Source organism: Sciurus vulgaris (assembly GCF_902686455.1).
Source record: "Sciurus vulgaris genome assembly, chromosome: 1".
Lineage (NCBI taxonomy): Eukaryota > Metazoa > Chordata > Mammalia > Rodentia > Sciuridae > Sciurus > Sciurus vulgaris.
This window is the reverse complement of record NC_136461.1, coordinates 207,119,168-207,263,346: the sequence shown is the minus strand read 5'-3', so window position 1 is coordinate 207,263,346 and position 144,179 is coordinate 207,119,168.

Genomic DNA, 144,179 nt, shown 5'->3' with positions numbered 1-144,179 from the left:
GGAGACGGTAAGAGCCACACTTGTAGGTGCCCACAGACAAGAAGTTCACATGCATAACAGATTTTCCTCTTGTGATTTTTGTCATTCAGGTTTTGCACTGCAGGACTGAGATGTTTATTTATCTAAATGTCTCTCGCCTTATTTGGAAATTAACTGAGTCAAAAAAAAAAAAAAAAAAAAAAAAAACAATAACCACGAAACAGAAACAAACAAAACTACCAATTTTTAGGTCTTCTGCAAGGTTCATCTCCTGTGAGCCCGGGGACACTCGCAGTGGCATTTCTCTCTTGAGAATGTTCCTTCTTATTCTTTGGATAAACATTTCTTCCTCCACATTGTCATGCACTGGCATTTTCTGTGTTTGCCGTTGCTTAGTACTCAATTTACTATGCAGTGCTCTACCATCCCGAAATCCTCTATCCCTGTCCCTCAACCCCCAAACACACGTCAATTCAACTTCAGGAAATCACATTTAGAAAAAATAGAAATAAGTACTTCCTCTTATTTCTCATAAAAAAATAAGTGAATAATAGATTCCTTAAGGAGGAGGATGAGAATCATTTGCAAGACATCTACATTCATTTTTCTATCTATCTATCTTCCCTTTGAGAAGAAAAAGTTAGATGCAGCCCTACTTACTGGATGGAAACCCAGGGCACAGAGATGTGAAGACGTCTGTCATCACGTACTCCTCGGAGGCAGAGCCAGGTTGGAACAGGGTGTTCTCAGCCCTTTCCAGGGTTCTTCATTCTTGGGGGAGTAAGGTCTGCTTAGATGACTGGTTTGGAGATGCAGCATCTCTCAGGCCACTTGGGTATTCTGGGTGGGAACCTGGTCAGCCATCTGCCTTGGAATATTCAGAGACATTCTGAGCTATTTCGAGAGGTCAAAACTGGGTTGAGTTCTAAGCCTGAGGAGCATGTCCTCAAGGATCCAGGGCCAGGACATGCTGAGCCATCCCATACACAGCCAGATCCCCGGTACCCTCAGCTCTGTTTGTCCATGAAAACGGGGACCACACCTGGGTCTCCAAAGGTCAGCAGTGAGAATTGCATCTGGAGTGTGTGCTGACGAGAAAAGGGTTTCCCTATGGTGGAAGAGAAGAGCACCGAGGGCCCTTGGTTTGGGGTTCATGGCATATTGGAGAAGTGCAGGAGGGCAGTGGTCCAGAGGACCCCAAGGAGAACGTCAGTTCTGACAGCGTCCTGCAGGTGGCACTGTGACAGAGCTCGAGGTTCCTTTGTTAAGGTGGATAACCACTCCTTGGGCGGCTCAGACAGCCGCATTCCAGTGGGAGAAACATTCCCCCTGAGTTCATCTCCCAGCCCTCTGCAAGACATGTGATCTAAGTAAAGGGGAAAAGATCCAAGTCCTGCTATCCACGTGAACACTGAGGGAGGCGAGATGGGCGATGGCTTTCTGAAACCTAGACACCATTCGAGTCGGAATGATCTGTGTTGATATTCTCTTCCATGGCAGTAGGCTGTTTGAGTGTAGCATCCCCCCTGAAATATCATCAGCAAACTTGTAGATAGGAAAAGCCTTCCATTTTGCAGTGTCTGTTGGAGATTTGAGGAGGGCTGGAGGAAAGGACAGAAAGAAAATAAGCCAATATGAGGAGGACAGAAAATGAGCAGAATAGTGTGGCGGAGTCAGCAAGGAGCAAGCACCGATGTTTGTGGGCTTTGTCCCACTTCTGACTCTGAGTAATGGACATCTTTGGGCAAGTCCTGTCGTGACTCTTAGCATAGGAAAATCTTCTCCAAAAAAGGAGGACATTGACTCAAATCCACTCTTTCAGATTCTTCACTGTGTATCTCAGAAGGATAACAAGGTATTCAGCAGTGCTAGGTGTTTCAGGTAGATCTTCATTGCTACAGTGTTTGCTGAAGAAAATAAAGACTTAAGCATGTGTCTGTGTATGTGTGCGTGTGTGTGTATGTGTGTGTGTGTGTGTGTGTGAGTGATCCTTCAGTTTCTCCCTCCTAGCTTTGTGTCCAGCGCAGAGGATGCTTCTGATGATCTACATGTTTTCATGTTACTGAGATTTATCACCTGGCTATTAGACACATAATCTCTTCTCCTCTTCCTTGTTTCTATACACTCCCTAGCCAAAAGTCAAGCCCCATTCCAAGTCCTTTCCAAAATTTCCGTTGCATGTGTGAGGGATCACAAAGGGTTAGCGTTCATGTTCCAATCTCCACATTCCCGAAGGAACTCACTTCAGTGATTTACAAAGCTGTTACCCCAGAGCCATGTTTGCAGCAATAAAGCATTGTCTCCTAGGCGTGTTCATTCTTTGCAGATTATTTACTGCTTCCCAGGGCAGCGTTTCTACCACAATCTCCACACTAAATCAGGCCCCAGGGCCTGTTGATTCTCCCTCCCAAGCATCTCTCATAACTGTCTCCCCAGCTGCCCCCAGTCTCCCAATGGCAAGGTGTTGCTCCAGCCTTCCTTCTTCCTGTCCTGGACTACTGCTGACGACCCCAAATCCATCTCCGTGGTGCCCCTTACTACTCCCCACACTGCTTCTGGAGTGATCCTGTGTGTTGCTAAAATGAAAGGACCCTTCTGCATGACCTCTTTCTTTAAAATACCTCACTGGCTCCCAGTTGCCTTTTGGCAGTTAGGTGTGCTGCCTGCCAACAAACTTAAATTCAAGACCAGTGATGCTCTTAATAGCAGCACAGGTAGTAACAGGTAATTATGTCCAATGTTTTCAGAGACCCACATGCATTACCTTTCATCAGAAGACCGAAGATTGACCCAGTCCCCTGATGAGAAATTCCAGGTACAGAAACTTCAAATAATTTCCTGTGGCCACACAGCCAGCAAGGGGGAGCCAAGCTTCAACCCATGCCATGTGAATCCAGCCTGTGCTGGAAATTCCTTCCCCTCCCTGCCTGCATGAGCAGAGTTCTGTCTCTTTCTGCATGAGCAGGGTTCCGCCTCCTTCTCCAGCACAGTGGTCCTAAACTGCAGCCACAGAGCCCAGCCATGCTTATATTATGTCTCTGTGTGTGTGAGACACAGCATATACCCACCTTGTTCTCTTACTGATTTTTCATATCTTTCCATTTCTAAAATGTGAACCTGATTTGCTGAATTATCTTGTAAATGCTCCTAGCTTATGAACTTTTAGAATTCTAAAAATCATGATTTCCTTGCGATGTCTGGAAACACACTGGGCATGTAACAGACAACCAGGAAGTTCCAAGGACTATCCATTATGTTACTGAAAATAATGTGACATTCACCTGGATGATTATTTACAAAGTCTAATGAGAAAAGTCAAATTCTCTCTCAGGTTTAACAAAAATCTATCATTTTGAACGATATTGAGTGATTTTAATAGGAATATGCCAAATAAGTCATTTTATATTTTCACTTTAATTTTTCTAGGTTGACAAACTATTTGAGATATGGTCTCAATATTTAACTAGTTTTTAATTTTGCCTTATAAGTTAGCATATAATTATTAATAAAGGAATGAAAAAAACATGTAAGATGAATAAATTTGAAGCCATCAGGGATACTTTAGGAATTTCTGAAAGCTGAATGTAGCCCCAACCTAGCAATTTACTCTAATGACAGGTATGGAATAGCACCCATAAACCTAAATAGTAGAAAATCTCAAAATTGATGTATTTAATTTTCTAAAATACAAATATGCATTCATCCAACTTCGGCAGATTTTTACTTTATTTTTTAGTGTTTCACTCGATGACTACAAGCTCAAATGTCCCTGGGATAAGAAAAGTCACAAAAAATTAGTGAGTTGGGCCTGGGGCAGGTAAATCCATGAGAACAGCCAACTCCTAACCCAGGATCGGCCAGTGTCGTAGGGAAAAGAGGGCTGAAAAACAGAAAGCACGCAGTTCTCCATGGGTAATGCTGCTGGGTTTAAAATGCAGACTTTGAGCTGAGATGGTAGAGCGTCCGCGGGACCCAGGCCTCCTGGCACCACAGTAGTTTATTATTGTTCAGGTACCTTTAGGCCAAGAGATCAGAAGATAATTGTCACTGAAAACTAAGTTTTACTCAGAGCTCTCAAAAGGATGGGGCCCACCTCGTCATATGGGTACAGGTGCCAAAGCATTAGTATCAGGAAAGAGGAGGAGGAGCAAGACTTTATTGCAGATGAAGCCGTTATTGTGGTTTCTGTGGGGAAGGTGGGCAAGGCAGGGCAAACCAGCACAGGACAACCTGGTTTGCATAAACTCAGCGGACTCTGGGGCCCACGGGATGTCTCCATCGCCTGATACCTTGGCCCTGGGACAATTGGGACAGATGGATGCTGGCTTCCACAGTGTCGGAGAAGTGCCGGAAGAGGCTCTAGGTTGGATCACACATGGAAGTTACGCTGCCAGGCAAGCTGATTCTAAGAACCGCTTCTCCGAGCTTCGGCCACTCCTGGGAAGGACGCTTTCTCACCAGCGAGACCGTGTGGCAAGAGCAACTAAACACAGACGACGGGAATGCACAGCCAACACCCTTCTGCTTCTCTCCAATGCGTGCTCCCTTGGGAAGCAGGTCCAGTATTGACAGGACCTCTGTTGTTTCAAGGAAAGAGGAAATGCATCTGTTATGCAGAAAACCCATGCTGGCAATTAATGAATTAAACACTGGACACGCTGATCAAAAATATTGATGCGCACTGATGTGACATTGCCTCCAGCTGGAGCCGTCCACTGTGTAGAAGTGCTCTAAGACACACAGTGTCCAGACACGGCTCAAGGACCTATCAGGACATTATCAATCAGTAAGCTTTCATTTCTATTTAGCAGAGGTTCTGCAACGATTGAAATACACTGTGTCATGGCAACTAATATGCAGTTTGTACTAAAATACCAAACACATTAGACCATTTACCTTGTCCCAGGACAGCAGAGGATAATAATTTAATACAAGTATATATCTATATCTATATCTATATCTATACCTATCTATCTATCTATCTATCTATCTATCTATCTATCTATCTATCTATCTATATAGTGTGTGTGTGTGCGTGTGTGTGTGCGCGTGCGTACACACATATGATTGGGGATCAAACTACAGGGTAGAGAGTTTGAATGACATTAATGCAGCATCACAGAACCAGGACGTGGCAGAGCTGGACAAAACACCAACCTGGTCCAAATCCAGTTCAATGTCTACTTTACCATTTTTCACAGTGATGTGGAAATGAAGACTATCGTGTTGCTAGCCATGTGGAAACACGACATGGGTGGGTTTACTTAAGGTTATTGATGGTGGGCAGTTCAGAACCTATGAAATCTCTTAAGACACTGGTGTTACCTAAAAAGGTCTGCCTAGATTTAACGTGGAATACAACTCTGCACTTTAATGCAATATCCACCATTCCCCAGCTACTGGTTAGTCAGTATTATTCTCTATCAAACATACAATGACTGAGTTCCATTTTATGTAGTGTCCTGTCTACTTTCCTTATTCCGACAAAGCTAAAGACAAGTGCAACTAGACGATTTTCTCAGGACTCCTTAGCCCATCAGTGACAAATGCAGCAATAAGTATAAATTGGTTGAATTATTACCACTGTTCTTTCCAATATATTAGAACTCTATTTCATTTTATTCTACTTTGCATTTTAACATTTTCAAACATTGTTTATTTTCTTCTCTTTAAAATAACTCTTGAGGCTAAAGCTCATGATTTACAGATGCCTCCTGATGGAGTTGGGCCTTTATAGATTCAGAAAAATATGAATGTCTTGGGCTAGAGATTTACCCGTATCAGCATTTACCTGTGTCTTAGCCTGGTTAAGTGGCGAGATAAGCTGTTGTGTCACTTCTTCACTTGCGTGCACATCTGTTTTTGGAAAGTCCAGTGGCTCTCACCTTCCTATTCTTGACAATGCCTATGTCCTCCTAGGTACACAAACAGTACTATGTCCCTGTTCACCTACTGCCCATAGGCAGTGGGAAGTTGAACCAAACCTACTCATTAGGATTCCTTTCCTCTCATTGCATGCACTGAGAGCCAACAGCAAAAACCACCTTCAGTCCTGGGCAGGATAGTGCGAATGGGCCTCCTGCTCAGGGCCACTCCCTTTAGCAACACATGCCATGATCGTCACATTTGAAGCCCTTCTGAGCTGTAAGAAAGCAAGGATACATTCTCAATCTTCTCTTTTACCATAAAACAGCAGAGAAACCAACAAACAGAAGATAATAAATGGAAACAGGAGCTTTGAGAAATGTTCAAGCACATAGGCAGCAACTCCTCAGAGCAGATCTCTACTCCAGCACAGGAGCCAAGCACAAAAGCTGACATCTGCTGCTGGCTTGGGAGTTGCTGTCAAGACCATGCTCTGGTCTTGGAAGAGGTAAATGTGTGCCCAAGATGATGCCCTCTCCTGTCTCCAAAGAAGCAGGTGTAGACCTCTCCAGAACACACAACACCAATCCTGGTCCTTGGAATTTAGGAAGGTTACATGCAATAACATGTTAGTGCACAATGCATATATATTTTTATATTTGCCTATATGTGTGTGTATGCATGTGTATGTGTGGATGTGTATCCAAGAGAAAAGACAGAAATGAACCTCAATAAATTAATTACACTGTCAAAAGCAGAATATACAATCACTGGGGAGTTCTGCTTCAGAACCTCCACCAGCTGCCTAGTGGAGGAGAGTAGGAAACGGAACTGTACAGAAAGTGTGCAGGTGGAAGAGGATGAGGGGCTCAGCACACTTACCTTTTCCTTAAATTTCTCCCAGAAAATATGACCAAGGAGATTTGGAGGAGGGTGCAGGCCCAGTTCCAGTGTCTTGTTCTTCACTGGCTACAAGCTGCGACCTTCTTAGGGGAAAGAGTTGTATACCAGAGCCACCCGCAAGCATGGAGAGCTGGAGGGTGGTAAGTTTGCACTTGACTGGGGCTGTGGACAGCCTAGGGTGCTCTAAGCAGAAGCATCCTGCTGGCCTCAGTAACCTTCCTGCGTTGAGCAGTCGCCATGTGCTCAGCAGTCCCTCTTCACAGAATGTTCCTGATAAGCTGCTTGGACAGAGAGCTTTGATGTAGGGCCCACTTCCAGAAGAGCCGGATCTAAGAGAAAATGCACAAATTTTCCCAAGAATTAAAAAGGTCAAAAATTCCACACCAAACCTGAGGAAGATTTTGTGAGAGGAAAATGGCAGGCTACTCTCACCCGTGATCACCAATGCAACTACTCTAAAGAAATATCAGTATATCAAATCCAAAAACATGAAAAGTGGTATTTTTTTAAGAAAATGCAGAATTAGAGGGAATATTAAAAATAAATGATACATTTCATATAAGAAAAAGGCATAAAATGTTTCAGCATATAAAAAGTTGAAGGCCATGTAATATAGCACACATTTATGATAAAAAAATGTATTAACCTCCAAACAGAAACTGACACCCACTAAAATGCTACAGCTAACATCATTCTGACTGGAAAAATATGGAAAGCCCTGAAGCTGAAGCAGGACTAAGATGCCCACGGTCATCACTTTAATGACAATTGTAATATAGCCCCAGCTAGCACGATGAAGCAATCAAGAAGGAAGCACATGCTATGTCCAGGAAGGAAGAAACAAATCTGTGACTTTTTGCAGAGATCACCATTGCTATAAGTGGAGAAAGTTGCATATGCAGAAGGTTAACAAACAACTAATAAAATGCAAGTATACAAAATCAGGTGCATTTTTAATCTGCCACCAAGAAAAACAAAATAAATCTTCAAGAGTAAATATTTACAATCTCATCCAAACTCCAAAAATACATAGAAATATATTTACCATACTTTGTGCAAGAACTCTATGGGAAAGTTATAGTTTATTATTAATAGAAACCACAGGCAACATAGACTAGCAGAGTCAATAATGTAAAAATATCAATTTTCTGCATAATTATCTGTAAGCCAAATTAATTTTAACCCAAATTATTTTAAAACTAATTGCCTATAGTGTATGTGTACAATGTGACTGAAAGATTATTTTGAAATTTAGATGTAATTTTAAAGACCCAATAATATCAAAACAATCTTGAGGAAGAACAAGGTGGTGAAAATTTTTGAACAAAATATCAAAACTAACTATTGGGCAATTAACTTTATGATTTGGGAGATAAAATTGATAAATAAATCAATGTTCTAGAAACACCACCACACACAGACCATTAACTTATAACAAAATTGTTAGCACCAATAAGTGGGTAAAACAGAAACCTTTTAGTTATTGAGGATGAGATACGTGAATATCCCTCATTAAAAATATTATACTATGAAGATCCAGAACAGCTTAAGCAATTCTAAGCCAAAAAAAGCAAAACTGGTCACAAAACCTGACCTCAAATTATAGTAGAGTTATTGTAACAAAAACTGTGTACTACTGATAAAAAACAAAACAAAACCTAGACACATAGACCAATGATACAGAATAGAAGACACAGAGACAAAAAGCCACACAGATATAGTCATCTCATCCTTGACAAAGGTGCCAAAAATATACATTGGAGCCAAGACAGTCTTTGAAAAAAATGGTGCTGGGAAAATTATTTATCCTCATGTAGAAGGATGAAACTAGACCCCTTTTTTTCTCATGCAGCACAAAAATCAACTCCAAATGGATCAAAGACCTAGATATTAGACTAGAAACTATGCAATTCCTAGAAGAAAATGAAGGTATATAGATACAGACAATGACTTTCTCAATAGGACCCCTAAAGCTCAGGAAATAATGCCAAGAGTTAATAAAGGGGATGGTATCAAATTAGAAGACAGATTCAGATAATGAAGACAAAATATATAATCTAGAAAATAAAGTTGACCATGGAGAAAAGGTGTTAGGAGACCATGAACAAAACTTCAGGAAATATGGGATAACAAGAAAAGAACAATGGTAAGATTTATTGGGATAAGAGAAGGCTTAGAGATACAAATCAAAGGAATACACAATCTTCAATGAAATAAGATTGGAATATTTCCCAAACCTTAAGTATTGAATGGAAAATCAAATATAGGATACTTACAGGACCCCAAAAGTACAAATTTACAACAGACCAATGTCAAAGCACATTGTTATGAAAAATCACAACATACAGAATGACAGAATTTTAAAGGCAACCAGAGATAAAGTATAGGTTACATTGAGAGGGAGACCAATCCAGAGCTCAGCTGATTTCTCAACCCAGATCCTTAAAGCTAGGAGGTCTTGGAATAATATATAGGATGTTCTGAAAGAAAATGGATGCCAAGTAAGAATACTATACCCTGAAAAATTAAGCTTCAAATTTGAAGATGAAATAAAAACCTTCCATGATAAATGAAAATTAAAAGAATTCACAACTAGAAAGCCTGTACTTGAAAACATTCTTAACAAAATATTTTATAAAGAAGAAATAAAAAATAAAACTGAAAACCAGCAAAGGGAGGAACTATGCTAGAAGAATAGTCATACAAAGGAGAAATTAACTCGAATTAAAAACAAGAAGTAATTCAAAATGACAGGGATTAAGTATCATTTCTTAATAATAGCATTGAATGTAAATGGTTTAAACTTATCAATCAAAAGACATAGACTAGCAGATTGCATTTAAAAACAAGACACAACAATATGCTGTATCCAAGAGACTCATGAAATAGGCAAAGACATCCACAGACTGAAAGTAAAAGGATGGGAAAAATCTTATCATTCACATGGATCTCGTAAACAAGCAGGAGCTTCTATACGCATATCAGATAAAGTTGACTTCAAGTCAAAATTAATTAGAAGGGACAAAGAAGGCCATTTCATACAGTTTAAGGGAACTATACATCAATGAGACATAACAATCTTAAATACGTATGCCATAAACAGCAGCAACATCAAACAAACCTTTAACGATTTCAATAGATCACAACACAATAATACTGGGTGACTTGAACTGGCATCTCTCACCACTCAATAGATATTTTTTTGAAAAACTTAAGAAGCTATAGAACTAAAAATCTCAGTTAATAATTAGAACTTAAAAAACCTATATGTAATCAACAATCAATGACTGAATATACTTTATTCTCAGCAGCACACAGATCTTTCTCTAAAATAGACCATATCTTAGGTCACAAAACAACTCTTAGTAAATACAAAAAATAGAGAAAATACTTTCCATTTTGTCAGATCGCAATGGAATGAAATTAGAAATCAAAGATAAAATTAAAAATAGAAGCTTCTGTAGTACCTGGAGATAATAATATGTTATTGAATGACCAATGGAAAGCTGAGAAATCAGGGATTTGTGAAAGGAAATCTTGGTCTTGGCCAACAAAAAATAATGTAAAAATACTTAGAGGTAAATGAGAATAGTGACACAATTCAAAATCTCTGGGACACTATGAAGGTAGTACTATGAATAAGTTCATTGCATTGAGCTCATTCATTAAAAGAAAAGAAAGTCATCAAATAAATAATATGACTTTACATTTCAAAGTCCGAGGATAAGAAAAACAAAGGAACACCACAAGAAGTAGAAGACAGGAAACAATTAAAATCAGATTTGAAATTAATGAAATTCAAACAAAAAAGTCAAAGATTGATGAAACAAAAAGGTGGTTTTTTTCAAAAAAAAAAAATAAGTAAAATTGAAAACTTTTACCCAAGCTGACAAAGAGAGGAAGAGAGAAATCTTGACTTATTAAAATCTGTGATGAAAAAAGAAATAACACAGACACCCTTGAAATACAGATAATAATCAGAAAATATTTTGAAAATCTGTACTCCAATAAAACAGAAAATCATGAAGACATCAACAAATTTCTAGAGACATACAACCTAGCCAAATTGAATCAGGACATAGAAAATTTAAACAAATCAACTTGAAGCAATGAAATTGAAGACACCATCAAAAGCCTACCAAAAAAGAAAAGCCCAAGACCAGATGGCTTTTCAGCTGAATTCTCCCAGATCTTCAAAGAAGAAATAACACCAATCCTGCTCAAATTATTCCATGAAATAGAAAAGGAGGGAACCATTCCAAACTCATTCTATGAGCTTAATTTCATCCTGATACCAAAACCAGACAAAGACACATCAAGGAAAAAATTTCAGACCAATATTCTGATGAATATAGATGCAACAATTCTTAATAAAACACTGGCAAGTTGCATACAAAAACATATTAAAAAGATAGTGCACCGTGATTCCAGGTGTGCATGGCTGGTTCAAAATATGGAAATCAATAAAGGTAGGTCTACATTTAACATAAGAAATCATCACCTTGATTTATAAATTGTCATCATTTCACATCCACACCAGTACTTCCTGGAGATTCCATTCTTTTTTCTTTTGCCCGTTCCAGTTGTTCTGAAGAGGCATCATATTATCAAACTAATTGGTATTTCCTTATGCTACTCTGCTGCAATGTTTTCAGTGGGTGAAGTGTCTGTTCAAATCTTCGCCTTCCTCACTTGTTAATAATAGCATCGAGATCTGACTTACATGACATAAAATTCACCATGTAAAAGATAACTATTTGTTTTATTTTTATTGAGCATGAGAATTCTTTATATATTTTCAATACAAGTTATTTCTCAGATGTGTGTTTGCAGATTCTTTCAGTCTATAGCTTATTTTTTAATATGATTTTCTTAACAATACTTTTAACAGAATAGAACCTTTCAGTTTTGTGGAAATTCAGTTCCATTATCATTAATTTATGGATTGTGCTTTTATGTATCTAAGAAATCTTTGCCTCAGGTGACATCACACATACAATATCCTATCCTGTGTTTATTCAAGTTTTATAGTTTTCATAGTTGCATTTAGAAATGTGATCCATTTTGATTTATTTTTTATAGATTTATGGGTCAATGATCATTTCTATTTTTACATGTGGATGATCAATTGCTATAGCCATGCTTTTTGGAAGTCCTCCCCTTCTTCCACCTGGATTGCCGATGATCTTCTCGGGAACTCAGCTGACCTTCTCAGCAAGGGTCTGGACAGTCCACCCTGTTCCAGTGATATATGTGTGTATGTTTTTGTCATCATGAGACTTTCTCCATGACATAGCTGTAAATGGCATCTTGGAAGGAGTTCCCCGACTTTTTTATTCTTTCTAAATTCCTTTATTTTTCTTATTGCCTTTATTTTTATTTTGGTTTTCAAACTAAATATAGAATTTGCTGTTGTTGATTTTCAAAAGTTCTGTTGGTACTTTGAGTTGGCATATATTTAATTTATAAACAGTTTTCTTAAGAAATAAAATCTTTATCAAATTTTCTAACCCACAATTGTGCCATTTATTTCTCCTCATTTGATTTTCTTTGAAAAAAAAATATATATATACACACAAACACATATACATACATACAAACAAGGCTATAAGGTTTTCATAGATATCCTATTTATTTTAAGAGTTTTATAGTATTTTAGTGGTTTTACCGATTTATCAATTTTCAATTGTATAGGTAAAAACAATTTGTTGCTATATATTTTACTTTCAATTGCATAATCTTATTAAACCATTTATTCATTCTCATCATTGTATACCCCACCAAATTATAACAGGATATGAAATATCTTTTTTATTTGTTATCTCCTTCTATTCTTTTTCCTAATGCCTTGCATGCATTTTCTTTTGGTTGTCAATCATATTAAGGAGGCATCTTTCTGTAAGTTTCCATTTCCTTGTAAGATCTTTGGCTATTATGGGCAATACCATGATAATGGTGGGCTCAGTTAATGAATTTAGAATCATTTCTTTCTGTTATTTTTCTGAAAGAGTTTGCACAAATTGATATTTTTTTTTCTCCTGGAGCATTTAATATTATTTTTGTCAAGTGAAGAATTTTTAGTCCAAGAGTTTTTTTTAAAAGGCATTTTATTTCTTCAATTTTGTAGGAATATGCAGGTTATTTATTATACTTTATGGAGCCTTGTTAATTTGTGTTATTAAGTGAGTGGTCCACTTAACCAACATGTTGGATTTTCTCACATAAAATTGTTTGAAGAGTTTCATGTTTTCTGTTTAATGTATTTATAGACTTGGTGTTAACTGTCCTGCAATATTGGAATTGGTGATGCAGTATTACTTTAATTTCTTGGGTCAACCTGATTAGATATTTATCAATTTTAATGATTGTTTTAAACAAAATAGCTTTTTTTCCCATTGATTCCTTCTTTTTTTCTGTTTTCAATATAATTACTATTTGCTTTAATCCTTATTATTCCTTGCTTCTCCTGTTTTGTGTTTAATTCGCTCTTCTTCATTCTAGTTTTTTGAAGTAGAAATTGTATCACTTTGTGAGCTTTAATTTTCTAATATAAACATCTAATGCTATTAATTTTCACCCAGATATTATTTCAGTTTCTTTCAACCCATTTTGCTTTCTTATACTTTTATTTTCAGTTAAAATATTTTCTAATTCCCCATGTGACTTCCTCTTTCACAATGTTTAACTCCCAAGTACTTAGATTTTTTTTCAGATCTCTTCATGCTGTTGATTTCTACTTTAGTTCCATGTGGGTCAGAAAAGGGATATTACATGATTTAACATATTGTGAATTTCTGTATGTCTGTTTCCTAGTTTTCAATGAGGTCTTTCTTGATGCATGCTGCATGTGCTCTTGAAAGAATACATATTGTGCTCATGTTGTCTGCCAATGCCCATCAGGTCAGTTTAGTTGATCCTATTTTTTCAGTTTTTCCTCTGCTGATTTCTAGAAGTCTGTGCTCCATCATGGCAGGCTGTGCTCAAAGTGACCCCCTGTGATTGCATCTGCCTACGTACTGCCTCCACCTCAGTTCTGAGAGCTTTGTACATTGTGCTTAAGGATTCTAAGTGTTTGGGTTTATTTTCACTTGTTGCTTGCCTACCCAATCCTGCAATCATTATCTTATGATCATGCATGTCCTCTTACTCCCATACAGATGATGTTTCAGAAGGCCTTCTCTGATTCTAATTTATCTATTCCAACATGATTTCAATTAATGATGCAAGTTATATTTTTTTCCTAATTTTCTACTATTAAACCTATATCAATTTAAACAATAAAAATAAAGGTCTTCTGTTCTTTAAAAAACTAATCATAAAAGAGTAAAAAGATAGGGGCTGGGGTTGGCTCAGTGGCAGAGCACTTGCCTAGCACTTGTGAGGCACTGGGTGCAATCGTCAGCACCACATGTAAATAAATGAAATAAAGGTATCGTGTCCATCTATGACTAAAATATATTTAAAAATAGAAGTGTAAAAAGAGAAACCACATTAGAGAAAAAAGATATGAAAAAGATATAGAAATCAAGTATGCAAAATAAAGTTTTATATAAATAATTTTTAAAACATAAAAACAAGCCAAAAATGGGCAAATTTCACAAATCAGCATTTTGTAGAAGAGAAATCTTGTTTTTGTGGTACTCACTGAGGACTCTGGGAGCTGTATTCCTGCTCATCTCTGGTTTCCTAAGGTGAAGAGAGGATTCAGAGGGAATGAGGAGCTGGAGGAGGAAGAAAGGCCAGGTTTCTTCCTGGGGCCTTCTGTTCCTCCAGCTCCTCCTCCTGTGGGTCAACTCACCCTTGTCCCTTCGCTCCCAACACTCGTATTTCTTTGCTGTGTCAAAGCTTAAAACTACTCTGAAGTCATTTCAGTATTTAAGTAACCATTTTATTGTGCTCACTCCCAGGCTGCACCTGCTCCAGGGCCCCTTCTACATACTCAGGGATGCCTCCTCCCCCATGCTTGGATATAACCTCCCTAGGATTCTGGATCTTCACATGAGGTCAGAGTCCTGCATTGGCCATAACCCCATTTATTGGTCTGGGTCCCAACCAAGGAGTCCCCTCCTCTGAGCTCAGAAAATCACATTAGTAAATAACAGTTTATTCTCCTCCTCGGCCCCAGACGGCTGTACAGCTGTGAGTTGCAACTCGGCAGAACTTCCAAGCTTCATTAATTCCAAACTCTTAACCATGTTTTCCAGATGAAGGGATGGCGTAAACCTCAGTGGTTTCTTTTCTGCTTATTCAGTTATCTAATTAATACTCTTCAGCCTAGTTTGTAGTCATCTTTATTAAATTGTCTTTGTTAAAATAACCACTTATTTTTTGCCTTTTGACTAATAAATTAATTACTAAGGCTATATTTTTTTAATAAGGAGAAAACACGTACAAATTCTATGATTCTATTTTACTTTGTGTGGGAAACAAATGGTCAAGAAGGGGAGAAAAAATATTGTGAAGGATATTGATAACTGTTTAGTTCTTAACTAGAGTAGGGTGTTCTTGGGTATCTTAATGTGTTTTGCAATGCTGTAACAAAATATTGGAAACTTGGAACATTACAAGAAAAAGAGGTTTGCTTATCTTACAGTTCTGGAAGTCCAAGGGCATTGTACCAGCTTCTCTTCAGCTTTGGCAAGGCTCATGGCAGATGGCATCTCATGGCCATGAGGTCGTGGTGAGAGGCCTCATGGTGAGAGCGGGGGCAAGTCAGAGTAGGAAAGGTCCAGGCTCCCTCCTTACAACAGTTCACTCCTGCAGGAACTGACCGGCCCTTGAGGACCACTCGACTCTTCTGCGGAGGGTGGTGCCCCAGGACCCAACTGCCTTCCCCTGGGCCTCGTCTTTCAGGATCCACCACTTCTCCACATTCCTGTAACTGGGAACGGAGCTCCCAACATGTGAACAATTAAAGGATAAACCATGGAAATGTGAGTTCACTTTAATATTATATTTGGTCTCTGTGCATTGTTTTTTATTTTAAAGAATCAGCCAAATATAAGAATGTTCAAAAACTAAAATAAAACAAGCCGTGGGGCCTTTGAGAAGAAGCCAGTATGAGAAAATGGAGCTGAAGTGCGAATGAGAGAAAGTGCATTTCTGAGGATGGAGGCCATCCTGGTTCACGCCTCCAGGCAGGCTCCAGTTTTCTCCCCTGTAAGGTAGTAATGTGCTATTTTGAGCTTAAGATAATGTTGGTTAGTATTCTGCTATTTGCAAACAAGAATCTTGACTTCAGTACTCTTCCACCTATAGAATAACATAGTTCTGATCCTATCCTGGATGCCCCTTCCAGACTGAAGCAGACCCTGGCATAAAATGGCGATGCATTTTGGAAGTCTATGATTTCTCCAATCTTTCAAATTTGAATCTGATAATAAGGGTACTGATAACAATAGAAATACTGCTAATAACTGCTAAATTTTGTTATCTTTACTAGGGGCTAGCAGTAGTTTCTTTGTCTACATGAGTCCATGTTATCATCATAAGAATCATCTGTGTTATATATTTCTATTAATCTTATTTTACAGCTTCTGTAAGCAAAAATTTGAAGAGCATCTCCTGGCCATCAAGATTCCATTTTTCTAGTTCTACAATGTAAGCTAGCAAAGGTTCTTCTGGTACCTGGAATGCAGGTATAATAAATATTGATCTTTAGTCGATAGTAAGACACAGAGATATGCAGATGGGCCTAATCCAATCACACGAACCTCTGAACATGAAAATTTCCCTGAATGTAGTAGAAGAGGAAATGTAAAGATGATGTCTGGAGCACAAGGAGGCCTGGGTGTCATTGCTGGTTTTATGCCACACAGAGCCACCTGAGGAGAAATGGAATTGTCTTCAGAAGAATTGGCAGGAGGGGAGTGTCACCTCAGTGCTCAATTCCCCACAAACTCAGTTGGCGCACCCCCTGAATGGCATGGAAGAGAGTGCTTAACTAAATACTCCAGACAAGAGCATGGCCAACCAAAGCCTTACTTTCAGCATAGGAAGAATCTAAGCTGAACCCACACCAACTCTGGACCTGCGGGACTAAGATTTAAAAAGTGGATGTGGCATGAAGGTACTATATCTGAATATAAAACAGTGGAAAGAAAACTCTAATGCACAGTTCAGGTAAATGAAACCCAAATAGACTATATGAATGAAACTACAAATAGGTACACACACACACACACACACACACACACACACACACACATACATAGATGTATGTATAGAAGTATGTGTATGTAGTTTTTGCTATGCATTTTAACTTCTTTCTCTTATCAAAAAACCGAGTTTCCTTTTTGCCATCATTACCAACCTTTTATGCTCTTTTATATTCTCTGAAGTATCTAGCACCATCTAAGCACATGGTTGGAGTTTGAGAAAGAAAAAGTCTCATTAAACTGATTTGAATACTCAAATCTGATGCATTTCATATCCCCCTCAGATCTCAGCTAAAAAAGATTTTAATGAAGCTTGCATAAATCAGAGTGGCATTACATGGTCTAATAGTTAACTAATCCTTAATTGTGCAGTACTTTGAAATTTAATGACCATTATAGAGAATTCCATCAGGATTAAAATGAGCCATGGAGAATCATGCTAGAAGAATGAATTATAAAAATGCACATTACTGATGCCGAAAGTGGCATTTTTGTTGCTACCTTCCTTTGGGAGTCTATTGTTCAATTGCTTTTGATATTTTCTTTTCCTATTGTTTGCTGACTTGAACCGTCATTTGTTGATAAATGGGACAATAGGTATAAATCAATCAAGATTTTTCTATATACAGACACAATGAAGCTTGAAGACAAAGGTCTAGGGAAGAGAATCTAGGGGCGTTGGTTTCCTGACAGAGAGGCCTTCCACACATCAAAGAAGGAAAGAACAGGAATATATAAAATAGGAATCAATGCAGAATTGGCTTAATAATTTTTTTTTTCATAGTGTGTGTTGCTTTAAAGTTCATGCAAACATTTAGAAATCCTAACCACATTCATCAATCACCTATGGGGACCCTCCTGCACGCCAAGTAATGGTGTTTCATGTTATCTGATTTCCTTTTCAATATTTTCATAGAACAAGAAGAACATGTACTTTTTCTTTGCAATTTACAGATGAAAAACAGTCACTCAATATGCTCAACTTTTTCAAATGTCAACAACTTATTTTAACATGCTAGGGATCAGTAGAATTACACCAGCTGTCTAATATTTCAATGGCTACTTTATTATATCCATGAAAATATTACAAAAGCACTAGAATTGAAAGAAAATAATCTGCCCAAGAGAAGTAACCTTTACATGTTGAATAACTATATCATGCCCAAACTAAAAATACATGACAGAACAATGAGACAGAATGAAATGAATTCTCGATGAACCATAACATTCCAAGTACCTAGTTCATAATACACACATGCATAGCTATGATATGTGATGGAAATGGACACCATCATAATTCAGGGTTTGAAAAACAGAGACAACTCATATGGCTATTCTGATGTGTAGAAAATTTACTCACAAAAGATGCAGTCTGGTGCTAAGGTTGGAGGTAAAACAATTTATGGTCTAATGATTTATTTTATATAAAAAGAAAGATAATTTCAATTAGAAGACAGGTGACCAAGATGAATTCAAATGACAGAATCATGACTTCAGTGTTTTGTAATACTAAGATGGGGTCATAATGATTTACAAATGACCCCAGGTTCTGTAGGACAAAGTCAAAGTGGCCAGAGCAATTGTTAACCTGAACATCCTAACAGCTATATATGTCAATAGCTACTAGAGAGTATTTTTAATATTCCAACACAAAGAGAATATTGGTATGTTTAAGCTGATTTAAAAATCATGAAATAAATATGGGTACTAAATAATATGCTACTCCATTAAAATAGATAATTTTTATGATTTTGCCTATTAGAAATTAATTTTTAAAACAAGATGTCACACTGTATCCCATAAATATCCACAATTGTTATGTGTTAATTAAAATTTAAAAAAATCACACTGGCATGTAGCTCACTGGTAGGCTTGCCTAGTGTAATGGCTAGTTTGAATTGTCAACTTGATTGGATTAAGAGATACCAAAGATTAAGAGACTTCTGGTTGTGTCAGTGAAGTTGTATCTAGGAATGACTGGCATGTGGAATAGGGAACTGAAGTGGAGACCCTCCCTAAGCATGGGCAGCATCATCCAGCAGGTTGGAGGCTTGGATGGAATAAAAACTGAAAGAACAAGGAAACAAGCAAGAGATATAAGCTTGATTCTTCTTGAACAGGATATTGATTGTTGGTGTGATCACCTGAGGACATCAAACTCTTGCTCCTTCACTCTTCCAAAGCACACTCTGCCAATGATTCTCCAGGGAGTTTCCAGAAACCTTTGGTCTCTGATCGGGTAGCACTATTGATCCGTCTTATTCTGGGGCTTCTGCATCTTGGACTGCACAGTTGCTGGTTCCTCCAGCTTTCCAGCTTGCAGATGACCATTGTGGAGTATCCAGCTTCCAGTCATGTATGCCAATCTAATAAATCCCCTTTTATAATCATACTTTCTGTTGATTCTGTTCTTCTAGAGAACCCTAATAAACCTAGCATGAGAAACACCATAGATTTTATCCCCAGAACCAATGAAGGAAGGAAAGAAGGCAGGAAGGAAGGAAGGAAGAAAGGAAAGAAAAATAAGGAAGGGAGAGAAAGAAAACAGGAGAGAAAAAGGTAGAAAGACAGAAAAAAGGATATTTAATGAAATTTAGAGAGAAAAATTAGAAAAAGAAAATATAGATGAATGATGTTGAATATTGTCATTTGTGTTACTCCTTTATATGGTTTTAGAAAGAAAAGGTTCTACTCAGTCCAAATCCATGCTCCAGTTGCCAAGTAAAAATGGTAGTGAATGGGAATTACTAGACTGGTGTCCCATAGGTGCCTTAGTCTCAAATGAGTGAGTCACATCTAACTCTTGCTGATGGGATGTAGTGGGCTGCTGGATCTGCAAAGCTGAGCCTCAGCCTTGTTCTATCCTTGTCCTTTAGCCAATCACATTCACAGTGCCATGCACCCACTGACTCCTCAGCATTACTCAGGAAGAATCCCTTTGCTCCCATTAGAGATGGACTGCATTGTTGTTCAGCAAATACGACTCAGGGTATATATGTGTTCCTGTGCCAATGATGTTGTACCTGACCATGACTTGTTTGGAACAATGCACTGGGAAGGGCTGTGACCAGGAAGGACTAAGCGCTTGAGTGGTTCCGTGTGTCTTCTGGTGATACTCCAGTCTGCCATAGCAACAGCAAGCTCCAAGTGGCCAGGGTAGGTGCAGAATGAGACCTCTCGGCCCGAAATCAATCTCCCCTGCATCGTGGATACAGACACAGTGGATTAAGATAGATCATACCTTCAAGGAAAGTACATAGGTATTGTTTAGGACCCCTAAGATATTTGCATTTGCTATGTTACAAAAGAAAAATGTGTGACTAATGTACCCTGATGTTTATTGCAGTGTGTCAGCCTTTATGCTTTTCTTGACTTTTCCTATTTCCATTTAGTTTCCATGTCTGCCAAGATCAGACCGCTGAGGTCAATGCCATCCATATATCAAAGTGTCTTTTCTGTCCCCTAAATTTGATTTTGTGCTGACCTTTTAGGAGTTGAAGTCTAGCCTTCGCCAGTGAGCAAGCCTGTCTCTGGCATCTTAGGTTCCCATCTTGCCTCCAATGGGACTCTTCCACTTTGTTTTCTATTTCCTCAAACTCAAATTCGGTGTTGTGTCTGGGTGGGCCTGCTTTGGCTCACATGCCTTAGGTGGGGCAAAGGAGAGACTCCAGACTCTGATGGCCCACTGAGGTGAATTCAGCAAGGTAGCCCAAGATAACCACCAACCTCTAGTTCTGTCAGTCCAGGTCGGGAGATGTCTAGCAAAGGAGACATAACCAGAAATCAGTGGACTCCAGAGCCCTAAAGAGCTAACTAGGAAGATGTGAGAGAGATCTCATGGGATCCCCTTCTATAGATCATATTTACTTGTGTCTCTCGTAAGTTCAAATAATCTTCAATTCAGTGGTCAGCTCAATTTCTCAACAATGTTTAAGCGAGGTGGAGAGGAGTAGGCTACCCTCCCTTTCATCCTCTGCCTCCACACCCCCTGTTGCTATTCAGTATCTACTCCTCCATTACTTATGCCACCTTGGCCAAGTCAACGTCTCAGCTGAGGGTGCTCATTTAGTGGGCCGACCCTGAGGATGTCTGTGAGGCTGTGGCTGCCTTCTCTTGTAGGGCCGTGGTTGTTATAATACCTGTCTATAGTCAGCCGTGGCTATGAAGGAATGGGAACTACTCCAGTTAGATTCCCCCAAGGCAGGCACCTTCCTTCCCGCTCCACTGGCTAAGCAACATGACCGGGAACCAAGAACAACAGGTTAGTGGCCCTGGCCAACATCTAACCTTACCTTCCGTGCCTTCTTTTTACCCCAAATGACAGGATGCATGTGAGGATTTCAGGGAAGATTTCTCTTTTAGTAATCTGATGGAAGCTGTCCTTTCTTGGGAACTAAGACTCTAATCAGCTAAGCCTCAGATTCCAAGGTTGGAAGCACAGTTCCCCAAATGAGACATTGGCAGTCTGTTGAGAGGTGCCAATCTACTTTGAGCACTTGGACATCAGAACCATGCACTTTTTCTTACAAAGCATGTTTTAAATATATGTCATTGGTACACATATACAGCCTCCTGGAATATACCACTCTGACCCTTTAATGTGCTTTTGGGCTGGCCACGTCCCAGTAATTTGAAGTACATTGTGATCACGCTTGCCTTTGCCACCATAATTTTGTAAAGAGGGCCTAGTATGAGACAGTGTAGAGTGAGATTCTCTAATAGTAGTATAGGTCTTCTGTAAGTCCTCAGATGGTGGCATGGTAGAGGAACTGTAAGCAGGTAAGCAAACTCACATCAATATTTTAAGTAGTATTATCCATTTTGAAGTTCTGTCACCCAGAGTCTCTCCTTTAACCTATTACCACCCCCAATCGGTCAAGGATTCATGGAAAAAATTGTCAGTTACATTTCTTGCCATCAAGGACAGATGACAGCTGGGGTTCTTCAATGCAGAGAGCAGCCTGTGTCCTCCCTGGGCTGTGCTTCAGGGGGGCGGATCTTTTCCTGGTTGCACGGTCCAGTGCAGAGCAGTGAAGAGGGCCTCTCCTTGAATCTCTTGCTGGGATCTGTAGCTGAGGTCTATTGCCAAGTTCATCTGTGATTTGATATTGCAGGTGGAATTGATGAGAAGGAAGCATCCAGATCTGCCTGCTCACAGAGCCCTCCCACCTGCATCCTACGTGCAGTGACCACGTGGTTCTCAGGCAAGAAGCCTGCCCCATGACCCTGGCACTGTCCTCAATGCTCTGCCCCTGAGCACTGCACTCTGGCTTCTGCATCTCCCACCAGGACAGGGAAGACACAGGTCAATGCCACATCCTGGCACTACAGGACAAGAGCTGTCTCTGAGGAGGAAAACCTGGATCACTGCTCAAACAACCTTGCCAACCAGTTCCCTTGGACACTGCCGTTTGAAGAAGGGTTTAGGCAACAGGTGAGGATGAGTGTGGCGGCCTACCAGATACCGCCTTCTAGGTTCCATGGAGGGCGTGGGCAGACAGAGGCAGCTTGGATGGTGTCCTCATCCCACACAGCGCCCCCCACTGTGCTCTGCTGGGAGCCCCACTAGCTGCCGTTTCCTTTTCTCATGCTGAGCTGCACATGCATGTGTGATGGGGAATTTTGGGAGTCACCCTGACTGGATTAAAGAGACTGGTGCAATATTATTTCTGTGTCTGTGAAGGTGTTTCTGGAAGAGCCTAGATTTGAATCAGTGGGGTAGGCTCCCTCTTCCCCCTCAACAGGTACCTTCCATCTGAGGGCCCAGAAACAATACAAAGGCAGAGGGAAGTGAATTCTCTCTCTTGTTCTGAAGCCAGGCACTTATTTTCTTCTGACCTTGAATTTCTGAACTTCAGGTTTGCTGGCCTTCAGACTTCAGGGCTTGCACTAGCATCCCCAATTTCTCCAGCCTACACATAGTCTATTGTGAGATTACTCAGTGTCCATAATTAAGTGAGAAAAATTCTGTAGTGTGGTGTGTGTGTGTAAAAGTGGCTCTGTTTCCCTGGAGAATCCTGACCGATAGAGCATGTTTCACAGAACAATTTCATTCCTAATGTGAGTGATAGATTTAATCTGCATCCTATTCTACTCAATTCTCCTGTGTTCTAATCAATAACCACAGGAAAACAAACAAAACAAAACAAAAAAAAAAAAACCTTACCAAAAACAGCACACAAAACTTGTCTTAACACCCCTGCTTCGATTTTCTGACATACACTAATGGATTGTGGTCTGCAGTGTGTGGGGACTTTGAAACCCTTTCCTGTCCTAAGGTGACTACCTGTTGTTCTTTCAAAACAACCACTAAGTGAAGAAACCAGGTTTCAAAACTGAGAGCTCAGGCTGGCCCTTGTCTCTACCCAGAGGGCAAGAGCCCTGGGGCTGGGCGGGCAGTGGAGGTGGCACAGGAGGCTGCCCCAAGGGGACAGTGAGAGGGTGGACTTCACTTCAGCAAATCATTGCCATCACTGCAGGACCTTCTATGATCTCAGGGTGGAGGGGTCATAAATAAGGGGTCACAGGGCAAATGTCAAATCCCAAATAAGACTGCTTTCCTTCCTATCATTCTCTATTCCTGTTTTCACCAATCACTCCCCAATTCCAGCCAACAGTGCCCCATGTTATGCTATTAATGTGAAAAGAGGCAACTTTTTTAACCTCCACTGATAATACAAAACCAACAGGGGACAATTGACTACTTGACATTATTCAGAACAATGCAAAATTCCAATGCAATTCATTTGGTTTATCCAAAGACAGTGAGAGCTTCCAGGATCGAGGTTGTTGCAATGAGTTTCTTCCCCAGGTAATGTTGCCCTTCCTCATGAATGTGCCTCATCACAGGTGTGTGGAAGAACGTGGTTAAAGTGCCACATTAGGAAGAGGATGAAATTACAGAGAAGATTCTAAAATAATTACTATTTAAACTCTAAAACATATTAGTTAAGATTGATTCTGTATCACATCAGGACTTGGATATTACTTCAACCTCCAACAGAGGCCTGAGTGATAATGAGGTTTAACTAAGATTCCCTAACCAAATATGCTGTCTGTTATTTTACATTTCACCATGGCTTAGTATTCCAGACTAAACAAGGTGATGCGGCCTAGAAGATGGAACAATTAGTTTCATGGGAACATAGCAAGATGACCCAGTCAAAATTTACCCACAGTGTGTTGCAGTATAAGAATGTGCAGGAACTTGAATAAATGAATGGATGAATAAATAGATAAATGCCTGTGTTGTCAACTAAGATGGTAAGTGGTAGGTAAAAACAACACACCAAATGCTGACCACAGATCTCAGAGATGTTCAGATGCTTAGGTATATTCCAGGACTGGGTATAAAAGATGGAGATCTTCAGCATGGTTGAACATTCACTCTTCCTACATGAACACACTGTCCAGAAGCAAGTGATGTGGACGTGAGAAGGCAGTTCAGCCACAATCAGAACTGGGTTTGTAGTGACATGAAAACACTGTTTCTTTATCTTTGCACAAAACAGTCACACCTTAGATTACCTAAAGTTGATTTTGTTACTGGTGATTTAATTGTCATTTTGCTATTAATTTTATTCAATTGTAAGCCATATGAGAAAATGTATGCATTTTCTCATTCTTTATAAACTTTTAAAATTCCCTGTGCTCTGATATTCCTCAAACACATTAATCGGTTACTCTCTTTAATATTCTCCTTTACTCTACAAGCAAAACTTATTACTGAATATGAACTTTCAAACCTGCAAATAAAATATCTTGTGATGAATGTTCCTATAATTATTTGTAGGATAATCTTTTATTTAAATATTAGTAAATCGTTGACAATCTATTTTGCATATCAAAGAACTATCCATTGACAATTTTCTGTGGCTGTGTTCTCAGTGAAAGTTTTAAAGTAAATAATGCTGGCTTATGAGCTGACAAATCTGCCGTGAAAATATCCATCTTCTCTCCAGCAGCTGTCATCTCTGAGAGGTGGATGAATGAATCCCAGGAAGAGGATTATACAGACCAACTATTCCATTAGGATATTTTCTTTCTGAGCTTGAGAGCAGTGAGTTTAAATATTACATCACGGACCTTTTCATTAGAATCTATATTTTTGCTCTTCATTCAAACCTACAGAGACTCCAATTGTATTTCAAGTTTAATTAAAAAAAAATGAACATCAAAGATGAAGCAGCTACTTGATTTCTTCGCAGCATTTTCCTCTGGAAAGAAAGATGCTTATTATCATTAAGTTCATGATATATAGTTGTGAATAAGCATCAAAAGAAAATCCTTTAGTACTGGTATACAGAATAACATCCATTCATTTTGTTGTCAGCAAAATATTTCTGAATACCTATTATGGGCAAGTTACTGTGCATTTGTATAGATACATAATATTTTTTGTGAATAGATATGCAAACATTTACACAATATATAGATAAAGATAAATGTCCCAGGCATTATGACACACACACACACACACACACACACACACACACACACATATATATACACAAACACACACACTTAAACATACACATATATTTAAGTATATATATACTTAAATATATTTACATGTATATCACTATATGTATATATGTGTATATGTGTATATATTTGTATATATACATGCATATATATGGGTGTGTGTGTGTATATATATACACATATATATAATATATGTATTTGTATGCATATACTGACATTAAGTCCAGCACAGTTATCCAACTACTGTTGGTGCTTTGCAATTGAAATGGTTTGTTCCAACTCTGTCCTATGCTAAGCTTTTGGGTTAAATAGGCCACAGGAGATTCTGGCTCCAGCGGCAGATGCAGTGATCACATGCCAACATTAAGTGGAGAGAGCAGAGACTTGGAACTGTTAGCTCCACAGGATTCCAAGCCAGCCATGGAATCCGGCAGATTAAGATGCCGTCAGCCCATTCAGAAAATAGCAGGGCTCTGGTCCTGCATTGCTACTAATGGGAATGAGGTACTTTCCCTCTTTATATTGAACACAATAGTACTGTGATTGTCGCAACTACTCAACAGGACAGCATTTTCTAAAGCAGATTGGATTGGAAATATGTCGCCATCATTACCCTTTCCGTTTCCTTGCTCAAGGTCTGTAGCTCTAGCAGTAATTTGACCTCCCCCCCAAATACTGTGACATTCCTGCTGTCTTCTCTCCTTGCCTTCTGGTCTGTCTGAGCTCCTGGTTCCTCATTCAAATCCCTCTCACATGTACTGCATCAATCCACTGTCCCTTTGTCTTTCTCATAAAAATCTATTCCTAGATAAAATAAATGTCTGGGTGCTTCCAACAGTATAGTTGAACATCACAGGAGAAAATCAAACAGCCTAGAAGATTGCACTCACCTTAATTCTACAATTTCACACTCTTAGCAGGCTTTCTGGCTGCCCAGAATACACATCACCCTACTCTCATAATCTTGCTTCTCTAGTTTCTGAGACAAGTGTTTCAGCCTTCTTTTTTCTCTTGAAACTTCCTCCTATGATTCCTCTCTCCACTCTCAGCAGCTGGTCTAATTCCATGCTTTGGAAACAAAAAGATGTTGCAGAAAAGCTCTTCATTTTCAGAGCTACGGAGAATTTCTCTACATCTGGTCTGCAGAGCTGACAACCCTTTCCCCAGTTCATGGCACTTGCCAGTTCCCCTTCCTCCTCCGGCACCTTACCTCTTTCAGGGTGCGTGCCTAGAGTTCTGTGTGGACCTTTGGACTCCATCACAGAGGTGTCTCTACTCTTATTGATCATGTGATGCTGATTGAGTCAATTATAAAACATTCATTTCTATTTTTGTTCCCCGTGTTTTTGTTTCTAAATCCAGAACTCAGGCACAAACCTCTGAATGCCAAGGTGGAAGACAACTTTAAGGAACAGAAGGACACCTACATGGGGCCTCTGAGGTGTTTAGGCAAGATAGGAAGACACAAGAGAAAGCTCAGACGAGCAGCGAGAGAGCTGGCGTAAGGCGGACTCTTAGTGCCATGCTGAGTGTAAACTGGAGGAGGGAAAGGCGGAGGCCAGGCAGCAAGAGCAGCAGGGAGGAGGCTGTGGTGACGCAAGGGGTGAGAGGAATAGGGGGCTCTCAGAAGGCCACCTGTGAAGCAGTACAAATGCTACATACTGAGTGTGCTCAGATTTATCCCAAAGGTAGACCTCGCAGAATCTGTTGATGATTGACATTGGGTGGTATGAAAAGGCAAAACAAAACAAAACAAAACAAAACAAAAAAACGGGCGAGTCATTGTACAATGAACTAAGATGTGGAAGACTGAAGAAGCAGATTGGAAATATTATATATACACATATGTACATATGTGGAAAGAGTCTTCCCAAGGTCCTTCCAGAGTCTCTCAAGTCAATTGCATCCATCCAGTCTTATTCTAAAGGCTCAAGAATCAGAAGTCACACTCACCACAGCTGAAGAAGAGAGAATGGATTTGCTTTCCTTCGTCCTTCTATTCTATTTGGGCACTTACTGGACTGTAGGGTGCTCTTACCCATTGATGAGAATAGTTTCCTTTATTCAGTCTTCAGATTCAACTCCTGATCCCTTCTGGAAACACACAGTCACATCCAGAAATAATGCTTTACTAGCTATCCTTATATCCCTTAGCGCAGCCAATTTGACACACAGAATTAACCACCACACCACTTTATATCCCTGCAAATGAACCAAATGAATTTACATCTTAGAAAATGCAAAATCAAAAGGAGCAGCCAGGAGGTAAAAGAATGGAGAAAGATATAGTACAGAGAGTAAGGACAGCACAGCCGCTGCTGCAAAGCCATGCTACCCCTGACGAAAAGAAATGTGCGGATTTTACTCAGGTGCATATGCATCTTCAGGTCAGAAAGCACACAGGGGCCAGGCTCATTTCTGTGCGTGCTCAGTTTAAGGTCATAGTTGAAAACAGACACACTTCTGGACATGCTCGATTTAATATTATAATAAGCTTCTGAGCATGCTCAGTTCAATATTATAATGAGCTTCTGGGCATGCTCAGTTCAATATTAAAATAAGCCAGGTTCTCTCTAGCTCATTAAACAACTGTCAGGGTACCACATTGGCCTTGGCTGTTTCTTTATGTGTTTTTCAAAAAAAAAAGAAAAAGAAAAAAGAAAGAAAAAAAGAAAAAAATGAAAGTTTTAGCTGAAACAAAAAGAAAGGACACATCAAGTTGTGTTGTAAGTATTCGTCACTAAAGGTAGCTCATTTTGTGGTTAACATCCCCAGGGATTGATTTGATAGTTTATAACAACTGAAATTTACTTAATAATAATTATAAATGAACAAATAAAAGATGGACCACTAAAAGAGGCAAGGCAGACATTCTAGAATTTGTTGTCCAATCATATTTCTTGAAATTCAGTCTTGAAAATGTACAACCCATCACTATGTATCACAGTATCCTTTCAACAAAGTAAAACCGTGAATCTTCCCACTTACAGATTTGTTTCCTTCACATTTATTAAACTGGTTGAGGGTCTACGAAGGAACTGCTCGCTGATTTGATTTGAAATAATTCACTGGAGGAAAGATCACTTTGTTGGAATAAAACAGATCCCATTTTAGTCCTTTTATTTCTTTAGATTAATGGCCAAGGTGGGAGTTAAGTGCAGTACATAATCAGCCAACGTGATCTCTTGGTTTTGCTACTTTGGGAGATTGCTCGCCCCCTCCAATTTCTCTCACCGCAAGAGTGTTTTCATCAAGACAGGTGATTCCGATCTGGGAATCCAAGGGCAGATATCCTGCAGTCCATTATCAAGGGAGCTTGACCAAATAATTAGTTCCAGTCCCTACCATGGCAACCTCAGGCCAGCTGGATTCCAGTCTTGTTAGTAACAACAGAGTCACGCATTTCGTCCTCGTAATTTGGGCTGCAGAATCTCATTCATCCTTAGCACTATAGCCACTCTTATTGACATTTATTTGTTTTGCTTCCCCTGGGGGTTCTCTTTCTTGCCATGATTATATCCACCAGCTTTCACATCTATGCGGCTCTTCAAAAATTAAACATTGATAAATGTTTTAAGGATGAAAAGAAAAGCTGTTTAGAGCTGACATGAAATTTTCTCTTGTTTCTTTAAAGCTTGTTTGCCGGGGAATGAAAAGCTACAATTATTTTAACAGCGATCATGGGTTTTCACGCCAGTGCTGAATGCACAATTACTCTTGGCCTCAGCAATGAGTTTGAAAAGGGAGACACAAAAAAGGTAATCAACTGGGTGTCTTTGGCAGACAAAGGGAGAATGATTCAGGAAGAATCAGAGGGCAGAGGAAGCAGTTGCAGGAAACGAAGAGCCATCCACAGAATGCTCAAGCTGGGGGTTCAACTGTCTTCAGGTCTCTCTCGTCCTTATTAATGAATAGCTGATGGATTGGTTTGCCTTGGCATTAGATTTTCCATATCTCAGTCAGGAATATAAGAGAATCTGATCGGGTCTGAGTCATGTTGGTAATTGCCTGGAGTATTTCTGAAAGCGGGTACTAACTGTGGAGTTTCCCAGCAGGAAGAGGTAACTCACAATGTGATCTCAGACATCCCTTTAGCTTTGGAAAAAATCAAGTGCCTTTCCTTTCTTGGGCATTTTGGAGAAATTAATCTTTGAACGCAATCATAATATCGTTTGAGATGAAATAAAATAACATACCAAAAAAGAGTATTATACAACATAACAACATCAATATATGTTGTGGAAAATCAGAGTAGTGTAAATTAAGATAATTCAGCTTTACATCCAGACAAGAGGAAGCTTGAATGTACACTGCCCTTGCCAGCTGTGTGGCTCTACACAAGTCATTAACCTCACCGGGCAAGAGTTCTCTCTTAAGGAAACTAAATTAATAACTCTTAATTTACAGTGTTGTTGTGAGCATTAAGAAATTCTTGTAAGAGGTGAAGCATGTTTGTGGTAGTAATAGGCAGTAGATGGTACCTAAGAAAATACAGAACAGTTATAACACTGGAACTATGTTGTAGGCATGCTTCTACCATGATTTTAGTATGAGTTATAGCACATACTCAGGTCAATAAAATGTGAAACTTAAAGTTAAGAATCATATGATTATTTCAATGGATGTAGAAAAAGCATTGATAAAATACAGCACCTCTTCATGCTCAAAACACTAGAAACATAGGAATAGTAGGAACATTTCTCAACATTGTAAAGGCCATCTACTCTAAGCCCATGGCTCATTCTAAATGGAGAAAAACTGAAAGCATTCCCTCTAAAATCTGGAACAAGACAGGGATGCCCTCTTTCACCACTGCTACTGAATATTGTCCTTGAAGCTCTAGCCAAAGCAATGAGTCAGACCAAAGAGATTAAAGGGATACCTGTAGGAAAAGAAGAACTCAAACTATCACTATTTGCTGACAACAGGAATCTATATTTAGAGGATTCAAAAAATTCCACCAAAAGACTTCTAGAACTAATAAATGAACTCAGCAAAATAGCAGGATATAAAATCAACACTCATAAATCTAATGCATTTCTATTCATAAGTGATGAATCCTTATCAGGAAAACTACCCCATTCACAATAGCCTCAAAAAATAAATAAAATACTTGGAAACCAGTCTAACAAAAGAGGTGAAAGATCTCTACAATGAAAACTACAGAACACTAAAGAAAGAAGTTAAAGAAAACCTTAGAAGATGGAAAGATCTCCCATGTTCTTGGATAGGTAGAATTAATATTATCAAAATGGCCATACTATCAAAAGCACTATACAGATTCAATGCAATTCCAATTAAAATTCCAATGATGTACCTCATACAAATAGAGAAAGCAATTGTGAAATTCATTTGGAAAAATAAAAGGCCCAGATAGCCAAAGTAGTCCTTAGCAGGAGGAGTAAAGCAGGAGTTATCACAATACCAAACCTTAAACTGTACTACAGAGCAATAGTAACAAAAATGGCATGGTATTGGCACCAAAATAGACAGGCAGACCAATGGTACAGAATAGAAGACACAGAGACAAACCCACATAAATATAGTCATCTCATACTAGACAAAGCAACCAAAAACATACAACGGAGAAAAGATAGCCTCTTCAACAAATGGTCCTGGCAAAACTGGAAATCCATATGCAGAAAAATGAAATTAAACCTCTATCTCTCACACTGCACAAAACTCAACTCAAAATAGATCAAAGACCTAGGAATTAGACCAGAGATTCTGTATCAAATACAAGAAAAACTAGCCCCAAATCTTCATCATGTTGGCTTAGGTTTAGACTTCCTTAACAAGACTCCCAAAGTGCAAGAAATAAATGCAAGAATGAATAAATGGGTTGGATTCAAACTAATAAGCTTTTTCTCAGCAAAAGAAACACTCAATAATGTGAAGAGAGAGCCTACAGAGTGAGAGAAAATCTTTTACCACACACACTTCAGATAGAGCATTAATCTCCAGAATTTATAAAGAACTCAGAAAACTTAACATCAAAAATACAAAGAACTCAATAAATAAATGGGCTAAGGAAATGAGCAGACATTTCACAGAAGAAGATATATAATCAATAAATAGATGAAAAAATGTTCAATATCTCTAGTAATTAGATAAATGCAAATCAAAACTACCCTAAGGGTTGGGGATATAGCTCAGTTGGTAGAGTGCTTGCCTTGCAAGCACAAGGCCCTGGGTTTAATCCCCAGCACCGCAAAAAAAAAAAAAAAAAAAAAAAAAAACTACCCTAAAATTTCATCTTGCTTCAATTCAAATGGTTATTATCAAGAATACAAACAATAATAGTAGGTGTTGGCGAGGATGTGGGGAAAAAGGTACACTCACACATTGCTGGTAGAACTGCAAACTGGTGCAACAACTCTGGAAAGCAGTGTGGAGATACCTCAGAAAACTTGGAATGGACCCACCATTTGACCCAGCTATCCCACTCCTGATTTATATCCCAAAGACTTAAAATCAGCGTATTACTGTGACCCAGCCACATCCATGTTTATAGCAGCTCAATTCACGATAACTAGATTGTGGAACCGATCTAGATGTCCTTCAATAGATGAATGGATGAAGAAACTATAGTATATATACACAATGGAATATTATTCAGCCATAAAGAAGAAGAAAATCATGGCATTTGCAGGTAAATGGGTGGAGTTAGAGAATATCACGCTAAGTGAAATAAAACCAAAAGGCCAAATATTTTCTATGATAGGTGAATGCAGATACACAACGGAGGTGGAGGGTAAGGGAAGAATGGAGGAACATTGGATTATGTAGAGGGAAATGAGAGGAAGGGGGTGGGGGGAATAAAAGATAGTAGAATGAGACAGACATCATTATCCTGTGTACATGTATGATTACAGGAATCGTGTGACTACATTGTGTACAACCAGAGAAATGAAAAGTTGTACCCCATTTGTATACAATGAATCAAAATGTATTCTGCTGTCATGTCTGACTGAAAAGAACAAACAATAAAAAGTAAACAAGATAAAATGTGAAGACTTTTGTGTTAAATAGCCAATAAGGAAAAAAAAAAAAAAAAAAGAAAAGGGCGTCCCCTGAGCCTGTCCTTTGTGTGTTCACCTCCTTACTCACCTGCTGGTCCCTCCTCTTCATCTCTTGTCCTACCCCTACTCATTCTTTAAGGCCACATAGTCTAACCAGAGAGCATAAAGGATGCTGGTCTGCATAAAAGCCTAACCACAGAACAAGGAGGTAATTGCCCACATTTGAGACCCCTGTCATGAGAAATCATTAGAAGTGGTCCCAGAAGAGCCTGCATAGTCCCCCGTTCTGCCTAAGCTTTAGACAGGGTTCTTCTTGTTTCTGATTCCCTGACTTCCCTTCCTCAGAACATCGACTTTAGAAATCTTTTAAATATAAATTCCTTTTCGACCCTTTTAGGATGCAAGCCTTTTAAAAGACTCTCACAGTTCCACAACCCAGGAATGTATTTATCGGGAAGCTGGGACGCATGCCTTTGAAATGTGATCCTCCAGGAAGATAGTGCTGAGTCTTCCCTTCTCTGGAGGGTGGAAGCCTCCCTTTGGTGGGAACCAATCAGCCCACAGGGATGGTCTGGCCACAGAGAAGAGCACTTAACAGCCCGGGAGTGACTCGATGTCCCGAAGGCGCCTGTCCTGCGGCTCACCCGAAGTCCCCGAGCATCCTTCCCATCTCACTCCAGCTCTCCCTTTTAGTCGTCTTGAGTAAAATCTCTGTGCCTGCTTCCGTTTGTCTGGTGTCATTTTTGTTTTGACAGTGGCATTTAACTGCTTTACAAGGCAATGTTTCATCTCCCCAAAATAGATAAACATGGACTTTCTTTACGTTTTCCATTAAAAAAATCAGCATCACCAAATTGGTGCTGGATGGAAAGCACCTGTCCTTTGCTGTCTGTGTTTGGCCCACTTATATTATTCCCCCCATGAATCCTGATTCATCCTCAAAAAGGATCCTCTGTGAAGGCCATTCTTATTAACTGAACACCAGGAGATTGCCTATGCATCTACTGCTTTATGTCATGCACAAAAATCATAATTAGTCACCAGCACAGCTTAGCTTCCACAGAGTCAGTCTTGAAGGTGGAGTGTCTTACTCATGTCATTGTCTCCAATTCTAAACAGTGACGGGAAACAGTAGAAACTTAAATTACATATGGTGAGAAATTTAATCCAATACTGTACAGCCCTCGAACAACAGAAGCACTGGTTAGTATTCCTACTTTTATAACCCTGACATATGAATTTGTGTAATACATGCTTACTTAGTTTCCAAGATTCATAGGTCCTGGGTGTGCAAATAACAGACAAATCCAAAAAGCCAATAATTGTCTCAGTACAAGGGAGAAAGTTTTCTAAATGTACAATTACATACTACATAAGAATCATAAAATAATTATGTATCAAAAGAACTATAAAAACACAGAACAATAGATTTTTAAAATTTTTTTATTATTATTTAAACAAATGGGATACATGTTGTTTATTTGTACATGGAGTCAAGGCATACCATTTGTGTAATCATAAATTCACATAGGGCAATGTTGTTTGATTCATTTTGTTATTTTTTCCCTTCCCCCACCCCTCCCACCCCTCTTTTCCCTCTATACAGTCCTTCCTTCCTCCATTCTTACCACCCTCCTTATTCCTAACCCTAACCCTAACCCCTCCTACCCCCATTATATGTCCTCATCCGCTTATCAGCGAGATCATTCGTCCTTTAGTTTTTTAAGATTGGCTTATCTCACTTAGCATGATATTCTCCAATTTCATCCATTTGCCTGCAAATGCCATAATTTTATCATTCTTCATGACAGAGTAATATTCCATTGTGTATATATGCCACAGTTTCTTTATCCATTCATCAACTGAAGGGCATCTAGGTTGGTTCCACAATCTGGCTATTGTGAATTGAGCAGCTATGAACATTGATGTGGCTGTATCTCTGTAGTATGCTGATTTTAAGTCCTTTGGGTATAGGCCAAGGAGTGGGATAGCTGGGTCAAATGGTGGTTCCATTCCAAGCTTTCTGAGGAATCTCCACACTGCTTTCCAGAGTGGCTGCACTAATTTGCAACCCCACCAGCAATGTATGAGTGTACCTTTTTCCCCACATCCTCGAAACACCTATTGTTGCTTGTATTCTTGATAATTGCCATTCTAATTGGGGTGTCGGGCACTTTGACTTGAAATAATAATTATGTTAGCCTCTTCCAGAGAGCCTGATGCAACAATTTGAGATGCAATCTCGAGTCTGCAGGTCCCTGGTCAGAAGGATTTGGGAAAGATTTGCAGGGAGCAGGAGGCTTTTCAAGGCTGGGAGGACTTCTGGAGAGAGAGCTGCAGAAAGGTATTTTGAGTAGAGGGACTGACAGGGCTAGTGGTCAGAGAGAGCCTGTCAGACACACTATGCAAGGGTGGAATGGTCGGCAGGGATCCTGAAAGGGGGAGAAATGGGCACAACGCTGGAGCGCAATACACCTGCATAATAGCTGTGAACACACCCAGTTCCAGGGCATAAAGCCCAAAAGAGAAACGCTCTCTCTGGGAGCCTTGTCCATGCTAAGCCACCCTGCAGCTAGGCCATAAGATGAGGGAGAACCTTCAGAGCAACATTGCTGCAGACATTTATTCTCTGCACTTCTAAAGAGAAAAATCCTCGGGGGATGCAGCAACTGCATGAAGGTGTCGTGAACGGTAACATCTATTTTGAATGCGTCCATGCTGCCTCTGAGTCTTCTGCTCAGTCTGACCCAGTGCGGTCTGAATTCTCAGTGCTTTAACTTTTCTCTAAATACCCCACACTTTTCTGTTCCCTGAAGCTTCAGTGTCAGCCAGCAGTAAATGGTACAAGAATCTATTTTGTTGGTGGTTTACCTGCAGGGAATCCTCCTTACTTTCTTATTTAACTTCCACATTGAATTTAAATGCTTTATATTTATTTTTCACCGGTAATCATAAGCCTGAGGCCAATGAATGAATCTTGAGTAAAAGAATAAATGAACTGGATTCATTCCAGAGCCTAATTCATTTCCTATGAGCAAGCTGGGAGCTTAGAGAGTTAACTGTTTCACACCAAGAGGGTAGTTAACAACATAAAGCTGCTTTCTATTAGAATTAATTTGAGAACAAAAATAACTGTATTTTCTGTTGTTGTTCCCACCCAGAGATGTTTCAGAAATAATACTGTGATAGAATATTGAATTATATCTGCAGATACCATCATTTGGTGATTTTAATAGCCTCTCACTAAGGTTTTCCTGCTTTAAATTGGTTTCTTAACAAATGATTTTATGTGGGTGTGTGGGCATGACTTTAAAGAGATATTGAATTATGTATGAGTAAGTTGTTTCTATTTTTAAGTTGTATTTTAAGTTTTTCTAATTATAGCAAAATAGAACCTTGATCAAATAAGACTATCCCCAGTCTATATTGTCCTGTAATGAACTAAAGATTTTTTTAAATAACATCTGTACAAGCAAAAGCAATCACTTCATACAAATCATTAACAGTATAAATATACTTAAAGAGAAGTGGCTCCTATACATTTAATAATTAAAGTTTCATATGAGTGTAGCAAAAATTTTAAAGGTCATATTGTAATCAGAGGTTTAAGAAATATTAAACATAAAATATGCCACAGTCTTCTTAAAGTCTTTCCATTAAAATTCTATCTTAATAAGTGATGGTGTCCAGCTGGGGCTCTTCTCTCTCTCCCTCTAACCCTGCTCACTAATCCCACAGCAAGCCATACCTCCAAAACACGCCATTGTCTGTGTGGTTCTCGCCATTCCATGGCCTCCCTTACCCACGGCGTCTGCACCTACTAACTGACTCTGCTGTGACTGCTTTCCACTCCAAATCATTCTTGAGCAAGAATGGTCTTCCCAAATCACAAGTCCTACCAGCTCAGCTCCTGCCGAAGATCCTTTAGCAGAAGAAACTGAGAACCCCATACTTGAAATAAAAGTTATGGGAGAAAAAGTGAATTTATTTCCAGTTTTCAGAAACCTGAAATCCTCAGGAATTTGATCGATTCTCTGACCTCACTGCCCTTTGCTCTTGGCATTTTCAGGCACACTGGTTTTCTTTTCTGGATGGTTCTCCCATCCACTCCAAGTCTCAAGGGACCCATATGTCCACCAATTCTCCCTGAGTACTCATACATTAGGTTCAGTGTTATCTCCTGAGATCATGCCATCCCTGGAGAATACATCCTGTTTCAATGATTTTAAAGCTCTCATTGTGAACTTTGTCTTATTTTGTTCTTATTTATTTTCACTTTTCTGCACCAGAGTTTAAACTCTATGCAAAAAATACCCATGATGCAATAGTTATTGTTTAATTCCCTGTAAGGACAGAGCCTAGACCAGATCAGGTTCTCAGAAAATGAAGAGAGACTGCAGGTGCACCTGGCCTGGGGTGTGCAGACTGGCAGTGAGGAAGAGTGTGAGTGGACTTCCAGGGAGGGGACACTATAAAACAGGTGCAAGGTATTGAGGAGGATGGTCTCCTGAGTTAAGAAAATCTCAGGACCAAAACTCAACAAGAATCGTAATTACCTAAATGAAGAGGCACAATATACCACAAGGAATGCATTCTGAGTGTATTACAGACAGGACCCTTCATTTCTATAGAATCCGTGAGAGTTTACAGAGATTATAGGGTTTGTATAATCTTTAAAATAACTTTGGGAGACAGGTCTTGAAATTTTGCTTTAAAACAATCAAGGTTCTAAATCTACCTTGACACAGAGATGAGGTAGGTGGGGTCTCCTGCTGCCTTCTGGTTTCCAGTGAGCTGGAGCAACATGAAGCACCAGGAGAAGACCAGGGCGAGGGAAGGAAGTGAGGGCCCTTACTCAACCCACCGGGGGCCTCCAAGCATGGCTGCATTAAGAATGGAGCTCCTCTCTTGGCTTCTGGTGCTGTCCACACGCCCCCACCTCTTGCTGTCACTTGCTTCTCTTGCAGATAGACTCGAGGTAGTAGATCCAAAACTCTTCCTCACCTGCCTTTGTCTGTTTCATCTCAACCCAAGCTATGCACCATCCTTCACTGAACTTGTTCTGACTGTCACTTTGGTGTTTCAGTTGCTTCCTGCTGGGTTCTGGGGAAATTCTGGGCCTAAACTGACATTACATGTTTAGGAAGTCCAGGACTCAAGGGTTTCAAAGTCTTGTTGGTCTAGAAAAGAATAGGGGAAAGATAATAAAGGCAGTTGTCTTTTAACTGAGTGATTCATCAGTCAGACTTGTTCCTGGTCTTATAGCCACATCTTCTTACTGAAATCCCTCAACAAGTCTATGATTTAGCTTTTTATCTCCATCTTACATTTGAGGAAAGAAATGTTAAATTACTCAAATTACTATAGTTTTTAAAAATAAAATTGAGTTCCTTCACTATGTTGTCTCTGTAGGAGAGTGTGTGCATTTCTTCAGTTTTAAAATGCTATCAATGTGTTGAAGACTTTCACATGCTTATCCCCATCTCAGCCTGAGCTCCAAGACCAGAAGCTCCAATGGCTGCTATCACTTGCTGCTTGAATTAACAACGAGACCCCAGACTCACTGTGCTGGACTTGAGGGGTGTTTTCTTCCCTCCACGTGATCCACACCTTATGGCATTCCCATCCCCATATGTGTGTCCATCACGTTTGCAGTTTGTCTGTCTCGGAGTCATCCACCATCAGCTCTCCATAATGTATTCTAAATCTCATCACGTCACATGATTCACATGTCATCGTGTTACAAGCACATTCATGTCTTGACTGTGGCCTGCTCTCTGCATTTCTGTTTGCATGCTCATACCATTTTCTTCTCAGTTCTCTAAGGGTCTTTTCAAAATCACATGTCTTAGCATATCACTTTCCCACGATGACATGAAAGTCCTCCTTAATCTAGTTTCTGCCTAACCTCCCCCCATAGCCCTTTCTACACTTTCCACAACTACCACCAATCCTTGTTTTGTGTCTTATGCAGAAGCAGCCTCATCCCTAGCGATGGCTGCTATTCTTTCTTAATACATCTTTTTCTGTTTTCGTAAACGCCTTTTTTTCATTATTCAGGTCAGAAGTTGTTCTCACCACTTTGAGGGTCTTTTCCAGTCCTCCTCCCAGCTCACGATGTGGTGCTTCGCTTTACTTAGTAGCAGGTACCAATGTCTTAAACCATCTTCCTTCCCTACCTTTACCTCCTTTCTCCCTACATTTTTTCCTAACTCCCTATATTTCTTTTTGTCATTGTGGTTCTTTATTTTCTTTTTCTATACTAAAATATAAGCCCCAAAGGAAGAAGAAAACCCAACTGGATTTTTGGATGCTACCTTGGACCACTGTGTATCTGTGAAGCAAATGGTGTAAAAAATATGAATGTACGAGATATTTTTTCAGGGAAAATTCCTGAACTAGAAGGCTCAAAGGCTCAGTAGAGTGTGAAGGAAGGCCAACTCTAAGTTAAGAGAGGAGAGAGGCTTTGGGAAAATGTCCTGGACTTCTGTGTAGTCTAAGTGAGCTCAGGAACAATCATCAGGTCCTTGAGGTAAAACCATCTGGCAAAGGTTCCTGAATCTCCCAAAAATGGGCCTGTCCTGGCACCCACGTGGCGGGCCTTGGTGTGGTTCTGCTGTGAGGGGTGGTTCGGTGCAAAGGCAGCTGCTGACCCATGGTTACTAGTGGAGGCCTCCCTTGTTGCCTTCCTGGGAAGAGTCTGCCAAGTCCACCCTCTGGCCAGCAGGAGTGCCACTTAACAAAAACTAACTCTAGACGTCTCTAAGTTGTTGCTCAACACACAAATTAATTTTTTCCCAAATAAATGGCTAACATGGTGCAGATCCATAATAGGTGAGACTTCATCTCACCCCCCAGCAGATGACTATCCAATGACAGAGATGACACATAGAGTGTAGCATTTAAGAAGAGAGTAGTTCTAACTCCTAGGGAGGGATCAAAGGTGATCACAACACAGACCCCCGACACTTGCCCAAAAGGAACACACCCAGGACGTCTATGGCTAACTGTCCTTTGCTTGGATGAGAAAGGAGCAAACTGCATCCTGAGAACATCTGTGAGCTCTGAGCTTGCTGGTCTAGGCAGAGCTGCCCGTGTGTGAGAGAAGGTGTGGCGTGTTGAGGGAAGCCTGGCATGTGCTTCCGAGTGGGAACACAGAGCCACCGGCACAGGGACAGTCAACTTGCCAACTGCTCCCAGTTGCTTTTAAAGACACACAGTGCATGGGATCACATTGAGTGTGTGTCACCGTGGATTAGAGGACAAAAACACACGTCTAATAAAATGCTAGAACGACTCAGGGCTAACAGAAGCCCAAACCAGCACAGTCTACACTGAAGAGTGGTGAGTCCAGGATTGTGGCAGGACCCAGGAAGAACCTATCATCGCACTTCACCTGGCCAGCATTCCACTGCGGAGCAGCACTGCTGGTAGAGAGGAGGGGAGGGCGAGTGTTGCTCCACTCACACGAGAGGCAGAGCAGGACACTCAAGAGCATCTCAGCATGGACCGGCTCTGCCCCGGCCTCTTCCCCACGAAGGGCGCTGCCCATGGAATCCCCCGGACTTTCTCAGCTCCAGGCAACCCTCCACCAGGGATGGAAACCGCCCTTTCATCATACTCGTCACAGCTGCAGATCAGAGGCTATCCTAACTTCATAGTCAGACATCATTCAGTCCTGTTGCCATATCCCTGCCTTCTGCTAAGTGATAGAGTGGAGAAAACCCCAGAGGCGTTCTTGTCTTTGGACTGAAGAAATTATGTGGTGCCAGGGAATGGTGGGCCACAAGGATTAATATGCTCATAGGTCCCCATCTGTTTACATCATGGATCAGACTAAAACTGACTCAGATGCAAATGGCCATAAAATTAATCATTTTCAAAGGCTGAGAACCCCCAAAGTTTAATAATTGTATATACCGTTATTCACAGACTATACGAAAGTATGCTTCTGCATAAATCAGCTTGGTATTAGGTGCCAGCTCTTGGAAAGGAATAGGCAGATATATTTTAAGAAATGACAGTGCCATTGCTTAAATGAATAAAGAGCAGGGATTTACAGAGTACTGGAGGAGAGTGAAACGTAACTTTAAGGCATTCACTCATTCAATGAATATTCTACAGTTGACCCAGATACTGGGCACAAGGGCCTAAAGGGAAAGATGGCTCAGTACTTCTGCAAACACCCCCAGGCCTGAGTAGCCACAGTTGCAGATAGCAGGGTCAGCAAACCCTGAAAAGAAGCCTCGGCTCTGCTGTGACTCCGGCAATAGTAAAGTGAGATCGTGGGAAGGTCCTGAGGCTTGAGTGAACATCTCGGCTCTGTTTCATCCCTTTTGAGGGCCTCATTCTTCTTCATTCCTTAGGAAAATGACTTTTGTAATAATTAGTACCAATAACAAACACAGACTTCTTTGATGTCTGCCTGGCCTCCATACACAGAGGAGGTGGGTAGCTTTTCAGTGGACCTCTGTAACGGCCTCACGTGTTTCCTTCCACACCTCTGAATGCCCTGGCCCACCTGCCGTCTTCCATTGCACGCACATAGGACTCTCAGTCCCATGGTTTCCTACAACTCCAAGAGCTTGGTGTGCATGGGAGCAGGGGTCAGAAGTTTGAGGCAGTTTACATGCTTCAGAGAAATCCTCCATCAACAGTAGCTGTTGAATACACAGCTGATGAATACACAGGCTTCTTCAACCCCCTGGTTAGACGGTACAGAAAAGCATCATACCTACTTCCTGCAGGTTCCCAGCAGGACTGGATCCCAGTTAACTAGAACTGGCTGCTCTTTAACTCAGCTTCTCTCAGCTGGCTCCCCTTCCTTCCTCGGCAGCTGCCCACTCCTCTCTGTGCTCCCTAAGATCACTACCCGAACAAACCGCTGGCCTCCTATTCTGGACTCAGCTCCTTCCTTGGCCAAGTCCAGTACAAGACACACAGCATGCAGGGTAAGTAGTTCTGCACTCACCTTAAACATGGGACCACCACAGAAATGAAGTCATTTGCTCAAGATCACACTGTATCATAGGCAAGCACAGAATTCAGAACTGTGATCTTCTGAGAAATGAACTGTATTTATAATCCCCTGATATCTATGCACAGGGAGCTCGAAATCTAAAACTCTCAATGTAGAGCACAGTAAAATGCAATTTTTGGTTTGTTTATTTTGTAAGCTGTGATGATAATGACAGTAAATATTTGTAGGTTTTAGAAAATTATGTTTGAAATTATATTGTTTCATAAAGCAAGACAGTAAGGAAATGCTTTTCTAGAAAGGGTCTGTATTTGCCCAAGACAGCTGAATGTGTTCAGAAGAACCAATTCATGTGAGGCACAGTGGCTCTGGATAACAAGGTCACGTTTCCCCGATAGTCACTGAGGTATACAAGGGTATTAACAGTGTCAATTTCAACTCAGTTGATGGAAGGAACTAGAAAGTGTTGTTGTCTCCATTTAACAGGTACTTGTTGAGCATCTACTCTGTGACAGGAGTAAATGCGAGATTCACAGTGCTGTTAACAGAAACATATTGAAGGCTGATGCAGATTTGTAACCTCATTATATGTGGTACTGTCTGGAAAACCAATGGTTCATGGCATCCGGAAGGGAATGAGATCATAGTTCTCCCTCTAAGGGCTGCAGTGCTGCCCTGTGTGTCAGGGCTCTGGGCTACAGGGTCTCCCATATCATTGCACACATCCTTGCATCTCCCAGGAACTTAGGACCCATTTTTTCCAGTGCTCAGAGGACCTGGAACTCACTGTCCCTTATTAGAATAATGGAGAGAGAAAGAACGTTGAGGAGTTCAGCAAATCAAAATTCACTAGGACAGTGCTGTAGGGTATCTCAAATTGAGCTTAGTCCCCAACCTGTGTTGTAACCAGCGCTTAGTGCTAGATTCCAAGAATCTCAGGGGGTTGAGAGGATCATGCCCTATAGTGACCATGATCATGGGGAAAGGACTGGAGACAGACTCTATCTTATGAGTAGAATGTACTTTGAAGACAAAGCTCAGAAAGACCCTGGAATATGCTCTCCATTTGGCACTCAAAGATGACTTTTCCAATCAGAGTCACAAGAGGAGCCTAAACTGGATTCCAAAAATAGGTGGTTTTGTGTGTACTAAAATAGTAATAAAATGTCCTCTGGTTCACTTAAACAAGTTATTAACCCAGTGTACACAAATGAGGTTCAGCAGAACCCCTGACCCAATTCTGAAATGTATTTAGCCATGTGTGCATTTGGGGGTGGGGGAGTAGAAGAAGAGATTATCCACAGATGACATATTATCAGATAGGTCCATGACTCAAAGAGATGAAGAAATGCCATTAAGCAATCGGTAACATATGTCTTATGACAAAATGTGCAGACTTTGCTGCCACCATAAAAAGGTCTGTCATCACAGACTGTAGCTGTCTTAGATTTGCTTCTCTTAGATTTGCTTCTCCCATGAGAAAGTTCACCAATGGGCTTTCCAGGGTTGGCAGCGTACCTCAACCTCAGCACGCAGGGTCTGTTTTCATATTTGTGGTGCACCTGTATTGCAGTTGAAGGAAAGGTAAAAACAGGGAGGGAAGCATGTATGCAGTCAGCTTGAACAAGGCTGAGAGTAGCCCACACCCTGTTGATCAGAAGCTAGACACAAGGCTACATAGAAGTAAGTACATGTCACTCTAAACCCATCTAAAACGCAAAATTATTAGGAAAGGGAAAATCAGAGGGTTGTAGGATAACACGTGGACAATTAGCAGTCTTTGACAGCCCCCTCCATTGCACTCCCACTCTTTGATCTAGCTAAGAATGAAGCAGTCATTGGAAAGGAGGAAGGTATGAAATAAAATCAGAAGAGTGAAAAATGAAGTATCCATTAGCAGACTGAGAATCAAGACTAGTCAACTGTTTTTTAAGTCATATGATATGATTTACATGAGATCCTGGGGACCAGGTTAATAGTTGGTGTCCCAGCCTCCTATTACTCAGCCCACTTAACACCCATCTGCAAGAAGCAGTTTAATGGTTGGTGCCCAACACATATTATTTTCTATCTGCTGGTACTTCAGAACTTGTTAAGCAACACCCATGTGTTTTTTAAGGAGAATCCAGCTCAAAGGACATTAGAGGCTAGTAGATCTACTTTACACTTTGGTTGCTAATTAAAAATAGGATCCTACAGAATTCTATTAACCTTACTGAACCTTACATTCATCTCTAAAATCTGGATTCTGTTGATATGAAATTGGGGTAAGCCTATGGGAGAGAAAGACATGAAAAATGTTTAATTATATTATGTAAATTTGGATAAATAAATAGCATTTCCATTGTCCTCCCAGAATTATCAAAAATAAAAATAGAAAAAAAAAAACAGCAAAAATGATGTATCCTTCAGCTTCTGCCAATTGGGGCAAAAAGCAAAGCCCCTATTTTCCAGGCAGCCAAAAGCTAGAAAACAACAGCACACTGGGGTGAAGAAGCAGAGAAGAAAAAGAGATCGGAGAGAAGACTCAGTATCAGCAAACTTCAAAAACTCAACAAAGAAACCATAAAGAGAGAAAAGTCAATTCTTTCTTTGGAACAATCTGAGTGAGATTAGGGGTGTTCAGGAAACAAAGAAAAACTATCTTAGCCCTGTTTCGGCTTAAAGAATCAAAATAGTTGTTGCTCCATCTACAGAAGCACACGGGCACCATATTGGCAGAAACTGGTCTCCACCAACACACAGAAGGAAAACCTTGGAAAAATGGAACTACTCTATGCCTCAAGAAGATCAAAACCACTTTCCACATAAATGTCTAGCTCATTCAACTGATGGTATTAGAAAAGGAATACCTACAGGATTAAAACAGATATAATGTGAAATGAAAATGTAAGAAAACATTAGCAAGCTTACTATTATGAGAAGAAAATAATGTTTGTGAGGAAAATTACTTGTTGATTTTTGGCATGATTAATGCTTTGGTCTGTATCTTCACAAGTTTAAAGACCAGCTTGTCTGGACCAAGACCTTTGAGTTACATATATGTTATCTAAGATGAGGAACAAATTAACCCCAAACCTGGTGACAGAAATAGCTCTCGTGTTTATTCTCCATCTCTCAGCTCCTGTGGGTCAGGGATAAGGAGCAGCCTAGTGGAAATCCAGGTGAAAAGAAGAGAGTTTTCCTTACCTACATTTTTGTATGTTTTGAGCTCTGAACCATGTGATGTCTTTAACATCCAAAGCCAAGGAAGCAAGTTCGTTTTCCTGAAGCACAGAGGAGGCCATTGTGGAGTTGTCCCCCTTAGCCCTCCTACTCTTAGCTCCCTGATTGGGTGCCTGATTTTAGCACCTGACTCTTGCACACAGGGATGTTCTCAGTGCTTCAGATCTAGTAAGTCTCTAACTTCACATTCTCCCAGTGGGGTCAGTCTTCTTTTTTTAAATGTGAGACACCTGAGCCACAAAGGACCCACTGACCAATTTAACCAGGAAACATGTCCTCCCAAGGGAACAATAGGATTTGAGCAGAGGCTTTCTGGGCCCTTGCTTGTACCCTGAACCATTATGCTAAAACTTCAAAACCAAACAAATGCTAGAAGTGCAAGCTTTGACTAAACCACAAAGTTTAAAGAGTGGAATTCTTCATGGTTTAAACAATTCTGCCAGGATGAACCTCCACTGGAGAGTGATCCTGCTTAGATTGCCTTGGAAGCCACTAGATTTGCCTTGGGACAGGTTTTCTGGCTTATAGCTCCTTACTGTTATTTTTGTGGGGCAGAGGGAGGTATAAAGTGCTATAAAATTGACCATTTTATCTTTTCTGATATTTATTTATTTAGGGAGCGTGTTGTCCCTGAAAGGTGTTAATCTTCATTGCTTGTCATTTCCAATCAATTTATGATGCAGGGGGTGAGCTGTGGACTGTTAAATCAATGCCAATTATGACTGAGTGCCTGCGTGGAGGCTCAATTGTGCGGAATCCTGTACCATCCTCAATTTATAGCCTCACTGCTAGAAAAAATCTGAAATTCTCTTTTGACGCTGTCGCCCTTAATTATAATCTCTCAGAGGCATTAGAGATAATGGCGCCCATGTCTTTCAAACTAAATTGTTGAGTATAAGACAACTCTGCTAGCTTTTATAGGCCCCAGGCACACAAGTGTCTGGCTGCACTCCGTGAATCATCCACACTACAAAGATAGTGTGGTGTAAGAAAGGGAACACTGTACCCTGTGGGCAGAAATCAGAGCACCTTATTTTTTAGATGAGGATAGGATCGGTTTTCTGCCCCCTTCCCTGCAAAAATGTTCATGCATCTTTGGTGTCCCTGACATTTTTTAATGTAATATGAAGGTTTTTGTTTTGTTTTGATTTTCCTGGAGAAGTTTTCTTAAGGATTCAGCATTGACTTTGGGGAAAGAAATATTTTAAGAGAAAGCTTTACTTTCTTGGAAGATGGCCTCTTGTGTCTAGATGCCCTACTTCCATCAAAGCTCCTCGTGGTCAATTCCTGGTGTTAGATTGAGAAATAGTTAATCATTGCACTTGACAAATAGCACCCTGCAAAGCCCTACCATGGCTCAGAACCTCTCCAGAACGGGGCTGCACTCTAAGCCTCCTCTATTTTAGGATTCTCATGCCAAGTTCCTTCCAAGGAACTAGGGAAGAGGACAGGCTTACACAGGGTAAGGTGGACATACTCTTCCAGGACATGAGCGTGCTGGTGGGGAAACATAGGTGAGGAGAAGGGGATCGTGGAGATGACACCTTCCTTGTAGTCTCTGAGCTGGATCAAGAGCCCGCAGTGAGAAGCACTGGGGACTGGTGTTGAGAAGGGATTTGCAAGTACAGGGACTTCTACATGGGGGTCTACACTTGGGCTTTTGCTGTGTTTTGCCTCCTTCCTCTTTGTTGGGTGGGTGACTTTAGGAGGCCTGCTGGGCCCTCCCAGTCCTTTAGCAAGCCCCTCTACAGCAGGCAGCAGGGTTGCCATTGTGTTCTTGGGAGAAACCCAGGAGAGAGGAGAGCTTGATGCTCTGCCTCCGTGGTGAGGGACAGAGGTAATGGGAGTAAATCCTGGAGGGAACAGGATTTCTGAGGTTGTCAGCCTTCGTCCTTCTCAGCAGTGTCTGAGAAAGAGGGAAGAAGACAAGTATTCACAGGCTGTGCAAATTCAGCTAATATTCTGGGCTCAAGTGCAAAAATCTTGAAATTTGATTTCATTTTGAGGTCAAAAGAATCTGGGATTTGAAATTAGTTAGACCCAAACTGGATTTCATTCAGACTTCCTCTTGCTCAATGTGTGACTCAGAATACATTGCATGACTGCTCAGGTCTCTCAATCCTCAGTTACACATGGGTGTGTCAGGGTCTTACTCTGGGGTCATTGTGAAGGTTAATAGAGAAACAGGTGTGGCCAGCAGTGAATGTACTCTGCTTTTTTTTCCCAATTTTTCCGGTATGTGGAAGAAAGAACACATTTATTTAGAGAACTAACAACCTCCCTTCTCCACATTCTAACACTCTGTTCTTCTAACTTTTATCTTTGAACGGTGTTTAAACTGCAGATACCATTTCAGAGCATACCCAGACTGCTGTGTGGAGCTGGGTGTGAGACGTGGGCCTGGTGATACAGGTTCTCAGTTTCCCTGAGGGAAAAACACCCTGTGTATAGGAGAGACAAGTGGAAGGGATTTCCACTCAGCCCCCAGATGAGTGAGAAGATTGTAACTGCCAGAACTATTGAAAGACTCAAAGCAACAATGGATAAGAAAGGAGTTATGGAAAAGGAAGAATTTAAATTTCCAGTTAATTTCCAAGTCCAAAGTTTACATTTTAAAATTTGTTTCCCTTGGGGTGTGGTGCTTGTCACAACTCACCCTCTTACTCAAAGATCTTATGAAGGCCCTAGGTGTCCAGATTCAGTGTGGTCAGGCAGCAACAACACCACAAGATTTGCTTTACAATCTGCCTTGAATGTAGTGACCTGAAAAGTAAGTTCACTAGCTTTCCAGTTTGGAAATTCCATGATTCCTCATGCATTAAAAATTCAGCTGGAGACTTTTCTTGTGATTGTAACTGAATGTTTTGCATCAGAGGAAGATATTAATTGTTCATGCTGTTTAGTGTTTATCAGTGTAACCAGAATTCAAATGTTTAGCCCTAAATTTCCTGGTTCCTCTGGGATAGAGAAGAAAGGGGGGAATTTCAGTAGAATCCACCCTTGATGTGTTGATGCTCTGAAGTTAGTGGAGAATGCCTCTTCTGATTGGGTGAGTCACTCCTTGAGGACCCAGGTGGTGTCACCTGAAAGCTCACGGGGCCATCTTGCTTTGCCACATTTCCCTGGGGCTTTTGATAACAGAGTTCCCAGTAGCAACACACTTTGGCAAATGCATTCTCCATTTTGGTTTGTTAATTTCATTTGCTTGATCATTTATTTGCTCCATTCCAATATCCATTTGTTTGTCTTGTAATAAACTACGTATCAAATACTGCAGTGAGATTTTTCTCATTTAGAAAATGTACAGATAGTACCAATCCATATTTCCAAAGGCTTCTGAGTCAATTGGGAAAGTTCATATGTTACTAATACAATGCAGTGTGATATATTCCCGTAGCCCCAGGAAGCCCAAATGAAAATAAAAATAAAAGTAGGTAGGTTATAGAATGAAATGCAGATCCATTCAGACATGAAGATGCCACGGGAGGATTCACACAAGAGCGGGGCTCCGACTGGTAGTAAAGCCTCCTCAGAGATTTAAAGAAAAGGTGAGGTGTGGAGATAAGGTCAGCTTGTTACAAAGACAACAAAAATCCAAAGTATGTTCCGTGTCAGTGCCATGCTGAGGAGCACCACAGTACTGTGTGTTCCATGCCAGCTGGATGGCCTCTGGGGTCATTCTCAGCTGGTTGGGCTATGAACCTGGGAGGCTGGCCACAGAGGCAAAGCACCCATCTCTCACAGCAAGCATCTCTCCCACCAGGTGGAAGGTGCAGGACATCAAGGTGACTCTCTAGACATCAGCCTCGACCACAGGGTGAGACCTAGTCCGTTTTCTCCATTCTTGACTGCTTTTTCTCTGTCCTCTTTAGAGGTCACTATAAGCAGCCCATCCTGAAGCCACCGGAAATCCTGTTCCCATCCTCAAGGACACAGTGCCCACAGCAGTCATGTAAATTTCTTTCAGAGGAGAGCCTTATCTACATTCCCAAGCCCTTTATATATTCAGTCACTTCCCATCGGCACATCTCATGGCAACCCATTGTCCCTGGTGCTGCCATTGCTACAGCTCAAACCACCCAGGGTCTCCTGCTGCTGCTGCGTCCTTTGGGTGTGAGTCGCGTCGACTTCACCGTGGTGTTCCCTTCATTAGAGCACCGACCTCTGCTAAGAAAATGTCCTCCCAAGGTACTTTTAGCCTCTTTCTATAGCTTGAAAAGCGAAGCTCAGGAAGACCTTGTGATTGGACAGAGCCCCCCAGTTCCTGAGTCACTGATCCACGTTTCACACTCATGCCTCCAGGGCCCCATTGGTACATCCTGCCTGTGAGAGATGATGGGATAAGTCTTTGACCTAAAAATCTTAAAGGATGAAACAGTGTTGATTTCTACAGGTTCAGAATGCACACATCTCTGTACCCTTGGACAAGACAACAGGTTAGGGTCCATGTTCTTCGATGGCAGTTTGTCCACTCCACAGATATGTTGGGCACAGCTATGTGGTGGCCAGGCGCTGTGTTAGAAGCGGGATGGATCTAAGGGAAGTGGAGCGGTCGAGGGCTCTGCTTCCTTCAGAGCTCACAGGTCAGTGTGGGAATGAGAGTGGGCCGTCCCAGGAAGTTTTGTGATTGCACATGCTAGTCCTCCTGCGGGCAAGAGGCCTGGAGTTTCCAGTGAGCTACGTCCACCTGGTCAGGTTGGCATCGCTTCTGGAGGCACTGGGAGTTCCTTGCCCCTCTAGGTCCTAGAAGCCAGCGCTTCCCCCACCCCACAAGAGCACCTCCCTCCCTGGCTCCTTTGTGCCCTCTTGTTCTTTTACCTTCTTGTTTCTCTCTCAGAGTCTTGACGGTATCAAGCCCAGCAGATAATTCAGCAGTCTTTCTTCTCAAGATCAACGAGTGCTTTTTGACAGGTCATGTGACATATTCACTGTTTTTAGAGAGTGGGATATAAACCTTTTTATAGGCCATGATTTCGCCTGTCGTAGCCCCCCAGAGTGGCATGTTCAAGTGTGCATGTCCGCCCTTGAACACATCTAAACCCGAGAATCTCAGTCAGGGTGGTTGTGTCCTAAAGGGGCATGGACTAACCTTCAGATACTGTCACTTGTCACACTTGAGGTACAAGTGGAACTTAGTGAGGAAAGCAGTGTGTATCTGATCACTCTCTGAAGCATGGGACAGTCCAACGAAGGAAAGGACTGGATAGCTGCACATTCCATTACTCTTGAGTGGAGAAACCCTGACCCAGAAGAGGCCATGGGAAGGAAGAGAGATTAAATCACAGGTGTTTGATAATTGTTTAAGGAGTGACATGTAGTACTTGCTGAGGGAGAAATTTTTGATTGCTCTGAGTAGGAATACTTGAGATGATATATAAAAGATGGATTAAATTCCCAATAAAACGGATGTTACAGAGAAATGAGGACCTTTGTGTAAATGTGTTATGGAATGGTGTGGTGTGGTGTGTTTTTTGGTCTCTGAGAGTGTGTGTTGCTGCAGTGCAAACTAAGTGATGTGTGAAAAGCGTATTTTGGAGATGTGGTTTTAGATCCAAGTGTGTGCTGGACCACAGCGCACACTGCAGTGAGCTTGCTAGGGGTTTAGACAGTGTCCTGGTGGAAATCCTCTGAGGGGCTGCTGATGGCAACATTTTTAAAGCAACCCTGAAAGCCACACTTGGAATGATTTTTCCCTCTCTAAGCATAAGGCATATCAAGCAGAACAGATGTATGGACACTTGTTTTATAAGGACAGGTAACTGGATCTTGAACTTTCCCCTTCAGAAAAGGCCTGGAAACTCCATGAAAATTAAATTTTGTTGTTGGTGAAAATATTTTAGAAAGCAAAACTCTTCATCTTTTATGCCAAATGTTTACAGAATACACTTATGAGCTCTGCGAAGGTGGTATTATTTTCATTATTTTATAGATAAAAAAGTCTTACTGCTCATGTGCTGTTGCTCAGTTTATTTCATCACCTTTACATGGTGGTTGAATTGTTGGCAGCACAGGAAGAATGAGTTTCAGAAATGTTATTGGAAACAGTTTATGAAAAGGGAGGAAAAAAACACTAGGTGTTGGGGTCCGTAGTTCCGAACCCAGTGCCCATGGAGCTGTGAATCTTCTTGTCTTGAGCTGCAACATCGAATCTGCTCTATGAACCAGTTGTTTTTAATACGCCCTCGACTTCTTACAAACAATATTTTTTCTCATTGTGGGAATTCAGAGGCCAATTCATGTATTTGTTCAAGACCTATTGAGGGCTCTGATGTGCCCAATGGTGCTTTCACATCAGAGTGAACGGAAGCTCCTCCTGCCCGTGAGGGGTCACAGCTGCACAGGGAGATGTAGCCACAAACAAACCACCGTCAACCACTGTCCTTGCTGTGGCTGTGGACTCTGTGCCAGGTTTACATGTCGAGAGGCCAAGCAGCCAGCTCAGGACAGGCAAGAGGGAAGAATTCTGGAGGGGGAGGCCGCGCTGGGTTCCTCAGGCTGGGAAGGATGAGCCATGTATGACAGGGAAGGATTATGAACGAGGAAGGCAGAAGCGAGTTCCCTGTAGGAAAGGGCATGGATTCGTCTGCTCGGCCCACCACAGCAAGGTGCCGTAGACCAGGTGGAACAGGTTTTCTCAGAATTCTGGAGGCTGTTTCCAAGATCGTGACCCTGATGTTGAGTTCCTGCTGAGGGTGTTTTCTCTGTGGGGATGGCCACCTCCTTACTGTGTCCCTGCATGGCCTCCTCCCTGGAAGTGAAGGGAGAAAGCAGGAGATCTGGTGTCTCTTTTCATGTGGACATGAGTCCCACGGGATTAGGGCACCCCTAGCCCTCTTTCATCTTCACTTCCCTAAACCCTGTCTCACCCAACGATCACATGGAGTTAGAGCTTGAACACAGAAATTTGAGTGGAAGACAATTTAGTACATAGATATATTTTGGTTTGGAAAATAGAGCACAACTGAGATGCCAAATAACCAGAGGCCTTAGCTATTTTAGAGTTTTGAGAAGAATCACAGAAGACCCCTGTAGAAATGAGTTGTCCCGGGTGGGGCTTGGATTGTTGACTGTGTACGCCAGAGGGGACTGTGCCCATGGCCCCAAGCAGGACAGAGCCTGAGGGTCTGCTGCAGTTCATCACGACTCCAGAAGTAGCCAGAGCCAAGCAGATTAGAATGCTCACATATTCCGCAGGGCACCAGACGATGGCCAAGGCACAGTATGCCTGAAGCAAACGCTGGGAAAGGAAAAAGATTCATAGCAACAGCACTTTAATTACCCTTCCTTACAGTTAATGCTGTAAATGTCTCCCGCTGTGACTGTGTTAGTAACGGGTGATACGACTTCTGTCCTCTGAATATAGCCTAGATTCTTTGCAACAAAGGCTGTGTCGTGGAATTTGGCAAAATGCTCTCGAATTTAGTCAGTTTGTTACTTTCAAGCAAAGAATAAAATTTAAAACTCAGCCTCAGTAATAAATAACCTCATTTCAAAAGCATGAATACAGCATCCCTGATGTAGTTCAGCTCGGTGGCAGGATGGGAACAGGACTCTACCTGAGAGGCAGAAAAAGTAAATGAAGCTCAGCAACTCCCTCTTACTGCAACCCCTCCGTGATTTTATTAAACTTTCGGCCTCAGTTTCCCCATCTGGAAAGCGAGGGTGATTTCAATGACTCTGAGCTTACACATACCACGTTCTTGGCAGAGCTCTAGTCGTGCTGGAGAAAAAGATCCCTAACAAGCACCCCCCAAGAGAAGCACCTTGGTCCAGCTAGCGAGGAGTGAGGAGTGAGGATTTCCAGCTCCACATGGAATGCTCTATTGGGGAGAAATGTGCTCTTGGAATCAGATTCATATTTTAACCCAATCTCACTAAGCTTTAATGAATTCATTTAACATGGTGCTGGGGTCTGAATATTTGTGTCCTTCTAAGTTTCATGATGAAACCCAGTCACCAAGGTGGTGGTCATAGAGCGTGGGGATTTGGGGAAGTGATTTGGTCATCAGGGCAGGCTTCTCATAGTGTCCCTTTAAAAGAGGACTGAGGGAGCTTGCTACCCCTTTGGCCCCTCTGCCATGTGAGGACACATGGAAGGTGCCATCTATGTGGAATGCACCTCACTAGACATCAAATCTGCAGGTACCTCAATCTCGGGCTTCCAGGCTGCAGAACTGTGAGCTACACATTTTTGTCACTTATAAATGACTCAGTATGTGGTATTTTGTTACGGGAGCTTAAGTAAACTAAGGAACATGGATTTTCATTATATGAAGATAATGATATGTTCTCTGGATAAAATGAGAATCAACTTGGAATATGTAAGACTATGTAGGGTAACTCCAACAAATGGTAGGTAGCTTCTTTATTGCCTCTTATGTGTGCCTCAGCCATGGCATAAAGTTCAGAAGGATATATATATCCCATTGGCCCACTCTTTACTTAAGGACTAAGAATCCAGATGAACCTGGACCTATGCTTGGGGAAGCTAGGAAAGCCCTGGGTGAAACAGAAGTAGCCGCTTGCATTTCCTACTGGAAATTTTGACTTTGGTGAACCTCGATGGGTTGGCTGGAAAGAACCTTAAACATTTTAGAGCAGAGTGAAACTGTAATGACCTACACATAAAAAATTAGAATGAGAGAGGGAGAGAGAAATTGTCACCAAATTCAGTTTTGCAGTAGATTTTCAAATATCAATACTTCTTCCCAAATAAAATATTGCCCTGGTTCCAGAACTGATGATAATTAGATGAGACACCAAAGACTTCACCTTGATACCTGGGAAGCTTGACAAAATCCCACCTGACGTGGGTGCCGCAATGCCAAGTAAGACCAAGGTCAGATACAGGGATGCAGGCAGAGCTCCAGACCCACCTGGAAGAGAAGCAGCGTCCAGGAAGAGGGAAGGGAGCCAGGTTGCGCTGGAGCAAAGGGGATGTGCAGGGGTTCCTCCTGTGAATCCTGCAGCTGTGCCCAGTGTACCAGGGCTTGTGTCTTAGAGGGTGTCCTTTCAAGATGTCATCTGATTCTCTGGGAGAACAGCAATGCAACTCAGGGTTGTTTCCATTTGTGACAGGTCCCTCATCTTGCACCTGTCATAACCAATACCTTTTCACATGCTGTTACTTCAACTTGGAATTCTTTACCTCCCAGTCTCAGGATGAGTAAGACCCATGTCTTGAATTTCAGTCTCCAACATGTATTCCTCTTCCCCAGTCTTGAATGCCTCAGAGGCAGAATGGAGGTCTTTCCACTCTGGGTGCCCCTGGACCCTGTGCCTTCCATGAGCCCTGCTCTTGTCCCAGAGTGACTCATTCACTTGAGTTTTCTTAATCTGCCTTTCAGCAGAGCAAATGCATCTAGCTATTTGTAGAAACATGTAACAAGTAATCAATGTATATATACATATATATATATATATATATATAGTGTGTGTGTGTGTGTGTTTTAAAATTTTAATTAATTTTTGAAACTTTTGGTTTTAAGGGATTCTTAGCATTTAGAACCTGAAATTATTTGGAAGCTCAGAAACTCAGTAGCATGGCAAAAATCTCTTGGCAGGAAGGAGGGTCTGCATCCCTGGTTTGGGTTTCAATCCCCAACTTCTGTCTATGGAGGGTCCATAGAAGAGAGACAAGAGTGTTAGAAAATGGAAACAGCATGCCAGTCCTAATGAAAGTGGGGTTCTTGCATTCTGAGTAAATAAGACCCACACCACCACTGGAAAAGAAAGAAACAAACAAAACTCCATTTCAGATTAGTGTCCTAAGGCAGAGGGTGGAGGGCCGGCACCTGGGAGTGAAGCAGAGCTGAAAGGCCACTCCCCTCCCTAGCCCTGCTCTGCTCCATCCTGCAGGAAGCTGAGTCATGAAAACTGCATCTATGGGTTTTCTTTCTCACTAGCATCCTACGGTTAAGGCTGTAGGAGGAACTGAGGTGAGAGTGAAGCCGGCTGGCCTTTCTTGGTTTTGGTGGCACCTCGAGGTCAGCATCACCCTGATTCCTGTGGCTCCTCCATCCTTCCAGGATCCAGGCTTCCCCCCGGGCACTGCTCTCCACAGGTGCTTGCTGTGAGTTGCTTTGGCTCTCATTCTGGTGAACCCGCCATTATGGTTTGGATGCAAGCTGTCCCCTAAAAGCCCATGGGTGACATGATGCAGGAACACTTGGAGGTGAAGGATTGCGTTACAAGAGCCTGAACCCAGTCAGTGCATTCATCCTGGGATAGAGATTAACTGTGGTGACCGCAGGCAGGTAGGGTGTGGCTGGAGAAGCGGGACATGGCCATGTCTTTGGGCTTATATTTTGTGGTGATGAGGAGAGCTCTCTCTTTCTCTCTCTCTACTTCCTGGTGTGATGTCCTGAGCACTTTCCTCCACCACACTCTTCCACCATGACGTTTGACCTCACCTTGGACCCCAAGGAATGCAGTCAGCCATCTATGGACTTGGACCTCTGCAACCATGAGCCCCCAAATAAACTTTCCCTCCTCTAATTGTTCTTGTCAGGTCTTTTGGTCACAGCACCAAACAAGCTGAGTGAAACAATCACCCTCATGGTTCAGGCCTCGGCCCTAAGGTTGTTGTCAATCCAGTTGTCACGATTTGAAGGTTGCTACTAATAGTTCTGTTGAGATGAAATCACCATTGTCACCGTGCTAGGAAGTTGGGCCTGTAGAACATAATGAGGCCAAGAGGCCTCGTCCTCATGGCGGAGCAAGAGCTTCCCAGTGAAAACAGGTTGGCTCTGTCCACAGGTGCCCCATCCTTTGCCTCGGGCAGTGTTATGATTATCAGAACGACTATTGTCTGATGCAGCCCTTTGATCTTGGATGTCCCAGCCTCCAGAATCGTGAAAAAGTTAGGTTTTGGGGGAAATTCTGTACATTACTTGGTCTGTGACATTCTGTTACAGAAGCAGAAAACAGACTGATACTAATGTTCTAAGCTTTCTCACTATATCCACATTAAGCTTTCCATACTGACTCTCCTGCTATGAGTTCTCATTTCTTTCTATCTTAAATAGATTCAATTGGATAAGAAAACTCAGGTCCCTGGCATGCTGGTACATGGCCAATCTAATATGGAAAGGCAGGAGTGGTCATAAGACACTAGCCAGGGGAGTGGTGGACATTTTCAGTAAAAGACCTCTTTGTTCATATTTGGAATCCCTGGGCTACAAAGTCACAACTGCTCAACTTGCCTTTATAGTTCAAAAGCAGCTATAGATGATATAAAAAAGTGTAAAAGTATTCTATTGTCAGGTACAACTAGTTAGAATAAATACAATACAATGAAATCTAAAAAAATACAGTCTAGACTGTATTACAAATAAAGTTTTATTTATAAAAACAGGTAAAGAGATGGATTTAGCCCATGGTCCTGGGTTTGCTGGTCTTAGTGATTAATAGAACATGACATCATGACAGCCATGTGGGTTGACACAGGAGTACCTGCTGAAGGTTGCTTCAGACCACGTGATCAATTTCCTTTTTTGCCACAGAAATTCTGAAAAAAATTCAGCCTGAGAAGACCTAAAGGACTTGTGAGTTATGGACCTCAGGAACCCATCAGAATGGTGGATAAACTGCAGGCAATGAGACACAGCGTCTGCATCAGGCCTGCGCCTTTTCCTCGCACTTGTCAATTGAAGCAGAATCCAGCACTCATAGTAATTAGATTGTGAGAATTAGAAATTAGGAGGTTTGCTTTTGACTAATGCTAGCAGCTCTCTTTGGTGCATTGGAACATCCAGGTAGCACGAGTAGACAGACCTTTTTATTCTTGATCAAAGGAGAAATTGTGTTTCCTATGATAGCAAACTTGTAGCAATTTTCTGTAATTTGCTGTTAAATCTAAAGTTAGAAGACCCAGATCCTTGAGATGATTTAATTCAATGAATTTGGAAAACTCTTCTCCCTCTAGGCTTTAGTCACCTTCTAAGGTACTGCTGTGCACCATGGCCGGTGTTTTATAGAACATCCTTTGACCTTTTGGGTGTCCAAGTTCAATTCTCAGGACCAGAGTGAACCCATCTATCATACCAGTCATGGTGGCTTATGGGAGAGCACAGGATGCTGGAACTGAGCCAAATCAGTTGCATTTGCCAGGAAAGCACATGGATGGCAACTTAATCAGCAATTGAAATGTGCATCATGTTCAAAAATGAAAGCACAAGTCAGACGTCCAGGAGATCCATCTCTGGAACTTCTAGAAGTGAAATGTCAGATGACCTGCAGTTAGAGTGCAACAGGCAGTGAAAAGTCAGGCCCCTGCCTGTAGAAGAGTCTCACACAGCCTTCCTTGCTATGGATCGCTAAACCCCACCCCTCTGTGACAGGGTATGCAGCCTTGGTGCAGAAGTCTGCAAGACATGATAGAAACATCCTGAGCAGGGAGTTAGCAAACACTGTTGAAACCCTGTCTTGCCATCTCCTAACCACAGAGGCATCAACCCAAACATCACTGCAGGTGGAACCTGCCACCTTCAGATGGATGCGTATTTGCAAATTAAGAATTATTTTGACAAAATGCCACTCACTTTTCATTCTGAAAACATAATAGGCTGTGGGTATGTGTGCAGGAAGATGGGACACCCTCCGTGGGTCTGCGAGTGTGTGCGAGGGAGGGCCTGATGCGCTGCCTTTCCTCAGAGTGCTTTCAGCGCGTGGGCTCTCCAACTTGGCTGCATTAATTTCCATCTTGATTGGAGTTAAAGTGGGCTATTTAAATAAATAGCAGGGAACAAAGCATGCATTTGTCTTTTAAGCATTTATTAATCATTTCTCATGGATTTTGAAGGGATGTCAGATAGGTATTGAATAAAAGATTTACTGTAAAATGGATCAGTTAATCTGGCCTTTGCCTCCCCGATTGGTGGATATTTGAAAAATCACTCACTGAGACATGTAGCTCCATTCCCTCACGTGAATGTCTAAATGTAGATCCCTGCATGTGTTTATAATGTGTTGAATATCTATTGAGTGATTGCCATGCATGAGGCAGTGTGCTAGTGTGCATGTCTACATGTGCATATGTGTGTGTGTGTGTGTGTGTGTGTGTTTCTCTCTGTGTTTGCACATGAAGTGACAATTTTAAACATGAAGTTTTAAAAATCAAACATTCATACCAATGACTTAGGTGATACAAAACATGTGCAATAAACCATTACCTGACAAAGGAAATCTAAACTTAAGGACAGTTCCAAACCAAACATGAAAGATTTAATGTTCTCTACATTTTGTATAATTAAAGCCACTGAGGCTCCTTACTATATTTCTTGATTGTCTGCCATAAGGGCAGAACTGTGTACAGATCTGTGGATGAATATCTTCAACCTACCATCGGATGAGGATGTGTGTAGGTTCTTGCTCCTCTATGCATTACAATGTTCAGGATCTAATGGAAAAGCTGACATGGTCACATGTGCTGTGGGTGGTTAGTCTCCCCCGTCCTGGTTTTGAAGCACTCAGACTACTGTTGGAACAAATTAAAGCTGCTTACAGAAAAGTTTATTGGACAGAGTTCAAGATATTAGGAGAAAACAATTAGTACTTTTTGGATTGGAGAACATCTAGTTACTGTAATTTATTAATTTAAAAATTTTAACCTTGTTTTTTATATTTGCTAAAAGAGAAAATGGTCAATGCATAACATAAAGTGTTACTTGCATTATGGGAGCCTCTGCTTTTGAAACGTCTGGACACTGAAAGTACCTATCCAAACATAAACTTCATGTGCTGGGGACTTTTGTCTCTTTTTTCTGTTGCTGTTTCTGAAAGCTTGGACTAGTCCTGGGCACAATCAGGGCTAATTTTACATTATGTATTTAGTTATCCAGGTACTGGGAATTGAACTAGGGGTATTTTACCACGGAGCTACATCCCCAGCCCCTCTTTTGTTGTATTTTGAGGACCTTGCTGAGTTACCAAAGCTGGTTTGAATTTGAGATCCTCCTGTCTCAGTCTCACAAGTTGCTGGGATTATAGGCATAGTGCCTCTGAGATTGGCTGGCAGGGCAATTTTTAATGAATTCATTTTTAATTGATCTTTTTCTGATTATTTTTATTTATGCATGACAATAGAATATACTCTGTTATAATTATAAAAGCATGGAATAGACTTTGTTCTAATTCAGGCCCTGGTATGTCCCCTCCCTCCACTTCTCATTCCTACCCCTGCTCCCTTCCCTCTTCTCTACTGTTCTTTCGTGTATATATATGTATATATATACACACATATATTTAAATTAGTGTCTCACAGATGTACATGAGGGTGAGATTCATTGTGGTGCATTCAAATATGTACAGAGGAAAGTTAGGTCAGATTCATCCTTAAAGCCAACTTTGCTTCAGCAAAGTGACTCCATCTCTGAAGCTGGTCCCAGCTCTGCCCACTCCCTCCACACTCCTGGGATCCGTGGCCCTGGACGGTTCCCTGTGCATCTTGGAGCTGCAGACGTTCCAGAAGCTGCTCTCAGCCGTCGCCGGGGGTTCTTTGCTGGGGCCCAGTTACCACTGGAGCGGCTCTGTTTTGTCCATTTTATTGAAGATCCTCTTGAGAGCAAATGAGCTCTGCTGTTTGCTACGACCTATCTTCACATCTCACAATTCTGGGGAGGAATGAGAGGAAGACTCGGGATTGGGAGCTGCCTCAAGCTTCTTGTCCAGGATTTCTGTTTCCATAGGTGTTCAACTCACCTTTGTGAGGAAGTTCTTTGTGCCTCAGAGGGGCAACTAGCTCAGAATAAGAGAGAAACCAGGAGGGAGCCCCTTGCACCTGGCCTTCAACCTCTGCTGCCACGATGGCCACTCTGCCTCAACCTCTCATCTCCCTCGTGTGTCTGAAACCACCATAGAAACAACCAAGCACAGTGTCGTTTTGTTTTCCTTCGAGGAGGGCTCAGGGCAGTAGCGGTGCGCCTTTCTGCACAAGTGCAAAACCTGGACGAGAACACGGGACCTGATAGGAACCTGGAAAGGGAACCGAGCCTGGGGCGTTCCCCGGGGAGCAGCAGGGGACGCTGGCCCAAGTGTGGAATGAGCCACACCAACTGACCGACTGGCACTAACGGAGTCGCTATGGCCGAGTTTCATACCAGCTAAGCACTGATGCCCGCGTCAGAAAACCTGCCTTTCGGGACCAGCCGTCCCACCTGCACTGTGGTGCCTGGGACTGTCTTTTAACCTTTCAAGTCCGTGAGTCCTCACGTGTAAGTGTCTATGAAGTGTCGCCGGTAAAGATTAACAGTAAGCAAAGGAAAAGTCAGAATTCTCTGACTATTATTTGTGTGAACAAATAATAATGACAATATTATTTGTTTTAATAAATAATAATGACAATATTATTTGTATTATTTGGAATTGTGAGTTCAAAGTTCGGCAAGAATTGAGTAAGTGAGAGGCCTCCTGCTTCCTGGAGGGGGAGGGATCAAAGTCCTTGAGGCTGTCTGTAGATGCGCTGGCTCTCTGAACCCTCTCTGAAGGCTGGCTCAGCAGAGTGCCCCATGCTTCTGGTCTTCTCCCTCTCCCCGTCCAGGATGTTGGACCTGCCTCCAACTATGCTTTGTGCACTTCACCACCAGGCTCAGAACATACTCGGATCCCAGGAGTGTGGAGGGAGTGGGCAGAGCTGGGACCAGCTTCAGAGATGGAGTCACTTTGCTGAAGCAAAGTTGGCTTTAAGGATGAATCTGACCTAACTTTCCTCTGTACATGTCTGATTCTTCCAGAATCACCTGTGTCCTGGCAACAATGGATGTTCTGCTGCTTTGACTCGCTGCACAATCAAGGCTATTTTTAACAGCCACAGATACTGTAATAAAAATGCAAAGTTGGAAATCTGATGTTTTGCCATAGAATTTGAAGTACATTGAAAAAATAAGGATTCTGGTCCTGAAAAGTACTGCTACATGTTTCTGAGGAATTCACACATTGTTACACTGAAACTGAACTTCTAGCTCCCTTCACTGTCTTTTAGAGCCCGTTACAGACACCTCCAGAACTTTCATGCCAGGCTAAGCAACCACATTTTCCTTTTCACTTGTCTGTTGATAGTCCCTTTCCTTTTTCTTTCTTTTTTTTTTTTTTTTTTTTTACTTTTTAGATATGTCTTTAATACTTTCCCAATTGTCTAAAATGAAGAAAATTAAGTGAAAAGGACCTATAAAATGTACTCAGAATGGATGCCATTGAACTCCTTGTGCAGGCTTGGCATCAATCACTTTCTTTTGATTCTCCTTTAATGGCACCATGAAATGGTTAACCAGTGAGTGTCCTTTGGAATTGTGAGTTCAAAGTTCGGCAAGAATTGAGTAAGTGAGAGGCCTCCTGCTTCCTGGAGGGGGAGGGATCAAAGTCCTTGAGGCTGTCTGTAGATGCGCTGGCTCTCTGAACCCTCTCTGAAGGCTGGCTCAGCAGAGTGCCCCATGCTTCTGGTCTTCTCCCTCTCCCCGTCCAGGATGTTGGACCTGCCTCCAACTATGCTTTGTGCACTTCACCACCAGGCTCAGAACATACTCGGGCTCTCCTTTGCCTACAGGATAAAGTCCAACACCCAGCCTAGGAAAATCGAGCAGAATTTTCACTCTTTTTATCCTCATTTGTTAATTGGGTAAATTGCTCCTGCTCACCTTGTCAACCTCACAGGGACATGAATTTCACATGAGATGAAGGAAGTGGTCTTCGTTCTTAAATGTTAAGGGATTACTTCCTATAAATATGTCGATGGGCAGGAAACCCGCATCTTTCCTCACTCATCATGAGGGTCACAGTCCATCCTTATATATATATATATATATATAAAAAGGTAGGTTAACAAGAAAAGAGGACAAATTTATTTAAGTGAATTCTTACATGGACCAAGAACCTTCAGAAATAAATATGGAAAGATCAGGGAAAGTTGTCTGTTTTTATGCTTTGGTTCAATGAATACTGGATAGCCTTGTAGACATGTGATTGAGAAAAAGTTCTGATCTTATGGAAATAGACTGAGGGCAGAAATCCCCAAATCTGCCTGTGTAGGATTCTTTCCTGTAGTGTGCGTGGAACTGGAGGAGAAAGAAGAGGAGAGAAGATCAGAAAAGCATCTCTCAGGTTTTATGGCTTGCTTTGTGGGAGAGGAGATCTAGTTCCTACCACCACCTTGGAGAAGTGAGATTCTTATTTCTATGAATAATATTTTGGAAAGGAAGAGGGTGGCAGACAGGAAGACAGGAGAAACATCAGAAAGACCTTGATTTCATATCCTTTAATCTCCTTCCATTCAAAGTTCTCAGCATGCTGAAGCACCATGATTTGGGTCTCTTGTGTTCTGAACTCCAATGATATCGTGCTGTGGAAAAATCATTCATAGACAGTGCCATTTCCATTGTGATGGCCAATACCAGAGAGTACATCAGACATCACATCATACATAGGGAGGATCTTCCAAGCAGAGCCAGGATGATCTTTAACTCAGGATCCAGTGACCTGTGAAAATAAGCAAAGTACATCTTCCTTGAGCTCAGAAACTCTTTGACAGCCTGAGGACACTATCTCCTTTTTTTATTGAATACACTTTTCCTGGCACTTGAGGCACATAGAAGACACACCAATTTTTACTTTTGCTGAAAGTTATTTTCTCTAAACCCAAAACTCTAATGGCAGGTGGATACTGAGAGGGATTATATGATTTAACAAAATTAGGGTCTTTGTTCCTGGGACTACCTGGAGCTTTCTGTCATTGACATATGCGGTCCTGCATAGCTCAGCCTTCATATTTATCTGAAACCAAAAATAAAGTGGGTAGACATCATCCTTCAGAAATACCTCAGTGGGCCAGGTGTAATGGTGCACACCTATAATCCCAGTGACTTGGGAGACAGAGGCAAGAGCATCACAAGTTCAAGGTCAACCTCATCAAGTTAGCGAGACTGTCTCATCATCATAAAAAAAAAAAAAAAAAAAAAGGACTGGGGATGGAGTTTAGTGGTAAAGCACCCCTGAATTCAATCCCCAGTGCCAAATAGTAATGATAATTATAATAATAGAAATACCCCGGTGGACTTGTACTTACTTCAACATGGATGAGACTTGATGTCACAACAAGGGAAGAGCCAGTCGTAAAAAGGAAAATACTCCATGTTCCAAGACAAACTCCCTGGAGCAATCAACCAAATAGACACACAAAGCAGAGTTGAGGCTGTTTATCTGGGGAGGTAGGAATGGAGAATTGTTGGGGAATACATGCAGAGGTCCATGCAGGGTGGTGAACAGCACAGAGATGTGAACGTGCATGGCACTTCTTAACTGGCATGGGTGGGCAGGGGGTACCACCTGTTGCTGAAAGTCTGGTCATGCAAAAGGCAGTGTCCACAACCGAGAACCACTGAGAACAGTGCCTGCTATGAGGTTGTGCAGTGAGCAGACGGATCAGCCAAGAGCAGTGCTGAGGAACAGCTCTGCAGGACTTCTGTTTTCTCCCTCTACTGGAGCATAAATGCATATGGTTTCCACAGTACCAGGTCAACGCTATGGCCAGTGGCACCTCTGACGTGGCTCTGCTTTACCTGAGGCCACGCCCACCTGGGATGGCCACCATCAAAGTTTAGACCCTGCAGATCGCCACAACTTCTTCCCTCCTCTTTTTTACTAATTTGTAAATTCTTATCCTTAGACCCAAATTGTTCCCTGACGGATCTGCTCAGAGGACAGGAGACAATGTTATCTCTCCCGAACCTGAGGTAGGAACGATTTGCAGTAAATAATCCACTTGAGTAGTGAATAGGAGAGCAAAGTGTTTTCTAATTACGTTGCACCAAACACGGAATGGAGTGAATGGCTTTCCTGCTGTGTTCAAAAGTGAATTTAGAAAAGTGCACATTTATTTCATATTTGATTTTTAATAATGGCATTATATTGAAGAAAGTGATAATAAGGACTTTTAAAATCAATTTAGTTAAGTAGCCAGGCATGATGGTTTAGGTCTAATCTCAATGACTCAGGAGGAGGCTGAGGCAGGAGGATCACAAACTGGAGACCAGTCTCAGTAACTTAGCAAAGGCCTGAACAAGTCAGCAAGATGCTGTCTCAAAACAAAGATAAATAAAAAGCACTGGGAATATAGCTCAGTGGTAAAGCATCCCTGGGTTTAATCCCCAGTTAAAAAAATTATTTAAGTAAAAAATTGCTTCAATATGAAAATAATGTGCTACTATGGAAAAATTCTTGAAGATATTGAAAAATAGGGAACATTTTGAACACAACAATATAAAAAAAGGATTAGCAAACCTTTTCTGCAAAGCACACGAGACATATTATTTTAGACTTGCAAGCCATGGGTATCTGCGGGTATTCTTCTCAACAGTTATGGTGGAAATGCAGCTGGAGACCATAGGTAAAGGAAGAAGTATCTATGTTCCAATAAAATTATTTATGGACACTAAATTTTGAATAACATGTAATTTTCATGTCACAAAATAACTTTTTATTTGGTATTTTTTTTTCTCAAAATTTTTAAGCAGAAAACCATTCTTAGCTCATGGATCATTTTGAAAAGCCAACTGGGAGCCAGATGTGGCCAGTGGGTCAAGGGTGCTACCACCTGCTGGGAAGGGGCACAGACTTCCAAGTCAGGCAAAACTGGATGCAAATTCTGGGTATGCTTCACATGTGGCTTTGTAATCCCAGCAAAGGGGCCTCCCTTCCCAACTTCAGGTTGCCTTTCTGAGCAAATTCAGTGTGCAATGAAATTCATTGTGGAAACAAAAGTGCAAATGGGACCTAAGGTGAGCACTCCACTACATTCTGATTGAAAGTGGGTGCTTTTCCCTTCTTGCCCACCTTTTCCTCCCTTGTATGGCTGTGCAAACTCAGGGTAAGAATATTAATTGAAGTAAAAATTGCCCTGAAGAGCAAATTAAACTGCTTCAAAAGCTCTGAAACACAATGCAAAATGTAAGGCTGTTTTCAAGTTGTGAATATTCACTGAATGTTTGTATGTGACAGACATTGTCCTGAGGTTAGAGCCTGCATAAACTCACAGATCCTCAGGACACACATCCTGGTGAGACGGAGCTCTTCATTTGGGGAATTGGAAACCAAGATCTTGACTATTATGGGCTTGTTCGTGGCTGAATCAGTGAGGGGTGCAGCTGGGTTCTCAGGAACTTGTTCTCAGCCACGTGGCTTAATTTAATTATGATTACCTGGACTCCAGTAGACATGGATTTGATCTCTGAGTCTGCTGGAAAATCGTGCATTATCTTACCAGTCCCTTTACAAATCCTTGTCTTCCTTTGCAATCTAAAGACCAGAATGGCCATGGACTATGCCTAGTCCACAGGTCCAGACTCAGAGTCAAACACAGTGATAAAAGGCCACACTCTCCACTCTCACTGTGGAAATGCAGCTCGTCAGCTCTGCTGCAAGCCAGCTCAGTAAGGAGAGGCAGAGTTAATAAACACATGCAGTGTAAAAAGGAATTCGATCAATACATCCTTCACACCTGGAACTCCCAGCTTAGCTTAGCAGAACCAACTATGGAACATATTCCAAGTGGGCAATCAATTGATAAGAACAAAAATGGTCACAGATTCAGTCCTTGAAGAACCTTGAAAAGGCTATTTATAGATATGAAATACATATATTCACAGAGGAAGTCAGGTGAATTCAAAGCTAGAGCCAGGGAATGACTGAATAAGGAACAGCCAGCTAATCACATATTCAACATCTTTTATTTCTGAAATCACATCATTTAGCCACTTCGCTTGAGGACATCTGTGAGTTGGTTCTTCTAAGCCTTGAAGCTGGTTTACATAAGTACCAGGATAAACCCAAAATGGCTTCCATTCACACAACACACCTCCAAAAATAATCGGCTCCTTAGAGTGCTCTGTTTCATTTCTCCTTTTGTTGACAACAGACATTTCCAACAGGATAAAATTGGTACTCAGATGGCTTTAGTTCCAACAGTGTTTTTTGCATATTAATAGAAGAAATTGTTAGGGGTTAGTGACTCTGAATGAATTTGAATTTAATGAAAAAATACTCAGCATCCTTTTTAAAACTTCCTGTATTTGCATTTTGTTTTCCTCCCATACTAATTCATACTCTCTTGCATGATACAGTTGCAGGAATCCATAGCTCTCCTCTGTCCCTGAGGATGGCATCAGGACAGATAATTTGTGAATCAAGGCACACATTGCACAAGAACAAAGAGACTTGATTTCACTCTAAATTACTGTGATAATATCATTATTAGCGTTATTTAAGAATCTGAACGCCTCCCACTTGTCACTGTTGTGAGTTCAACAAGGACCATTCTACAAGAGACAAAAGTTGCAGGTCTGATCTAGAATCTAAGAATACACTGTTGTTTGTCAAAGATGCTTTTTTCATTGAAAGATGAAAAGATAAGGGTTTCTCTTCATCCGAGGCCTCCTGCATCATGATTCTTTCATGAACCATTCAGCGGAGGGTTTTTGAGCCTTAATTATAGGCACATTTATTCCATTGTTTTTATGTGGTACAGGACAAGGAAACACAATTAGTGGAATATTGTAATTAACCTTCCTGGTCTGCATGCTCTTCTAGATCTGAAGCACTGGCTGGAGACCATAAAATCCTTTGTATTAAAGGAGTGAGTCCTGGGACTCATCAGCATGAATAATCAAGGTAATTTATTCTGAGGAGGAAAGCACATTGCTTTCCACCTCCCAACAATGCAGATGGGAGGAATTTAATATGAAACATAAACTACAGGCGAGCGACGGATCCTTACTTATTTTCTTGTATCCTTCTTGTGTGTCTTTGTTCTTCTTTCCTTCTGTCTTCCTCCCCTGCTTCCTCCCAATCTTCTTCCTGGGATAGACACTGGGATATGAATATGAGTTAAACATGGTAGCTCAGGAAGGACTTTTTGAACTAGCAAATTAAATCACTCTTTTAGCAACAGTCATAATGTTAAAATCACAAATGATCTCTTTATCCTCAATAGTTATTTTTGAATTGATTTTTCTTATAGAAAGTGGCATATTCAATGCTGAGGACCATAATCCATTTTTGCATATCTAAGCCATGGAATCTGCATGATCTCCCATGCACTTTGAAATTGGATGGACCACACTCAAAAAATTCTGACCTCACTAGGTCATTAAATGTCTGAGTATGAGAAACTAGACACACAGAAAAACTCTTGGTTAAGGCTTTGCTTTTACACTTGTGCAAATGGCTTTGTAAACCGCTTCATGGGGTTCATCTCACATAATGCTAGTAGAATTTCAAAACATTATGTTTGTACTGTCTATCTTCCCCTTTCCAGACTTTTCCCAGACTGAGACACAAGCTGAGTGTTTAACTGCTATCCAGAAGAGAGCGGGATTACTATGATACTCTGCTGGTTAGACACAGAGCATGGGATTCAAACTCATGGTTTTGAGTCAAGGAGGTTTTAATATTTGCTGTTGATAGAAAGAATGTGTGATTGAATTAATAATACCAACTAATAATTAACTGCAGTCCATTCTGCCATAATGAGACATCTGTGCTCCCAAAATAATTAATCATGCAAAACATTTCAATGAAAACTGCTTCTTAGAAGTAAGAAGAAGGGGAAGGAAATGCAAGACTCCAAAACTTCATCAGTAACTCATACAAATAATAAAAAAGGTAGAATTCTAATACAAAGAGTAGCTTCCTTTTTTTTTTTCTTTTTTAACAGATTTTGAATTGTTGAGAAGCACAGTAAATGTGGCACATTACCCTGCAAACTGCATGAACTTACTTTTAGCTGTGGACTTCAGCAAGGCCACCCTTGTGCCATTGTGAAGTGGTGGAAGAAGATCAACTGAAATCAGACAGAAAATTTCACCACACCTGTGGGCAGGTGCGGTCCATCCCTGAGGTGGTGAAACAAGGTCACTCAGTCTGTTTGAGGTGTGTGCTCTCTGCTCGGTGGACTGAGTTCAGCGGCTTTTGTCTCAGTGACTAAATTCCATGTAATCAATAAAAGATTAGTGTTGTTATCCTCAAATTGTTTCCTAATATAGCAGGAGTGTCAGAACAAATTTAAATCTTCACAACAAACAACAACTGAATGCCATAATACTTGTAAAATACCAGTACTGAAGGCACTGGTACTTTAAGATAACAAGAATCATATTCTTAAGATGACTTTTTAATTTACGTTCCAAACCTTATAGTGAAGGGGTCCTATAAATAATAACACTGCAATAGCAAGATAAACCAGCACTATCCCAGGCAAACTGGAATTTATACTCATCCAACCTATTAGAAGAAATGTCTTCTTTACTACTCAAACAATTCATTGAGAAAACAGCTGCAAAGTGTCTTATTTTACCAACTCTCAAGATATTACACTATTTACGAGAATTTTAAAGAGCTACTTTTTACCTACCAGTAAATATTATTTATAATACATCATAGTACATATAATCCAGTCCACTCTTAATTAAAATAAAAGTCCCAACAGTGCAGGAGGTTTGGTATTTGTGTTGAGTGGCATAGCTGAACACAAAGCTTGGAATGTCTTTGACAAACAATGATGACTGTTGAGTGGATTCATCGATCAGTTGATGGGTAGAATGCATGATAGGGAGTACTAATGCTTGCCCAGCTGAAATTCCCGATGCCAGGCCTGCCTTACATCGTCCAAGCCAAAGAGAGAGACAGGGGCGTGCTGGGACCCTGACATAAGCTGCTCAAAGGACTTCTCCCCAGGAGCCCTGAGCCACACCAAGCAAGGCTCTGAGGTTGGGCAAGATGCAAACCAAGTTTGATGACTTCTGCAAAACCTCTAAATATTTGGGGAAAAAAAAAAAAGTTTTGGAATGCTAGAGGAAGTCCTGGACTATGCAAAGCAGCCAGCATCGTCATACCTACCTTCCCAGAAGGTCTTGAACTAGATGGGAGAAAGTACGGAAAACTGGAGTTTACGCAGTTGTTTATGGAGGAATGAACTAGAGAAATAGTGATTTGTGATGGAGATTAGAGAGTGTGTTGACGTGGTTACGACAGTGTTATTTTTCCTCCAAGTCAGAGTTACTAAGAGGAAAGGCAGGCGACTTCAATTTCTATTATCCAGACATAAACATAGTATATAACATTTGCAAGCATTTTTATAAAAAACAATTCATATTTGAGCCGATAAGATGCTACACTATGAATCATATTCAAAAGTGCAGCAATGGGTTCAAGTAAACTAAAGAAAAAGGACATCACCTGGGACAGTGGTACACTGTACCTGTAACCCCTCAACACAGGGGCCTACAGCTGGAGGATGGCGAGTTCCAGGCCAAGGACATGACAAGGAGATAGATAGTAAGGGGACAAGTTTAGGCTTAAAAGCTATCTCCTGGATTACTATTTCAGTCTGTCACTGTATCAGCTTTCACTTGGGAAAAAAATAAATGTTTTTTTCTTTTTAAGGCAACTTGCATTAGAGAAATAAGAAGTCACAGCTACCATAGAAACTTAAACAAGGCCTAACACTGGACCTGCATTGCCGGGGAGAATTCAGAGCCAGGCTGTCTGCCCCACGGTTCCCTTTCCTACTCACCCCAGAGGCACACCTATGTGCCTCTTTGCTGTCCCCAACACAAACTCTCCACCACCTTTCCTTCCCTCTGACGAGAATTCCTTTCTTATAGGTGTCTGCATAATTTATTTTTCAACAAAATGATCATAAGCACACCCTGCCTGACCAGGCCTGCCCTGACGCTCTCCTAGGGTCGTAACGGGTGATTCTCATCATCGTCTCCCATACTCCATTTTGGGGAAGACACTTAACGTGACTTTGTACTGTTATCTGATTTGTATATCCATGTACTAAACGTTTCGGGACCTAGTAACCATAGAGGGTACCTGCCCAGGAAAAAGCGTCCAGAAAGAGGGCTCTTGCTGCAAGACAATCCACTCACATGGCTGGATTGCCAGTCAGCCACCTCCCTCCCAGTCACTGTCTTCCAGTGAGAATGTGAGTTGTACTGACATCTTGAAGGCATGCGGAGTGAGGGGAGTGAGGAGGAAACCGGGCTTTTTCTTTTTTTTTAATATTTGGGTTTAGGAGCCTTAGAAATGTGACATTAGCCCTCACATCCCAGCTGAGCCCCATCCCACTTCACCCCACATTTCACATAGACAAGGAAGCTCAGAGGCAGAGCAGTCACCAGAACAAGATGAAGGAAGCTAGAATTCAAAACCAGGTCTGGGTGATTCCGGAGTCCCTCCACGACGCAGTGACCAACTACAGACACACACCTGCCTGGCACCTCCCGGCCAGGACAGACTCCGCCAGCACCCACAGAGCTTCCCATTTCAAGATTACCCCTCCCCCGCCTCTTCCCTGGTAACCACTGCTGTTTCAGCCGATCCCTCTTTGCTTTCTTTAGCATCACATCACCTGCGCATGCAACTCTAATTGCTACGGTTTCAGTTTTTCTATTTTGGGAGCTCTTTTTCAACAGAATGGTAATGTGAGGATTCTTATGCATCGGTCTTATTTTGCTCCACGTTCTGCTTAGGAAATTCAGCTGTATATTCTGGAGGTGGCAAATTGGTTCATTACCATTGCCACATGCAACTTCTTTGTGTACCTCTACTAATACATCAATCCGTTCTACTGGATATTTGCTTTATGGTGTGGGGATAATATGACTAACTGGAGAAGTCTTAGCATGTGTCCTGGTCTCATGACATTGGTGTTATTTGTTGACTTTCTTCTCTGCATGTTTAGAACACACTTCCGTAACTTCCAGAGCAGTGGTCTCATGTGCTCTGTCCCCACACTGGACAAGAATTTTCACTCATCCACCTCTTTATCTGCACTTAGAATTCCAGTCTTATCAAGTTTAACCAATGTTATTTTAATACACATTGTCTAAATTTTTAATGAGTCAATCATCCTTCCGTCTCTAAAGAAGTCACTTAGAATCCTCTTTTGTCAGGGGTTCTGTTGATTTTATTTTTCAAAGCACCTTGACTAATATACCTTTCCAGGAATTCTTAATTTCAATGTAGTCAAATTTATAGTATATTCAATTTTCTAGTGTTTTATGTACTTTGTGTAAATATTATCTGGTTGTCCTGATATATTGAAGAAAATTTTGCTATGTGATACAGAAACTTCATTCTTTTTCTTTTCTTTTTAACCATTCCTATCTACAGTAACTTTGGAAAATAATTTGGTTTATGGAAAAAGATAGAGGTCAACTTTCAATTTTTGCCCTGTGTCAGTAACCAGATTTTCCAGAAGTATTTATTTAAAACTATGTTTCTAGTTTGTCATCTATGCCACATTTCCAAGTATCATCAATACTATCAATAAAGTCTCCAAATACTTCCAACTATCTGCCTGCCTGTTTCCTGCAGTTCCTATTGTCTGTTTTCTACCATTGCACAGGTGGCTGCTGTCTTACTCTTGTCCTTCATATGTGGCCCTGATTATTGACAATATTTTCCACTAACCACCTGCTGTGCTTTAGCGGGTTTCCATGTCATTCACAAAACAAGCTTTTCTTTTTTTGAAGTCCACACAAATCATTAAACGTATCAATACATTTAGGAAAAACACCATCATTAAAATATTTCCACTTCAAACTTATAAATATATCTCTAAATTTATTTAGATAATCTTTAATTTCTTTGAGATATGTTTTAGATCTTTCTGAAAAGAGACAGCCTAATTTTGTTATGTTTATTTTTTTTTTATTTGGTATTTTTTGATGAAATAGTAGAGCTTTGCTGTTGTTGTTGCTGTCGTTTGGTGCTGGGGATTGAACCCATGGGTGCTTTTCACTGAGCTACATCCCCAGCCCTTTTTCTTTTTGATTTTTAGAGAGGGTCTTGCTAAATTCCTGAGCCTGGTCTTGAATTTACAATCCTCTTGCCTCAGCCTCCTGAGTTGCTAGGATGACAGGCTACTGTCAATGAATCCACCCCAGGAGCTCTTTTTTTTTTTTTTTTTTTTTTTTTAATCCTCAATTTCTAATTGTGCTAGTGCTGGTTTACACAAATATAAATGATTTTGTATAATATATCTAATAATTTCTCAAAATTCATTTATGAATTTTGCAACCTGTGCATTTCACATGTTTTCCTTCTGCTACTGTATTTCCTCCTAGAGTATCCGGTGCAAATTCGGAAGGATTGTGGCAGCGGCCATGCTTTGCTTGTTCCTGATTTCAGAAGGAAAGTTTCCCACATTTGCCATCAAGAAAAATCATTGCCTAATTTTCAGATTAAGAAAATTTACTTCTTTTTGGTTCCCTAAGATAATTTTGTACCAAAGTGCTTGCTGAATTTTTATCTGAGGCACATTCTGAATCTACTGATATCATCAAATAATTTTATCCTTCATTTGCCATATGAAAAAAATGACTATCACATGTTCTGCTAATCCTATATTCCCAGAATAAACTCATGGTGGTGGGGGGGAGGGCATAAGTGAGAAAGAGAGAGGAGTTTGCCTCTGTGTTTAAAAGAACAGCTTCTCGTTTTCTCTTCTCAAGTTACTTCCAGTTTACAATGTTAGCAAGATACTGGATTCATAAAGCTTATTGGAAATTTTCTCTTACTCTGTGAATGTTTTTGAAAAGTCTTCCTGAGGACATTTTTCAATTATATATGCATGATCTGCTATTGCTGCTGTTTCTTGTTTGCTCTTTCTTGGTAGTGTTTGTGCATTGGAAAAATAAATATGCCAGGGTTTTGCAGAGATTATTAGATTTTGGCACTGATTTGATGGCAGTCAGAGAAGCAGAGCTAGATGCTATCAGATGACAAATGGACTTTGGCCCGTATCCTTCTGCCAATAGGCCCGGAGTGGCTATGGACCCAGCCAATCATTGCAAATGTCAAAATCCTCCTTGGACTTCCTAACCCAGCCAGTCAAAGCTATTCTGCTAAGAAGAGACAAATGGCCGTAAAAGGAATTACTCTCTGTACCAAGACAGTCAGTGGAAAGCAATCCTACATCCTGAGCAAACCTTGAAAAATGTGGGGTTGCTTATTTCCATTATACCCATATTCAATTCTCATACACGTTCTGCCTAAGTTCTTAAAGTATGACTGTTCATTTTATAAACTTAATCAGTCATCCGAAATCACAGTTGCCCATGCAGATGTGGGTGTTTACTAAAACAAGCAAACACAGCCCTTGGCACTTATTTCTGCAATTTATCCTGTGACTTTGTGTTCTTCTATCAACTTGAAAAACTATCAAAAAGCATTGTTTTTACCTGACAGGGAGGACAGGACCACTTTACCCACTAATCCTGATTATGCCAATTTTCTTAGTCCTTTTCATTATTGTCTGTAGGAATCTTGATTTAACAGGCTTTCCACAAGGCATTTCAATGATGTGTGATGTTGAAACATCATACTGATTAGACCTGATGACTAGGAAAGAGAAAGAAAGGTAGGTGCCTTACTAAGATACATGGGATGCATAAAAAGTTGATTAACCACAGGAAAACCTGGTGGTCCGCATCTCACCAAAGAGTTTAGGAGTCTAGTGGTTTGAAAGATGTTGGCACGTTCCCTCTGAAGCTTCAATAAGTTCTATTGCATGATGTACTGTCTTCCATTAAAACAAAAACTGCCAAAGCTCTTGACGAATCCCTTGGAATTGAGGCACAATCTATGCTAATTGCGTCTGGCACTCTGCCCATTTTCTAAATTTCCCATAAGTCTGAAAGCTTTCAATGGATTACAGAAAAGGAAAATAATCCATATCAGGTCCTGGGTAAAATTTAAGCAAACATTCTACTATAAAATCTATGTTTCAAGAAATTCAAAACAACTCTAAAAATAGATCTTTTGGTATGTCCCAACCAGAAAGACAATCATTACACTGTGACACAAAGCCACACTCTCTGTTTGAAGATAACTATTCTATTTTTGAAAAAAAAAATATAGTTTCTAACCTGTTATGTCTTGAGGAGATCAAATTCTTGACCATGGAATATTAGTGGCTACGTGATGTGCATTGGCCTTTCTCAGCTATGTGTCAGACCGTTGAGGCCAATAATACTCAGCAGCAATTCTTCACTAACTATAAGGTATCACAGTTTTCTGTGTAGTAGTCACAATCAAGTTTCATATTTGTATAAACAGCTGGCTAACAATCCTACCAACTTCTATCCTATTTCATTTCTTTCTTAATTTTGGTTCACATGTATGACACTATGAACACACATTGACTAGAAGAAAACCAACAACAGTAAAAATCCTCTGACCTGTACTTTACAGATGATTCTGATGTATATGCTTGACTCTACAAAAATGTAGACTTAAAGTTCCAATCCATTGTCTTAAAGGTCCTTGAAAGACCAGAATAATAATAAATGTTCCTTGTGGACAAATCTTTGGTCAACATAATTCTTCACTTTGTAGGATGAAGTATTCCAGATGTACAGGACCCATTGATTCACATTGATTCATGAACAGTGGCCAGTGATATTGTTGTATGGAGTTGGAGATAACCAATCAGAGTTCTAGAACAAAGAGGTTTTAAGTGGTGGGGCAGATAGCCTGTTGGAGTGGCCACGAGAAATTAAAGTTATTTGTGTGTGATGTCACTTCATACACAATAAACAGGCATACAGGTGGTGTGTTCTGAATGTCAGTCAGCTTTTTTCCTAGCCATCATTGTATTTCTTGCTAGAAACATATATGGCAGCCATGGTAGAAGAGTTGCTAGGCATAGATTTAAAACAGGGACTTCCACTTCCAAGGGTGGCTGGGATGTTTTGCAGTGGAATGCCTGTTCTGTCAACAGGACAGACAGATAGTAAGTCCCCTGAGTGTGGGTTGATTACTTTGGACTTCTTTCTTCATAATGAAGGCAACAAATTTTCTCACTGGCAGACGCACAAATGATTGGTATGTATTTGCCTTCTCTGCCTGCAATGTTCTTGCCAGGACCAACAATCTGTTGACTGATTCATAGTCACAAGTGTGATCATAATTAAATTTAGATGATCACATTAGTCACTGCTGAAAAGGTGTTAATTAAGGATTATCTCTTATGATAATTGTATTAATATAGTGAGTGTTATTTAAGCATCCCCCCTAAAAGAATTAGAATAAATGAAAATGTAATTTTGAATAAATTGTATGAATCTAAAAGTCACTGTTCCTTTTCTGAGCTCATGGGATTTTATAAGACTGGAAACCAATCTGAAAAGGCTTTGTTTAGAATTATCTGAAATGGGGAATTGCAAGCCAATGACGACTAACATCATATTGTTGAAGCAATGCAAGAACGATTTAGGGATCTACTTTTAAATTCTCATTAGTAACTAGAAGCCTTAGTTGGACAAGGAAGATCAGGAGGGCTTGTCTTCCTGAACTCAGAATCTGTGGCTGAAAATGATTAAAAACCACACCCAATCCATCCACAGCTGACCTAACCATCATACTCACACAAAATCAAAAGAGAGTCTTTCTCCCTTAAACCCGTACAGTGGAACAGGTGCAGGGGCAACTATCAGAATGCCTTTCATTGCACGTAACCGGGCATCTTCAGCCTTGTCAGAAGACTGTTTTGTGTACTTATCATCAATTTTAAGGTTTTTAAAAAATATCTGGAGTGGTTATCTGACAACAAACTCATATTTTTTTATAAACTTGTCATTATTCATTTAATTAACCTGTAAAATATGCAATAAAGAGGCTAAAAGTAATTACATCTTTTAAAATTTTTAAATCAATAATAAATTTGCAATTTTTATGAATTTGATTAGTGTAACAAGCATTTAATTATGCTGAAAACAACATATAATATTTCAATGTGCTACTGAACCTGCATTTAGGAATAATGATGGGATGTGAGTCCAGGTGTGCCAGAAGGGAGCCCCTGAGCTTCAGACAGCTGATGACCACCTCTCTTCTGTAAGGCTTTGCAGGTAGGGAGCGTCCACCACCTCACGAAACATGAGCTCCTTTTTTTTTCATATTTTTCTGAGGAAGAAGCTGAACCTCAGAAAAATCAATTTTACTCAAATCACAAAGTTTACATAAGTGCTCTGACAGCATGGGTCATGTGTAAGTTTCTCTTCATGATTTTACTTCCAGGACCTTGAATAGTGCATTCAACAGGGCAGAAGATTTTTTCTTTCATGTTTCAAATATGTGAATTTCTGAGAAAAATAAAGATTGAAACATAAGCATAAGCCTATCTATCTCCCTCCAGCCAATACCTCTGCATTTCCCTTATCCTGGGAAGACCTTCATGGTAAACAAATACATACTACATTTGAGAGTTGGTCCTTGGGGAAAAAATCTCAATGTGTTTCCACATAAGTGTGTTTGAATATAAAGACCCTCACTTATTTAAGGCAAATTTTTTTTTTTAACTTTTGGAAAAAGAACCCAGGGGCATTCTATCCCTAAACTAGCTCTCCAGCTTTTTTAATTGTTTTATTTTAGCTTTTGTTTTGAGAAAGAGTCTTTCTAACTTGCCCAGGCTGGCCTCCAATTTGCAAGCCTCCTGCCTCAGCTTTCTGAGTAGCTGAGATCACAGGCATACCGCACCATGTGCCTTATGGAATGACCAGGTCAAGGCATACCCTGAGCCCACCCTGTGGAGGTGACTCCACTTTCTTCAGTGTTGTGAATCTGCTTATGATTCTTTTAGCATCTGTGATGATCAAACTGTAATAATAAGTTAGTAATAATAATAATCTCATATCTGTTCCCAGACCTTTGAGGCACCTGAGAGCTTTCTATTTTTTCACTCCAGATGTTTTAATTAATTTTCATTCCTAAGTCCAGAGTTCTGATTTGGGATTTTTAAGTGCAATGTTTGGGATGGTAAATCATCCTTCAACTGTTCATGCGAATGTGTTTTTACTGGAATGACACCCTCCTCCATTTTTGTTTTGTCTCTGGCAGCTTTTGAGCTACTTCAAAGAAGAGCTGCCAAGGCAAAGACTGTGTGGCCAGAGAGCCTGAAATGTGCACTACCTGATCCTTTACAAGAAAAGCTTTCCAAGTTCAGACTTTAAGATGTGTAAATACTCCTGGAAGTATCAGGGGTCAGCCAGCTAACATTCCAGAATAGTCACAGGTAACCATGGATCCATACACATGTACGTGTGTGGAAAACAGTCTCCAGTTCCCTCTGCTCAGCATGCGCAGTGGGCACCTGAAATGGAATATCAGAGGAGCAGTGTCAAAAAGATGCTTCGCATAATGTTGGAGGACCAAGAATGCTCACATTAGCATTTCAACTCATCATTGTGTGTTTGCAAGATCAAAATGATGCCCCAGAAGAAAGATATCTGAAAACCGTATAAATGGACAATTCACCTGTCATGACTAGTTAACTGTTTTAACCACTTTATTAATATGAGAATAAGTATCATCTACCAATACTCTCCTATGTAATATTGTTTTGTATTTACAAGCTCTATTCATCTTTACAACAGCATACATATGGCAGGTGCTAAAATGATTTGCTTTTACAGATAAGACAATCTTGCTGAGTCTCTACATTTCCTTCTACAGCCCTGAGAGCCCACAGTCAAACTTGATTCATAGGCCTAGTGATCACAAAGACAGACTTTCAAAGAGAGATGCTTGAAAGTTGGAAAAGTGCAGCCATCAAGAGTGAACTCTAGACATTGAAGCTGGGCAGGCTTGCTTCTTTGAATGAGCAGCCCAGTCATCTGATCTTGTTCAGTGACCATCTCAAGAACGTGTGGCCTCATACCATTCCAGATCCAGTCCTGCCTGTGACGACTGCATTCTTGCTTCACATGAGCAGCAGAGGTCTCATTTACTAGATGGTAGTGGGATTTGCAGTTGATTTTTCCCCCTGAGGAATGGAGGTTTATTCCTCCTGTATTATTCCACACTTGTGGTGTTTTGTACTCATGCTCAATTTATTCTAGGTTGGTTTCATGGTAGTTTCATAGTAGAAATGAACAACCAATTGGCACCATGCTGTCCTGATCAACTATGAGTGACTTTCCTGACTCCACTCCTTTGCTCTATCTCCACATTGCTTTTGTATCATCTGGAAAATGGCCTTGATATTTAATTTTTGCTTTCTTTATCTTGGAAGCTGATCCATGCACCTTAGAGTCCACTGCACCCAGTCCTGTCTACGTGGCTGTCAGCCTTTGGACGACAGGCATGGTGGCAGCCTGGCATCTCCTGGCCTGCTCTCCAGGTCACTAGATAACCGAGTGTGGTGTTCCATCACCGAGGTCTTTACCTCCTGGTGCCCAGTGCTTTCTCAGCCCTTTGCCCCTGTGGTGAGGACCATCTAGGGGAATCTGACTAGGGGTCTCACACACAGAACAGGATGCCTGAAGGGCTTCTGAATAATTTTGCTTAAGAAATTTTAATTATTTGGTTTGCATGATTTCATACCATATTTTAAATTTTCTTTCAGTGTTTTTTATTGGTGTGTATAGATAATGGTGGTCTTTTTTTTTTTCAAATTTGTGCATGCATTTAACAATATAATTCAACCAATATTTCCTAGTGTTTCCCCTCTCCCCCACCCTCCCCTCCCCAGGCCCCTTTCCTCCGCTCTACTGACCTCTCTTTGATTTTCAGAGAATCAATTCAAGCTGAGATGTAGGGAAGCAAGGAAAATGAAGAGGCAGATTCCATGATGATAGCAGCCACAGGAAGACAGTGGCCTCTTGAGGTTAATGTGGATGCTTCTGGTCCACTATTCTAGTCCCTAGTAAAGTACAATGGCAACAGGTGGCTCCTTTCCTCCAGGAGGCTACAATACACCAGGAATCACTGATGGGTTGCCCGCCCATATTTTTATTCCACGCTATGCTTTTTCTTGGAGATGTTCTCTGAAGAAAGAAAACAGGGAAACACATATCATTTTTTGAGTCAATGGAGGTATAATTAGAATAAATGTAGTTACAACACATTGTCATCTCCAGACCAGAGACCAAGAGTACTAGACTAAAGCAATTCTTATATGTCATTCTTGAGTATATCCAAAAATGTCCAGAGCATACCTGAGGGAGGAAAGCCATGTTATAACTGTATTGATAAAATGCCATTTGTAAAGAATTTATACAGGAACGTTAACAAACACCCAGTTAAACAGACGAAGTAGGTACAGGCCTCACGGGGTAGCCCTTGTGAGAACTGAGTCTCAGAATGCATGTGTGAGCAAGTGGATCTGGACAAAGTGTTCTCTAATCCCAGTGGTATTAAAATTGGATCCGATCTTACTGAGTTTGAACGGGAGTGAATTTCCCAGCTACAGGTCTAGCTCCATCATCTTAACCCAGAATGTTACCCCATTTCCCTGTGACTTGGTTTCCAATTATTTCAAACAAGAAGCAGAACAACACCTTTCTTACAGAGTTTTCTGAGAATGTTCCAGATACTTAGAAAAGTATGGTAGCACATGCGAATCCTATGCTGCATTTCAACTATTATTACTGTATTCCTGATCACTTAATTTCTGTGATTATAAGAAAACCTAAAATCACACTTTCATTTTAGACCATAGGTTTAATAAGAATCAGAAGTGTTTGTGTTAATAGACCCATTTAAGTGATTCTTCACATGTTATTTATTTTCTTTTTAATTAACACATGATAAATTGTGCATATTTATGGATCACAGTGTGATAATTCAGAACATGCATTTAATACACAAAGATCAAATCAGGAAAATTAGCACTCTCATCTCATCATTTCTTTGTGTTTTGAGTCTTCAAACTCCTATCTTCTATTTATTCACAAACTATATAGTGCAATATAGATTCCTGAGTGGGTAGTGTTATAAAGGAATGTTTTTCCTGATTTATCCACTTCTTATTTTGAAAGATTTCTTCTAATATGTTCACTTTGAGTTATCAAAATCTATAGGAATGAAGGAAAATATCTAAGTGGCTGGTGGTCCACACTGTTGACCTCCATGGATGGAAATATATCAAATGTCTTAATTACAAATATTGTAATTCACTGTCCTTGTCCCCATCACCTTACAGTGGGAGTGTAAGTCCTTCCTGATTCAATGCGACTCTGTAAGTGGGTGGGCTGTCCTGTGTCCAGCTGGGTGGTGGAGGAGCTGCTGGGGACACATCATCTCATCTTGGCTCAGACTCTGTGCTCCAGGCTGTCTTTATCAGTAAGAAAGGTGGTGTGCTAACTCTCATTACTGAGTAGTCACTAAGTGGAATTTCTCATTTGATTCAGAGGGTTTGCAGAGAAAAGATATTTTATTTACCATGCTCCATCAAACACCCAACAGACAGACGTCTGTGAATATGAAGACCATGGTTCTGATGGCCAGACAGGGCACGGCCAGGCAAGCAGCCCCTCACCAGGATAACGGCATCCATACCAAGGTCATATTAACAAGCTCCATTTCTGTCTTCGATGCTGTTGATGGCAAGATAATTTCCAATCATTTAGGCAGCATAGATTTTAATATTTTCTAAAGTTGAAGTTAAAAAATGTTTTCTTCATTGGAAAAATAATGATTCTGATTGCAGAACTAATGAGTGTCAATTGAGATTTAATTAACTACAATTCTTCCTTCATTGACTCCATGTGGGTACACAGATTATGACTTCAGAAATAAAGACACGTTTTCACTTTGGGACTTCATTAATTTTCAGTTGCATCCAGAATTCTGACCTAATAAGGAGAAAGCTGCCTCCTCTTTGACTTACCCTTAGGCGTGAGAAGCCCTGACAATGGCCGTTCCGATGCCAGAAGGGACGTGAATATCATCCTGTATTTAACTCACACTCCTGTCGTCTGGAGTAAAAATCCAATAAGCCTTTCTCTTTAGAAAGGAGTTATTTGCAGTGAACTTTGGCCTCAGGGGGATGCATTTACTGTTTCTGTGTCTATCGTTCTGTGAAGGAAACATGGCGATTACATCTGGAAAAAAAAAAAGTGGAATCATATCAGATTGTGAGTCTGGGTTTTCTTATCCAGTCTACAGTGAGAAACCAAACTTTATTCTGAAAATGAGCAAGCAGAGAGTGAAGGTCCTTCCATAATGAGACCAAGGTTAGATTAAGCAGTGCAGGTTAACCAGTAAAGATTAGTACAAAGGAATGCTACCACTGTGGGCGAAAAGGGTCCACCATTATTTTATCAAAAGAATGGAGCACCCATTAGCATCAGTCTGTCAGGTACTCAGAGTTGGAATGGCATATATGAAAAATCTGTGTGTAAAAGAAAAAAATCTGACATATATTAATCATAATTACTATTTGAGTAGATGCAATCTAGACAATTACAAAGGGGAAAACAGATTTGAATAAACTTATTAAATGAAATTCTGATGTGTACTTATATAAACAGGTAGGTAGATATTGATACAAATAGACGAGATGTAAGTATAGACATAGACAAAGATACACAGATAAAGTCTCTAGATTCTAGAGATTTCTCCCCATGACTAAAGGTTGAGTCATTTATCAGACACTCAGAGATTTCCTGAGGGTAGGGCTCTTGTAATGATATAAGTGTCACAAGGAGCTTAAAGGTCATCTAGTCCTTCCCAAGACACATCTGTCCTCCCTGCAACATGCCCTTCAGATAGTCATTTTGACAACATTAGCATATTCCAGGAACAGGACACTTAAGTTGGGCAGAGAGAATCTCTCTTTGCTCCTGAACAGCCTGAAGGTTCCTAAACAGCAGAGGCAAGGAGAAGGTTCACTCGGCCTGGTCCCAATGTGCATCTAGCAAGACGGAAGAGAGATGGCCATCTCCACGTGCCCCTTTTCAGCTCCCTTCTGCCACGATGATTACTGAGGCTGAGTATTCATTGAAGAAGTGAGGATCCTCCTCATTAAGTTGGAGATATTTGTCTTTAGACGACTCCTCTGGTCTCTCACTCTGTTCTCTCAGAATCTTGAGATCTTAATCTCAGATCTAGGTTTTGGCATTTCTCCCCATTTCCATGATTATTTGATCATTACCTTTGATCTCAAGTAATATAAAGGTGAGTAGCTTACCTAGACTATGGAGGTCTACTGGTTTTCATGAGGAGAGGTCATTTATTAGATTTTAAAACTCCAAAGAAAGAAGTATGTGACCGTTTTCAGTCTAGACCAGTGCTGACCACACGGACCCTCCGTTCCCAGTGAATTCCCTCTTAACATATTCCAGCACTGCACTGCCTCCACTTTGGCTGACGCAGGCCTTTCCACTCCCAGGACTGGTGTTCCCTGCGATGTAAGCAGGCTGGCGTCTGCGATGGACATTGAGGTTGCCAGCATCTATCGTGTCCTTTCCAAAGGCTGATAATGGTTGCCTTTGGCTTTTGAGTTGTCTTCCCTTTGACACTCCAAACACCAACTCAAGGGTCTAAAAGATGGATAATCCAAAATTTCTCTGGATTCTGGGCCTCTTTTCTACCTTTCTGTGCTTAAGGGAATTCTAAGAAGTAATGTAGAAAATTTCATGTTTATCTTTTTGTCCTTGACTACCAGGGCCCATCATGGGCAGTTTCTCTTGGCTGCCTCTTTCATTTTGGTTCCTGATAGGCCCTAAGAGTAAAGTGACAAAAAATGCCAAGGGCAACCAAAACTCCCCAGAAGCACTCAGACCTTTAAGAAGGTATAGCCCTACTCCAGGCTGCCCCAAATACGACTCATGTAAAGGATCAATAAAACTTGAAGAGATCACAGTTTTTCTTTCTTATTTATAATGATTTTATTCTTCTGTGAAAGGGGAGCACTCTCATATGCTGTTATGTTTTATATTGTCAGCATTAGCATGCCTGTCCTTAGTCTCCTGGTTTGGCCATGCATCTTGATATTTTCTCTTCTCTGAGTCAAAACTCAGAAGCATCTCACTCATGGCTGAACATTGGAACTGAGATTACCCCTGGAAACCCAGAGCTTGCCTTCACCGAACTTTGTCATATGTTCATGCGAAACACATCATACTGACCTTGTTCTGGTCTCTGATTGCCTCCTGCCCATCTCCACTTACACGTTCCTTACCTTTGGGCCACCATTCTCTGATGGGTGTCCCCCACTTAGAGTTTTAGCTCCATGAAGAAAGGTATCGCACCCTAAGTTCTGCCCACTGAGGGTAAAGGAGTGTCTGTAGTGTGGACACATTGAATGGAGGACAGCACAACAGGAACACACATCCCGTTCTCTTCTGAGATGGAAAGATCCCTGAGAACACGCATCTTCTCTCCTTTGGTGCCAGCACCATCACAGATTTCTTCCACTTGCTTCTTTCAGCATGTTTAAATGGAATGGAACTCTGGAGCATCCTTTGAATAATACTAATAATAGTCTGTTCTGTTCTTACAGTTTTCTTTTGTGGATCATCTGAGAGAATGGATTTCAAAGAGTATTATAAATGAGAGAGAGTATATAAATGACAATAATCACCTGGAAGTCACTATTAGAAATGTTTGGTAGCCTAAAATGTGTTGAGAATCCAGAGAACCAGTCTTCTCAGTTGTGAGTGGCAGGAAGAAAATGGGTGGCTGGCTTTAGTTTAGGTCACTACGTGCCAAGTCATCCCTATACTTGACATTATCCCCAGAAGGTAAGATCTATGAAGCCAATGGGCCAGTTGGGCTTGGTACTGAAGGCATAGCTGATGCTTTCCGCCTCATTGAGGACTCCAGTGGCCACCTCACTGGTGGCAGGTGGAAATATCAGAGCAGTCATTATTGTTGTAATGAGCTTTCATGTTTAATAGTTTCAAACGTGAAGGATGGCTGGCTTTTCAGAGAGCCATCTATCCAGCAACAAGGTTCACCACTCCTGCGGTAAGGAAATCCCACAGACTGCCATTGCCATGGGCTCAGGTTGAGTTGGGCATAATGTGTGCAGGCGTTTTTAATCAGAGCAGGCAGGTTAACCAAACAGCTGCCTAACACATGGCTACTTCTCTTTGGTACCTGGAGTCCTTCAGCAAGGGCACCTGGAATATACTTTACTGCAATCTCTGTACTTAGGGTTCATAGAAATATGACAAAATCATGCACCTTTTACAATGGGAATGCTTGCTGAAAAATGCATCATTGGTCATTCTCTTACTGTGTGAACATCGTAAAGTGTTCTTACACAAGCCTAAAGAGTAAAGCCTATTACACATCTGGGCCACCTGGCCTCACCTATGGCTCCTAGGACCATGGTGAACAGGACAACAGCAGATTGAATCAGGCGCAAGAGAAAATGACATTAAATGGAGCACGGAGCCCATAACATGTATGAGGCTGTTACTGTGGCCACGTGGCAGGAACCCATAACATGTATGAGGCTTTACTGTGGCCACGTGGCATACTGTTTCACAGTGAGTGTCTTTTTATGAGGAGAAGGAATACATGCTAAAATAATAAAATGTGCAGTATGGTAAATGTAGACATCAGTAAGAGTTGTCTATTACTACTATCAAGTTTTAGACTCTTTTCCTGGTTGAGTTTGCCACACTTTCATGTGGCTAGAGAAGAGCAGGCTTGATGCACCAGCATCAGCACAAACAGAAGTCCCTTCCACCCAGACTCAAGGTGACTGTGATGTCAGGAGGGACCAGGCGATTTCCCCACTGTAGGATTCTTTGTTATGTGTCCCATGACTGTCCTAATAAATAACAAGGTATTGAGAATAGTAAGAACAACAGAAGCTGTTTGTGTCTTTCTGGTGCTTGGCTAGGGTTTACACATCTATTCCTTTGAATCCTTAAGGCAAAACTGTGCCACCACTAAGTTCATACTGCTAGTTAGGAAGACATTGGCATGGTCATGAGTCCTTAGCGGAGCACACTTCCATAGCTTAGATCACATGGCCGCTGTGCATTTGACGGAATAACTTGCACACCCTCACGCTGAATCAATCAACACGTGATCCTGGGGCAGAGTCGAAGGCCTGGGGAAGCCAAGCCTGAGGTAGACCGGAGGACTCACTCTTTTCTAACCACAGGTGTCTTCTACGGTTAAAATTTTCTTATTTTTTATAAAGCATTTTTCATTTTAAGCTTTATTGAGTAGCAACTGGTAACTGTATGTAAAACCACACATGCACATATTTGACGGGTGTGTGTCGATGAATGTGGGCGTAGGCACAAGCCCACGATGCCACCACACAGCCAGGGTTCTTAACATATCGGTCATCTCCCAAAATGTCTTTGCATTTTTTGTTTGCTTGTCTGTTTTGTGGCAAGAAGCCCTAACGTGACCTCTGTCAGCTGGACGTATTTGAAGGCGCACCACCCATGCTGTTACCCATGGGAACCCACCGCACCGCAGATCCTCCAGACCCCTTCCTGAGCAGAGGCTGCACAAAGTTCCTCTGTGTGAATTTTGTCCCGTGTTCTTCTTAGCAGGGTTCTCTACTCTCCCCTGTTTCCAAATACTGGGTGCCGTTCTCCTCAGCGACAGCCCACCAGCTCCAAAACTAACAGGGGCTTCTCTACCTTGACGACTCTTCCTCATTAAAAGAGAAAGAACATAGCAAGGCTTGCTGGTGCTCTCATCTTCTTCCTGTTTCCTTAAGGGTGCCATTGCTTTCCACCACAGTCACAGAGAAGCTCAGAAACATAAAAAAATCCAGGAAGGTGACCAGAGGCACAGACGCCTTCTTGATGAGCTAGCAACCTCATTTCTCAGATGGAAAATAGAAGCCCCACGGGACAGTCCTGTTCTTGCCAGACCCAAGTCTGTGGCTCACCAGCATCCCTTCCCCTCCAGGGTGCAAGGTGCCCTGTCCCTTCATGGCCCTAACACACCACTTCGATATTTAAGGTAGAAATGGCAATTTATCTGAAATCAAAAGGAATCAGCACAAGTTTCTTAATCATCTGAGGAACAGTGAAGAAAGGCATATTAATAACATGGGGGTCTGGTGACTTTCAATAGAACTGCAGTGGCCAAGTGTTCTAATGCTCACCCAGGTGGATGTGAGGGAGTGGAAAGCTGTGCACTGGTAGCTTCTAGTGGGCTTCTTCACGGGGCTCTGCACAAGGTCACAGCCTGCCACCCAGACAGGAGCCTTACCACAGATGCACACTGGAGACAGGTGTTAAGCAGATTCATTAAGAGACAGAGAGGGGCAACCAGCACAAATGCAGCATCTCAGACTCCACATTGCACTTCTCAGGAGCAAATCCACAGGAGCGCTAGGAGCTCACAAGGGACAGGGAGGCATCCTAAGGACACAAAGATGGACTCTAGTATCTTATGGGCATTCTGTGTTCTCCATTCAGAAATATCGTATCAAACTCCCTTGTAACCTGTGATTGGGGTAATTAATCGTTCTCCCCTCTTCTCAGCATATAATCCCACTTGCAAGCTTTAGCAGCATTTTAATAATTAAAGCATTTTCATAATTATCAAGAGTTAATCATTACATTTTGGGCAAAGCACGGCATTTTGGATCATTCAGCCTGGGGAAGAGGTTGACTATATGGAAAAATAATGGCCAATGACTCCTGTTCAGCAGATCAGTAGCTAAAAAGTTGCCAAGATGGCAAGCTAATTTCTCTCAAAGGCCTACTCTATTAATTAACACATATTGGGGTCAGAGAAGCTGAGTGCTGGAATATTTTAATAGGTGCACAGCATTAACCTTCTCCTCTCATTTATTCTCAGGGAAGGACTTGGTGTTATCTTAAGGCAGAATATCCTTAAGGACAGGTATTATCATCAACACATCCTAAGAATCTTCAATTTCCCAGCTATTTATTTTAAAATAGATTTACAAACCCCCTCTTCTACTTCTTTTACCACAATTCAAAATAAACCCCCTTGCTGTATCTATATATTTTCCTCTGTTATCTTCCAAAATGAAATATTTTTCTGGATTCTAGAAAATCAAGGAAGAAACAGATCATCTGAAATGAAGGGGGTGATGCAAAAAAGACACAGTGAATGAGTGAAAAGAGGCAAGGCTCTAAAAAATGTTCTCAAAGTTCTCATCTCCAACACACATTCTTCTCCAATACCCCTTCCTCTACTCTACTGCTCTATCTATGTATCTGTTCACAAATACATGTACATACATACGTGTGCTTTATAAATAAACATACATATAAATCTATATATATGCTTCAAAGATGTGCATATCTATGCATGCTTTACAGAGAGACACACAGGAGGCGTTCACTGTGGTATGCTCCTTTACGTACACAGCTAGCTTCCACCGTTGCCCCCTTCCCCCATCTCTCCTTCTTCCCCCTCAATCTCAGGCCCCTTCCCCTACTCCACTGATCTTTCTTCTATTTGGGGGCACTTCTTTTTCCCGTTTGTCTCCATATTTTGTCTCGCTCTCACGTATGAGAGGAAACATTGGATCCTGCATTTTCTGTCTGGCTTATTTCACTTAGCGCCCATTCAATACATTTACCAGAAAATGTCATAATTGTGTTCTTCTTTGAGGCTAAGTAAAACCCCATTGTGAGATGTGCATTTTGAAGAAGAGGTATACACAGCTTATTCTCAAGTGGGTCACAAGGTGCTTCTTTGAAGTGAAGAGTACTTGTCCATCATGCCCTGAGTTTCCTACCTAATACTGAAAAAAAAAAATCATTATTCTATTTGTCTCATCATCTCCAAAAGCAACTTTTGCTTCCATATCTGAATGGATTTAAGGAGTTTGAGCAAGTTTCTTTTGCATGGATTTTGAGAGGTTAGCTACACGAGATCGTGGGTCTGTTGAGCTCAGATCCTGGCACCTCTAACTGTATGTAGATTTAACATAGATTGCCTCCTTGAAGGGACAGTAAATAATGGTAGATGTTCTGAGATTAAAGTCTGAACAGTAGTCCTTCCAGATTCCCAGGGTACTGTGCCTCTCCTGCCATCAGAACTTCTATGTTGCTTTCATTACTCGTTTAATTATAAATCTTTCTTGAAGAGTGTAACATCCCACAAGTAGGAACTATACTTTCCTTATCACCCAGGAGCTTACCTTCCACTTCAGGGAAACATTCAGAAACCAAAAACTTTCAATGATGATAAATATTAAGGAGAAAATATTGTGGAGGGAGGGAGTCAGGAAATGGTGAAGAAAGTTGAAATTTTAAATTTCTTAGTCTCTCTGAGAAGGTGCCCTTTCAGCTAAAGCCTGAGCAGGAGGGGAAGCCGGCCCTGAGATTCTTGAAGGTTGAAGGCAGGAGTGCAGAGGCTTTGAAGCAGGGCACAGAAGGCAAGTGCCTGGAATGGTGTGAGGCACTGCAGTCAGTCGACACATGCTGAGTGCAGGGCTGGAGGCTATGGGACAGTAAGACCAACGTTGGTAGCTCCATGGCATTGCTCAGGGTGTGGCCGAGGCTCAGGAACAGAAGAATAGCACAGCCTGACCAGATGACTGATCTTCTGTGTCACCTTGAGTGAGCTACAGGATGCCTGCAGTCTGGTTTGCTATAACACTGGCTTTGCCTGTGAGAGATTCTGGATGAGATTAGCATTTGAATCAATAGAGAAACACAGGTCACCCTCTCTGAGGTGGGTGGACCTCATCCAGTCTGCTGAGGACCACGTGGGGGAAGGAGAGTTTGCTCTCTCTGCCTAACTACCTGAACTGGGACATGTCTTCTGTCCTTGACTAGGCCTTCTTATGCTATCCACTCCCTATTTCTCAGGCCTCCATATTCAAGACGGTACTACACCACCAGCCTTCTTGGATGTGTAGTCTCAGACTCCATAATAATTTTATGTGCCAATTTCTCATAATAACTTGTTTTAGATCGATGTATGGGTATAGATGAGTGCACAGAGCTAGAGATATAGAGGTAATGTTTCGCTTCTAGTTCTATTTCTCTGGATACCGTCACTGATACACCCAACTGATCCTAAAAGGGATCATGCTGACCATCCTGTTGAGATCAGATGAAATGTAAATGCGTGTTCAAGTAAATGCTTTCCTAGAGGAGGTTCGGGATAGGCTTGGAAAGGTCATTTATTACTTTTTGAATGAATGAATCTGATAACCTTCTTTAAGCTGATACAATATTCTTTGTCCCCTTCCTCAACAGAAAACATCATCTGTTTTAGTTAGCTTTTTTGCTGCAATAATGAAAAAGACCTGAAAAAAATTAAAGGAGTAAAGGTTTATTTGGGGCTCATAGTTTCAGAAGTCTCAGTCCATAGATGACCCAGCTCCTTTCTTCAGGGCCAGAGGTGGGGCAGAACATCATGGTGGAAGAGTGTGGTAGAGGATAACAGCTGGGGACATGACACTGGAAAGCAGAGAAAGACTCTCCTCACTATGGACAAAATATACACCCCAAAGCCACCCTCTCAATGATCCTCCTCCTCTAGCCATGCCCTGCCTGCCTACAGATGCAAGCCAGTTAATCCCTCTGGGTGGATTAGGTTAATGTTCTCATAACCCAGTCTTTTCACCTCCAAACTTTCTTGCACTGCCTCACACATGAGCTTCTGGGGGACATCTAATATCTAAACCATAGCACCATCAGTTGGAAGATGTCACTAAGATTTAAGTAATGAGTTAGTGGAATCTATTCCGGAGTGTGTGGGTCTTCCCAATAAGTTCTACCTACTACTGCATAGTAATCACATTATCATATTTACACTTACTATTATAAAGAGTATATTGTGAATAAAATTCTACATGAATTGTTCCTAGTATTTTCTGTGTTCATTTTCATTTGATTATTTTAAGTCTGGCGTAAAACAATTATTTCCATTATTTGGCTCTGCAAAATAAGAAAAAAAATGGACTTACTACCCACAATTCTTGGAAAGGTTAATAAGATAAAATAAGAAGAAAACTAGAACAAGAGTTATCCCGTAAGAAGTACCTAAAAAACCTGAGGATTTTTTTTTTGTCTACATGTTGTTTGTTTTAATCAGGATCCAAAAATGTATATTTTTAAAGCTAATCAAATTCTGAGTTCAAACAGACTTTCTATTTATTAAAATGCTTGATTTAAAATGTCTTCATCTTCTTTCACCTTCATCATTGGAAACTGAATAAAAAGAAACTCAAAGTAAATCCAAGGCTTTAAAAAAACTCAAAATTTCCATAAAGCAGATGAGTTGTAAAATGTCACCTCTATGGGACTAGGAGGAAGAATCAATATAAAAATAAGATATATGACATTATTAGCTTTCTTTTCCAAAACACTATGGACATGTTCACCCTGAACAACATATTTTTCTATTTACACTTTTGAAACAGGGTGGATTTTTCTCTTTCCCTGAGTTGAAACATAAACAACAGAGGCAGAAACAAATGAACAGAGTCAATATTTCATCTATGAAAATTTCAGGTGCTATATTGGGTTTGCTTATTCCTCTTTTGAAAATTTGAGGTTATTTAACTATGTGGCATTTTATGATTCTTTTCCTTCCTCTGCCAGACACAGTGAATAATATCTCAAGATGTAGCTCGAATGCCACCTCTGTGAGTCACAGGACTAGGGAGAGTGAGTATCTGTAAGTTTTCCTACCTGGGCAGGCATTTCCTCCAGGAATCTGTTGTGCTTTGGAGGCACATTTGCACCTCAAATATAACTTTGTTTTCTTAGTCTTCTAGTTTCTCTCTGCCACTGTGCTCCTTCTACATGAATCCTTGAGAGCACTCCCCAAACACCTGTAAGAAGAAACAAAGATGTAGAGAAACTGAGAGAAAGACCTCATTCTTGCTTGAGGATCACAATACTACTAATCCCAGTGGTTAGGTTGTGGAGGCAGGAAAAAAAGATAGGAAGAGGGAGGATGAGAAGTCAGGAAGATGCAAGAGCAGAGCCCTCCAGGGAGAATAAAGGAAGTTAGATGGAAGGGAAGAGGAGACCTAGCACAAAGCTCATTTCAAGGGCGGACCACCCACACCATTGACCCAGACCTGGAAATGATTGCCTAGATTCCTGGCACGTGCTAGTCCCACAGAGAGAAACTTACACATGTGTTACACAGAGTTAGGAGGATCAAAGGACACGTTACTTAGGGGATAAGTGTAAGGCTGTCTGGCCGTCTCCCTTTCTATGATATCTCTGTACAGTGGATTGAACATGGTGATTTTAGTTTGCTTATTGGTTTGTTTAATTTTAGGTTTTTGTAACTTCTTATATAGGGAATGAATATACAATTTGGAAAATTATCTATCTATCTCTATATATATATACATATACACACATATATGGAGAGAGAGAAAAAAAAGATATGTATAGTTATATACCAGAGGTGATTACATTTAAAAGCTAACATATTTTCTTTTTTTTCCTATTTATTGGACAATTTTCACCTGACAAATACTCAGGATGCAGTCACTGTACACCAGGATTTATAGCAGTGGCTGAAATGATAGTGAACATGTGATTTCACACCTAGTTTTTATTCAGTTACCAGGTATTCAAGGAAACAGCCCAGAGAGAATACTCATCTCTGGGTTTTCAATGTCGTACATTGTGCCGACTCCCTCGTTAGGAATTTCGGTTGTTTTCATTGTTTCACTATTAAAAATAAATCTAAATGGGACGAGATCATGAATTAAATTTTGGCTGGATGGTCTGATTATTTAGTGTTTGTACATTTTCCATTGCTCCTTAATTATTAAATCACCACTGTTGCTGTAGCTTTCAGCATTTTATAAAAGGACCATTTGCTACGAGCCTTCCTTCTTAGAGGAATGAGGAGACAATGGAGATGTGGAAACGCTAGGCAGTTGCCGGAAGCCGCGTGGCTGGCCCAGCGCAGCTGGCTGCTGTCCACTGCTGTGCTCTCTCTCATTCACTCTCCCTTACGCAGTTTGTTCTTTTTTGAGAAGGTGGGACAAACTTTTGATAGGTGTCCGCAAAAGAGAGCTTAGTTACATATGGCCCCCCGCCTTAGGGCAAAGCACTCACAGAGCAGCCCCCATGCATCAGCCAGGAAAGTTAGACACATTTGCTTGTCTAGTTGCTTGCTTCTGTTCTTTCTGGTTATACATGACAGTAGAATGTATTTTGCAAATTGTACCTACAGAGCGTATGACTTACTTTAAAGCATATAGCTTTGTCTTTGGAGCTGCTGTTCAGTCCACTCTGTAACACCAGCCAAATGGACAAGGACACGCTTCTTAACCAAAGTTCTTTTCTAGATCTAATGAACGTGATAATTTTGGTCATAAGAGTATGGTGAAGAAGATGTATAGCACAGAAGGCTTTCTATCACAGAAAACACTGTTCTACATATCAGGGCTTTCTCCCTTCTCCCCAGAAAACATTGCCAGATTTAGCAAATAAAAATATAAAACATGTAGCCAAATTAAAATTTTAGATAAATCACAAATGACATAAAAAATGTCTCCTGCATTATGTGGGATATGTGTGTGTTGTGGATCTGAAATATTGTTGCATTAGACATAAAGCTTGAGACACATAGAAATACACAAACAAAAGCCTGTTGCTTTTGTGGGTGTCTAATATTTTATCTAGTGACAATGTAATTGACACAGTCTCAGAGCCAGAATGCACACAAAGAAGACCTACAGTCCTGGCCTGGGAGGGGTTGCTAACTGCTCTCCCTGTGGAAGAGCAAAATACTATAGGAAAAGGAATAACACAATGTTTTAAAAGGTGTGTTTGGGAATGATATCAATCTGGGTACTGATCCCAGCTCTGAAGCATTTTAACAGGGAGACTTTCTGCCAACCTACGTGATAGTGGAACCTGGCCTTACAGTGCTAGTAAGCACCAAGCACTCTCTTAGGAAATGCCATAAACTCACAGTTCTGTCCTTGCATCAATAATTCTGAGTCATGTGATAATTTATTAGGATTTCAGAGGTAAGATAATCGAAGCACAGGAAAGTTATTTTGCCTAAAGTAATACAGACAAATTTTGAAACTATGATTTTAATGTTTACTGACTATCTACAGAGCACATAATCTTAATCATTAAATGAAATTGCCTTCCTGTCTCCTTTATACAGCTTCAAGACTCCATTCTCTACTTGAAAAGGTGGGATGACTTCATTCACACACTAACCTTGCTGTGTGGACCACATTTAAAAGGGGGAAGATGCATAGGTGCCTTTTGCCATGGCTGGGCACATGGCCACGTGCATTTGGTAGATTTTTGTTGAAATTAAATGCAACCATTTTATCTTACTTTGGCTTGTCTGATTTTGAAAACGGATGATATGGTAGAGGGGATTTTTGTTCTCTACTAAAGTATCGACTTTTCAACAAATGAATGATCAGTTGAACAAATAAGACGTAGGCTCGGGTGGGTCAGCAGGCACCTGAATGCCTACAGACAGGAGCAGCATGTCAGGAGGGATTGATGACAGATTCACAATGCCAGTCCGTGAACAGATGCCACAACTCTCCAGTGGCACCTCTGGGTTCCCAGTTGCGAGTTTGCTTCAGACTCTTACCCGGTCAGTTGCCTGAACTCTCTCTGCTCCCGGGAGTGGGCTGTGGAGCCTGCCGGCGGCCAGCTGTCCCCGCGTGTGCGGATCTAAGCAGAGCACTTACACATGGCAGCTGCGCTGGCCCAGGTTTTCGTGAGGGCTGATCATCTGTTTGAGTCTCATTTAGAAGGTGTGATTTCCCTTTCCTCCTTTGTGCTTCAATTTCCAAAATGCTAAATTAATATAGATGACTTTTAGAATTTAAAAATGTCAATTGAATTCTTTTAGATACATTTCCTACCTTGCCTACTTGTCATAAATAGACTATAACATCCAACTGTGACGCTTCTGACTGGGTACATATGGATCCAGATCATCCCCTCTGATCAGAAAAGCCATGCCCTGGAAAGAGAAAAGCAAATGTTCTTGGGCCCAAAATATGTGTCAGTTGTGGGTGACCTGAGCAACGCCAGGCTGGTATTCCTGTGATTCTGCCTCATCATGGTAATCAGGAGCTACCACTGGCATCAACTTTACCTTGGCATGTTGGTGAGAAGGCCAGGGCTGTCTCTTCTGATCAGTTGACTCTGGACAAGTACTTTGCCTGTGGTTGGTAGAGAGTACCCGCTTGACCATCTTTCCTTATAACAAAGACCAGGAAGGAAAGAATCAATGTTTCTTGGCTCAAATGCAACAAGGCTTCTGGATGAAAAGTTGGTTCTGCCTATAACATGCATCTAGAAAAGGAAGAAATTTATGGGGATCACCTTCCTGCTACTTTTTCTGCTATTGAGGCAACTGTGGTCCAGTGACCACCAACAAGTAGTAGCAGCAACAGTGAGAGCAGCTGGGTCAGCTGCTCCCTGATCCCCCATCCCTGTGGCAGACTCTGTTCTACACTTGATTATTTCAAGCTCCTGACTCTTGCTCCTCTGGTTCTTCCAAGATTCCATGAGCCCAGAGATTCTTGTGCTGATTCCCATACTATTTAAAATACTTGGAGGGGTTTCAGTTTCCTGTAGTGAGCCCAAACTGCTACAACAAATCTCTCTCTGAGATCTTACTCAATTTATCTCTTTAGTGAGACTAATGAGATGATTAAATTCAGGGACCCAGAACAAATTATTCCTTGAGTTTCATATTCTTTTTGTTAAAGACACAGGTTGGAAAATGAAAACCTGTAGACAAATTATCCCTCACTCTGTCATCAAAACGCTGTCAAATTAGAAGTGAAATGTGTCCTGAAAACATTCAATTAAATGCTGTATTTGTTTAATGCCCCTTGTAGTTCAAGTATCATATCATGTGATGCTGATGTAAAAATAAGACAAATACACTGGCTGCCTTCCAGGGGCTCACCTTTATCAGAAGAGAGAAACCGGCAAGCCGGATGGCATCTCAGGACACAGGCAGGACAGGTACCGTCTGAGGATGGAGAGGTGAACTGCACTAACCAATGAGAATCCATGGAGAGTAGGTGGGTGGGGTGCGGTCGGCTTTCAGCTACGAGGGGCCAGAGGACACTGAGGAGTGAGCTGGATGTATGACAGGCTGACCACTCTGCGAGGTCTCCACCTTCCTCCTGACTTGTAGTTCCTCCCTCACTCCATCTAGCTGAAATGCCATCGGTTGGCATTCATAACTTCCCGTCCAGTGACATCACGACACCTGGCACAATTCCAGGGAAGACCTGAAGAAGCCTCTGGGGAGTGGGTGGGTGGGGGAAGGTCCTAATAAAAGGCATGAGGTGTGGAAGTGAACTCCATCACCTCCTCCTGTTCTGACCTTCAGTCCTCCGAGAACAGAGTGCTTGGTGCCAAGACCACCACCGTTTGACAATGAGAGGGAAGGAAAGGAGCCTGGAGGCATGTCCTCATGTGCAGTCACTCATCCTGAAATATAGAATCTCTGATATGTGAGATAAAAAGACACAATTATTTAAGCCACTTTACGTCAGGCATTCTACTTCTTGGACAACAACTACAAAGGTAAATAACACAGTCAGATAAAGCACCCTGGAAATTGTCTGTGTTCCAGGCCTACAATTTGCACGTGCAGTGGACAGAGGACAGAGAAGATTATTACATGAGAAGGGCAAGAAATTCACTAGGAGCTGGGTTCCAGGACAAAGAGAAAGCTACAGATATGAAGGATTACTGCACCTGGATGAGTCATGCGAGACCTTCTGAGAAGCACTGGCAGAGGCTGAAGAGAAGGGAGTCCTTTCCTGCTGGGTGCTCTGAGGTTTCTGTAGAATCTCTTTGGGATGCTTTTAAGTAGAGTGAATGGAGGCCCAGTTGCTGAAGTCCTTTTAGTCCTTGAGGCAGGTATACGATTATGGGACCCTGTCTTTCAACTTCACTGTAGATAATCATTCAAAACAGAACAAAACTGCAGACCAATGCTGTCCAATGGGGCAGCTTCCAGTCACGGGTGGCTGTTGATGACTTGAAATGTGCACAATCTGAACTGATGTGTTGCAAATGGGAACTGCACTCCAGATTTCAAATACTTATTAAAACATGTAAATGCTCTCATTAATATATTTACATCAATTGCAGTATTGAGTCAAATAAAATATTATGTAAATTAATTTTGTGGTTTCACTTTTAAAAAAACATAACTGGCAGGAAATTGAAAGTTGTCCACGGTGACTTCTCTTCCATTCCTACTGGACAACATTACTGGGAATGATGCTATCAGGAGACTACCACAGTAACATGTAGGACTAGGGTAGTCACATAACTAACAAAATGAGATAGAAAAATTGAATAGACACTCCAGAGTTAGGTGAATTGATTGAATAAAAAAACATTAAAAAAGGGCAGAATCGGAGAATAGCCTTTATTCAGTTGGCACTCACTGTTTATGCTGCGCAGTTTCCTAAGTGGGCTGACAGCTGAAACACACCTACATCTAGTGGCTCAGCACAAAATAAGCTTTGTTTGTCCTCCCAGTGGCACGAAGGGTCTCTTCTCACCACTTCCATCCAAGCTTCAGCTGTGGAAGGCCTTCCCCTCTTGGCCACTGAAAATGTTCTTGCTAGATTTGAAAATGGCCCTGAGCCAACCAGCAGGTCTGGAAGGAGGGTGAGGGGGTGAGTCCTTCGCCTCAGGTGCCAGATTGAAAGGGGGACCTCCAAAGCCTCAGGGGTCAAGATGACTATTTTAGTGAAATGCAACTAAAAAGCAAAAATAATAGAAAGAATGCATGTGGAACAAGATATACAAATTTGTGATTTAACGATTTTCCATGGCACATCCTTCCAGTTCACTGGTGCTCTCTACCTGCTTGGTGTGCTAGATCCTCCCTCTTTTGACTCTCTCCTGCCCTTGCTTTCCACCTACCTCTCCCAGAGTCTCCCACTTGGGCCGTCATATTCACAGAAAAGACTTCACTTCTAAACCATTTTCAACAACTTAACTGCTTTATGATAACTGGAATCACTGGTTTTAGCTAAGATATTTGCTTAAAATTTAGAGTCACATGTTTATTAGCCTGGACATCTCCATCTGAATTAGATTTAATATGTCAAAAACAGGAATTTATTTTCTGTGTTTTTCCAGAGAATTGTTTCTCCTCACCCTCTGTTTCCGTCAGGGGTCCCAGCTGTCCCCTTTCAACAGACTCTAGTATAATATTTCTATGTATTTCTTGAATCTAGCTCATCTGTGTTTTTAAGAATATTGTCCTTGTAAGAATATTATCATCTTTTCCCCTTGTCCCCGTAAGTCTCTTCTCTCTCCCTCCTCCCTCCACTTTTCTCTCTCTCTCTCCGTCTCTCTCAGACACATATACACAAATACATGCATGGGCAAGTGTGCATCAACCCTGTCGACCCAATGTGCATGCCCGTATGTGATACATGTGCCTTCACACATGTGAATAAAGTATTGAGAACAGCTAAAGGCATTGGGCATGATTTGCAACTGTCGTCCCCATGGGATGTTATTAAGAATACAGTTGGTTAAGGGTTCTCTGTCAAGGGAAGGTCCCAGAGGACTGAGAAGCTGGCTGGGAGAACTGGCTCATCTTACTCTGAAAAGGGGGTTCAGAAAGAATGGCTGGAAAGAATGGTCCACAGATTCTAGCACGTGTTACCTAAGTCAAACTGATACCCTACAGGGCGAAAGAAAAATGGAGCCAGATACTCCAGGGTGGAATTTCTCAAATACTTCCTGGCTGGAAACCTCTGAAGCACACTGTGACCACCTGCTCACCACTCCCAAGAGGCCAAATGTTGGTCAGGCCTGCTTTGCAACCTGTGGGCATCTCATCTATCTTGCCATGAAACGGACAGATGCCAGAGGACGGAGCAGGACACAGTTAATATCCTTTCCCCCGACTCCTCTTCGGTTCATCCACAGAACAAAGTGACCAATGGGAAGCATTTTCCTGGGTACCGTGAAGAACAGGTAAAGGCAACACCCTTCCCTTCGCCGTCCTGTCAGGCCTGCCCAGGGGCTGCAGCACTGTCTTTTTCAGGCGGACCGTCAGTCGGCTGTGGATTCCTCCTAGACATTCCGGGAGGTGCCATGGCATGAGACTTTGCCCTGTGGAATTTCCAACATCGAGGGGTTCTGAGGGTCGGGGAGGAGCAGCCTTCCCTCTGGGGCTTATCAGACTCTATAACGCTTCCAGAAGGGCAGGCAGCACTAGAGCCACAAGTCTTTACTGACCAAGGGCTGATTCTCGGTGTTACGGGGAAACCACCCTGGATGGCTGCTTCCTCAGCTCTGGTCTTCCTTGAACCAGGTGCGTGTCACTAACACATTTGAAAAGTTTGTCCTACAGCAAAGAGGAGGGTGAGCAAAATGAGAACTACCAGGCTGGAGGCTGACGAGTTGCTCGGTCTTTTGTACATTAGAAGAGAAATAGTTTCTCACCAAAATACCTGCCTTGTGTGTGTATTTATCATAAAAACCCAGAGGGAGTTTTGATGGCTCCATTTACAATGCCTAGGCCAGGCAGCTATTTTTTCTTTCTTTCCGTTTTTTTCCTCTTCTATTGACAACAGAGTTTGGGGACAAGGTGCTTTTTAGTCATTACTTTTCTTGAGCAGTCAGTATTGCCTTAAAGGGGGGAAAATGCCGTGAATGTAACAAATCAGGCTTCATACTGGGTTTGTGACAGTTCCAGGCAAAAGGAACAGAAAGGGGATTTGCCCGGGTTTGGAATAGCTGCTAATGGATTTCCTGTCTTGCAAAATTAGAACCAAGCCAGTGAGGCCAGGCATGGATTAGGGGCGTCCAAGTGGACGGAACACTCAGGACCAATTTCCAAGCCAAACCCAAGGGAGTGTGGGTCTTGGACTGCCTGACCCATCCCACAGCTTTGTCTGTGGGGGTCACTGATGACAGATCAGGTGGCTTCTGCTGTAACAATCTTCTGTTCCTTGATTCCTGGGCATGGTTCCTGATTAGTACTTTCCTGGGCAAAATACATGGTTACTTCATGTTGCCAGATTGAAACCCTCCAACTTCGTTTGCCCAGATGAATGATTCCTGTTTGTAGTCTAAGATCCTGCTTTGTCTCGATTCTAGAAACACCACCTGACCTCCTTAAAGGCTCACCCCACCCTCCTCTATGTCTCTCGTGCTCTCCCTTGTCACAGTAAATAGCTCATCGAGGGTCAGTCCCCAGAGACTGCTCTGTGCACCTGTCCAGGAACTGCCAGGAGTGATGACTCCAGAAATACTTCTGTTCTGTCACATGGGTGCTCAGTTTCATATTGCCACCACCTCACTTCACTGTCATGACACCTTATTGCTCCTTGGTTCCTAAAGAGGATTGTTTTGTGGGTGTGGCCGGGATTGAGACCCCTCCTTGACAGTCTTGCTCCTTGGTGACTAGTCTCAATCTGGCAATGCCCCATTATCGAACCACCTGGGGAGTGACCGCTCCAATTAGAAGGCTCTCGTTAACCGCATAACCTCGGGGCCCATTAGCATCTACTTTCTTCCTGGCATTTGTTCACCCGATCAAAAGCACGGCGTTGTTCTTGATTCCCGTTGTAACTTAAAGGGAAACTGTCACAATGTCCGGAGTCCTTTATGACCTGCAAATGAAGGAAGAGGATGTCCTCAAATTCCTTGCAGCAGGAACCCACTTAGGTGGCACCAGATGGAACGGTACATCTATAGAAGGAAAAGTGATGCGTACACATCATGAATCTGAAGAGGACCTGGGAGGAGCTTCTGCCGGCAGGTCCTGCCGTTGTTGCCATCAAATACTGCCCAGCGGGCTGTGCCGAAGTGTGCTGCTGCCACCGCAGCCACTCCTATCGCTGGCCGCTCCACTCCTGGAACCTTCACTGACCAGATCCAGGCAGCCTTCCGTCTTCTGGTGGTTACTGATCCCAGGGCTGACCTCCCGCCTCTTACAGAAGCATCTATGTCCACGTGCCCACCATTGCTCTGTGTAACACAGACTCCCCTCTGCGCTACGTGGACATTGCCACTCCACGCAACAATAAGGCAGCTCGTTCTGTGGGTCTGATGCGGATGCTGGCTGAGAAGTTCTGCGTACGCGTGGCACCACTTCCTGTGAACACCCGTGGGAGGTCATGCCCGATCTCTGCTTCTCCAGAGATCCTGAAGAGGTTGAAAAGGAAGAGCAGGCTGCTGCTGAAAAAGCTGTGACGGAGGAGGCATTTCAGGGTGAACGGACTGCTCCAGCTCCGAGTTCACTGCTGCTCAACCTGAGGTTGCAGACTGGTCTGCAGGTGGGCAGGTGCCCTCTGTGCCTAAACAGCAGTTCCCTACTGAAGACTGGAGTGCCCAGCTGGCCACTGAAGACTGGCCTGCAGCTCCCACTGCTCAGGCTACTGAGTGGGTAGGAACAACCACAGAGTGGTCTTGAGCTGTTCTGCAGAAACTTATTAAGCAAAATGGAAATAAGGTTATGGAAAATAAACACCAGTTTCTTAAAAAAAAAAAAAAAAAAAAAAAAAAAGCACTGAACCTCCTCTAATTTCTCTTCCTCTTCCTGTTCTCTCAGTGCCTGTGCCCATCATAGTGCCAACACCCTCCACTTGTTAGAAACACCACAGCATTTTGCTTTTTATCTCTTCCCACTGTTTCTAATCTTGTTGTTTATGCCCTTTATCTACATAAAAAATTGCAGTGAGACTAATTATTATTAAACCTTTAGATAGTATCATGGTTGGTAATAAATGTCTAATAAATGTTAGTTAATATTTTTATCATTAGAGGAAGTTTTATGTGTATGCTTAGTATCACCTATATTTATATAGGAATTTGTAAACCTATTTAATCTGGTACATGCGATTCTCTCATTTATTGTATTTTATTTTTATTTTCTGTATTGAGGATTTAACCCAGGGTCACTCTACCACTAAGACACACTCCCAACCCTTTTTATTTTTTATTTTGAGACAGAGTCTCACTAAGTGTTCCAGACTGACCTTACACGTGTGATCCTCCTGGCTCAGCCTCCCAAATGGCTATGATTATAGGCGTGAGCCACCATGCCAAGCTCTCGTTTAATGTTTATGATGATGTCAGAAGAATGTCCACACAGTGGGAAGCCCATCTTCAGTATATGGACCAGGAGGTGAAGGACAGAACTATAGACCCAAGGATGGCCAGACTGTCATCAGTCCAAGCCTCCTGCTTTCTCAAAAGCCACGGCCTCTCCCCAGCAAGGATTTCCACCAAAATTTCTTAATCGATTTGTCACATGCCATCAGAGTGCCTGTGAAGTTAGATGTCATTAATGAATGCCCTTGACTTGCTCTCTGGGATAAGCCCACAATTAGAAACTGGTGCACGGAAAAGCGTGCCCGCTGGGAGTGGTACTGAGGACTGTGTGGGGTGCCGAGGGAAGCCGGCATTGAAATCCCATGCTTCCTTAAGCCCCTGATTTCTATGCTAGATCAGGAACTGGTAACAAGACAAGGTTCATTTGCAAACATTCCAAGAGGGCAAGGGAAGAGCTGCTGGTCTGGTTCCATTCACTACTAAGAAAAGCAGGCAGGAGAGAATGCTGGGTCCCAGGACCCACGGAAAGCACTTCATGATTCTCACAAAATCCGGAGGGGCAGGTGATTGTACAGACGTAAAGTGGAATCCAGAGGAAAAAAACTTGTTCAAAGTCATTCAGCTCTGAGATCAGGGCTCTGGCACATGCGGGTCTGGCTGATGCAAGATCATTGTTGACACTTCAGCAAACCACCTCCCAGAGACATCTTGAACATACACAGAACACCAGGCCTTCCTGTGATCCATTTCCCTTTCCTCCCTGCCTCCCTCCCTTCCTCCCTCACTGTCCTCTAGGAGCATGCTCACCTTCCCTTGGGCATGGTGCCTGCCGAGAGCATGGCGGGGAGGAGATGACTATCAGGGCAGGGGCTGCGGGAACAGAGCCTAGGGTCAGACTGGAGTCCTGCAGGGGGAGGACACTTTAAGACTAGCAAACGCAGGTGCCACACCCCGGTCCTGGCTGCTAAAACCTCACCTCCCAAGGCCAAGGGGACATGTCATCTGCCTCTAGAGCAGAGAGGAGACCTGAGCAGCCCTGCTTCATGAGGTGCCAGCCGAAGCTCCACGGATGACAATGCTTCTTCCAGAAATGACAAGGCAGCCCCAAGGGAAGGCGGAGCTGAGGGCAGGCCTCTGGGAGCCTTCTCCTTAAGAAATGATCCAATGACGACCTCAATTGATTTGTTATGGAAATAGATGAAATCCGAGCTTGTCTCTGCTTCTCAAGAATAGGAGGATTTTGAAAAGATAGCGAATTAAAGAAAATGTATGGATGTATTTGTATTTGTACAAGTGAGTAAATTGTGCATAGACGTGTGGCCCAGGGAGACACATCCAGCACGATTGAGCTTTAAGATGTCCATGAATCATGCTTGTGGCAATTCCTGCCCCTGCCTCCACCCTGGTCTACCACACTGCAGACCTTGAGGACAGGAGGCAGCCTGAGGGTCAGCTGGCCTGCTGGTGGATTAGCCATGTTGTGGGTACAGCACAGCCCAGGCCAGTGTCTGCCCGCCCCCCCCCCCCCCCCCCCCCCCCCGCCCCCGTGAAGGCTCAGTCATTAGAGAGTTAGAGAGGAGGTGATTAGCATGATCACTGCCCCTCCCTCCTAGCGCATGCCTGGAGCAGAGCCTCCAGCTGTGCTGTCCCTGATGAAGCCAGGCCCCTTCTCTGGCTGGGAAAGCTTCCGTGTGGGTGAAGGCGAGGCCTTGCCTAGTTATCTGCAGAGTTGAAATGACCCCAGCAACAAATGGAAGCACCCCCCCACCACACACAGGGCCCTGCTAATCACTCCACTCTCAGGCTTACCAACTGTATAACATTAAAAAAATCCCACAGAAGCAACAGTAATTGGGAGATACACAGTACACTTTATAAACTGCTTCTTAATCATCTGATTTTGTCCTGTCACCTTCCTCTGAGGACATGGAAGAGTTAACTGTGCCCTTTCTTATCCCATTTTACAGCTGATGAAATGAGCAATTTATTTTCGTATCTAAATTTGGAGCTAGGTGCCTGGCTGAAAAGTCCAGTGCCCTCCTTCTGACTTACGGGCCCCTGCAATGGAACTGGGGCTGTAAGACAGCAGGGACTTGGTCCTCAACCAACACAGCACCTCTGTGCTCTGAACTCGGATTGCTGACGTGTGAACCCACGGGTTGAATGAAGCCATTGCAAGAAACTCCTGCGTTTGTTGCAGCGCCGTGAGGACTGGAGTGGGTGAGGCAGCCATGCCCAGTGCCATTCCCCTGCACTGATGTCTCCATCAGATTTCTGGTGAAACTTGGCATGTAGTGAAATTTTTTGTCTTGAAAGTTTGGACCTCAGAAGAAAAGGTGTCCAAGGACGTCACTCTTCCGTGGCCCCTCCCCGCTGGGAAGTGTCATCCAGCGTGCCCCTTACTCTTCTCTGTCTGGATGCAACCCCTGCTGGGCCAGCTTGCCTCCCACCCCCCCATGTTCTGTAACGATGTTTCCCCTCACTACAAAATAAATAAATCAACGTATAAAAGAAGGAGAGTAGATCACAGTGAGCACAAAGCCACGCAGAGCCTCAGAGAAAGCCGGGGTCAGGCCTGGGCTCACTCCCGGCATCTGCGTGTGGTGAGTCCATAGATGCCTGGCATTCCAGGACAGGGGTCCACACAGGCCACTGGTTTCATTTGAGATGCCGCTTGCACAGGGACCCAGCTCTTTCTTGGTTCTCGTTCATGGCGATGACCCTGATGAGTCTCAATTCTCATTCCTCTTTGGAGGTGATGCTGTTAGCAAGAAGAGGATTCAGCACTGCCACTGAGGAGCCCAGGCAGGAATCGGCACAGAGGATGCACCCTTTTCCATGTGGAGGAGCGAGATGCGAACACTCAGGAACTGACAGGAAGAAGAAGGAGACATGGTGGCTTTGTGAAACTAAAAGGGCCTCTTCCAAGCACAGGGTGTCATCTCACTTCATCAGAGTTGCTCCCATGAAACGTGAGACTTTTCCCCCTTTGATGTAATTTTCCCTTGTTATTCTCATTCTAAAACAAGAAAACATACTAGAAGGGCACTAAAGCTCACTTGCTGCCACCCCTGTCTTACTGTGGCATGATCACACAGATGGATCAGGCAATGGAACACGTTGATACCAACTGAGACCCACAGAGAACTTCTTCATTCTAAAGTTGTGCTCCCCATGTCCATAATGTGGCTCAGAACCTGGAGGCAGTCTCTATCTGAGATTTTTACATCTACCAACAAATAACTGAGGATGGAGGTTTACCCAACTGTACACATGTTACATATTGAATACCTACTGTACTCCAGGGTCTTTGGGCTCTAGGAAATGAGAAACCCTAGCACCTATCTATGTGATGAGCAAAAAAATGTGTTATAGAGGGTATCTCTGGGTGGTACCAACCACCAAACTTACTTTAGTTATCTCTTTTTACCTCCCACCAGATTATACATTCCTCAAGAGCAGGGGCATTTTTATCCATTTCTATGTTTTATATTTTGGTCACTAACTCAGGAATGTGTACAATGAAGAAAATGCATTTAATTTTGTGCTTTCCAGTAACTAAAGAAAAAGAGAAACCAGTGACAATAGTATTATAACAATAGAGACATTGAACTGAGCCCTTGCGGTGTGTGAGAGATTAGATTTAATTTGTTGTTTCTTCTGTTTTCTGCATTTGAAAAGCAAAACTTTTGATATCTGTGGATTGTGCCCCAAACAGAACTGGTGAATAACATAACTTACAATCATGGGAATTGCCAGGAGCAGGACCCTGTATCGTGAGCCAACTTTTACACTGCCCTTGTCGGGAAGCCTGTGTAATAGACGAAACTACACATCAAGTAGGGGGAAATGCAAACAAAGCTAAAATGCTGGCTGAGAAATAATAAGGAGTAGAATAATAGGATCACCTTGTCCTGGAGGAACTTGTCCTGGCACGCCCACCGTAGGTGTCCGGGTGAGAGCTTTTTCTCCTGCTCTTCCCTGTCATCAATCTGGAGAATTCTTTTGTGCCTGCCTCCCCAGTCAGTGGCAGCTCTTTGCGAGAAATTTACAGTGATGTCAGTTTGCTTAAATTGATGATTGGAAAAAGCAGATGGACCTCAAGCTCCCAGGCAGCAACTGATGACCTAAATTAACTGTCACTTGGTTCTGCATTATGGATGAGAATCTAGTGTGACCCAGAGGTGTGGCCAACAGGACGGGGACTGAAGTCTGTCTGGGAAGCTGGCTGCCCAAGACCCATGCATGTTGAGCAGCTGATTGACCTGGGTGAGTTTTTCTGTGATTTCTCAATCCTGTGCTGTGCATTCTGCCCCATGGGAGTGACTTGGCCTCTTCTTCCCAAACCCCATTCAGATTTTTTCTCTATTTCTAAATGTCATTGTTCAAATTCTACTCACTCCACTGTTACTCCAGTTACCATACTTCAGAGGTGTTGAAGCAGGCCAGAGAACCCCACCCAAAAGACCTTCACCCTAATTTTTCTTGTTAACAGAGTGTTTCTGCAAAAGAACTCAGCTCAGTATGGTTAGAACTTCCTGTTGCTGTATCTTTCAAAAGCTAAGTTTGGCCGTGGACTTGATGATGATGTTACTCTGCTTTTGTGGTAAAACGTGTAAAACCTCTGATGGTTCTAAAAATTGAAATAAAAAGCACTTTCTGAGAACTAAAAGAAAAAAAATTATTTTTGTGTAGAAACCTACAAAAACCTTAATCTTCAATCCCTCCTCCTACTAGGAATAAAGTTCAAAGAACTTCTGGACTCTTGTCCAGAGACTGATTTGGGCAATAGTGCCTCTGAACCCTCAATCAGTAAATCTGCTTCCTGACAATTCCTCAGGTGTCCAGCCTCTTCTGTCCTACATCAGCGTGCCTGTCCCTGCCTGCTCATCTCTCTTGCCACTTGATATTTTGGATGATTTCCCTCAGGGAACTCAAATGTTAAGTCTTTGCTAGCGCCATTCATTCCTGCACCTCCAAATTCCTCCCTTGAGCTGAAAGCTCACCTGCATTTGTGTGTACACACATGCACACACACATACATACCCATATGTATTTATTTCTATTCTTCATTTCTTAGGTCCTGATATGTGTGGCTAGCTAATTGAGGTTTTCAACTGTGGACACACTAGGAATCTGAACTTCATTAAGATCGAAACTTAACACTTGATGTGGCCACCAAACCTATTAAGCCATCAAACAAGGAAGGTCTATTTCTGTTGCCTACAAACTCTATCTTGAGCAAGCTACTTATAGTATAGTCCCTTTACCATTAAGGTGTGATAACAATATCTTCCCCCAACTGTGAAGGTCTCAGTACAAGGTTTCACCTGACCTGACAACAAGAGCAGGCAAGTGCTCCTATTCACAGATGCCCAGCCTTGTTCCCCAAAACCAATACCTGCCTGGCACATTGTGAACACTCAACTAAATATTTGTTTAATGATTTTACTTCTCTGTCTAAAGGTAACAAGAATTTGAGGAAGGGACCAATGATGAGAACAGTAGAGAAGAAAGTATAGCCTGGCATAAAGGATGAGCAGAAAGGTCACCTATTCTAGAAGACCATGGACTCCTGCTCACCCGGGCTCTTCCTGGCCCCAGCACCAGGGTTCTGAAGAGGGTGCTCTTTGCACTCTCTGACTACCACGGTCATGATCAGGCCCAGCGTTCTCGGAGAAGCCCCCGTGGGGCATGCGTATGGGCATATCTGTTCTTCCTTGACACTTGGTTCAGTCCTCCATAAACACTAGAAAATAAATTGCACTATTATTTCCATTTTACACATGGGAAAGCAAAGCTTAGAAAAAAAATAGATGACTTACCCAAAGTCACAATCTAGAATGGCGTCAAGAAACATAATAATCCTGGATCCCTCTTCTAACTAATGCAACGCAGTAAGTGAAAAATATAAACAAGCGAGAGAGTTCTGGGAAGAGCTGGAAGGGTGGAATCCAATCAAGTCTCATCCTCCCTGGAGTCAGTGTGCACCTGGGACCATCTTCCCCACCTGCGGGGACATTGTGACACCATCATCTAAGGGATACTCTCTCACTGTGTTTTCAAGAAAATCCCACGGAATTTGTTCTTTTCCTCTAATTAAAATCTAATTAACAACCAGATCACCTGGTCAAAACAGGAAAGAAGGTGAACATTACTTGTTTAAAATGCAAGTCCTTTTTGAATTGCTAGTGGTGTCTCAAATGTCCTTAATTTCCCAATGGAAACTATCTGCATAGTTTAGATTAAAAATCAGGCTTTTCCAAGGGAGCCTGGCCTTCGGCCTGAGTGATTTCGGATGCGATGAGTGCCCCAGGCTTGCCTTCTTTGTTTAGGAGCCTACCTCATGCACGTGGAGTCCCTGCTCAAGGATTTGTCTAAATTGCCGTGTTACAAGAGATGACAGGAAAAGGGATTTGTTCAAAATTAGCTTATGCCTTCTGAGCAGAGGAAATTATGCACGAGTCCTCAGAGATCATCCACTGTGATTTTCCCAGCACTTGTGCTGGGGCCGTTCATAGCCGGCGTGGTCTATGTTGTCCAAAAGTGAGTAAAGAAGCCATGCTTTCAGAAATTATATGTCTCACCCTCAGTCTCCTGAACGCTGAGGGAGGAGACAGCAGGGTCTTAGATAATTGCTCCTCCATTGGGCACAACAGACATCAAGAATTTGACATTTCCCTGGGTGGGAGCCCACTCCGCCTGCCCCTCCGTGCTGACCTCCTCCCCCACAGCTGCACCTCTCTCCTGAGAGGCCTCTGCCTGGCCTGTCCCCCTCACCACAGCATCCATCTGATCTCATTAGTTACCTGCGTGACGTCTGACTCAAGATACAAAATCCCTTCTCCTGTGTCAGCCACGTCCACAGAAAAACTCTACCACTCTCTCTGGATGTAAGTTTCAGAATAAGCTATCAGCGTCTGACCCAAATGGAGAGCAAGTGCATTTACAAGTCTGAAATAGGTGACCTTACAGGATTGATGTCTTAAAGTGGTCATCCAACCAATGTATCATCCTGCCAATCAAACTGGTGGATCTAGAATGACGCGCCTTCCAACTCTGGAAGCACCCAGTGCCAGGAAGGGATTATGAACATGCCTGCATCCTCTTGTCTTCCATTTCTTTTTCTATCAGTGTGGAAACCAGTTTCCTAACATACTCTTACTCCAATTTTTCAAGCCCAAGTAGTTGGAGTCTTTCTTTTTATAAAAAGTGAATCTTCTTTGTTAGAACAGTTTTGGTTTTATGGGAAAAGTGACGTAATTGTACAGAGAGTCCCCATACCCAATCCCTTAAGATCAGTTTCTGTTATCATTAACATCTTGTATTTGTATACAAAATTTTTCTAAATTAATGAGCCAATGTTGTTATGTTATTATTGAATAAAATCTATAGCTTAGATTCAGATTTCCTTTTTTCTGTTCCTAGTTTGATGGGTTTTGACAACTGTACAATTGCTTATATCCCTATTGCTATATCTTTTTCCTGCCCTAAAATTCCTTTGTACTCCACCTGCAGATCATCTCGCTTGCCTTAGATTATTTTCTTCTCTCCATAGTTTGTTTGTTTGCTTGTTTTTCTGGTAGCAGGGATTGAACCACAGGCCTCATGTTAGTGCAGGCAAGTTCTCTTTGCTAAGTTAAATCCCTAGCCAGTCTCATAGTTTTAAAATGTCTCAGGATGTCATATAGTGGGAATTATATAGAATGCATCCTTTTCGGAATGCTTTTTTTACTTAGATGTATATACTTGAGATATCCCCAACTATTTTCAAGTTTTTATAGCTCATTTCTTTTTAATCACTGAAATAATATTCCATTTTATAGATGCGCACAGTGTTTTATTTATTCACTTATTGGAAATGGACATCTTGATTCCTTTGATTTTTTCATGACTATGAATATAGATACCATACATCTTTGTGCAGTATTTGTGGACTGAAGTTTTCAGCTCAACTGGTAAATATCTAGAACAACAACTATGGGGTATAGGGTTCAATTTCAGCTTTATAAGAAACTGCCAAAATATCTTCCTAGTGCCCGTACACTGTTGCATTCTCGTAAACATTAATAAGGGTTCCTGCTGCTCCACACCCTCACTGTCCTTTCCTACTATTAGTTCTGTGTGTGTGTGTGTGTGTGTGTGTGTGTGGTGCACATGCGCCCCTCTGGTGGGTGTGGAAGGAACCTCATTGTGATTTGCAATCTCCAAGTGGAAATGGTGTTGACCACCCCTCCACCTGCTAATCTGCCTTCTGCGTATCTTCCCTGTTAATATGTCTGCTTGTGTCCTCTCGTTTTTCTGTAGTTCCTTTATTTCCCATGGAGAGCTAGCCAGTTGGCCTGTACTTTGTGTTCCTGCACATCAAGTACATGTTACACATGTTCTGTAAGGATTTTCCTCGGGTCTGTTGCTTGCTGTGCCAACCTGTTGGCACGGCTTTCTTCACATCAGAAATTTTTGATTTTAATCATGCCCAGCCGGCCCTTTTTTCCTTTGCTGTGTCATGCTTTTGTTGTTTTGTCTAGAATTTCACCTCCAAATCCATGGTCCTCTGGATTTTTTCTGCGTTATCTTCTATGATTTTGCCCATATTTCTGTGATCCATTTTTAGTTCTCTGCTGAGTTCTCTTTTGGAATCAGCCCTTGATTCTTCACTGTTTCATTCTCTACCTTTCCCTCATTCTTTTTTGTTTCTTTGTTTCATGTTGTTTTTTTGTTTTTTGTTTGTTTTGGTACTGGGGACTAAACCCAGGGGCGCTCGACCGCTGAGCCACATCCCCAGCCCTGTTTTGTGTTTTATTTAGAGACGGGGTCTCACTAGTTGCTTATTGTCTCACTTTTGCTGAGCCTGGCTTTGAACTTGTGATCCTCCTCCTGAGCCGCTGGGAGTACAGGCACCACACCTTGCTTTTTCCTCTTTCTTTTAACTCTTCGCATTTTAAGTTGGGACTCTTTATTACCATTTCTTGAAGCTCACTGTTTCTTTTCTGGTGGTCTCCAGTGAGAGACGTTCTTCATACCTGTTGCAGTGTTTTTGATTTTTGGCATTTCAGCTTGTTCGCTGATGGTCTTGCATGTGTTCTACTTCTTTTCCTTTAGCACTCTTAGCACATCAGTTACAGTCATTGTGAATTCCCAAGATTTATTCCCAGGTCTGTGTCACATCTGAGCTGGTTTCGGTGCTCATTTTATCGCTTCAGACAGTGGGATTTGTTTTTAAGCATGTCTTGTAATAGTTTGTAGAAAACTAGATATGATGTGCTGGGTAATAGAAACTAGGAAACCTAGGTTTTTATTGTAAATTCTATGCCAATTTGGTTAAGAGTTGACTGGGCATGTTTGCTGTAGCTATAGATGAAGTTTCAGTTTGCTCTAACCCTCTTTTCTTCCTCTACCTCAGTCTCTTTATTTTTGGGGGGGTACTGGTGATTGACCTCAGGAACCCTTGACCACTGAGCCACATTGCCAGCCCTATTTTGTATTTTTTAATTTAGAGACAGGGTCTCACTGAATTGCTTAGCACCTTGCTTCGGCTGAGGCTGGCTTTGAACTCGCAATCCTCCTGCCTCAGCCTCCTGAGGTGCTGGAATTACTGGCTCTCCACATTCTTCTGTCCAAGAAAATAAAGGCAGGGTCTTTTCTTTGATTATCTTCATAAAACCTGATACTGCTGGTGAAGAGAAACACTTTGACAGTAAGACTCCCTCAGATTGGGAGTTTTAAACTTTCAAACTCGTCCACGTGTTGGCTCTGGGTAGTTGCCAGATCTGCTTCCCATGCTCCTACCTTTTCCTGGTCTAGAAGCTTCTGCCCCAGGCCAGCAGACCTCAGCTGTTGTTCTCTGTGCCCCTCTGCCTGTCCAGGTTGAGGGTGGTGGGAGTCCACGTAACGTGACTTTTGGTGGATCTAAGTCATTGGTCCTTACTTTGCCCCATTTCCATTCCTTCTCCCGTACGTGAGTGGAATGACATCGAGCTCTCCACCTTCTGAAGCAGGACCCTAATCCTCCGGCCACCCTTCAACCTGACTCATTCGCCAACGTTTGTTTTGCTGCAGCAGCTGTGGGTGACCCACCTGGTGACTCAGCAGTGCAACAAATGAGGCCCGGGTCCTGAAGGGACCTGGGTTCTGGTTGATGATGAACACAAGCAGACTCTCCAGAGCGACGAGGCCTCTGTGATAGAAGAGAACTGAAGACTAGGTGGAGGCAGGGGTGATCTGGAGAGAGTAGTGCCTCCTGTCAGGGGTGTACTCAGCCAAGAGCTGAAGGCCCGTGAGCGATGGGATGATGGGATGTCAACCAGAAGAGTGTTCCAGGGAAAAGGAATCCCAAGAGGAGTGCCCCGGGGTTGGAACTCGCTGAGTGATTTTATAAAACACGGAAAATACCACTTCCTCTAAAATGCTCTCAGCAGAACAGGGTCTGCCATGACAGGCACCGGGAGAGAAGGGGCGTGGAGTGACCATTAAGGTAGACCTTGCAGGCCATGGCCGGGCTCCAGGCTTTATTCTGAGTCATTTGTTATGTCATTACGATAAATAGCTGTCGTGTACTACTTATATCCTTTCCTGTCTGCCGAGAATGGAAATGGACATTTTTGTCTACTTGGTGTTTTGTTTGTTTTGCTGAGCTGGGGATGGAAGTCAGGGCCTGGTAGGCCAGTGTTCTACCACTGAGCTGCACCCCATCCCAAGAGTCTTTTAAAGGGTGGATTTGTGGTGAACACCAAGCATGCCAGTGCAGCAGCCGAGATGACGGGCCGTGGTGGCCTGGATCAGGACAGTCAGTGAAAAGAGGGGAAGAGCACAGAGAGGGGAAATTTTGGCATGTCCATGAAGGCAAAGAACTTAGAACCCACCTTGGCTGGGTGGAGGCAGGGGCTGGAGTAGAAGATCAAGGAAAAATATGTTTTGATAATGAATGTTTCTAAGATTCTTATATAGCTTGAAGGTGAACATGAGAGCTTTTTCTGATGAACACAGGACATCAGAGAAAGAGAAAGAGAGAAAAGAAATGACTGGGGTAAAGATACTGCCAACTGAGGTGCAGCAAGCCAGAGCGGGTATTTCTTACCCTCTTCTAAGATGTAATATGTTGATAATATTTTGAAGATTCTTTTAAACACTGTTTGTTTCAGAAAAACCTGGAGTGCATAAAACATAGTTATAAAATCAGCCTGATCTGTCATGGTTGCCCTTCCCTATGAAAAAGTCAAAGCAGTCACATCTTGCATCGATGATTTACAATACCATGTGAACATCTGAATCCATGACTCTTCACTCTCTATAGAGCAGAGATTGTCCAGTAGGAATTTTGTTTGTGAACTGACAAGAAGCCTAACATTTCTTATGCATACTAAATAAATTCAAAATCATCTACCTATGAATCTGAATGTTCTCTGTTTTCTGACAAAATGTCAAAAAATACAATTGCCATCAGTTCTTTTCACTAATAAAGTAAGGGTCAGTCATACAGAAAACAAAATGAGACCCTAGAAAATACCTTTGGTTATAGAGCTCCTGCTATTACTCAACTGGAAAACCACATTAACATCTTTATGCTCATTGTTGCATTTACTAAGCTTATACTGAAAGCAGGTCGCCTCTCCTTACAATAGTGGACCTTCGGCATTGGGAGAAGTAGTGCACTCCCTGGGATATGTGATGGAAATTTTGCTTATATTTCCAAAATACACACACTTACACGTGTGAACCTCTAATGTAGCAAATAATCACAGGGCCGGCCAGCATGTGCCTGCTAAGGACCATCTGTGGAAATTTGATGAGCTCAGCTGAAACTGGGGCTATTGTTTCTCTAGCAACTATCCAATTCCTGGTCCTAATACAGATTATCTGAGATTGCAAGGTACTGCAAGCACTTTGAAACACACCAGAATGTCACTCACTGTGGGATTCATCCTATACGAGGCATCTAAAGTAGTCAGAGGTGTAGCAGACAATGGAACAAAGGTTACCAGGAAATGGGCAGGGTTGCAGTTCAGTGGCATATAGTGACTGATATGAGAAGTTCCAAAGATATTCTAAATGCCTACAGTAACAATAAGGTAAGGTGCACTTAAAAATGCTAAGAGTGTGGATTTCAATTTAGCTGTTCTTAGCAAAAAAAGAAAGGGAGGGAGGGAGGAAAGAGAAAAGAGGAAGAGAGCAAGAGAGGAAGGAAGAAGGGAAGGAGTGGAGGAAGGAATGAAGGAAGGAACAGAAGGAAAGAAGAAAAGGAGGAAGAAGATTAAACAAAGCTATAAAATAAAAGTTTTGGAGATGACGGCTAAGATTATTACCTGTACTGTGGTGATATGATCATGAGTGTATACAAATGTCCAAACTCGCCAAATAGCATTCATTCATTTCACACAGTTTTACACAAGCTAATTTTATCTCAATAAAGTCATGGACAAATAGAAAATCTTGGGTTGGAAAAGTTGACCTTTTACTTAATAGCAGAGAACCTGGTGGAAACTGCAGATCACATGGACTGAAATGTTCTTCCCTGTTCCTTCTTTCCCTTCTGCAATTCAGAAAGGTCTGGTCTTACAGTGGATCCAGATATTAATGAGCTAATATTCAAAATTGAGTGTCTTTGCTTCACTCAGCATGACTTGAACGATGTGTATTTAATGTGAAAAAGAGACAAACAGGAACATAGGGTCTGTGGAATGAAATAAGTGTTAAACAGGACAAGAAGGAGTAATTGGTTCTCATTATGGAACGAAAGAAGCTTCAATTCATTACATGAGGAGGATATGCAAGTGCCTCTCTGAGCCCAGCTGTTACCTCCACCTTTAGTATCAGTCAGGATGGGTGAAGCTTATGCTACCTTAACAAATAATCCCTCACTCGCAATGCTTATCACAAAGCACTACCCTGCCCCATTCATAAATTCTGTTGAAGGATAAATTGCTATGCCACAGTCTTCCATGTGGTGACTCAGCTAACTGACCTGCTTTAGCCATTTGGGACCTTAATCTCAAAGACTGTCATGGTTACTGACGTAGGGTAAGAAATGTATTGGGGGATTACACATTGAAAGGGCAATGATCAGAGATTAGACTCAGATAAAGCAGGTCACACTCATATTTTGTTGGCTGGGATGAGTCATGTGGTCCCACCAAACTGCAATGGAAATGTCGGGCTGCGTTCCCCAGAATAAAAGAGTGACAGGATGTGCTCAGCTCACTGCCTCACCCTGCCACAGTACCTTCCTTGTGTTTCTAAAAGTGCTGTCTGTTTAGGTGCTTTGAACACACCCAGGAACTACGGTGGTCTGTGGTTAGCTGCTCTACCGAGTGACCAAGCAGCGTGTCAGATTTGGGGCTTTTGATAAGAGATCGGATGGTAAGGGCTCCGACCTCATAGTGGATTAACCCATTGATTGCTGAGTGACTACTGGGGGATGGTGAAAGCCACAGGCAGGTGGAGTGTGACCTGCCGGTCACCATGGGTGCACCCTGGGACTGTCCCCCAGGCCCTTCCTGTCTTCCTCTCTGTGCTGTCTACCAGGAGCGGGGCAGATTCCCTCTGACACCCCTGCTGCTGTCATGTTCGGCTTCACCCCAAACAAAGCCATAGAGTCGGCTGGACACGGAACCTCTCAAACCAAAAAGCAATATAAACCTTCCCTCCTTTAGATTGTTTTTCTCAGGTATTTTTCACAGCCTCAAAAAGCTAATTAACACAAATGCTTTGCCCTCCTTAAGAACATCTGTTCCCACGCTACTCTCTCCTAAGCCCTCCCTGACCATCTGTAAAAGGCTGAATATGTCCACATTTGAGACCATCCAGAACATTCTGTTCTCTGCTATTAGATCGTGAAACTTACAGTACACGAATGGTTTCTCAACATCCTGCTTCTCCGGAGTGTGAGTGTTTGGGGTAGGTGGGGAGATAGCTTTCTGGGGCTTTGTTGCTTATGTGCTCTCCCCGTCTTTTCTTCCCAGCAATTAGAGGATCTTATGCACAATAAGGCTGAATTGAGGACTGTTCAATCACCTGGTTTGCACGTGAAACTTAAAAAGTGAGAACTTTTTAAATTTTTATTTTTTCTTTATATTCATATTCTTGTATAAGGTCAGGGCAACAAGGGTCATATTATCATCATTCTGTGCCTATTGCAAGTGCATAATCCTCCACAGAATAAGAGCACATTTATGGTCATTTTTCCACTTGACCAATATCTCCCTTTAACCATTATTAATGGGAGTGAGATAGGGAAACTCAATTAGGATAAGGAAGAGATGATATCTCTAGCCAGAAAGAAACATCAAGAATAACTAAATTATGTTAAACTTTTATTCTCATGTCTCTAAGCTATAAAGAGCTCCACTCGATATATTTTCCCTATTCTTAGCTTGAGAAATTACACTTAATTTCAATACCTAATTTAGTTTCATTTCAGATTTTCATTAAAATGCTGCAGATTCTCTTCCTCTATTAATGCAAATAGTAAGTCTAGACCCAAAATTATCCCCACCAGCACCTACTTGCTGCCAGACATTCTTTTCAACTACACAAATAGGCATTTTATAACAAATCATGCTATAGAAATATGTGACTTACATAGGCAGAACATGGTGTTTCAATAAAATAAATTAGAAAAGTTTAGGCCTTGAGTTTATGCCAGGGTAATTACTTTGTCATCACCTAGCCTATGGTTTTTCTGGGGCCAGTTGAATGCTGATTGGGTAATTCTCTGCTTCGTTTTCTTTGATGAAATTTATAGTGTCTATAAAATGGTCATAGGCTCCCTCATAAATGGCTGTCTTGCATGTGTGTTCCATCTCTTCTACTTGAATGTGTGCTTAAGATCATAATAGAAATTCTGAAATACAGCATGAAAGGTTTATCCTTTAGAAAATTTGATATCCTGGTTTAAATTCCAGTGTGTGTGTGTGTGTGTGTGTGTGTGTGTGTGTGTGTTTTCATGTAATTAACAATAATTTGGTGCCAACTTCCCAGACATTAGGCACTGGAGGAAGGGAGATTCCCTGATCAAGTGCTCCCGGAGAGAAGGAGAGGGGTAAAGACACCTTGCAAGTGAGTGTGAGGACTGCCATATTGCAGGCCTGGAAGTAGTTTCCCAGAGAAGGTGAAATCAGTTTGTGGTCCTCAAGAGGGAGGAAGCAGTGGAGGCTGGAGCTGAGTTTCTCAGCAGGGAGCGAGATGGGTTCACAGTCAGAGGAGGCAGAAAGTTTTGACAGCTGATCTGTTCTCCACTTTTGGACAGTTCCAGCTCCCTGGGGAAAAGAAAGACCTGGAAGAGCAATTCCAGACTTAGGACCATCCCTGATGCTCCTGGCCCCACCATAGTGCTGGAGAAGGCCATTGGTTTCTGCAAGCTCTTCCACAGAGGCCACACAAAACACAGGTGAAGGATAACACGTGAATGACTGACCTTGCAAGTGTGTGCAGGAGAGACCGAGCTTCCTCTTCTTTTTCTCTTTCCCTTTTGTTGTCTTTCTGATGTGCATACTTGTCCTCCATTTACTCATTTAATTTCTGCTCCCTAACTTTGATATTTTCCGTCCTCCTATGCCCAAAATTCTCCTTTTAGGCAATATTCCCCATCAACAACTTCATAGATGTGGAGGAATAAGCCCTAGTGAGTATTCGAGAAAAGAAACACCAAGAATTCAGTTGGTTGGAGCATGGATTTCCCATTCACAAGAGGTAAACATGAGCTAGAGGCAGCAATGGACATGGTGTCACCCAGGTCCCAGGTGCCAGGCCAAGTGGTTGCTTTATATCACTAACAGTGGAGAGGAGCTAGAGTGTGTAAGTTGGGCAGGTGATTGACAGGTTGCCTTGGGAAGGAGCCTCCTGGGAGCAGTGTGATTCAGGTTCTGCAGAGGACAGCCTGGACTCCAGAGGAGCCACTATAAGTCTATGGGAAAAGTCCAGATGTAAAGGATGAGCAGCAGGCCTTGGCGGTGGAACTGATGAGGAGACCGATGTGAATTTTATAAATGGAGAATATTCAAGATTGAGTATGTGAATGTGGGAGGTAGTGTAAGCACCATTTTCTGCTTTCAGTCTTTTATGGAACTAGAACATACAAGCTAAACCATAAGACAGTATAAGCACTAGTAAATGTTACTAAGGATCAGAAACAGAAAGACAGATCTGAGGACCAATGCCCACACTAGAATGCAGGTGAAAGCTGAAGGCCACAACTGCCATTGTGGTTTTTTTTTTTTTTTTTTTTTTTTTTTTTTTTTCTGCCTTCTTCCATGAGAAAATAGTAAAATCAGATTCCTTTTATTCAACTACTTGAAGGATGGCTTGTGAAACAAGAGGAAGAAATCATACATCATTTCAAAGCAACTTTTGATGCTCAGGTCAAACTCTCCAAAACAGCCTCTAGCAGTAGGTGGTGAGGTGCTGAATCATAGGCTGAGGCAGAATGTCCCTACCACTTGCTGGGTTGGGCTTTAGAGACGTAGTCCTGCTCTCCCTTCATCTACCCTCCTGCCCTGACAGACTTTGGGGGAAGGGGAAAAAATCAGCACCACATTCCCATAAGATGGAAACGTCTTGATTGTACATTGCAGGCCACCAAGCACACCACTCTTAGGTGAGTTGGCAGGTCCCTGTGGGAGGTCCACAGAGATGGAGCAGCAGCAGTAGCTGCAGTGTGTACAGACATGCAGCAAAGGAGTCCAGATAACAAGCAAAGATGCCGCTGGCTTGTGTCTTCCTTAAATGGGGTGCCATTTAAGAAGAGCTTCATGGGATCAAGGACTAGGGAAAGCTCATTTCTCTTATTTCAATTATTTCATTCATTTTATGGGGGACTGGTGGATGGGGTCTTGCTGTGTTGTCAGTCTGGTCTGGAACTCATGGGCTCAAGGAATCCTCCCCTTAGCCCCTGAGAGCTGGGACTAACGTGCTGCCACCTCGCCTGGTCTGTACACTCTTCTTGACCAGCTCTGGGGTACTTAATAGCTGGAGGCATCATAGAAATTTGAGATCAAGCTATTATTTTTTCTTTGGTGAAATGATACTAGAACAGAAGGCACAAGCAGAGCTATCTCATGCAAGCAGGGACACATGAGACCCTACAGTCTGCTCTCTATGCCATGGCATCTTATTAAATACTGGAGGATATTAACAGATATTGAAAACAATGCTTGGTGGGTTTTTTCTGTATGTTTGTTTGCATCTCTGTGTGTCTTGGTTTCCTTCCCTGCCTTTTTCCTCATCCTTCCTCCCTTCCTTCTCTGTTTCTTTTTCATTCCTCTGAATCAGTGTCTGTGTCCACCACCTGGTGATAACCCTTAGCATGTGTCTTTGCTGCTTCTTTATTTGCTTATTTCCTTATGGAGAGGTTTTTGTTTTTGTTTTTTTTTTCTTTTTTCCCCAAGGCCTGGTCAAGTCAAATGACTCTCCATGCCAGGTGATCCTTGAAAGACATCAGCAAGAGGACAATCACCAGGTTGAGGAAAGCAGCGAGTGCAGGAAGGTGCCATAGATCAGATCACCAGCTGAAGAAGTCAGACGAGGCCTTGAGGAATTCAGGCACCCATGGGTCCCCGGGCTGGGGTTCTCAGGTGGTAGGGACCCTGAGAAGCTGAACTCTACCCGCCTGAGGGCGAAGTCTTCGGTCTGTACCACCCACTCCCTTGACATCCACATGATCTGAACTGTGCGGTATCATCATTGAGATCCCAAGCCTCTGACAGACATGAAACAGCAGGTGAGTCAGGCGGAGAGCCCCAACCCCACTCCCACCTTCCTTCTAGCTGAAGTATGGGGTAGCTTGTTTCATTTCTTCTTTCCCTAAATAGGACTCATAACCCACCCCTCATCTAGCTCATTGATGTGGAGAGAGGATTTGTGGTGATAGGAACTAGGAGCAATTTTTAAAACCAAGTCAACTGGTATTCTTATTTTTTTTTAGTATAATTTTATTCTAAGTGCCAAGTGCTTTGCATATATTAACTTCCTCGGTCCTCACAATAGCTTGTGACACAGACAGCATTTCTTTATAGAGTTATAGATAATAAAAACAGCCTTGAAAAAAGTTAGTCCAGGTTTTTCATTTCACTCAGAAATTAAAGATAGAGGCAAGAATCAAATCCAAGTTTTGACTCCAAAATTCATATTTTAGTTACAGATGAGAAAATACCTTAAAAAATTCTGTATATTATCATGCATGTGGATATAGTGTTAAATATATTATTTTGCCTGAAATATGATGATTCCTGTTGCTTTCCTGGCGGGCCAATGGCTGTGGTACCGACAGTCCAGAGATGCTCTGAGGACCATTTGAAGAGGACCTAGCTCAGCATCACGTACCAGTAGGTAACCCTTGCGCTACTGTGAAGGAGGACCTTCCTGTGAAATTACGGTTCAGTAAAGAGAAACTCAAGAGGTTTGCACTATGCCTGAGGTTGCAGGCTCTAAACATGGTGGATGAATGGGTAGCCAACTTGAGTTTCTTTATTTTGTCACAACCAGGCACATGGCAAGATCTTCCCAAATCACAGACTTTATTCTTAATCTACCTAAAAACCAGGCGACATTAGTGTAAGGGGAGGGCTAAGGATGCACTCACATTTACAATCTCCACAGAGAGATCAGTGGTTAGAGACAGAGCTGAAATGTCCCTTAGACGGTTCAAAAACTAGAATAGAACCACTTGTGTGAAACAGAGAAGTCCCCTTAATGTAAAATCAGGCAACATGTCAGAGCAAGTAGGTTCTATGGGAGAGAAGTAGAAAGATTTGTAAAAGCAGGGCCTTCATTAAGGAAATCTTATGATTGTATGATCAATGACTATCAGAGAAAAAGTGAAAACATCACCTTAGCCAGGAGCAGAGGTACCTGCCAGTCATTCCAGATACTCCAGGGGCTGAGACAAGTTCAACATCAGCCTGGGCAACTTAGCAAGACCCTGTCTCAAGGTGAAAAATAAATTTGAACAGTACTGAGGATGTAGCTCACCTACACCCCTGAGTTCAATTCGCAGTACTGGGGGGAAAAAAGGAAGATTAGGTAAGAAAAGTTGAGATGTAATGTGGTCTCAATGAACTGCTCAGCTCATTCTGTGGGACTCTGAAACGTAAAATTGTCCTTTAGAATTGTCTTGAGATGGGTTCAGGGCCTAGCCGTCATGCTCCCACGTCCACGTCACAGGAAGAAAGCTGCTTGAGGCAGAGGAGCCTCCCTGGACGTGCAGTGGAGACTCTTCCTTCTTCTTGAAGGGAAACACTGCCAATCCCCCTAGCTGTAAAGGTGCAGTACGTGCCTGGCCTGTACTGAGTCCTGGTACTACTAGCCCCAACTTGAGCAGTATTTATTTTTAATGGCCTTTTTGTTCCAGCAGCACAATCTGCATAGGAAAGCCGTCCCTGAGTTCTCGAGGGCGTCAGTATGTCTCTTATGCATGCAGTCCTCAGTACTTTGGTAAATGACCCACGTGCCAGGCCTTCCTGCATAACATAGTCATGGGAGGAGGGTTCTAGTCTTATCATCTTACTGTTTCATGATGCATACTTCTAGGATAATTTTTGTCCTTCCTAGCACCAACCAAAGCAATTCTGACATTCCTACTCCATTCACGTGAGACACCAATTATCCCATGCTTCTAGAACCATCCTCGTAGTATGCATGCACCATCTCCTGGGGATCTTATTAAGACATTGATGCTATATCCTGGGACACTCCTGACAAAGTGGTAAATTCTCTCTGATCACATCCTCTTGATCAAGCACCCTCAGACCCCAAACATTTGCCCACTTCTTTAAGTGTATGTTGGTTAGTTCCTCCAACTTATGGATGCATGACCCCTTTCTTACTTTTTAGGCCCAGGAAGCCCCATGACATTGTGTGGTGACTCAACTACTAACTTAGTTCCAAGAGAGCAGTTGGGACAGATCTGTGGGTGGCTTATCTTCTTTCAGGAAGAAGATTCTGCATCATTTCAAGCAATAGGACAATGGGCACTTTGAAAGATTCAGAGATTCAGAAAGACTGCATGTTCCTCAGGTGTCTTCTAGCCTTGTGTCGCTGTCATCAGAGACCTGGAATTGCATGGGCAATTTTCCTGAGTTGGCAGTTTGTTTTTGAAGCTTGAATAGTACTACAACTGGTCCTCATCCAAGTCCTCAGCTTTCTCTGCCATCCAGTAGCTGGAAATGAGGTTCTCCTCGTGGGCACAAGGGAGACAAGACCTCCTACTTCTCGCATGCAGCTCCCTGATGCTAATGAATCGCTCTCACATCTGTGTTCTTTCTCGAGTGAGTCCTGAGCTTAGAGCTACCCAGTCGCTTTGTCTTTAGACAAATCCTGATACCCTGTGCTCTTCCAGTGACATGTATATTGTACCAGATGGTGTGTTGCTTTCTCTTGGCACACACCCCATTTCAACACCCATGAAAATTTAACACGTGTTGCTATTGTGCATAAAATCCTCGCTTATGGCAGATGCAGCCTGCCAGCCAGGAGGCAGGTGCTGTGGCTTGTTCCTATCTTTTCCAGCACCAATTGCCGGATTTCTTCTGGAAAGAACACACTTACAGATTAGCAGGCAGGAGTGCTATTAGGAAGTGTTCCTGGGAGGAACCCTGGTGGAAGGCAAGTAAGGACTCAGGATTGAACCGAGCGATAGATATGTGGAGTTGGGATGTGGGCTTAAGGAGTCTCAGGCTATGGGGATTCTGATGTTTGATGACCCTCCAGAGTTGTTCCAATTTGGGATGAAAAAGTTGCTACTTTTTACCTTGGATCAATCAATGATTAAATATGAACTTCTTAGGGAAGTGGCATGATCTTAGCAAGACTGTGTACTTCAGTTGTGTGGGTAGATACAATAGCGGACTTTGCAAGCAGTACTCTTGGTGGCTGGGACTCTTTTTTGTCATTCCTGAAAGGAGGGTCTGGGTGGTACATCAGTGTCCATAGCCACACCCAAGCTGACGTTGAAACTGTGGTTCAGTGCGAAGCAACTTCCAAGGCTGTGCTCATGACAGATGAAGTGGCTCTTTTCTTCAGCAGCCATCAAGTGGTGCCAAAGATATTCAACTTTTTCATATGTATAAAACCTTCACTTTACAATTTGTTTTGTGTTTTAGCAGGTGACCTTGTCAATCTACTATTGCATGGAATTTTCAGCAATGAGTTAGCAAGACATCATTGTATTATAATGCCATCTTTTCAAAGATTTATCTGATATCACTGCCTCTTTCCCAAGCCTCCTTGGTGCATCAAGGAAAGCCATTGATCCATTCTTGGAGGGTGTTAATAAACCTACGAAATGAATATTCTTTGTGTATTTTTTAAAAAATCACTTCCCCTTCTTGCTAAAGGATGGGATACTTTTCAAATAGCTTACCTAGGATGATTAATTACATTCTTTTGTAACATTTATATCTGAATATATCATTCCATTTAATTCTTAAAAGTTCTTGATGTAAGCAATTCATAGATGAGAATCTGCCCCCCAGAAAGGTGACTTTTCCAAAGGTCATGCAGCAAATTAATAGGGATTTGAGGAAGAGTTAGAGATAAAAAAGAACAAATGTTTTAATATTAGCTCTGCGTGAGGCTGTACAATGCCTGGCATTGGGACAGCTCTGGAGGCTGTGGGCTGCTTCAGTGGTGCTTCCGTGCACAGTGCATGGCTTGAGGCTCAGAGTCTCAGACAGCAGGGACCAGAGCTATATTCTAAAACAATTGCTACCCACTCAATCACAATCCTTTTGTTTTGATAATAATTGAGGACACTGGTAAGCTTTCTGTTCATAAAGTTTTAATTACTATCATAACCACAATTACAGCTCAAAGGCATTGTGAATTCACCATGTGCCGTGAGATACATGGGTGCGTCATCCAGGGAGGAAGAATTGGAAGGACGTCTCTCCTCTTGTTTGTTGAATCTGGATGGATTAGAAATGTCTTTTCTTTTAGAAATTGATGATGATTACATGTGGATAGATTATGCAATACCATGACAGCACACCCTAATAAGTCTAATTCTTAATCGTAGAATTTCTGGCAGTTATGGTTTAGGTATGAGTCATCTCCCAAAAGCTTATGTATAAGACAATACAAGAATTCTTGGAGGTGAAATACTTATGTATAAGACAATGCAAGAATGCTCAGAGGTGAAATAATTAGATTATGAGATCTATAGCCTAATTGGTGTATTAATCCACAAATATGAATTAACTGGGTGGTAACTGTAGGCAGAGAGGGTGTGACTGGAGGTAGTAGGTCACTGGGGGATTTCCCTTGGAGTTTACATTTTTCCCTGAGGAGCAGAGATCCCTCTGTCTCTGTTTCCTGGCTGTTATTATCTGAGCAGCTTCCCTTTGCCATGCCCTTCCACCATGATGTTCTGCCTCACCTCAGGCCCAGAGCAAGGGAGTTGGTGACCATGGAATGAAACTCTGAAACTATGAATCCAAATAAACTTTTCATCCACCAAGTTGTCCTTGTCTGGTATATTGGTCATAGCAACACAAAGTCAACTATAACGCTAGCGTATATAAATGACCCCAAATTAAGAGTGTTGTTGCCAAGGAGCAACACAGCTATGTAATGTCTTTGTCTCTGCTTATCTTTTTTGTCTTATGATGGTAGGTGTTTCTTCAAAGAACACAACTGTTCTAAATGCCTAAAACCTTAAGGATAAAGTTATGACCATAGGCAACTGGAAAAGACCCATTCTTATTTTAATTATTATTTTTTTTATTTTTAAAGACTGCAATTTGATTCATTGTACACAAATGGGGTACATCTTTTCGTTTCTGTGGTTGTGCATGATTTGGATTCATACCAATTGTGTGATCATACAGGTACATAGGGTAAAGATGTCTGTCTCATTCCACCATTTTTCATACCCACCCCCATTTCCCTCTACATAATCTAAAGTTCTGATTTTTTAATTTCTTTTTTGGTATTACAGATTGAACCCATGGGCATGTAACCACTGAGCCACTTCCTGAACTCTTTTTTTATTTTTTATTTTGAGACAAGGTGTCACTAAGTTGCTATGAAGTTGCGATCCTTCTGCCTCAGCCTCCCGGGACACTGGATTTATAGGTGAGTACCATCACACCTGACAGAAAAGACCAGATCTGTGTCCTTCTTTACCTCAGTGTCTTACATAGGCTAGAGATGTACATTTCCTAGAAAACTCACACATCACTGCTTAGTTTGCTACGAGAAGAAGAAAGATCTACATGATTTTTCCCTATTTCATCATGACCTTCAGCTTTTGATCCTAGGGCCCTGTTTCTGGCCATACTAACCTCGTCTTTGCTCTATTGATGGTTGCCTGCTGGGTGCTCTGATCTGACCATTGATCTTCTCACTCAGCTCATTCATGGGTGGCCCTGAAAGCTTACCATGAGAGTGTCCTTCTCTCACGGGTGTTTGATATCAGTGCAGGTCCTTCCTGATATCACACCAGTCATCCCTACTAGTCAGAGATCAATCAGAGGAACAGAAGGACCACTACTGTCGTTACTGGAGTTCTAGTCAAGGGGCCTGAGCCTGAGTCCCTGCTGGGAACTAGCATCCTAAGCCCTGTCCCACAGGATTCTCCCAAGAGCACTAGGATTATCACAGGGGAAGGAACAGGGGGTGTCAGGTAACAAGGATGCAGAGCTTCAGCACTCTTGATCTAACTGTGGTCTGGTGGAGCATTAGCTTGGGTCTGGTTCTGGAGGTCTGGCTGATTGTCTGGAAGTTGTTATTGATTGAGGGATTCAGTTGGTTCCCACAGAAGATGACTGCTCCTGCTTATGGGCAGCCTCAGTTCCCATCATGGGGTAATTGCTCCTGTTAGGGGAAAAGTCTCATCGCAGGGTGTTCTGCCTACAAGCCTTGCTGGTCCTAGAACCTTGAAAATAGTATCATGACTCTTATCTTGGCATCCTCAGTCTTGAAGGAGTTTAAGGAGGCTAGAAAAATTTGGGAAAAAATCAATCTTAAATTAATAGTTCTAAAACAGACACTCCTCAAATGATTGACATGTCTATGCACAGAGTTGAGCAGCAATCTGATTGAAAGTTTAAGACAGCAAAAGAAGCAGGTAAGAAGTGATGGCAGAGATACCAAGCTTTTATCCTACTTTGAGTTACTCATTAGATATTTGTAGGCAAAAGGAAGAATTAGTTTTTATCAAAAGTAGCCTCGAAGTCCCTGTTACACTGTGACTGATAGTAGCAGTACCACTCCTATTACTACAACACTCACGCACACTTATTTGTTACAACAAACTGGGCTTACTCTCTTGTGGAACTAACCATGCAGTCTCTGTGACAGTTTTCCTAAGCTTAACGTCCACAGACAGGTAGGCTGAAAGGAATAATGCAAGCAGGAGGAAATGCTTTGAGTATAAATTGGATTGCATGAGGACAGATTGAAATGCCTGCAATGTGTCCTTTCTTCTTACCTCTCACCTTGGTGACATTGGTGTCCTGCAGATACCAGAACCCCATGTCATCATGGAGCTATATACACATACTTCAGAGTCAGAAAAGCTGAAAGAGTGTCCCGGGAAAGCAGAACAAGATACTGCTTCATGCCATCAGGTCAATCGGAAGATCAGCAGCAAAACTTGCAAAAAAATCTCCCCTCTTCCCAACCTGAGAAAGACATATTTGGATTTGTGTTTTGGAATTCAACTGAGGCTGACACACTACAAAATCATCACATTGTCTTGTTCTAATTTCCAGCTTTCAGGGACTGCCTATTATTCATCCATATAAGAATTTTTCCAAAAATTATCTTAGCAAGTATGCTCTGGCCCAGACTCTAGAAAAGTAGTTCCTATTGTCCTCTGTGGTGCTGCCCACCAACACCCTTGAGCTTTTGTTCATTTATTCTGTAGTTTGATAGAACACTTACCATGTACCAGACTTAATAAGTGATATGGGCTGGTGCAAAAGCGAATAAGTAAACAGGTGTATGACCTCATAGAGCTGAACTTTGTCTAACCTCAGGAAGTAGCACCGGTGACAAGTGTAAAACAATAATCAAATGAACACTGCCTTTTGCTTTAGTGAAGCTGGATGGTGTGTAACTCCCAAACTCTACCTGGATTCCTTACATCCCTGTTCTCTCTATAAGTTTGAGCTCTGTTTCCTGCTTGTAGTAAACAAGAATTTTGGGTCAATTTATGAAAAAGTTAATGCAGTGTATATCCGACACCTGAAGAGAGGAAGATAAATGCTTTGTTTGGAGTTTGTCAAATACATTGGTGAGATGACTAGCTTCTCTAGTCCTTGGGCACCTGGCTGCCCCTCACTTTGTGCTGCAGAATGGCTCCTGGTGGTTGATAACTGGAAATGTAATTGAGTGGAGCAATCTGGCTCCTGGACAGGGGGTCTTTCCAACACAAATAGCAGTGAATCTCAGGAACTGATGCTCCTGGTTGCAGAGAGGGAGCATGTGGAAATTAAAACATCTCTGCTGGATTGGTCAAATCTTGGCTCTGTCATTTATTGGAAGTAATAGCAAGCTGCATTACCTCTGTGAACCTGCCTCAAGAGGTATTATGAACACTGCATGAGAAAATGCCTGCCACACACAGGAAAGCATCCATGTTACATAGTGCTTCCTCATGAAAGAGTAGATGATCCTCATTTTTACAGTATGCTCATGTCACACAGATGGGAATTATTTCTGGATTGGGGAAATTTAGACCCTTCCTTTTGAATGTTCTAATCAGTAAAACAGTTAATGACAAAATTAATTTCATATTCTTCATATTTTTGAAGGTTAGAATTTCTGGATAAAATGTGTTAAAATGTAGCTGAGTATGAAGACAAATTAATATCATGCTTTCCCCGTTATGTGTAAGAGAACTGAGATCAAGGCAGGGACAACAGAGCTGGTGGATAATGGGCTGGCTCAGAAAGGTCACTCTTGTCTGATTTCTTGCTATAAAACATAAAACTTAATGTCCAATTAGGTACAGTGAGTCTTAAGACAGTGGCACAGATGGGATATTGGGTCTTTGGGAAAGTGTGTTGGGATCCAGCTCCTAGGACTGCGGCAGACAGAGCTGGAAGTGGAAGCCATCTTCCCCAGTAAGTCGGTTTCACCTCTGGGTGTGAAACCAGCTTCAGACAGTAGTAAGAAGGCAGGAGCCAGCTTCACACGGGTGCGTTATGCTTGATTTCAAGACGCCCATTTCCAAAGCTCACAACTACACTTTGGAGTTTGCCGCTTAGTCTGTCACTGCCTATCGCTCTCCCCCGCGCCGTAGCTCATACTCCACCACCTGTTCTTGACATAATTCACTGAGTCTGGGCTTCTTTAGTGAACAGTTTCTCCCAGTGGTCCCAGATCTTCAGCTTAGACATTCTGATTCGAGCCCCACTACATCCCCCACTACACTTAGATCACGGCTCAGTTAACTTCTCCTCTGTTCTTGATTCGATGGCTTCTAGAAGAAATCATCTGCCTAGCCTAACCAAGGTTCTTGGTTAGCTCCTGGCTGAGCTCTGTTAAAGTACTTATCTTATCCTGATATCAGGCCTGCCCAGAATGCTCTGCCTTTGGCATCCATGTCTCCATGTCACAAATGTGATTCATGTTTTGAGCACCTAAATTTTTATGAATCTGAAACAAAGCCTGCCAATAATTAACATTATGTTCTTGATTAATAAGATATAACTTTCTTCATAAAGGTTACCTCAGTTTGACAGATTCCTTACCTCTTACTGTACCCTATTATTTCCAACTCTGTGTGCGAGGGCACATGACATCCATATTACTATTAGCTCTTCTGAGAGGCACTGGTGGGGTTTTAGTGCACTATGAAGATCTTTCTGTCTTGCACTGGAATTTTAGATTCGAGCTTTGAAAATTATGCCACTGCTGATGGCTTTCCACTTCTAGACAAGAGGCCAGGGGTCTCGACAGGGAAGTGAAGGAGACCTAGTTCTATTAACCTTATGCCTCCTGCCCCCAGAAGCCACCTCCAGTCCTGGTTCCCAGATGGTTCTGGAAGCTCTGGCAGAAGCATCTTTAAGACCAGATGGATTATAGAGCTGCCTTCCCAGAGCTCAGGAGACCTGGTATCCTGGCTAGGAAGGCCCATCTGGTTTCTGAGTAATTCTATGTGGACAGGATTCTGGAAAATTTTCCAGGTGGGCCATACTACACGGCCAGCCTATTGTGGGGGACTGGAGTGGTGTGGAATGGAGCCTTTAAAACTTGGATAAATAAGTTCATAGGTATTATACTACCTGAATTACATTTCTTCTTGTTTAACTCACATCTTAGTTAACTACTTTTAGTAAGAGTAAACTTTATAGTACCACTGGGAATGGTAAATCAGTATGATCTTCCATAAAACACTTAGATATAACAAAATATATGAACATAATGAAAATAACCAGTTTCATTTGAGAGATTTTTAATGTGGTTGGAAAGATACAACTATTGGAGGTAGCTTCAAGACCCCAGGGAATTCCTAAAACAAACCACAGGGAGCAGTGGCACCTGGGTATGCTCTGTTTGATCCTTTACAGACATATACACATCCGATCCCTCATCAAGAGCCATGCCTGTCATTTTTGCAGTCTGTGATGTGACAGCAAAGCAACTCTAATTTTGTTTTTCTTCTTCAGAATTTCATTGCTTTAAGATTTCTCAATATCATAAATCTTAGCAACCTTAGCATATCACTTTTTTCTTCCTTATTAAATCAAGAACTTCCACCTTTTCATGCAAAAACTTCGCCTTGGTATATCTGAATTGCTGGCATCATTACTTTTTTGCATTGGGGCCATTATTAAATGAAGTAAGCATTACATTATTTAGTAAAATAAGCACTGTGAGGCCATGGCATGCTAACTGACAGCTCCCTGTCCATCTGCTGATTGAGGCTGCTTATAAGCGTGAAAAGGTGTGTCGTGGATACAGTGTGGCTAAGCACACTATTTCAACATGCAAAGAGCTTGGAACTTATTGCTCCTGTACCTATGAGGGAAAGCTGAAAAACTGATATTGAGCAACCTTTCCTGACCCTCTCGGAGAAATGGAGTTGCATGACAAACCAACCCTGAAATTTGCAGAGAGAGGCAAATTCAGTCATGGCTGAGAACGACAGCCCTAAACAGAAGCTACCGGGCCCTAAGCTGTTAGAAACACCTAAACTGCAACTTTGTGAATTTGTGAAGACGAGTTTGTGCTACTGTGAGAATGAGAGATTCCCGGGGGGCTGCACTGGGGAGGGCACCCCATTTTCTTTAGTCCTAGCGACACTAGCCTGGCCAGGCACTCATGCTGCAGACACCTCCGGCGACTCCAGCTGGGAAAGCAAAGACTGAGTCTGCACAATCACCCAGAGCATGCTCACTGACACACTCCTCTTTCCAGGGCTAGGAGATCTTTCCAGAATCTGATCCACCCGGACGACGAACAGGTTTTCCTGTGGACTTCCCTGTGCTGCGTAAAGATGAAAATAAAGGCTGGGAACTGTGTGACGGTCACCTCCCAATGACTGTGCAGGTCCACTCCAACAGCACCATGGGATCAACACATCATGGAACACTTTCCTCCCGACGGCTCTCCTCACACTCCAGGACTTCAGGAGGGTCACAGCAGAAAATAGCGGAAAGAACTGCACAGCATAGTCCCTAAGGGAGAGCAGCTAGGAAGAGCACAGCATCATTGGAAAGGAAGAAAACATCCACTGCAGAAACCCCACCCCAACCAACAGAGACCGAATGTGGCCCAATTCCTGGGCAAATTCACAAACTCATGGAAAACCTCCACTGGGGCTGGGGATGCAGCTGGCAGCTAGAACACTCGCCTCGCACGGGAGGAGCCCTGGGTGCCGTTCCAGCACTGCAAGGAAATGAGCCAGATCCCTCCACTAAAGGCCAGTGTGCTTCAGCTCCTGATAGCTGATACGTCATGTTCGACTCCCAACAACAACCAAAAAAATTGCAAATCAGGCTCAAAGTTGGAAAGAAAAGCATTCAAAGTGACAAAGCAATCATCAGAACCAAAGTCAGGTCTGCTATTCAGGCTGAAATGATCAGATAAGGGATTTACAATAACTAGGATTGGTGCACATTAATGGTGAAGCTGTGAGGGTAGACAGCATGCAGTAATAGGCAGGAGGTATGAGTAGAAACAGAAGATCCAAAGTAATTCAAAGGCAAAGTACTACAACACAAACCGCAAACTAACCTCAAGGAAGCATGCCTTGATGGGTTCACCTTTAGACAACATGGCTGAGGAAAGCGTCAGTGCAGGAGACGGACAGAACCCACCCTGCTGAAAAGCAAAGAGAGGAGAATACAAACTACAGAAATGCAACAGAACACCCACGATCTGGGGGAAATTTCAGAACCTATGCAGAAGACGAAGGAAGGTAATGGAACAAAGGACAGTTTTGAAGTAATAATGATGAAGAACTTGAGAAAATCAATGAAAGGAACCCAACCACAGACCCAGGAAATAAGATAAATCGAAAAAAATCTACACCCAGTTATATCATATTCAAAATTCAGAGAAGCAAAGACAAAGGGAAGTTTTTGTAAGAAACCAAAAATTGGAGGGCGTGTCTTACCTGCAGAGGAAGGTGGATAAGAGTTGCAGAGGGCTTCTCCCCAGAAGCCATGTGAAAAGAAAGGAAGTTGAGTGAAGTGCTTCCATGAAGCCCCATGACAATGGTGTGGCCACCACGGGGCCCCTGGACAGCAGTGATCCCAAGAGTCTACTGTCTAGTGATGCCACAGTCAGCTACGTTTGGCTAAGTACACAGAGTGATGACAACCTCTGCTAATCTTGTCTTTCTAGTAATGTCTCCTCTTTGTTAAGTGACGCATGCCTATTTAAGCTGTTGGAAATAACACAGAAAAATCTTCCCAATATAGAATTCTTTATCTAGTGAAATTATGTTTGAGAAGTAAACAAGAAATTAAAAAAAAAAAAAATTGCAGACAAACAGAATCTGAGGAACTCATTGCCAACAGGCAATCCCAGCAAAATGACCGAAAGAAGTTCTTCTGGGAGAAGGCAAATGATATAGGCCAGAAACTCAGGTGCACGTGAAGAAGTGTGGAGAAGGGAAATAACAAAGGTAACATCAAATGTTTTGTTTCTATTAGTCTCAGTCGACCTGAAAATACTTGTTTGTTCAAAATAATAATCATAACACTGTACTCTATGATTTTTGCAAAAAGGAAGGGAAATAAATGGCAGCAATGTCATGAGAGGAAGGAGGGGGAACCTGGAGGATTCCATTATGTGGCTGCGCACCATCATGGCGGCCGTACAGAAGTATTCCATGGAAACTGAAATAGTGAAAGACCTGTGTAGGGAAATCCAGGACAATGACTAAGATTCAAAAAGTAATTATTAGTTATAGACTGAGAGGAGACACGATTATATAAAATGCTGAATTAAAACCGGAGGAATTAGAAGGAAGAGACAAAATACAAATGCAGTGAATAGGAAAGTTACAACCATGGAAGATATTAATACAATTGTATCAATCACTATTATATTTGAAAACAATACCAATGAGAAATGTGGCTGGTCAGAGCAAATAAAACAAGCAAACACACAACCATAACTATTTGTTGTCAATAATAAACCCGGTTTACGAAAACACAGATTGAAAATAATCAGATGAATAAAGATAATCTGATTCACATTAATCAAAAGAAAGCTGTAGTAACTATATAAATTTGAAACAAACCTACAACAAGGAAAAATATACAAAATAAGTTAGGATATTGCATAATGATAAAGTGTGTTAATGCAAACTTTTTTGCTTCACAAAGCTTTTAAATGGTATATATAACTTTTTTCTACTTGTCCATGCTGATAACCTAGTGCATAGATAATTTAACATTGGTTCAAAGATTTAAAACACCACAGCCAGATCTTTTAAGCCAGGATTTCCATCTGCAACTTCCAGTCTCTTTCTGCTCTTCCATTTTGTGATCTTTACTTTCCTTTTAATAGGATGGATAGTCCCCTTTTCTGTCAGCATGACAGCATAATAATGCAATGGAATTACTATCATCATATTCATCTCTCTTTGGTAAAATCCCTCCATCCAGGTCACTTGAAAGGAGAGTGAATGTGCTTGTGTGTATACATTTTTTCCATGAAAGAATAGTAAGTTGTATATCAACTTGTTTCCAATAAGAGATATTTCTTTTGTTAGTTTCCTACTGGATACATAAGAAATATAGAAAGGTGTAGTACTGAGGGAACTTGATAGGTTTTTAGGCTGCTTTCCCTTAGGAAATAAATATAATCAGTCCCAGATGAGTAAACAGAACCAGGCATAAAATTCCTGCTGTCAATCAGAAAAAAAATGGAACTCAAGTTTATTCATATTCTTTGAAGTTTTCATTTCCTTCCAAGAAATGGTATTAATAGCTCATAACATGACAGATGAATATGATGAATATTACAATTGTCAGTGCTAACACAAAACTTCGCAAGGTCCAGAATAAATCACATATTATCTTCAGGATAACATTGGGGGTACTTATGTAATTTATTTGAATTATGCATTTGCAAGTTGAAAAAGATAACATATTATCATATACCCTTTTGTAATTAATTATTCACGCCCAGGGCACTGGGGTGTGCATGATGTATCACAACCAGCAAGGACTTAGAACCTCATGGAGCCTGTTGTGCTCTGGCCTGGCCACTCACCCTCTCACTGTGAGAGTGGACTCAGGCCTCTTCATCGCCTTACTGCCATAACTGGCATCAGCTTGGCATTTACTTCAGTCCAAACCCTTTTGTGGTATAATATTGCAGTAAGTTCTCCAATCAACTCTTGATCTGAAGGCATTAATATAAAAGGAATTTAAGTAACTTAATTAAAACTACAAAGTACACATGCAGCAGTGGTTTTATCTGCTTGTGCTTTGTTCCCAAACCCCACAGTGATCTAGTCTACATGAGACAAGTCATGCTGCGGGCCCTGCTGCCCACAGATCACCAAGGCCAAACTCTGACTGCCACTTCTCCTGCACATCTGTCCATCTGCTAGTCTATCCAACACCAAGGGTGAACTCTGTACCCACCCAGGAAGCAGGCCAGCACCTTAGGCCTTAAAGTGATCCTCTGAGTGGCCACACAGAAGTCCGGTGCTGAAACTTGGAGTGAGATGCTGTGGTTGATTCAGTAGCCACACTACAAGAAGCCTTTAGTAGGTGCTGACTACACTGGAGGCCGTGTGCATGATGCTTTAGGTATGAGACCATGCATCCTTGCCTGGACACACAGCCCGCCAAGTAGGGATCATTGCAGGCTGACAGGTGGGTAAACAGCATGTGCAAGTCCACATATTTGAGAAGTATATAAGGTTTTAGCCATTTCAGACTCTCTAGAGAGGTGTTCTTCCACTATTCTGACACCAAGAACCCTCAGAATCACAAAGACAAAGGCCCAGTTCTCAACAAGACTGACCCCGCTTTGATGCCAGCTGTACTGGGGTTACCAGGATGACTGGACAGACACACACCCTGGGTGAGCACTCAGCTTACCTCCGTATTAATCTCTCACTAGAGCGATTCACAGGACTCAGGAAAGGGCTGCATGTAGGATTAGATTACTGTACAGGACATGAACTGGGACAAGTCAAATGAAAAGGCACATAGTTGATGTCCGGGAGGGTGCAGGACACGGAGCCTTCGTACCTCTCCCAGTGCAACCAGGCTGCTCCCCTCTCCAGGCTCCCCGGTGTGTTCACCAACCTCAAAACTCTACCAAGCTTCAGGGTGGAACTTTATTAATGTTTCATTACCTGGGCATGATTGGTTGAATATTCCGTACATAACGGTACTCAATCCCCAGCTGCCCTTCCCTCTGTGTTGTGGGGCTGGGTCAACACTTAACCCTCTGGTGACATGCTTGGTTTCCATGGTTATGAGCCCCCTCCTGAGTTATCCCTTAGCATGATTCAGGTCTGGTCCAGAGGGCTCATGAATACTAGGGAACGTCCTATTACTCAGGCAATTCTAAGGAATTAGTCTCCCTTCCAGAAACCAGGAACAAAAGCCAATCAAGTTTTGTATCATACAAATCGCTCCTCATGCAGACTCTACTGACGGAAATAGATCCGTCCCTCCAGCTGCCTCCTTTTACAGCATTAAGAGTCAGCAGAGCATAATGAGATTCTCAGAATCACTCTGTGAGGCAGGCAGGTCATCCTCATTCCTTAGGATAAAGCACTTGCCTCTGTATTTTCACTTCCTATTTGGACTCAAGAGGGCAGGAGGGTGTGTGTGGCTAGGGGTCCATTGGGTAAGAAAGGGAAGTAGAGGCTGTTCTACTCCATGAGCTCAGACTTACCCTTTCACCCCCAGGGCCCCCAACTGCCCTCTCTGGAACCAGGCTGGGCCTCAGACAGGGCCACATTGGGAAGCAGAGAGCCAGTGAGCTCAGATCTGAAGCTCCTACAGCAGCCTTCTTGGACGTGCGCCCTGACACGGATGCACACTAGCACCTGATGTTGGTAATGACTGAGGCCTTTCCTCTCATCTTGTCACATATGCTTTCAGGGTTGCCATTGTACCACTGTTGGAGAGCCAGACCTGTGGGACCAAAGCAACCATGGGAGTCCACAGTGGCCATTTCTTGCGATCCCCCAAGAAGCGTTTCCAGCGAATCACACAGAGTGACAAACCAGAAGTTATTAGAGAAAGGGAGGGAAGTGAGATGAACGCCCAGTGGCTCCAAATGGACAGCCTCTGGGGACAACAGCATGGCTGCTGGGTCTTCAGGACTGGGGTCCCTTTTGTCCTCCCTAGTGGCTCATCTGCTTGTGTAGTCTATTCCCCCTCTTGCATGGCCCTCAGCAATTTTCCTTGTAAGAGTCATGATGATTTAGTCACAAGGAGGGGTCCTCACAACATGTTCACAAGAGATAGCTGTGACATTTAACTACAGTTCCCTTCTAGGCTCATCATCAACTGTGGCTGGGGGAGTTTGAGGCTTGACTGCTTAGATAAAGTTTGCTGTTATCCCTTGTGCTACGGTCCCTCCTGGATGCTTGTGTCTGATGTCCTGCCTTTACATTCCTGCCCTTCCTTGTCCTTCCCCACCCCACTGCTCATGGCTGAGCGAGCTACCAAGCACTATTTCTAGTAGAGCAGAGAGTTACTAGGTCATGGCATCAAGTTGTCACTGAGCGGAAGTCACTGTTCTTGGTGTGTCATTTAGTTCTCAGTGCATCCCTAATTTAATTATCCCAACTATGCTGGAAGAAAAGTGATTTCTATCTTCAGTGTACATCAGAGTCACCAGGGGACTTAGCCTCTTGCCAAGGTTCATCAGGAAGTACTAAATGCTGAAGGGGTCTGGCTCCAAGGTCTCTCTGTGCCCATGATCCAGTGGTCTCCGTAGCTATCACCAGGCTGTGCTCTGTCACATCGGACTAGTTGCCCCACCTGCCTGTGAGTCTCTGGAGGGTACGTGGGTGGGAAGATTACTTTATTCATTTTGATATTAATTCAGAAATAGATTCATTCATTAAACAATTATTAAGGGCTACTGAGTAGCCATTGTTCTAGGTAGTAGGGAAACAGTGGTAAAGAAAACAGAAAATGCTGGCACAGCAGCCAGAGACCAGGGTGAGATGGGAGCAGAACTGGGGAGGCAGGCAGCCAGGGAGGGCTGACGGAGGCCAAGAGTCTTCACGTGGACTTGGGGCTCCTTCCAGCTATCCTAGGAAACTACTGAGGCATGGTCAAGTTTCCCATTCTGGTTATCTGCAGATTAGACACTGAGGGGACACAGGGAGGTGGGGTGCTTGGAAGGCATGCCCCTTGGCTGGCTAGTGCAGGGCCCAAGTAGAAGGTGATGGGGACCAGGGGCACTGTGGTAGTGTTTGAAGGGACAAGAAGGGCTTGACTCTTGGGGATGCACAACCGAGGAGGGAGAGGTTGGATTCAGATGTGGGGGCAGAAGAAAGGAGGCGATCAAGGCGCCCTGATGACTACAGGCCTCAGCTTTTGAATGACGACAGCAGATAAAGGAGGGTGTGCCATTGATCTCCCCATAGTCCGTGCCTTAGGCATTCTGCAGTCAGCCTATGAAGTGGTCTCGGAAACTGAAAACCGAGCCCAACTCTGAACCAACATTCATTGGTCTTAAAAAGTCGATGGCCAGGGCTGCATCTCAGTTTCTGCAGGAGAACATTCTGGAGAATGGCAATAGTGATGCCAATTGTATTTCTTCATGGTATCTTTGGGTGGTATACGGAAGTTATAAGAAGAATATCAGAGTTACAGGAGAGAAGGTAAGGTATGATGTCGACCAGATGCTCCATGGGAGGGTGATGGTCAGACCATAGGCACAGAGAAGCTGTGCACCACATTTGCCTCCCAGCCATGGTGGCCAGGGAGCATGCGCCATCCTGGGAGGTAACTATGTGTGGGAGGGAGGTGACTTAGGAGGGGGTGACCTAGTCCAGGGGCTACCCACTGAAGATGGAGACAGAGGACCATCGAATGGAATCATCAGAACTGAAACAGGTTGCCCCTTGTCTGCATGGGACACAGCCCTGCTGGGAGACACAGGGGTGCTTCATGGCCAGTGGGGAGGGGTAGCAATAATTAGATAGGAATCGTTTGGTCTCTGCTGACTGCGATTTCTGGCCAACCTCAGGCAGAGTGAGGGAGTATGTTGCCAACACTTTGGTATAATAATAACCACCCTTGCTTATTAAACAAGAACTTCATTCCAGAAACTGCTGGGCTTTTTTATGCAGCCCTTCTGGAGGGCACCCTCGGGGCAGGTTTTCTGCTCTGCATGCTGCAGTAGGTAATCTGAGGCACCAAAGGTGAGCTAATTTGCAGTCACATGACTCCTTCCTATACCAGGTGGATTGTAACTGGGCGATTGGCCTCCCAGCCCCAGCTTCTTCCTTCCTGGCTGCCTCTCGGCAGTTGTGCCATGTTGGATTTTATCATGGTACTCCTGCCTTCCCCATCTGCTCCACCTTATCACCTCTCCTCTCCTAATCGCCCCTCCAGAAACCAAGCTGCTCAGCTTAATGAAACACAGGCCACTGGGTGTGATGCCAGCCAAGCCCAGAGGGGCCTAAGGATGGGAAGCCCCCCAAATCTTCCTCAAAGAGGATGTGAAAACCAGCGTCCTTCATTAATCATGTGGTGCCAGCATTTCCACAACCTCACATACTTCTGAGCCAAGCAAATTCCAAACACAGTTATCTCCACCAAGAGCAATTAGCAAGCCGCACATTCAATATCAGGGAAGCACATCAATGTCAGGGTGAGCCATCCAGGGGCTTTGTTTTCTCCCTGCCCTGGGACAGGTGGAGGGGAGGCCGGTCCTCCCACAGTGTGCTTGGGAAGATACAAATTATATTTCTCTGGAGGTTCTGTGCTCTTCCTTGCAACTGGCCTGTTGCCAGGAACGCTAATCTGATTTCTCAGGCAAACTAATCCTATTTCTCCCTCAGGTGCAAACTTCCCCTCTCTAATCATCCCCCTCTTTGCACCGTTAATTAACAAGCTGCTGCGATCAAGCAATCAAACCTTTTAAGCCCACATTATTATTACAATTTAAATATCTGATGAAAGAACATATACAGTAAGGTGTTAGCATATTTTTTCTCTGCACATTCTTATGTTCGCTAATGCATGGGGTGGGAAGCAACTTTGGCTTGGGGAGAGATATGAGATTTTGTGAATCTTCATGACTCTGGGTGTATCATGCACCTTCTTTTACAGGGTTTGTGCTGCTCCTCTGGCTCAGAATGCCCCTTCTTCCATCTCTTTTCTTCTCCCCATCTCACTTCCTCCAGGAACCTATTTTCAGATTTTAGCTTAAATTTCCCTTCCCCAGGGCTTTCCCAGCCCACCCCTGCAATCAGGGTTCTTTGCTGTGCGTGATTTCTTAGGTCTAGGATGGTCTGCCATGGCAGTTACCTCTTGTGCCCTCTGATACTTCGTATTTATTCTAGATTCTTTGCTTTTTTCTTTAATGCCTGTCGCTCCCATTAAATTCTAACCTCTGGAGAGGGAGATCTTCATTGTTCTTTGTTATCATTTTATTCCCAGAACATAGCACAGTATCCTGCATGTTGAGGATGCTCAATATTCTTTCACTGAATGATTTAACCTTTTTAGATAGGGAACCTATTATGCACATCTGCAGGTGAAGAAATTCAGGCTCAAAAAGGTAATGGAACTTGCCAAAGTTCTCTGTTATTCGGTACCAGATACCATCAGCAAACACAAATTTTGCTTCTCTAATTTCCATACCATTGTTTATATATTGCTCAACACACACACATGCATACACACATGCACACATACACCACTTTCCCTGTTGAAGGAGAACAAGGAATAGCCTAATAATCTGGGACTCTGCATGGAGAAGAAAGAGAAATCAGAGTGTATTCTGTATAGTCTACTGATGGCAAAATTTTGGAAAACTCTTGAGACTTTCTGATCTCCAATGATTTGAAATACCAAAACAATGTTCTAGTTACTACACATGTTGTTTGTAGGAAGCAGACCTACCTTTACACTGTCATATATTAATTTTTTGAGTTAATGTGTTGCACTTTGATATTTACATGAAGCATGCATTGTGACCTAAGGTCACCTTTTTGTTTGTTTCCACATATGAGAGAAAACATGTGATACTTGTCTCTCAGAGTCTGGCTTATTTTATTTAACATGGTGTCCTCCAGTTCCATCTCCATTTAATAATACTCCATTGTTTATATCTACCTTATTTTCTTTAACCATTGCTGCACTGACTGGCTCCTGGGCTGATTTCATGTCTTAGTTCTTCTGAATTGTGTCACAGTACCTATGGACATGCAAGTGCCTCTTATGTATGGTGACTTTACTTCTTTTGGATACATATGGAAGAATGGGCTCATCAAATCACGGGATAGTTCTATTTTAGGTCTTTGAGGAAGTTCCAGTCTTTTCCATAGTGGCTAATTTACACTTCTAATAGTGTATAAGGGTTCCTTTATCTCCACTTCCTTGTCAATGTTTCTTTCTTTCCTTTTTTGGTGATAGCCATTCTAATGGGTTGGGATGGAATCTCAATGTAGTTTTATTTTGCATTTCCCTGATGGCTAAAGATCTTGAACATTCTTTACCTGTTTATAGGCAACTTGAACTTTTTAGATGTGTCTGTTTGTCTCATTTGGCCACTTTCTATTGGAGTATTGCTCTTCTGTTAAATTTTTTGAGTTCTTCACATCTGGTTACCAACCCTCTGTTAGCTGAATGGCTGGCAAGGACTTTCTGCTGTTCTGTGGGTTGCCCTTCAGCTCTTCTGGTTGCTCCCTCTGCTGCACAGAAGCTTTCAATTTGATGTGATGCTGTTTCTCAGTACTTGCTCTGTTTCCAGAGCAGCCTGAGTCCTAACGAGGAAATGGCAACCTCTGCAGACATTGGGAGTGTTTCTCACGTGTTTAATTCCCTTAGTTTAGAAGTTTCAGGTCTTATATTAAGTTATTTGATCCCTTTTGTTTTTTGTCCAGGGTGTGATAGAGATGCTTAATTTCAGTCTTTTACATGTGGATATCCACTGAGCTTACTTCAGAGTCCTCAATTCTGTTCCAGTGGTCTACATTCTATTTTTAGGGCAGTGCCATGCTGTTTGTGTTATGATGGCTCGTAACACGTTTTGAAAGCAGGTATGGGGATACCTCCACATTGCTCTTTTTTCTCAGAATTGCTGTGGCTATTACATGGTCTTTTGTGCCATAGGAATATAAGGATTGTTTTCTCCAGGTGTGTGAAAAATTTAATTGGTATTTTGTCAGGCGCTGCATTGAATCTGTATGTTGTTTGGGTAGTTTGGCTATGGTAACAATACTAATTCTTCCATCCTCTAGATCTTTCCATCTTCTAGTGTCTTCTTCAATTCGGTTCACTGTTTTGCAATTTTCATTTTAGAAATCTTTCTTGCCCTTGGTTAGGCTTTTTTCTAATTTTTTTTAGACAACTGTGAATGGGATTGCTTTCCAGATTTCTTTCTCACAGAGTTCATAATTAGAGTATTGAAAAGTTTTTTACATGGTGATTTTATATCCTGCTTCTTTTCTAAATTGATCAGTTTTAAGAGTCTTTTGGTGGACCCTTTCAAGTTTCCTAAGTAAGTAATTATATTATCAGCAAACAGGGCTAATTTAACATGTCAGGTCTGTCATATTCACCCTTTATTATGTTGAGGTCTGATCTTTCTACACCTAATGTGTTCAATACTTTTATCATGAAGGGATGGTGAATTCTATCCAAGGGTTTTATTTCTGGCAACTATTGAGATGATCATGATATTGTTATCATTAATTCTACTTACATATTGTATTACATTTATTGGTTTGAATAGGTTGGAATGACATTAATTATGGGGCATAATATTTTTAATGTGCTGTTGGTTTCATTGTTAATTTTTTGAAGATATTTGCATCTGTGTTCATCAAGGATATTGGTCCATAGTTTTAGTTTGTGCTGTATCATTACTAGGTTTGTAAGACAGGTAATATTTGGTTCATAGAATGAGTTCAAAAGGGTTCCTTCCCTCCTACATTATAGAATATTTTGAAGAGCATTGTTAGTAGTCCTTCTTTAAAGGTCTGGTAAAATTCAGCAGTGAACCCACATGGACTTGGGCTTTTATTGTTTGGAACCATTTTACCACTGTCTCAATCGCTATGTTTGTTTCTAATCTATTTATGATTTTTATGTCCTCTTAATTCAATATTAGTACATCAGATGTATCTAAAATATTTGTTCCTTTCTTCTAGAATTTCTAATTTATTGGCATGTAATTTTTCAACATATTATCCTAAGGATCCTTTGAATTTTGGTGGTATTTACTTTCAAGGCTCTTATTTGGTTCTTTTCTGTCTTTATTTTCATTAGTTTCAATAAGGGTTCTCAATTTTGTTTATCTTTCCAAAGAAAATGCTCTTCATTTCATTCACTCTTTATATTGCTCTTTTGATCTCTACTTCATTAATTTCCATTCTGCTTTTTAATATTTCTTCTCTTTTACTAATTTTAAGTTTGATCGTTCTTATTTCTTTGAGACCTTGATAGAAATCATCACATTATTTAGGATGTCTTTTCTTTTTAATGTAACACACAATGCTATCAACTTGCCTCTTTTTACTGTTTTTCCTGGTTTCCATGGATTCTGGCATGTTGTGATTTCATTTTCATTTGACTCTATATATTTTTAACTATTTATTTCTATTTTATTACATTGTTATCTAATAAGATGCAAGAAATGATTTCAATTTTTAAAGCTTTATTAATACTTACACTTTGGCCAAATACATGCTGTATTTTGGAAAGTTTCATGTGCTGATGAAAAGAAGTTATATTTCTTAGCTTGTCTATGAAGGGTTGTTTATATACTTATTAAATCCTTTTATCTGAAGTATAATTCAACTCTGATATCTCTTCGTTGATTTTTTTGTCATGATGATAAAAATCTATTAGTGAGAGTTTGGAACTGAAGTCACCTACTATTATATTGGGTCCTATTTCTCATTTTATTTCTGATAATGTTGGTTTTTAAAATTTAGTGATCTGATATTCAGTACATATATATTTATGGCTATTATATTTTCTTGGTGAATTGTTCCCTTGATCAGTATATAGTGACCTTCTCACTCTCTTTAAACTGGTTTTGGTTTAGGTTTATTTTGTTAGATATAAGTTTTCTGGTCCTAGTTGTTTTTGGGTTCCATTTGCTTGGAATGTCATTTTGTGTTCTTTCCTTCTCATTCTGTGTTTGTCATTGCAGCTGAGGTGAGTTTCTTGCAGGTAGCATATGGTTGGGTCCTATTTTTTTAACCCATTCAGCCAGGCTTCAACTTTAAATTAGAAAATTAAGTCCACTTACATTCAAGGTTATTATTGAAAATTATGTAGTTGTACCTGTCATTCTGTTGTTTTTCAATATTTTGAATATTCTATGTTCATTTTTTGCTGTCTAATTCATCTTTGATGTTTGATGGTTTACTATATTAATATTTGTTCCCATTTCTTATTTCTTTTTATAGTCTTCTAGTGATATTTTACATTCTGCTTTGCCATGCTGGGCCTATACATCCATCAATAAAATTTGTTTTGAAAACCGACTGCACTTTATCATCTCCCAATATGTGGTTCTAGAGGAAACTGAAAGATTAGAGGAGAAAGCAAAGGTGCCTCTCTTCTTGCTTATTATCTTTTCCTGGTCCTGCCTCCTATGCTTGGGAGCATCATGGAAGCAGTGGACCTTTCCTGGGAGTAAGCATTTTGTTCTAGTCTTCAACAGCCACTCATTTTCCCATATCCAACCTCATGACCTTCTCCAGGGTTTTTCACATTTGATATCAGCATACTCACCTCAGAAGTTTGAATACCACCTGCATGAGGTACTTCCTCTGAGCTCATGGTACTAATAAGTCCCACTATTTTTCTTTCTCTTTTGTCTTTCCAGATCTTCAGTTTGGTAACTGTTGTATTATTTTTTTTCTCTTTTAGAATAACTTACATTATTTTTCTGTCCAAATTGGACCTTGACTGATAATATGAACATGGATAAATCCATAAAGTTGTTGTGGAAATTAAATGACAATATATTAAAATTGTTTCCTAAACTATAGAGAGTAACATAGTTGTAGTTGTTATTTTTTATCCTATTAAATAAGCTCTGAACATTGCACCTGTAACCTCAGATAATGGAAATACAATTAACTTTTAAACACTACTGGGAGGCAAATTCTGTCCTACCCTAAAAAGGAAATTCGTAATGGTTATATGTTATTCATAAAGGAAGATGATTCATTGTGAAGTCATGATTTTGCTATCAATAAAGGGATTGAAACAAAGCTATTTATAACTGCTTTAACTCTTTATGTGTTGTTGGAGAACTATGTGTGTTCATTAATTTAGTCAATAGGCCTTTAATACCTACTGTGGGTAGGCTGCTGTATAGATGTGTAAGACAGTGAACATGACATGCTCTATGCCTGTGAGCAGCTTAGACTTAGTGTTAGTGGCAGAAAAAGATGCCAGCAGATGCCACACTTGGCCAAGGTCCTGTAGAAGCAGGTGAACATTGCTACATGATCCCATAGAGTAGGCAGTCAGCCCAAGGATGTACAGAAGAATGCCAGGCACGTAGGCTGTGTGTTCAAGGAAAAAGAGTAAAGGACCCTCTGTGGGCGTTGGTGGGTTAGGAGGTGAGTGGGACCAAGAGAGGAATGGCTAAGGGAAGAATGAGAAGTGACAGATGAGCCTGAATGTGAAACTGAGGAAGAACTGAGGGGCGGCAGATTCGGCACCTACCCCTTCTCCAGTGAGCCTGGCTGGGTCCCAACATGCCTCCTGGCTAAGCTGCCCACGTTGGCAATGAGGAGACTGTACGTAAGTGCGTGTTAACCCAGTATACTGAATTTGATTTGCACTTAGACAAAACGGAGCTAATCTTTCCATTTCTGCTTTTCCTCTTATTAGAGGGATTAGTAAGAATTACGTAATCAGAGATGCTAAAGTATGAAAGATGTCTGATACAGCCTCTATTCTGAGAAAAGCTTTCCATGGAAATTTATAGCTTAGACAGCTGAAGGCTGGAGGGGATCTATGAATTGCTCTGGTTAGACAGATAATTCATATGAGAATGAGGAGAACCCTTTAAATCTCAATTTTAAAATACCTCTCACAATACCACACTGCTGGAATTGCATGCTTGTTTTTAAAATCTTTTTAATTATTATGCATGCCTTTCAGACTTGGATTTCTATGCAGTGTCTTTTTTTGCTTCATATCTTGCTGCTGTTGTTGCAAGTTCATGTGATTTTTCTGCTTTTGCTAAGAAACCCAAGGGGATTTCAGATTCAGGAAAAGGGACTTGGCTAGCACTCATGCTAATTTCAAGTAGAACATCCTCACTGTTGGAAGTAAAATGGAACAGTCACATTTCAGGATCTGGTCTAATTTTCTGGAGCAGGGTACTGATAGGTCACATGGTGCCTGCTGTTGGATTTCCAGACATAAGATCTGTGTATGCATCAACTGCAGATGAAGACCTAGAGTCTGGGACATATACTGCTTTTCACCATTTGTCTTAATTAAAAATGAGGATTAGTAATGCAGGTTTCATGTTCAGTTTTATGAGTCTAATGTGATACATACAATTACAACTAACCCTAATTTGAGCTAATATCTATTAGAATTTGAGGCTTAAGAAAGTTTACTTGGTATTCAAAGTGGAGGGCACCTTCTTTACTCAGAAAGTTACATGGAGGTGCTGTTCCACTGAAGTTTTATAAAGACAAAATTTATTGCTTTTACAAGCAGTGATGGCTCATTAACTATTGAAACTTGTATTACTGGTAAAATGTACACTGTACATCATCAGAGTGAAATAAACATTCTTGGGACCTAGAGCAAATGAAACATTTATGGGGGAAAATCAGCCATTCTGAAGAGGTCACTTCTTGGCCAACGCCCTGTTTCCATACCTTAACTCAGCATGGAACCATATAACTGAGAACCAGACAGTGGTGATTGGTCAACTCCCCGAATTCCTTCATTTTTAACCAGTGAGGAAACTGAGTTCCAAAGAGGTCACATAATCTACGTAACACTACAAATTAAGGTAGCAGAGTAGCTCTGGCCAAAGTCAAGTTATTCTAAGTTTAAGACAGTGGCTCTCAGAATTACTGTGAGAGAGCAAGGTTGCCTTTTTAAAAATAATTTAGGACCATTAACTTAATTGAATATCATCACATTAAGAGTTAAAAATATTTTCATTGTCCATTTAAACA